This window comes from Neopelma chrysocephalum, unplaced genomic scaffold (genome assembly GCF_003984885.1).
Source record: "Neopelma chrysocephalum unplaced genomic scaffold, ASM398488v2 Primary Assembly neopelma1_59, whole genome shotgun sequence".
Lineage (NCBI taxonomy): Eukaryota > Metazoa > Chordata > Aves > Passeriformes > Pipridae > Neopelma > Neopelma chrysocephalum.
The window spans coordinates 26,857,674-26,976,552 of record NW_020897714.1 but is presented as its reverse complement, the minus strand read 5'-3'; the positions used below and the strand labels follow the sequence as shown (position 1 = coordinate 26,976,552).

At 38.9% G+C, this 118,879-nt stretch overlaps 1 protein-coding gene across 3 annotated transcripts; it reads left to right on the top strand.

Moving 5' to 3' along the window:
• Nucleotides 1–39,966: 39,966 nt before the first annotated feature.
• FGD4 (FYVE, RhoGEF and PH domain containing 4) lies at nucleotides 39,967–105,977 on the top strand. 3 transcript variants are annotated; one of them, XM_027680608.1, is made up of 17 exons: nucleotides 39,967–40,306; nucleotides 68,590–68,754; nucleotides 76,987–77,158; nucleotides 80,256–80,742; nucleotides 86,357–86,446; nucleotides 88,504–88,649; nucleotides 92,134–92,290; nucleotides 93,407–93,545; nucleotides 94,451–94,509; nucleotides 95,132–95,278; nucleotides 97,127–97,299; nucleotides 99,042–99,072; nucleotides 99,243–99,338; nucleotides 99,744–99,869; nucleotides 101,888–102,028; nucleotides 103,612–103,752; nucleotides 103,932–105,977. In XM_027680608.1, the coding sequence occupies exons 3-17, from the start codon at nucleotides 77,067–77,069 to the stop codon at nucleotides 104,187–104,189; spliced, it is 2,283 nt and encodes a 760-aa protein (XP_027536409.1). In that variant the 5' UTR covers nucleotides 39,967–40,306; nucleotides 68,590–68,754; nucleotides 76,987–77,066; the 3' UTR covers nucleotides 104,190–105,977. The 3 variants fall into 3 exon arrangements, with proteins under 3 accessions (XP_027536409.1, XP_027536408.1, XP_027536410.1); XM_027680607.1 differs by lacking the exon at nucleotides 39,967–40,306 and adding an exon at nucleotides 53,542–53,703; XM_027680609.1 differs by lacking the exon at nucleotides 39,967–40,306 and adding an exon at nucleotides 56,803–56,908.
• The last annotated feature ends 12,902 nt before the right edge of the window (nucleotides 105,978–118,879 follow it).

Sequence of the window (118,879 nt, the reverse complement as noted above, 5' to 3'; positions counted from 1 at the left end):
CGCGGGAGTGCGGCTGCGGAGCCGCTTCTCGGAGAGGCTGAGCTCGGGGGACTTATGGGTTAGGGATTTCGGAGCCGGCGGCAGCAGCAGCTCGGCTCGTACCCTCAGCCCCCATCTCGGCATGAAATGTTCACAAGTTGTACTTTGTATTTATATACATAGATTTATTATACTTTTCTAAATATACGTTATAATAGATATATTTATATTTTTCTATATAATACTTTCGTACTAACAGCTCTTAGGCTAGTAGGAAAGCAGTGTTCCCTCTCTGACAGACCATGCCTTGCACCTGCTCCTCCCCGATGCCTCTTTCTTTTTCCCCTTCAGGAACAAACCTGTGTTAGACTAGTTTGACGTGTTATGCTTCAGCAGGCAGCTGCTACAGCATTAATGCATAATGTTAAAAGGGACAGTCAGCTTAGGCTGCTTCCTGTGTTTCCTTGGCCACACTGTAGAAGTAAGCTGTCGTAAAATCTGAACTTCAGAAAGTTATCATTTATGAGCAAGTTCACACACACACCCATTTATATGTCTGAGCTCTGTGATGTAACAAGGTGTGTTACATCCTGTGCTCATGCTTGTGGTGTCACAGGATGGTTTTGTGAGTGTGAATGGGCAAAATGGATGAAAAAAACCTTGAAATCTCTGACATATGCTTGTTATAATGTTGCGAATTATGACATGTTAAATATAAGGACAAGATGTTTTGCTTGGGGACTGTGCTTTCATGACTTCCTGGGCAAGAGGCCTGCTTATTTTAACAATGAGCATGTACAGAGAAGAACAGACTATTGTGCTGCTGTTCATAGAATGCCTTATTTTAGCCTTAATGTGTAGTGAGTTTGGATAAGTCCCTGAAACCACAATTTTTTATTTGTGGTAGGATTTTTTTCCCAAGGCTTTACTCGTGTGTTTACCCTGGGCAAGAGGAACTGGCAGCTGTATTTGCAGTATGTAGACCTAATGGATTTTATTCTTCTCTAATAGAGGCACATTCACAATCAGGACCTTGTGTTTTCTGTTAGTTTCTAATTTAGTTTCTTTAGGCTTCTGCAGTTGCTCACTGGTACCTTAGACTCCCAGCTAACAGTTTCGTGCACATGTACAATCTATTTATTGTTGCTCTTTTCATCTGTGCACACACCAACTCCACCAGGTGACTTTTATTTACTAAACATCTGTGCAATATCTAGCTTTTCAGTGTGACCATTCTTGTTGGCTTTTGGATTGCAGAAGGTTGTGAGGACCATGACAGGAGCAACATGCTGCTTATCAAATGTCCCTGCACTGCAATGCAATAACCAAACTCACAAATTAAGATGAGGAAATGAATTCCAAAGATGTGGGAAACAAAGGAAAAACTTGGTGATGTCATGCAGGTACATAAAGCCTCCCTTTTTTTCCCACTCATAGTCCATTTCTCCCAGAAAATCACATGAAGAGATATTGTGAAACATTGTATGCATGATTTCTATTCATGCTCCAGCATCCTATAATCCTAGGATAGCTTTGTAGCTTCCCTCTCTATTCTTTGTAGTCAGAATGTGAGTGCACTTGCTGCTGTGGCTAACAAAAGCCGACTAGACTGCCTTGATTCTGCAATAAACTCTAATCCCCAGGTGCAGCATGAAGCTGAGTATGTTATTTCTTCTAGTAAAAAAAAAAAAAAGGCAAGTGTTTAAACTTTTCTGGCTTACAAAATACTAAGTGGATCTGAAAAGGCTTTTCCAAGGCAGGAGTATGCCTTTGACCTGCTTGAAAATCTTATGGGAAAGGAGGAGTTAGTGTAGCCCATCTCCAATCCTCATCTCTGTCAAGTCTTGTGAAATATGCCAGTTACCTACATTACTGCTTGGGGGACAGGACAAGCAATTGTCTCAGATCTGTATCTGGAAAGCAACTCGAGAAAGTAGGTGTATTCCATGAGCCTTAATTGCTTATAAATGCATTTGAAAAAATTCTGGATTATGTATATGGCATGCATATCAGAACTCCTCTCAGACTAGTAAATCGTGTGTTAATTAGTGCAAAGACTTAATAAAGCCTATTATAACTCCTGTATACTCAATAGTTTCCTCGCGGCCTTTGACATTGGACTGATGAAGTAGGGAATGTCACAGCTTTTCTGTGCTGAGAGGCAGAAGATCAAGGAGTATTTCCATTCTTGGTGTTGTTTGAAAACATTTTTATGCTGAGATTAGCTACTTCAGGTTTTTGTTACAGCATCAGCCTTTTCTTGTGCATTGCAATCTAAGTGTCTGACTTGTAACAGAAAAGTCTTTCTACTCTTCAAAATACTATAGCCCAAGAAATTTGTCTTCGTTGTCATGTGCGAAGTGGCAATTGAATTTTGTTAACATTTGAGGTAAAAAAAAAGCTTAGTGTGTTTAACTGCCTACAGGACAAAGCAAAATTTATTTCCCATTAGAAGTTGGCATTAATCTAAAAGTTAGGACAGAAGACCACTTCAGTCTTCAGAGATGCTTTGAAATGGATGAAAAATATCAAAGTTGATACCTGGAGATGGTTTAGAGAAGGGCATTCAGTGGAGTTTGTGAGAACTTCAGCAAATCTTTAGTTCAAATGTTTGTGTGCATGTAAACTCAAAATTAGCTATCTGCCAAGAGACAGGTGTAAGCTACTGCTTGCTCGTTCAGCACCTTTCACAAGCCAAGAGCTTGGCAAGGTGTGAGTATGGCACTACTTTGATTCTGCATGGGATCAAGCTATCCTAGAAGGTTCTATCTCTGCTTAGTTGACTTGATTAAGCTGTGAAGCCATCACTCAGAACACAAGGACACAGTAACTCACTTTTATAGCAAGAAATAGCTTATTCCTGTCATCGGTACAGTCACCTCTGTCCTGGCTGCACATGGACTAGCTTAACTTCTGTGGCATTCAAATCTTGTGCTTCTTCCTTGCCTTTTCTCACTTAAGCACAAATTCACACCCTTTTTGGACTGTTTTCTTCTGGCCACCAATTTTCTAAATGCATATCTGCTGGCATTGTACCGTATGTTGGCAGTCTCAGATGTTGCAGTGTGCCTGTTGGGGAGCTGAGGTAATTTGCATTCAGGACAGCGTTCACTGCAGCAAGGTGTCTGCTAACAAACACTGACAGGAAGAAAAAATAGTTTCCCACTGCTACTGTTGTATCTCTGCCTGTAAATGGACAAGATTTTAGGGGATTATGTTAAAAAGACTTAAGTAGTCTTTTGGGTTTCCATCTTGCAGTGGGAGATAACTAAATGAGACTCTAATGGCATGCCGCTCTAGTCTCTTTATTGTTGAGGGGTTTATTTTTTAAGTGCTAGAAGGACAACTGTGCCCTGCCTGATAGTTTTTCATTGCTGTTGTCTTTGTTTTGTCTTTGAAAATAAAGTAATGAACTTTGGACTTTCATTCTCCTTGCTCCTGGCTTTATATAATCCCCTTCATTTTGTTAATTGGTCTGCAGCGATTGAAAATCTGATTGCTATATGGTGTGTTCAGGGAAAATCTATACAATCTAGGGCTGATCTTAGCAGGGATTGGCACCTATAGATGTATAAGAGACTACTGCCAAAAAGCACTAGCTGCTTTACATGTCTTTCTGGTTATTGCACAGTTTTTGACATTTTTCTAAAGGTAGGCTTTACCAAGGAGAGTTGATACTTAAAAATGCTGAGAAAGGAAGGTGAATATGAGGTAACCGCTTCTAAATGTTCCTCTCCCTTCAAAGATTAGGGAAAGTAAAGTATAAAAAATTGCTTTATGCAGAACTTGCATGAAAATACATTTTCCTGTCACTAAAGAGTTTCCTGTTTCTGTGGGCCAAATTAATCCCCTGTGCCTTCTAGTGAAGCAAGTGTGTGGAAGTGCCAAGAAACAGAACTTTGCTTCCTGAATATAATTTTACTGTTTCTTCCCCCACTTCTCCTCCAAATATTAAGGATCAAAATAACCTCTTTAAAGCCAATGAGAGTGTACTGTTTAGTTCATAGACTATCTGGTCATATAGATATGTACCTTGGGTTGGTTAAATGTGTCTATTTAACCCTTGCCTGACAAGGGTTACTTTACCCAGTAATTGGTCTTATAATATAGACTTCCTGGTGATCGTGATGGTGACTTCCTTAAATAAATTAGAATTTGTATTCATTGCTAGGGACAATACACAAAAGGTTGCAAAGAAGAGTTACAATTTGACATGGATTTGCTGAAAATTAAGTCTACTCCTTGCTGGAGAGAATTCTTTTAAATACACCCTGAGAAGGAAAAATTGCAGAGGTGCTAGTAAGTACCATTGTGGAAATGGTTTTAGGCATCGCTGAAATCGGGAAAGTAATAATTTGCACATCCAAAGTTTTTTGTACAAAATCATAGGAGCAGGTTGCTTTTGTAGATAAATTAATAAATATGGCTGGGAGATTTCTGGATTGGAAAAGGCGAACTTGGTCTAGGAATATGTTACTTTTGGGTGACAAGTAAAATGCAAATATTGAGAAAGGAATCCCTCAATAAAAAGGAAAAGTTATGATTTTGCCCTTCACTATTTTTTGTCCCTTTTCTGTCAGTATCCATGCTGTGGTGAGGGACTATCTTATCTCCCAGCACTTTAGTCAAAATCCCATTTATAACTGGGCACTATTTGGTACTGTTTTTTAGTATGTTATGGGTACAATGAGATCTGTGATAAAGCACTCTAAGCTGTGTTTTGCACTGTTATGTCTTAAAGTAGTGTTATCCATTTGATGTATAAGGCAAATTATCTTCCCAGGATGAAGGATTTGTCAGAGAGAAAGGGAAAATATGAAGCAAGCAAATTTTAAAATGAGACACTTTTGGGCTTTTCTCTCTAGTTCCATTAACAGTGGGTATACTTTCTTCGAAATGCTTTTGTCAATTCAACATTTTAATCAAATTTCTGACTGTGCATCTTGTAGCTGAAACTGTATTTTTTTTCCTATGAGGGGAAAAATGATTTTCTTTTCCAGAATGGGATGCTGTATGTATTAGCTCTCCTGAATATAAGGTGATCCAGGATTAATAGTTGCACTTAGATGACCAGAATGATCTTTTTCATTGTGGTAAATCTGTGAATAAACTTTGCCTCCGGCTCCTGATGGTCAAAACATTTCAATCAAATGCATAGCAGTGGACAGCATGATATATTCAGGCTGTTATCAACAAACTCCTGTACTTCTGACAAGGGGAGAGAGAATACTGTTTAGAGAGGGTATTCCCAGGGCACTGGGTTCTGTCAATAACCCAAGGATAGAAGAGGAAATTGAAAGAGGAATTTGTAATGGTTTCTTCAACTGGCTGCCTTGGAAAGAGGGTTTTTTGCAGAGATGGCTGTAGCAGAAGAAAAGACTTTTGAAATAAATGTAGGGAAAGAGGATGGAGTTTTGTTGAAATGTTGACAAACCGTGTAGAAATCAGATGTGGTCCCGATGTGCAAATGCACAGCAGTAAGGTGCTATAAGAACATATGGAGGATTGAGTAAAAAGCAGGACAGGAGGAAAATTAAACTGCTGCAGTAGTCTGCAAAGCTAGACATGTGAAGAAATGTATTTCTAATGAGTTTCGAAGCAGTTTGACACCTCTGATTACACTGAAACTCAATATAATGGAGCATAAAATGTATTAAAATTGGAGGCAAAAGACACTGAGTGGAAGGCAGGGCAGAGCAATGAAATAGTGTTCATTCTAAGTATTAATGCTAAGCATGTCAGATGTTAATGTAAAGCAAGTTAAATAGCCTGGAAAGAAGGAAAAATGTGGTGGAATTTTAATGGGAGATGTGAAATCCTGCGATCTATTCATGACTTCTGAACCAATGTTTTCTTGCAGCAGAGGGGACAATGCAGCTGACTTAGAGGTCTAGCCTTCCCCTCATAGATGCTGATGGGGCCAGACATAGATGAAGATAGGAGAGAGAAAATGGTGAACAGTGATTAAAAATCACTGATTGATCCAATGGCTGGATTTCTTCTGGCCTTTTAAAAGATTCGGCTTTGTGACCGAGTCCTCACGGTAGGGACTTGCAGTGATGTAACAGCACCCACTCTCGCAGCTGTAGAGTTACATGGTAACTCTGGCCAGCTCCTGCGTACTTGAAACCTGCAGGGTCTGAGCTGCCCCTGAGCATCAGTGCTGCAGGTACCAGGGCTGTGAGTGGCTGTCTGAACTCCAGGGTTAGGGCTGTGTTCTTACTCGAGACCAGCTGGATTCCTGATGCGGCTCCTGTGTGATCTCTTTGGGGACTTTGTGGTGCTTGAGAAGCAAAAGTCAACTGAGAAGTTTCTAACTGTGTCTTCAGTTTGTATTCTGTTTCTGTGAAGAACAAGAGGCCTCGGAATGGAAAACTTGAGAGCAGAATCTCCTACCCATACTGGGTGGCTTCTGGAGGTAGAAGATGGAGGGAGAGAGTGTAAAGCTCCCTGGCACTGCTCCTGCTTCTGGCTGAGGATCCTGACCCAAGCAGTCACTGTGTCTTGTAGGGACTGTCTAGTCTTTAAACTCCAGCCAGAATTCTGGGGTAGGGTGGCTTTTTATTTATTTACTTAAGGGTTATATTCCTATCCTTTATATTCCTACTAGGCTGAGATGTTTGGTTGCTTAAGCTTTTTGAAAGCCATCCTCAGTAGTCCGTCATCCCACATAACTTTCTTGAATGCTATAGTAATGCTAGCCCATAGGAGAACAAGCTCCTAGTTTCTCTTCTACCATGAAACAGATATTTTAAGTAAAAAAATCAAAGTTAGGATCTACAGCAGACTTAAGAAAACCCCAAGCTCTATAAATTACTTGAATTGTAAACTTTTTAAAGCAAATGATATTTGAAGACAGATTTCTTTTTAAATGTCTTGGCTTGTATCACAAGAGCTTGATGACAATTTCTTGCAGTGAGTAATCAGAATATTTTTCTTCTTTGCTCTCACCACCATTCACTATCTTGTCTGTGATACTTCACTTCCTTAATTAAATATTAATATATATGCATTATTTATATTAACACCAGTAATTGAGTTAGGAAATTAAACTTACTGGCTAGTTAGATCTCTTCTCAGAATTGGTGATTTAAGAATCAAAGTAAAGTCACTGATATAGAAAAAATAAATTGTTTTTGGTAGAATTGAAACTTTTTTTCAGTTTTATGCGATTATACTGCTGGCCTTTTCTTCAACTGACTCTTGCCAAAATGTCCCTACCTTAATACAAACATACTATACATTCCTTTGCACTCAGTCTGACACTAACTGTTGTCATTAAGAAGTTGCATTTCATCTGTGAAGGTAGAATATCCTTTTGTACTTCAACTATTCTCCTATGGGCTAGCAGTACTATACCATTCAAGAAGGTCATGCCAGATGAGACACCTGAGGATGGTTCTCAAAAGCCTGTGACTTCTTAATTCTTAAAACTTTAAAAGAGGGCTTTTATGTCTTTAAAACAAAAGCTTGGAAATTCTTGTGTGAAAATGTGGTTCTAGGGAAGGCTTTGCGAAACACCTGATTTTTGTGGTACGTACGATAAAATCAGAATTGCTATCAGTGCATGAAATTATTCAGCATTTGTGTTTTAGCTCATTCTAATTCTAAATATAGATCAATGGGAATTTTATTAAGATGTATTTTAATACATATTTAATACTTAATAATTAAGAATGAGAGCAAGTTGCATCAATTTACTATTAAAAATAATTGTCCATTTCAGTAAACAGAGTGGTTGTTAACGCAGCAGTTTAAGTTGACTTTCATCAGGTTCTGGCAATCTGACCCAACTGTTGCTCTGTTATTACCCCCATGTGCTCTTGAGTTATGCATGATAATGCAGTAAACGGTGTTGTTCACAATTTATTAATGTATAACTGATCCAGTGGACAAATAGGCTCGGCAGACTCACAACTGAAGGATGTGCTAACACCTGAGCTGGCTGTTAACATGCTGTTTAAGGCTGCCAAGCCAGGTCAGGTAGCACGAGGTAACTGCTGTGGTGCTCGCAGTGGCTTTTGTGAGTGGGTTTAGTGGAGGGGTGTAAGCAACTCAAAATGCAACAACCCAAGTGCTTGGTTGTGCACGTGCTTCTAAACTTCCTGACGTTCTTTCCCTGCCCTGTATCAAGCATAAAGGGAATCTTCAGAATAACATTTCTTGACACGCAGTTGAAGGGGGAGAAACACATCCATCCTAACTGCTGTGTACGGCCAGCAAGAGACCTGGCTGGTGCTGGGGAGGGCTGCCCCGGGTCTTCAACTTCAGTGTGGAGAATTGCCTCTTTAAGGGTTCATCTTACTTATTTTCTGTGTAAGGACTGCATGTGCACAGGACATATTAAAAGCTTTTTGTTAGTAGAAGTGAGAACAATATTTGCATTGTGTGTATGAAGAAGGAGTTAAAAGGAACTACAAAACCGAAATGAGTTACCTCTTCCAAGGATTTTCATGGAGCTTAAACAAACAAGTGTCTGTTCATCCTAACTGTGGAGAATTATTACTTCCTGGTTTTAACAACTGTTAACTTTTAACGCTTTAATATCTCCTTTTCTTATGTGGCCAATACCAACTGTACAGTTCACTAGTTTTATGTGGGACTTTTTGGGGCTGTTTTCCCCAAATGCAGTTGAGCTGCTACAGAAAAGTAGGCTTGTTTCAAAACCTGAGTAATATCAGGATGTTGGAATGTAGTACATAACTTGTATTATCTTATCACCACGAATATTGTGTCCTCTTTGTTATGTCCTAAATGCCATTCAGCTATTGCGTGGGACTGGATCCTAATTAGAATGAATCTTTAATTGGGTTTTGTGCCTCATGTAGCTTACAGAAAATGTTGAGATAGGACAGTGGTAGGTTCTAAATGAAAAGGGGATTAAGTTGTTTCACTGTGCATGTCTTACGATTCACTGACTTAAAGATTTATGTGATTTAGAAAACAGGAGTGTTTCTAGGGGTGTCGCATGCATCTCAAATACTGAGATTACTTTTTATCCCCACAAGGTTAAACAGTGATGATTAAAGGCATTTGCCAAGCCCTTATTGATTGGTCACGTTCTGCTGGAGTCAAGGCATCTGTGTTCAGCTTTCATCTGAAATAGCATGCAGTATCTGACAATGGTGAGCAGGACTGCGATCCTCTTATAGAAGGCATCAGAAAGTCTTCAAAGCCTTCTAAAAATTCTTTGATCCAGATAATTTAGACTCTTATTCTCTACAATTCATGACTTTCAGTATGGCTTTCTGAGAGAATATTAACATAGTCCTTTCAAATAGCACAGTGGTTTTAAATCTGACACAGAGAAGAATGGTGGGTGTCTAGAAGCTGGGTTGATAAAGCCAGCTTCTGCATGGGGAACAGCTCTGGGGCACAACAGTTTAACATAATTCTTTTCCAGTTCATGTGTGTGATATAATGAATACTCAAATATGGTGAAGTTACAGAATCCAAACCATCGTTTGCAGAGGAGTGGCTATAGAGCAGTGGAACTGAAAACTCCCCTTATGTTATTCAGACCCACTCAGTGTCACAAGTGCCCTTTTGCAGGACCAGGCTTTCCAGTTGTTTCCTTTTGCCTAGAGGTGCTTAGGAGATATTCCACAGATCAAGAAAAAAAATACAGAAATTCTCTATTAGAGTGACTTTCTGGAGAGAGTTTCGTGCAGGAAAAAAAAATCTGATTCCCCCTGCTCCCCTGTGGTATAGAGTGCTATTGCTCACACCAATGCTGGCTTAATTTAAAAAAAACCCAAACTTTTACTGTTTCCTTCCTTTTGCTGCAGGGAAAGAGATTAGAGACCTGAGTAGAAGCAGATGAATTGTTCTCTATGAAGACTATGGGAGTGCATATATTTAGTAATCATGTATTTTCCATAGTGCTCTGCTGAGGTCTGTTTGCTAAGCCCTCTCTGCTTCCCATATGTTCATTCTGAGGTAGATCTATGTGCCCACGTACCACCCTGAATCTATAGTCTGGGATGGAAATGGAGGAATTTCTCCATGTATTTTCCCTCCTTCAAGAAATCAAACAAAGTAGCTGTTTGCTGTCAAATGTTAGCTTCAGTTTCAGGAAGGAAAAATGCTTTTTAAATATGAAAAGTGAGAAAATATCATCCTTCCTAAGACTGACAAGGACTTCATGCTTATTACAGTCAGTGAGGTGACAGGCAACAGTAAATGTGGGTAAGGCTGGCAGAGCTGGAAACTGAAATACACAGAGCTGAGGTATCTTAAGTCCTGCACTTGGGTTTATTTTTATTTTTTTTTAGTATGTGTGGAAGGGCAGGTTGTTTGAAGTTAAAATACAATGTTTACTGTGGCTCAGGGTGTAGAAGCAGGATTAGTTTTCTGATAAGATTTTTTTTCAGGTGTGGTGCACAATGGATCAGAAAAGCAGAAGCTATTTAGTAACTAAGGAGAGAGGACTGCAAGCTGGCTGCATGGTGCTGAAAGGACTCTTTATTCTAAGGATTTTTTTATTTTTCTTACTTTATTTTTCTTGGTGTGTGGGCTTGAACTGAAAGAAGGAAGGAGAATCCTGGTAACTGGTAAGCATGTTAAACTTTAAATGAAAACTTCTGAACTGTGTTACACCAGCTGCTAACAAGCCACTTAAAATAAAATGAGGTAATCCTGTACTAATGAAGAACCGCCTCCATTTTTTTACCATAAACTCTTTAATGACATACATTCAAGTAAATGGAGCCACATTTTGTGTGGAATGTATACTGGTTTCTTCTCTTTTTTTCTATATGTGGATGTTGTAGCATTGAAGATCTGCATGATTACGTAATTAATTATTTGGGGATTGCGAGTGTGGTCCTTAATTGTAGCATGGTTCCTGTTAGGGTGTGTTGGTTGGATTTGTTTGGGGGGTTTTGTGTGGTTTTTTTTTGTTTGTTTTGTTTGTTTGTGGGTTTTGTTTGTTTGTTTGTTTTTGTTTTGTTGGGGTTCTTTGCTTGTTTTGGTTTTGGTTTTGGTTGGTGGTTTTTAGTCCTGTTACGGAAAATATGATATTTTTAAAAAATAACTTGAGTTAAAAATCTTTTAGCAAATGAGGGGCCAGCTATAACCTTGAGAGTCTATAACCTTGAACTTGCAGGTCATTTGAGAGACTTCAATGTTATGTAAAATGAAGAGGTTTCATATCCATATATTGATAGTGGTGGTGTTGTTTTCAAAAGGTTATATGTGGCTTAACACAGGCAAACTACTGTAGGGAAAGAAAAGGATTTAAAATTTTTTTTCTTTAATTATTATTTTTAGAAGCAGCATTGGGCGGGTGTTTAACTATTTGGAACATAATGGGAATCTACACAAATATTACCTAAAAGTTCTTGAAAAATAAGGAACGTCTTCAAAAGCTAAAGTAGAAAATAAGGAACTAAAAACCTGTGATTATGCAAATATAAAGGGTCTCTGAGGAGAATGTTTGTTTCTCATGCTAAGTGTCTGCCAGCTCACAGCACTCATTGCACAGGCTGCTTCGGCCAGCTGAGGTGCTGCACTGTTGTAGCCAAGAGACTGATTTCCCAAAGCATTGGCTTTGTCACGTGCATTGCAGCCTAGGTAGTTCTTCCAAGGAGATTTTATTGGTAATCTAAAAATATTCTCTGTGTATAAAACAGCAGGGAGCGAATCTAATCACAAATGGGATTTGATGGACTGTACTGGACCCAAGCATTAGGATATGTAATGGCTAATGCCTTCAAGTATTAAACCTTCAGTCATAAAGTGTGATTTTTCTTTTTTTATTCCAACTTATTCTTCATATTAGCAAAGATCAGGAGCAATAGCTTGAATTTTTTGATTTGAGGTTTGGGTTTTTTTGTTTGTTTTTTTTTAACTCCAGCTCATTCAGAAGCTTTCAGTTACTGCTTTTTGTCTTGCATTGGAAATAACCATGTCATTACTTTATGGAGTAACACGGAAAACAGCGACACACACAGAGATTGTTCTTCAGTATTGGCTGCTCTCATGTATGTTTAAATAATGCTGTTTGTCTATCCTGTTAGCACAGTGGCCGCTGCAAGCACCAGGTAGTAGACTGACAGAATCAAGTTGCCAGTTTTTTAATACTGAGATTCTCCTGTTCCCATGCTCTTCATGGCCTCCTCAGCACAGTGTAGAAAGAAAACAAGTTCTTTCTGTTCTGAACAAATGGAATGAATATTCAAAACACAATAATATAATAATCTCTTCTGCAGAGCGATCATCTCTTTTTTTGCTGTTATGTTACATAGGATGATGAGGAAGAGATCCATCTGGGTATGTTACATAGCATGATGAGGCAGACATCCATCTGGGTACAATAAGAAATGGTCAAAGAATTAATTGCCAAGATTTTAATTTATAGCCTGCCTTCTTTAGATTCTGCTATTTTGGTTTCTACAATGTTTATAATGTGAGAAAAATAACTTGAAGATCCTTCTAGCACAGCATATGGAGTCAATGAGAAGGTTTTTTTTGATGTGACCTTAGACTGGTTTGTTTTGTCCTTCAGCTCACTGCTCCCTGTGGTTACTTTTCCTTAGCAAAAACAACATGAGAAGAGTAAAGCCAACTCTTCTACTCTTTCCTTCTTATTAACTTGGAAGGTGTGGGGGGTTGGGTTTGTGGGGTGGGTTTTTTGATTGTTGTTTTTAAATATTATCCTGTTCCCTAATTAGGACTTAGCAGACACATTTAGGAATATAAAGACAAAATAACTTTCTGAAAAGAAGCGTAATGCTTGTTTTCTGATTAGTGGATAGTGAAGAATGCCTGCATATCCTCTCGGATTCATTTATCTGATATTAAAAACAGGAAGCAGGTGTGAATTTTTATATTAATTCTAATTCAGGTGTTTGAATTTTAAAAAGCACACCTGTATTTTACAGCTCCTTGGAGATTAAAATGAAGGTAATTTATAATCTTATATATATGACAAGCATCTGAGTTTGAAAATCTAAAGCAGAATTTTATTCAACTTCACTTAAGGTAATTTTAATATAAAGTTAATAAGGCAATTTATAGTTAAGTAACTTTATTCAACTTCAGTATATTCCAAAACTTTAACTATGTTGGTTTACGCTCACAGAATTGTGCCTTGCTGTGTCGAAAATGTGAAAATTTAATATTAGTACATAATAACTATGGGAACTTCTTAAAATATGAGCAGCTGCATATTGCTCTTTATTGACAAATATCAATAAAACATTGTAGGACAGATATCAATAAAACAATATGTAGGCAAGTCCTGACAGATGAATATTAAACTCCATGTTGGTACACAGACTTAAGCAGGGATCCTGCACTTATGAGGCTCAAAACAGGAAGGCAAAGTAAATACAGTCATTTTTTTCACTTTGTAATTGAATTTAAACACTTTTTTCCCTCATGGCAGCTCACTGAATTCTCCACCAACTTATACTAAAAAAAGAAGAAATTTCCTCTGTGCTGGAACCAGGATGTAAAGGCTGCAGCCTGGTTCATTCTCTGTGCCACATGTTTGCCACAGCATCTGTGGACATACAGGAGTGGGGATGGTGAGATTGAGAGGTCGGACTGTCAAAATGTTCCAGCTCCTGCTTCCATTCCTTGGTCCGGAGCTGGTGGGGTGGCGGCCGTGGCAGTGCTGTGCTCTGACGGCAGGGGCTACTGCTGTATTTCCAGCTGGCTGTGGTTCAGCAAAGCTGATCTGGTTTTTCCTTCCCACTAGCAATTATGGGCTCGGCTGCAAACTGTGCTTCGATTTAGCAGTGTCTAGAGGCATAATTTTAAACACCAGAGAAACTCCTTAGAGGTTCTGAGCTATTCATACCCAGGGAGAAAAGATGACCTGGTAACAGTACTGGTTATATATGAAGTGCCTGTGACCATATGGAGGAACACGCTCTCTAGTGTATTACAACAGGTTGATGTGTCTGTCATCAAACTCTTGTGCATGCTTTCCTATATCTTCTTTTATACATATCTTCAGATGAAGTTCCTCACTTCAGGAAACAAAACAGCGAACTGATTGACATGGAAGAGAACTGATAGACAATCAGATAATGGTAGGACAAGGGGGAATGGTTTTAAACTAAAAGAGGAGAGATTTAGAACAAATAAAAGGAAGAAATTCTTAACTCAGAGGGTGGTGAGGCACTGGCACAGGTTGCCCAGAGAAGTTGTGTTCAAGGCCAGGTTGGATGGGACTCTGAGCAACCTGGTCTGGTGTTAGTTGTCTCTGCCCCTGCTGGGGGAGGTTGGAACTAGATGGTCTTTAAAGTGTCTTCCAACCTAAATAATGGTTTGATTTTATGAATGTTCATACATTGAACTTTTTTCAACTCTTTGAAACTCTTGAGTACTGACCTACAGCCAGTAAATCATGTTTGGTTTCTTCAAGGTTTGGTTTAAACATTAATCATTTGCAAATATGCTGTGCCTGGTAGTACTGTGATTCAATAAGAAATGGTTGTGCTGAGTAAATTGGCCATGTGATATGAAAGGTGAGGAGATTTCTAACCTACCAGTTGCATACTTATATCTAACCAGATCTGGTCTTTTTTATGTTCAGGATGAAAGAAATATGACCAGGTAGAACATAGGTTTGTTTCCTAGAGACTCCGCTCAAAAGATCTCTCTTTCACAGATTAATCTGTGATTAATCATAAAATGGTTACATTTAGCAGTAGCTCAGCATGATAGGTTTCTATCTTTATTTCAAAGTTTAGTATGAAAACAGGGTGATTTACCTGCATATTTCTTTCTTTGAGAGTGGCTAACTTGGAGCTGGAGGTCAATGATGACTATTTGGAACTGATGATATGATGGAAACCTGTGGAGATGGACATAGATGATTATTGCTGACAAAAACCCCTTAATCTATTAGCGATCAGAATTGCTTTTGTTGTAATTGCTGCACTATTCCTTTCCTATCTGGAGCGTGGTTACTTATGCTGAATAGTGAAACCTTTCTAAAACTCAGTTTTGCTTTCTGCTTCCATGGCAATAGATACCCTTACAAAAACAAAAAGAAGCAAGTGCAGATGCACTTCTTGTTTTCCCAGTCTCTATGCAACTTAACACTTCACCTTCAGAGATTGCTTGAAGAGCTTAGTGAAACCCACTCTGAATCCATCAGTGACTCTGCTGACAGGTGGCAAAATTTGTCTTAGCAACTTTCTTTCCTGTCCCTCCTTCTTATGACTGAGCAGCATAATAAGAAATGACATGCAAGGTATTGGCTGTATTTTTCTGCACATGTGAAACAGATGTACTTATCAAGTGTGCTTCCAACTAAATAAGAACAAATGATCTCTAGGACTGTTTTGCCAAATCATAGGCCAAAACACTGAATCCTGTACTGAATTGAGTCCAAAATTAGTAAAAAACATCTGACTTGTGGTTTTGACTTGTGTACCACCACACTAAAGCCACTATCATACTTCATTTATCCCAGGTGTATCTCGTTGCCCACTTCAAATCATTGACCTGACTGGGAAAGTCAGCCCTGGTTTTACTAAATTACCATGTTGATGTGATCAGCAGTAGCCCTTGGTACAGTGACCGTGGCTTTCAAGATGACATGGAGCAATCTGAGATGGATGGCACCATGGGCTGATCATTTCACAAGACAAATCTATTTGTCTGCAGTTGGACATCGTCTGGCTGCTGTTAGATTTCTGGGATTCTAAGTGAGAACTGTGGATTACTTTTCAAGTGAAATGGAAAACCAATGTATTTTTTGGTCTCACTAAAATAAATGTCTTGTTATTTCAAACAGATTTTTTTTCATGGTTTAATTCTGTTAAAAAAAAAAAAGAAAAAAAAAGCAACCTATTGTAGATATCCAAGATTTTGATCTGTTGCTGGGCCCGTGTTGCTTATATAATAGCTACATTTTTATTTTATTTTCAAGTAGCTCTGTATAGCAAGTAATGCAGTTTTGAAAGGATTGAGGTTTTTTACAACTCATTTCTTCAAAATCCGCACGGTGTCATTTGTAATGTTCTCATTTGTATATATATTTTTCATCTCAGGAGCAAATCATCAGCCTCCAAAGGTTTTGCAAATATTTCCTTTGATAAAATATTTTTGACCTATTTATTGTACTCTGTTAATAGGTATAGTTTTAACTCCAGAACTGCCTTCTGTGCAAAAGAAATTTTAAAGGATCATTAGCCCTCCTTCTTCTTTCAGAAAGAGGAGGCAGCTACTATGATTTATTTGATTGATATCTGTATCTTCCTTGGACAAATAATTATTAAAGCTTTATGTTGCTGTATAAGCCACTTGAAAAGTGTATGGTGCAGATTGCAGGTGATGCTTCTATACACTTTTTTGGGGTTTTTTACACCACAGACTATTAAATTAGCGAAACCAGAATTATTTATCTGGTTATTGCTTTTGGTCTGCTCTGCTGATACTGAGATTGCCTGAACAGCAGTGTGGTGAAGAGATCCTTCAAAACATTGACCTAATATAAAATGAATACAGGATGTTTCAGCTGCAGGACTATTACAAAACTGCTTTATATTACTATACCTGTGAAACTAAGAAATTGCTGGAAGCTAAGATCTCTTTGTGTCCTGGATCTCCAATGAAAATGACTTCTTCCTTCTGCCAAATAACTGGAATAAGATGAAGTATATTTATAACAATCTTGTAAGTATTTTCCGTGTGGATGCCTTGTTTTACAGATAAACTGGCAAAGAGCAGGTGTCTGAAAAAGACGTGGCTCTTCTGTATGGGTGACAAAAGTCCCACTCGCTATTGATGTCAGCTCAGGCTTTCCTATAGAAATGGTTGGCAATGCTCAGCAGGCATCAAAATTGGTTTTTAGGGAATGGTGAAGTGCAGTCTAACAATGTATTCTCTTGGCAGCCACAGTAGTGTGCTTTCCATTTATCCAGACAGTGTTTTAATGTTCACATAGGTATCTGCTTTCTGGAGTTTTTTATGCATGCAGAGTCATGAGAATGAAGTGGAGATATTCTAAACTTGTGTGGGGTCTTGCCATCTTTCTGTGCATCCACAGCTAGGAGCAGATTAGTCTGAGGGAATGAATCGAAAAGTAGGAGCAAAGCTCTCACTTTAAAAACACTCACATATTCATAAAATAACTGAAGAGTGCAATATTCTGGTGGAAAAAAGATCTCCATCTCATTTTGGCCTTAAAAGCCACAAAAGGAAGTGAAAGAGACTGTGAACCCTTCAGCCACCTCGAGTGTCAGCTCTGAGGATATAGCAGGAAGTCCCCGTGGTGTAGAAATAAACATCTTTTGACCTAAGGAGAAAAAGTGAATCCATAATTTCTTAACAAATGCTCTTCAATGTCTTCACTGGTAAGTAAATAAATTACTGCTAATAGGCAAAATAGGGGTGGGGCATGGGGGTCATAATTTTCCATAGAGCTTTTTTTCTTAAGGTAAATATTTAATGCAGCAAATATTTTAATAAAAAAGTAGTCAGGGATTTGTTTACTGAGAAACATTAAAGGACAAAAAGAAAGGGGGAGAAAAGAAAAAGAAAAACAGTATTCTATTCACAATTAAATGCCTGCCTGCAGTTAAGTAGAATTGATTTTCTGTTTCTAAATTGTACATAGGGAAAGTAAAAATATTGCTCAGTGGGGTTAATCAGAGAGTTGTGAGAACAAGTGTGAAAGTTGTCCATTCTACAGCCAGGATTTTATGTACAAGCATAACAGCTAGATAGCCTGTTTTTCTGAGGTATTGAGTTTGAGCTCTTCTGAAAACTACTTCATTAATTTACAAGTCTGAATATCGGATTTTTATTTCTAGCTTTAGGCATGCAAACCAACAGATTCAGGTACATAATTTGGCAGATTACTATCAGTAAGTACATTTCTAGGTATTTTGACAATTTTTGGAAATCCAACAAAAGTCCCTATGTATTAAAAAAAAATTGTTCCTGCCCCTTTTCAGAGTATGAAATTGTCAGTAAAAGCAAAATCTAAGCTGAGCAAATGGCGTCTGCGAACAGCTGAGGTTTGTGCTGCAGTGATAATGTGAGGTCTAGAATGCAGTAATTAGAGAGGGTAGTCAATACTTATTAATGAAGGCAGTGCTTGTGATATGTCTTTGAGGGGGGAGCAAAGCAACACTGCCCTTCCTGCAGTGCCTTATTGACCTGCTGCAGCAGCTACTCTCTGCTTGCATGGCCCATCCATGGATGCTTTCTCTAAGAATAAATAACCTATTTTCCAAAAGTGCTGGAAACAGTTCCAGAAAAATGTAAGCTGCTTAGGACTGCAAGGTGTATGGGTACATTATGTGTATGTGCAATAACGAGATTTTCTGGTGGGATTTACAAGCTCCAATAGCTGCCTTTTAAGAACAATTTTCACATTATTTTTTAAAGGTACCTTTGCTTTTTGGTAAATAGATCAAAGATTTATTCATAACTTGAAGGAGGGAGGTTTAGTCTGTGAACTACTTGCTTCTGTGAAAGGATAATAAGTGAAATTTAGGTGTTTGGCAGACAAGCTTCAGAAATTTTTCTTTGTGATTTAGTTCTCTGAGAAAAACTGCTGCCACGTAACTCCATTGACTGTATGGCATGGCTATGCAGTAGCCAGGCGTGTTACTGCCCTTAAATTTCCATTTTGTCCACTCCTTTATTTGTGCTGTTCCCACGAATTGTTTTTATACATCTTTCCTGGGGTGCCAGCTTCCAGGAGGTGATCCCAATAGTTGGCTTGTGGTGGTAACCTCTTCTTTATTGTAGCTGTCAGAGCGAGTTTGCCAGGATCAAAGATGGAGAAAGGGGTTCTATTAGAAAAGGAGTCTTGGCATGGCACTTCTTTTAAGGCTATTCTAAATCTGGCTGAAGATGAAGAAAGTGTCACTGAGGTCCTTGTTATGCTATTTAGTTCCACAATTACGGAAGAAAGTACCAAAGATGGAAAGCTGCTTATTTTCCCATGAAAGAGGAGAAATACTACTTATTTCCTTTTGGAGCAAGGTAAATGAAAGGGAGAACTTTTGGGAGTTCCTCTGTGAATCATTATTAAAGAATTTTAACCAGTTTTATTCAGTGTAGGTATGCTGCCATGAGAAAAAAAAATGGTTACAACTCCCCCCAAATTCTCCTTCTTCAGTTTATCATGCCTTTTTATGCTTATTACCATGATTTGGTAGTAATCAAGGCTGTTCTCAGAAACTCTTGCAGCAGCCTATAAATGTGCGGGTACTCAGTACTCAGAGCCACTCCACATAAAGTAAAATGTTCCCGTTCCTTCCTTCTGCGGACTCCTGGGCTCACGGTGTTCATGATTCCTGAATCCATCACCTGCACCAATGGAAGCCTGCACCAATGTATATGGATTCATTTCTTCTTTCAAAAAGCCTCAGGTATTGAAAATGTTTTATTTCTCAATTAATACTGGTAACAGTGATCACTTAATATCTTACCTAGTGTTTAATGGAAAAGCCTATTTGGAAGGGACTTCTGTCAGGACTGCTCTAACTTAACAGTTGCAAGATGGTGCAGTGACAAACCACTGGTACTAGAAGTGGGCTTTAGATTACCAGCCTAATCCAGCAGGCATTTAAAACTTCTTTCCTGTGGTGTTTGCACGTTGGCCACATGAACTTTAGTGGGGTGGACCTGCTGGTGTATTGAAACCAGATCCAGACCTCTATTTATCAATGGGTTTTTTTGGAAGCGATTTATGTGCTGATGTTTACGGTCCTTTACATTTTCTGTGCTAAACTTAGTGTGGTGGGATCTGAATGTGGAGTCTACTGCAAATATCGCTTCTGTGCTCAAGGAGGGTTGTGATTTCAACCAGGTAGGAGCCACAGGAAAGGTAGGGGTTTTTTTGTGCTGGTATATCTGGGTAGGTACCTACAAAAGGGTACGAAGTCAAGCTTTTGAGTATGCTGAACTTCACCAAAATTGAATGTTGCTGTTCAGATTTATTTCCCCCCTCTTTCTCTCTATGGTAAATCTCCTCACTGTACTTAACTTGAAGCATAGATGGGACCGTGTTTGGGAGGGCACAACCTCAAAGCTCAAATCTTATATGACCTAAAGAATGAGATACATTGGGTCTATCTGTTTCATCCGACAAATGAAAAGCCTTATTTAGATTCAGATATTTCCTCTCTGCTGCCTTGATGAAACCATGAAGTCCTCCTCTTTTAATGGGGCTGTGTGTGCTTTGAACTAAGGAGGGAAGAAAATGATGCTTTAAACAAGGCATTTGTGTTATTGTAGGAGTTCTGGGAACACAGTGTAAAGAGCTGATGTTCTGTGTATGAAATACCATTTTCAGTGGAAAATATTTGCTTAGAATAAAGTGTATTAAAATTATCTTGCTAATTTCAGTTCTGTAAATTTTACAGAAGCCAGGCTGGGGGAGGACAGGGAGTTCAGTTTTGTTTTTGTAAATCCAAAAAAACATAGATGACTGATGCATTTACTGTTTCTAGATGATGTGTTGTCTGTCACACACTTAAAAAAAAAGCAAAACCTTCCCATTTTCCTAAGTTGCTTCTTGTGTGTCTAAAGTACTAACCAAGCCCCCTGCAGTCAGAAAATCATAAAAAGGTCCACTTGTGCCAATCTTATACTCACTTCTTTTGTAAACTTTATCAAATGGGGACTTCAAAAATCTTAGTAAAAAGAACCTCTTACTTCTGTATTAACTTTGAGAGAGAATCCAGAAATACTAAGTTTCAAAATTAGTCAGGTATGTGACCTCAGGGACCTGCAATGGGTAAAACTAAACACCACAGTTGTTAACTGGAGGTTGCAGCCGTAACAAGGTTTACAAAGGAAAAAGAAATGGAAAGGAAAAATGCTTGTTCTACCCAAATGCAGAGTGCAGGTTTTAAGTAGGTTGTAAATTAAGGGTCCCACATTGCATTGGGGGATGGTACTGTCTGCAGTTTGCTTAGGAGGGCCAACCATGTCCTGGGGGGCATCAGGCAAAGCATCACCAGCTGGCTGAGGGAGGGCATTGTCCCGCTCTGCTCTGCCCTGGGGTGGCCTCACCTTGAATGTTGTGTGCAGTTTTGGGTGCCCCAATGTGAGAAAGACATTAAGGTCTTAGATAGTGTCCAAAGGAGGGCAATGGAGATGGTGAACGGTCTGGAGGGGAAGCCATATGAGGAGCAGCTGTCACTTGGTCTGTTCATCCTGGAGAAGAGGAGTCTGAGGGGAGACCTCATTGCAGGTACAACTTCCTAGTGAGGGGAAGAGGAGGGTCAGGTACTGATTTCTTCACTGTCATGACCAGTGACAAGACTCGAGGAAATGGCCTGAAGCTGAGTCAGGGGAGGTTTAGATTGGATATCAGGTAAAGGTTCTTCACCCAGAGGGTGGCTGGCTGGGCACTGGAAAAGGCTCCCCAGGGCAGTGGTCACAGTGCCAAGCCTGACAGAGTTCAAGAAGTGTTTGAGTGACACTCTCAGGCACATGGTGTGACTCTTGGGGTGTCCTGCGTAGGGTCAGGAGTTGGACTCAATGATCCTGATGGGTCCCTTCCAACTCAGTATATTCTGTGATCTAGTTCAGAGCTTGCCAGACGTTGCTTTCTCTGTTTCTGTTCTCTCCTTGTCTCCTGGGACTCTTGGAAGTCCTTTTATCTGAGATGTCTGCCATAGTTCATGAAGTTCTAGCCCTGTACTCTTTTGCCTACTGCCATGATATGCAATCTTCCTGTGAATTTTTGCCTTTAGGACCCTGACATTGCCTAGAAATAGCTCATGTTAAATTCTTTTTTTTGTTTGTTTGTTTGTGCGTGTCAGAATGCACTGTAACCACTCATGGAGCATAAAAGCTGTGGAACAGAGCACTGTAACTGCAATGAGAATTAGAACTGATGAAACACTGTCTTTATGTAGTGAAGGATCCCACTGATCACCTACATATATCAGAGAACAGCTTGGGTTTTTTTGTGAAACTCATGTCCAGTTTTATACCAAAAAGAAATAAATTAAAAAAAAAAAAGCAAATGTTCCTCATTTCTGGCTGTAATAGTCAAAATGAAACTGGTGACCCAGTGGCAATGTGTGCAATTAGCTTTATTTTTAAAGCTTCCGTCTTTGTCCTGAGTGTACTCCAGATAAGTGTTTGTATCTTGATACCTCCAGAAGATACAGCAGGTGTCTGATTGGTAATTGTAAACTTGATAAACTTTCTTTGAACTTTTACATGTCTTGACACTTGACCTTTAAATATCATTGTTGTAGATATATTAGTACCAGAGGGAAAGAATTGGCTAAGAAACACATCTTTTGTTCTTAACTGACTTGTTCAGTGTGAATACTAAATTTTTTATTTTTTTTTTTAGTTGCTCTTGAATGTAGTCAAGCCACTCTGTACTTACGGCAAACTTCTTTGGTGTCCTATTCTATCTTTAGTTTTTCTCTCTCCTTCTGTGTCACTCGATAAGACTCTTGAGGCTGAAGTAAGATTTTCGAGGTTCCTGTTTTGTGGGCCAGTTTGTTCCGTAAATAGAAAAGTAAATGGTTGGCTGGCTACTTCTTCAGCAGGAAGTGTGTACTGCCTTAGAGATTTGTCTGTCACTGACAGTAACAGCCACTCTGATTGCTCTGAAAGAGCAGTGAAACACAATAACCATGATTGAATTGCTTCTGTTGGGATAATGGTGGAGTGGAACGCTAGAAAATAATGAGCTGTCAGGTAGCAGTGGGATTCTGAGCTTTTTTTGGTATAATGTTTGTGGTTTCCAGTGGCTTCCACATTTTGTCATGCTTGCTACATAGATATTCAAGCTTTTATAACAATACCCAATGATAGTCATCTAGTCTTCTGGCCAGTTATCACCTTCAGTGCTGAGTAGCTCTTCACACACATCGGGTACTGGTCACCCATGTTACTACAGAGGAACAAAATTACATCTGCCTTTTCCCTCAAAAGTGATAGAGTTCAGATGATTCAGTTGCTTCTAATTTAAGAGAAAGGGTAGCAGAATTTCTGTCTAAAAGTTTGTAATCTGGAATAAATGTTTCCTGGTTGTCTCGAGTGGTTAAGATAAGTGTCAGCTGATTCTGGGGGTGTTAAAGGACATGACACTGTTCTTATGGATCTGTGTTTCTTCCTGCACCTGCCTTTGCTATGCTCTTTCCAGCTGATACTGCATGTGATGTATTTGAAACCTAAGTGCAGATGTTTTATAATGATTCACTTTTTTTGTTGGTTTGGGCACCTTTACTTTACTTCTTCCTTCATCATCTGCTCGAGGGGGTTTCTGTTAAATTCTCAGAAATAACAGAAAGGTGCTTTGATCATCCTCCATGTCATTTGATATCAGTGCTATGCCACACAGACAGGTTTTTCTGTTTAAAAAAAATAAATCTGGAAAAAGTCAGTTTTATAGACACACTTTTCTATGAGGAAAACCTTGATACCTTTTTCCTGGGTTGTTTTGTTGTTGGTGGTGGTTTTTTTAAACAAGACTTAGCCCTTTTAAGTCCTGAAATACTTGGAAGTAAGTTTATCACCAACGCTTTTCTAAAATTTCAACAAATAGTATTGCTGAGAGCCCTGTACATGAATACTCCTAAAATACTGAGAGAAATGTTATATCTGCTATCTTCCCAGAAGCCCCATGCATCACCCAGTAAAAATAGATTTGTGATGATATAGTAGTAGCAACACTCTCAGTCTAGAAGTTGTTCCCTTTGGAGTGGGATGTGCAGAACTAAATCCAGACAGGCACATGGGAGACTGGCAACTCTGCGGGTAAGGATGTGAGCAGGAAAAAAGCAACAGTAGTCACATTTTTGGAATAGCTGTTTTGATACTGAACCTGGGAAATCATGAGATGACTTCTAACAAAATTCTCGGGATCCTGGAAATTTGCTGTCTTCTCAGTGGAATTTTTCCTTACAAGGTCAGTATTTAAACTCCCTAGTGGCGTTTTTTGAATATACTTTTAGAACAGCTAACTCTTTAAACTTGGCAGAGACAAGCAGCTGCAACCCTAAAATGATACTTGGCAATTAACTACTGCTTTCCCCAGCTGGCAAAGTTTTCCTGTTGTTTTCCTCTTCCCTTTTGTATCAGGCAGTTGGTGATATTTATTTGCCCTCTAATGGGAAAGCAGTTTCCTCTGTTCCATATTAGAACAAAGTCTGATTTTTATTTTGATTCTTGAGTCACTTTTTTTTTTCCTCTGTCATGTAACTGCTTAAAAACACCACAGGAGCCATCAAGAACTGCATGTTCATTTTTCTTGCCTTATAAATATCTGCACAACCTCAAGTAATTAATGATTGTTTCCTCCTTCTATGTTCACAGTCGGTGGGATTATTAATGATAGGGTTATCCACAGAGAAGTCTGCATGGAGAATTAAGGAATATGTTGAGGACAAAAAATTCATTGTAGAGTCAAAGATTTTGAACTTAGATTTCTTGAAGTAATTCAATAGCTTACCATAGGAATTTTTTACACTTTAAATTCTCCATAGAGGATATAATACAGTAATTCCATCAGTGGTTCCTGTTTGGATTATTCTGTTTCTCTGTTTTTTTCTGTAATAGTTTTCTGGGTTTTTTTTGTTTTTTTTTTTTTTTATTTCAAAGCATATCTATGACAAATGTAGATATCTCTAAGCTGGTTTTGCACTAGAATGTGAGGAGGACACAGTGGTGTGGATGAACTTCCCTCTTTGAATCAGAGTAATGTGTCCTGGTTTTTAACTGAGCTTATTTATCTTGTAGAAGGTGAAGCCACCTTTCTGAATTGAAACTTTTATTAAACTAACTGTACATGTTTTCTGTGGTATCATCTTAATGATATATGATCTCTTGCCTACACTTATTCTCTGTATTGTTCCGGAGTACTCCTGTAAGTTATTCTTCTCTACTCTAAATAAACTGCATAAGAATTAATAGTTAGCCATAAATACAAAATCCAGATGAGTGAAAAAGAGTCCAAATTAGTCTTTTTCTGAGGTATGAACTGCACTGTTTTATGGGATAGTTTAGCAGCTATGAGTACTGTTAGTTTCCAAATGCCCTGGAGCACCACGTGTCACCAATTTGCATATGAATATAGCTAAGGTCCAAGGTGATGGTGCACTTCATCCAGGGAAATTGTCTGCAAACTTTTCTGCTGTGAATAATGATAAATTGATATCTCTATTATTTATGCTTTCCTCCTTTTTCTTAATCCAAGCCCGTCTTCAAATAAAAGCCAAAGAACCCAAACCTAACATGTTAGTTTGACATTGAATATGTCCGTTTATTTTTATACAAATAGTTGTGCTATGCCTTCATACACCAAAAATGTAAAAATTCTTTCCGTTCTCTTAAGCCACTCAACTCTAAAGCTCTTCAAAGGACCTTTGGGAAAGAAATCCACCAAAACAGTTTTGCAAAGTTGTTCTTGTCTCTTTCTTGTTTATATTTTCTTTCTTTGATGTACACAAACAGTTTAGGGCAGGGAAAAAAATCTTAAAACACTTGGAAACTTAGCAGATGGAAGAAGATAATGACTAACAGTTACTGATTACATTCTTGTAGTTTAAGTTATATTCTAAGTAAAGCAATTTGCCCAGTGGTAAATTGGTATTCGAGTTTAGAGGAGGAGCCACCTTATGCTGTTGTGCTTCCATTTTTGGAATGTTGCCCTTTGGGTATGGACAAAATGGTCAGTAATTCTGGAGATGGCTTTGGCTTCCAAAGCACTTTTAGCAGTGCTGGCAGCCAGGGAAGGAAAAGGAGTTCCTTTTTCCTGGGTTAACACTGACTTTGATGCTGTTCCATGTTGCCATTAACTACCTCAACAGTGAAAAGAAGGGCATCTTCAGCAAGTTTGTGGATGATATTACATGGAGTGGGAGCAGCTGACAAGGGTTGGGTAGGGATGCTTTTCAGAAGGACTTTGACTGGAAAAATGGATTGAGAGAAACCTCATGTAGTTCATTATGGGCAAAATAAAGTTCTAGTATCTAGCTGGAAAAATCTCAGTGCAATAGTAGAAGCTAGTGCTTGGAGGACAGTGCAGATATGTGGGGAGCTGCAGAGGAAGAGGAATGTGAGTCAGCAGTGTGACCCTGTGGTGAAGCAGGACCAACTGTGTCAGGTCACAGAAAGTGAGCCTTGTAGTGGTCAAACTACACCTGGAGTATTGTCTCCAGTTCTGGGCTTCCTGGTGCCAGGAAGGAATGGAAGAAGTCCAGTTGACTAAGAGGATCACATATGATGTAAGAGCCTGACAGAACTGGGTTTTTCCAGAAGAGATATTTGTAGAGTAACTTATTACTATTTTATGTTACCTACTGGGGTGATGGAGACAGACTCTAGAGATAAACAGTGTTAGCACAAGAGGCAACAGATGCACCTGCAACAAATGACATTTCAACTAAACATGAGGGGAAGAAAAGCTTGGCATTGGGGTGGTCAAACACTGGAAGAGGTGCCCAGAGGGCCTGGGGGATCTCCATCCTTGGAGGCACTCGGAGATCAATTGCCAAGACCTCAAGCAACTTGACGTAAGTTGGCCCTGCTCTGAGCAGGGCATTAGACCAGGCCAGGCTGAGCAAGCTGGGGTTGTTCAGCCTGGAGAAGAGAAGGCTCTGGGGAGACCTTGGAGCACCTTCCAATACCTAAAGGGAGACCAACAGGAACGCTGGAGAAGGACTTTTTTACAAGGGCATGCAGTGATAGGACAAGGGCTGATGGCTTTAAACTGAGAGTGGGTTTAGATTGGCTATTAAGAGGAAATTCTTTACTGTGAGGGTGGTGAGGCACTGAAACAGGCTGCTCAGAGAAGTTGTGGATGCGTCATCCCTGGAAGAGTTCAAGGCCAGGTTGTATGGGACTTGGAGCAACCTGGTCTAGCAGAAAGTGTCCCTGCCCATGGCAGGGGGGTTGGAAGTAGATGATTAGATGATCTTCAAGGTCCCTTCCAACCCAAACCATTCTATGATTCTGGCAAAACTAAACTACTGCATGAGGTGAGATTAGTGGATGGTGTAGTTGGAATCAGACTGGGTTTGACAACATTCATTAGACTGCCTGTTGTGATCTGCAACTATCCCTGTAAGAGTGTAGATGCCTGACTGTTTAACTGGAAATGAAAACCTCCCAAAGCATACAGATGGGGGTTTATACTTACTTTTTTTTTCAATAATATGCAATAACACACACTTACAGTAGTAAGACAGTAAGAATATGTATTACAAGAGGGGCAACACTGAAGTAAGTCCTCACTGAAGTAATCTTTGTTGTTGCTCGCTGTTCTTTGTAAGGCAGATAAAATAGTTGTTTTACCTCCTGTAGAAGAAAAAGAGGCACAAACTCCTTTGTCTTGAATAGCAAAAGAAACCATGCAGAGTTTTGTGGTTACGAAGCTCCCTCGAGTTCAGCATGGTAGGTGCAAGAATTTATTAAATTATATTCTCATTGAATATATAATACAATATGTGATACTATATCTTTAGACATCTTCCTTGGTCTTTTGGTTACTGTTGTCTTCTGTCCTGAAGGAAGTGTAAATTTAATATCAATTTTATTCTTGATCAGTCATTTTTCATTTTTCCTTCTAAGTGCCCAGGTATATAATAAAACACCAGATAAGATGATAATAGCTCTAGGATTCAAATCTTGCAAATATTCCTCGGGTGGGAGCAGCAAATACAAACCTGTTATAGCTGGGTATTTATTGGTTTGATTTTTGAATTGATTTTCCAGCTTCAGGCATCTTCTTTGAAAGACTCTTATGAGAATATCATCATACAGATACATAAGTTGCAGTTCTGGAAGAGGTAAAAAGTCATCATTTCCACCATTCCCCCCCAGTTGCCCCTTTCCCAATCTCAAGTCAGTCATGGTAGTTGATAGAAAGGCTTAACAAACTATTTTGACAAATGCCTAGGACATGTTGCAAGACCATAAAGATGTTTGAGCCCAGTATAGAAAAGATCAAAGAGATCCTTAGAGAAGGCAAAGCTGAACTGGTTTTTTGATTGTTGTTATTGGGGCTTTTTTTGTTTTGTTTTGAGGGTTTTTTTGGTGGTTTGCAAACACTTTTCTTATTTTTAGTTTTTAAAGGTGAGAGTGTATACCACAGAGCTGTTCTGGCTGCAGTATGTCCTTCCCCCTACAATTGATTTCAAAGTCATAATGAGGATGCAATGCCCTAAAACATAAAAAAAAATTAGGAAGCAATTGAAGAATAAGTAGCAGTGTTTGCAGTCTGAAATGGTGAGTCAGAGTCATGAGTATATGTGGCCATGAACTTGACAAAATGCTGGCTGTTCAGAATCTGCAATAAAGGTAGAGGGATCCAAATTAAAGTGGGTATCTTTTTGTGTGTGTGGTTTGTTTGTTTGCTTTTTTATGTCATTGATCATCTAAACACTTCTGTATTTAAAAGCAAATTTAGGAAAAAAAATATCCAGTGTCTATGATTGTATAGCAATATACACAGCATGAAGATTTTGGCATGAAGTAAACTTGAAGAGCTTTTGTGCTTGTTTAGGTCTGAGAGCTATTTCCACTTTGCTTGACTCTTTCTGCATGAAAAGGTCTTGTGTGCTGCCACTGCTGATGAATATTTTACCATTTTAATTCAGAGGGACACATGCAGAACATAAAGTGGGAGGGCAATCAGATGTTGACAACCTGATGTGATTTAATCATGATTAATAATAACTCTGCAGGGCCTGGATTGTTTATAGATTTCAAACCAATCAACCAACCAGACTCACCACCACACCCCCCAAAACACCTCCCCTGATATAAAAAATCCTTCTGTGCTTGTTTGCACGTTGGTGTTCTCCAGCAGCTCCTCTTTAGCTTTCTTGCTTGCAAATCTGAGCCAAATTATGGATTGGACTGGCTGAGCTTCAGTTTTTGTTATCAAATTTTTCTGTTTTAAGAAGTTAAGGCTTTTTTTTTCCTACTGGTGACTCTACTGAATCTGGATATTGAGTAGATGAATCTAAAATTCTGCTAAGCTACTGTTTCCACAATACCTGAAGCTTTGTCCCTTAGCTGTGATGTAGAGTATGAGCAACACAATCTAAAAAGGAAATACTCATTTTGGTTGTTTATTAAAAAGAAAGTTTATTGAATATAATAAAACATACCCATTGTTTTATTATTTCTCTGCAAATGGGAGAGACCATGGTGTGAACATAAAAACATTCCTGTGAACACACTTTTGCTTATTTTGGGTTAGAGGTTGGTAGCCTTCCCAAAATACAGGTCCTTGGCAGACTTTTGTTTCAATATTCAGTGGAGATATATTCTATCAAAAAGGGAAGGGAAAATAGCAAGAATATTTACCATCATGTACTGTACTTAATACATAGGCTTCCTGTGTATCCCAAAAAGAACTTCAGATCTTTCTTCTTCCACATCTAAATAGCACAATCCCTCAAATCTCCAGACTGCTGAGGAACACAGTAAGGCTTCTTGTGGTTTATAGTGTCCTCATAGTCTAAATAACTCTGACTTGAGTCTCCTTCAGCTATTTCTTTAGTGTTTCCTGAGGTCTTGGTGGAAACAAAATGGTTGAATTATCCTTTTCAAAATAAAGTGGTGAGCAGTCTCTCCCTCCATTGAATAAGCAACACAGGTGTTTCTAGCTGCCAGCTGCTGCTTTAGAGGGAGGTGGTAAAGGTACAGGATGTCTGTTGTGTTCAGAGGAATGTACTTGAGGTCAATTTGGCAGTCTTCCACTACTGCTGTGCTATGTTGAGTCAGCTGAAGTATTTATATTCATTTTTAGCATCGCTTCTGATAAATTACAAATGTACATGTCTTTGGTGTGACAACTGCATGTCTTAAATTTGAGTGCGATAAATTTCTTCTGAGGTGAGGAGTGGATGCATTTTGGAGATTGGTTCTTTTGCCTCATGTAGTACTGAGTTTTAAAAGCTTTTCTGGGGTGCTCTGTCTCCATTTTGTAGTTTCCAGGTATGAATGTCACAACTTATTAGAGTCTCTACTTGCTATGGAATAGAGGGACTGATTAATAACTGAATTTGAAACCTAATAGATTACAGATTTTGCTCTCTTATGTCGCATGACACTGGGATTTCCTTAAAATTAGATTACAATTTACTGAAGCAATGGAAATTGTAAGACTGTGATTTTTTTTCTCTCTTGAAATAGTCAATGTAGCCTTACTTTTTGTCATAAAAGGCTTAATGCAACTTTAAATAAAATAACCTAAGTTTAAATAAATGACAGTGTAATATATGATATAATGCTACTGTATTCTAAGTAACTGTGGTCCAGATGAATAAGTGCTCTTTGTAGGCTGTTGGTTGCAGCTGTTTTCCTGTTGATGACAGCAATCACTGCTAATGGTTATAGTGCTGAAATCAAAGGTAACTCTGCAAAGTGAAAAGCACAATTTTTCTTTCATTAATTTCTGTTCAGCTACCATTTCCTCCTATAACCTGAAGTTTCAAGAAGAAAGAGTGTGAAAATTTAGTGTTCCTGCTGTTAAAGTTGCAGGAGGTTGCTAGAAGAAACATGACCAAAAAGATTATTATAATTCATACTGAGCTTTCAAATAATAATTTCAGGGCTTGAAGGAAAGGGTAAGAAGGGTTTCTGGGTGAGATAGTGGACAGCATTAGAGATGATAATGTTTAAACTCCATTTTTTTAATGGGAATGCTGAGGATCTTAGCCCTGCTAGCAGTTAGGAGAAAATGAGAGAGTGGTTGACTTATACTAGTAGCATCACATGGCTTTCTACTGAAGAACCATTTAAAAAAAATGTATAAATTCCTTAACTGAACCATCTGGCTGTACTGTATTTTTCTTTCTCTTCTATTAAGCTGAGGTAGGTGTAGTCATGCTTTTGATGATGTAGTCTTCTCACAGCCATCTTCCCAGGATGAATTAGGCATGTCAATTATGTTTCAGGGCTGAGCATTGGACTATGTGGTCTCCTATTATTTCTTCCATTCATAGGACTCTCTTTTGATCATTAAGTGTCAATTTTCTGAAATATAAGTTCTCGCACTTCATGAAAGCAACAGTGCAGTAGACACATGCTCCCCTTTTTGTTTTAGCTCATAGTGCCTTCTGATTTAAAAAAATAATCAATTTGAGGAATGGACTTCTAAAGAAGCTGCATGGAGTGGGTAGTGTGACAGGTGAGTATCTGGCTGTCTAGAAAGCTTCAGGCATCATCCATGCCTGATGCTTTGGGATTTTGTTTTAAGAGTCTTTTTAATTGAGGCATGCTGGAAAATGTCAGGTCTTTTATTCTGCTTGGAAATTCTCTAATAGCACTTCAGTAATGTAATATTCAATGCAGAAGAGAGTCAGGAGGTTTTGGCAGTCACTGCTTACTTGTTTCTATGCTGAATTTTGCATGGCACAAATATGTAGCAGTACAAGAGTCGGAGGCGTTCTGATTAAGTTAGGTATAAAGACCACAGCAATGAGAAGCAAAAATGGAAGAGCACCAGATGCAAAGCATTAGACTGTCCTGTTTGCAGGTTTCCTACTCCTGGAAAATAATAACTCCCTACTAGACAGTTTATTACTGTGAAAAGAATAGCAAGGTTACAAGTAGAAGCAACTTATACAAATCCTTTCTCTTGATTTTTTTCATGTGCTTCCAGTTCCTTACAAACTAAGATACAGAACCGCTCTTCTACATTGAGTGACAGCCACTCTGCATTGCCAGAGCTGCTCAATACCTTCTTAAGAAGTGAGGGTTCCTAAAAGGTCTTAAAGATGTGACTAGAATGTAGCTACAATAATGTGGAATAGAAAATAGCTATTCTTGATGGCACTGAGACAAGCAAGTCCTGACGTGTAAGGATTTTTTCTTTATAAGGAAACATTTCAAAGATAAGTTTCCTTTGACTTAGGTGCCCACTCATACAATCTGCTGTTAGTATGTGTTGAAATATTTTTGTTGCTTATTTCCTGATCTATGTCACTAAGTTATGAAATTCAGAACTTCCTTTTTTGTAGAATGAGTTGATAATGCTCATTCTATGTCCAGTTTAAGGACTACCTCTTAGATGAGTAGAGTTACTTGCACAAAATCATCGGAATGTAAGAATTTCTGCTCGCAGTAATGACTTTCCTATATAAGGCATGGGCAACTGTAAGTAGATGTCTTTTTTTTTCCTTTTTTTTTTCCTTAATAGTTTACTGTGTTTGAAGTAAATATATGTCCTCTGGGAGAGGGTCAGAAGTATCTGAAAATCATGATATATGCAGTTTTTCTCATCCTGGCCTGTAGCTGATATACGTATAGGTCTCTTCTAAAGAATCAGAAATAAGCAGGAGGTAAGAAGTTCTCTAGTAGCCTGTGATCAAACTTTTCTATGCAGGAGAGCATTCTGTAATCTAGATCTAGGTTTTCTGCTCATATCAGTGAGAGCTTGTTTCTTGCTTTTGTTGAGGAACAAGTCATCTGCTGGTGTCCAAGGGCAGTTGCACTAAACTGAATTCTCATCGCTTGGGTGAGCAGGGGTGGAAGCAGAACAAGAGTGTGTTGATCCAAGGCAGCCATCCCCACGAAGAGAAACAGAACCTTGTGACCTTCCTCATGGCACGCAACGGATTTATCTTCACATCTGAACTTAGTTTCTGACGCTCTCCTGACTACTCCTTCCCATTTTTCTGTCACACGCAGTCTCGGAGTAGTGATGATCTTTGCAACTATGGATGGGAGAGAAAGGGTGCCTGTCACTACGGCTCCCCACACCATTACCTGGCAGTGCATGGCCAAATGTTCCGTTTTCCTGAAAGCGAAGTTTAGATAATACTTACATTTGCTAGAGTGCCTATATTCTGGCTGTTTAAAATGTAAGCACAGGCAGACTGGATCAAAAGTATTTTGCTATAGTGCATATATACACTATATACACACATTTAAACTACATTGTATTACTTGAGGAACATAAAAATGCAGTTAAATGTTCATCCCTGTTTGTATTGCATTCTTTTGACTCATTTTGCTCACCAGTGCAAAGACAATGAAAACCTCAAAAGTGTTTCCAAAATTTTTTTCAGTGAGCAAGATCAGTTTATTAGTTCTGCTTTGTGTGTCTATGTGTCAGCCATTACTCATTTCTCAGAATGTGTAGAAGTCTTTGTATCTATGTCTTGATACATTCTGCTTATTTTTTTCCTTATCCTTATGTATAGCAAAGTGCAATTAAAAACAAACTATGAAAAGTCTAGACCTTTCAAGCTACTGGAGTGACTCATGTGCTAATATTCTTTGGTGGCTCCTAATAGCAAAATAAAATCCTTGCAAGATCCCTCCTTTTTGTATGTTGATAGCACTAATAATACAAGCCTTCACGAGGTGCTTACTGCAAGAAATGCTGTACAGTAATAGGCTATACTAGGCTGATTACTTTTATTGAAAATAATAAAATAAAGATCACCTGTGGGGTTGTGCTGTATGCCCCTAATGCCATATATCTGTCATGTATCCACCTGGAAGCTCCAGCTGGGACCAAGACCCCAGCATTCATCAGACTTTTCTAAATAGTTTCTGACAAAACCTCTTTTGTCAGCTGTGAAACTGGTTGCTTATCCTCGTGGGAGGAGGTAGACTGCAAAGAAATCTCTGAGCCATTGAAATATAAACAAAATAAAACCAGGAGTATTTTAGGTGACTCCAGTGGAGTACATAGTTACTGTTGGCCTAAATGGTACTGTAAATTTGGGTTGTAAAGAGCTAACTCTCTTATGTGAGCTAGGATGGGAGATAGGTGGAATTTTTGGATTTTGTTGGTGTTGTCTTGGCAGATGCCAGTAAATCCTGTGATGCTGCTTTTCCTTCTGCTTGTCAGTAGAGCTGTCAGCATGGAAGGAGCATGCTCCATGTCTGCCTGCCTTATCAAATAGCCCAGCCTGGTTTCCTTAGATGACTTCCTGCTGGCTGATCTGTTGACCTGCAGAAGGAGATTCTGGCTGGAGAAGGGCAAGGTGTATCGTAAAATGAGTGTGTTGTTGTTCAGAAAGCTGTTACAGGCTGCTCAGGAAAGTGTTTGTTTGTGTTGGATCTAGCACAGGTGTTTCTAGACCATAGAAATCTGTGGCAAAGTGGTGCCTGATGAGTTTGGAGAGGAATGTAAATCAAATCAATGTGTGTTATATGAGTGAATCTGCTAAATTCATTTTGAGGGTTTTTTCTGTATTCTTTGCCACTAATAAGTTAGCCACCTGCAGTAGGCTAAAGCTTAAGGATGTTGATGTAATATTTAGTACAGCTCAAATACCACCACTCCTGCTGCATACCTCAGGCTGCCTCTGCATTCAAGTTCTGGAGTTATAACAACTTTTTTCTTTCTGAGTTTAATTGATGAAGTATGAGAGCTTCCTGTACCTGCATGAAGGAGACTAGCACACTGAATACCCATAACATCTTGAATTATTTAATTATGGTAGCATTGGTTTTTCTACATTTCCTTACTCTCTTACTGTTTGTGGTCTATATTGTAGGATACAGAGGAGAGAATGGTACAGGCTATTCTTCTTCCAAAGACACCATTTCTATCTTTGGTTTGCAAGTTCTGCCAGGAGTTGTCCAAGCCAGGGTTGAAGAGCAATCCTGCAGTTCCTGTCCTTTAAAGAGGACAGGAACTCTTTAGTAAAGCCTAAAGAGAAAGGAAAGCTCCGTGGTCACAGTTCCTACCCATGTGCTACTCTGATGTCTGCTCTGCTCTCATTGGAAACGTAACTAGTAAATAAAGGTTAGGCTCTCCCTCAGAGCTGGATTTACTCTTGCATTGCTCAGAACCACGTCCAAAGAGCTGTCTGTGATCTCTCTTTGAGCCTTGTGAGTTTGAGCTTCGGCTGGCTCAGCTGTCAGACGCTGAATGTCAAACCTAGGAGTCTGCTGCTTTTCCATGGAAACACTCTGTGAGATTGCAGAAATAATCAGGCGTGTCTGGAGGTTGCTGTGCCCTATTGTTGGATGCTTCCAGACACTGAACTGAATTGTCCCACCTAGACAAGCTCAGTTTTCAGCCGAAATCCTCTCTGCTTTTGTCATCTCTTGCCTTTTTTTTTTTTTTTGATTGAATGCAATAGTGTCACAGTTTATTTTACTGTTGTAATATGAACCTCTTGGTGTTGTCTTTCCATTTCTGTTTGTTCACATCTTGCAGAACCAGCTCCTGTCCTCTGCCTGCTGGGTAGGTACCACCAGTATGATCTGTCTTCTGCCTGGTATGTGCAAGGCCTGAGCTGCATTATGCTCTTGAGGGAGACTGTGCAATTGTATGTTCTCCTTAACAGCTCTTCTGTGCACTACATTTTGCTGTTGACATAAAAATAACTCAGTGTTTACAGCAAAAAAATTCTCTTAACTAGCTGTATCTTTTTATCAGCGATTTCCAAGAACATTTTCTTTACTACAGAAAGGGATTCAAATCTAAAGCCTTTGGATGGATGGATTTTTTTTTTTTGAAATTACATTTTACATAATTTACTTTTCATAATGCTTGAAAATTATGTTAATTGATGTGCCTGGATAAATCTAGATAGACTTTGGTATTGGCTTTAGGAAGAAACAATGTCTTTTCTGCAGGCATTACTAACTTGGAGGCACTGTTGCCAATGGGAGTGGTGCCATAAACCGTTTGGAAACTAAAGCAATTCTGGTTTATGGAATGTGTGTGAGGCTATTGGGCTGATGCTGTGCCTGATCTGAAAATAACTATCTTTGGAGACATAACAGTAAAAGTCTTGTTTTTTCTATACCTATAAGGCATTCATTTTCATAACTTGAAAGTTATTCTGGAGAACTGCCTATGAAGGAAGGATAACTTTCAGGCTTGTACACTAAATAGGTCACTACGATGGCCTAGTATGACTTCTGTCCATGTTTCTTTGTTGTCCTTTAATGACAGTTGCCAAAAATAAACGTCCACAGAAACAGCTGTTGTAATATTGGAAGAATGATTGCTGCAGTGGATGGAGACAGTCCGTGTCATTGAACTGGTGAGAAGGAGATAGCTGCTCTCCCTGCTGCAAATCCCACTTTTGTAAGCAGTAACAGTTTGGAAGTGAAAGGTTTATCACTCGAAACACTGCCAGCATGTTCATCAAACAATGTCTGTAAGAGCAAAAGCAAAACAGCTGCTGCCCCTTCTCCCATGCCCAGCACACACATCCTCCCTGGTTATGTGGGCACCCTCTGAAGGGAAAAGAAATGCCACAGTCTTGTTCCTTGTGACACTGAGGAAGCACGTCCCAGTGTGAAACCGTGAGATCTGAAAACACGGTGTAAAGGGAGTGCAACTCACCAGGCACGAGGTCTCCATTTGCTGTGTTATCTGCAGAGGTGCTGCTGAGGAAGCCTTTGTTGTCCGCAGGGCTGAATTCATTGCTTTCCATCTGCAAAGCACCATGGATTTTAGATGCACTTCAGGTAAGATGGGAGGAGCATTTCAGACCAATGTGGAAGCCTTAGTCCTTCTGTGCTTATCCAAAAAAAAAAAAAAGTTAAATCTTGGGATTTTGGGAGAATGAGAGGAAATTTTCTCAAATTTCAGCCCTTATACTTGCTTACAGAATATTTTTTTAATACTCTTGAAAATGTAGACATCTTGTTTCCCTTGAAGTGAACTTCCTCAATACTAGATGGTGTGAAGCTAAAAGAAATACACACATATTTTGTGCCCCTGTACCCGGCACTGGTGTGGCCACAGCTTGAATCCCAAGTTCAGTTTTGGAACCCCACACTATAGGAAGGACATTGACGTGCTGCAGCAGGTCCAGAGAAAGGCCAGTGGAGCTGATGAAGGGTCTGGAGCACAAGTCTTATGAGAAGCAGCTGAGGGAGCTGGGGGTGTTCAGTCTGGAGCAAAGTAGTCTTAGGGGAGACCTTCTCTTTCTCTAGAACTACCTGAAAGGAGGTTATAGTGAGATGGGGATCAATCCCTCTCCCAGGTAAAAAGTGATAGGACAAGAGGAAATGGCCTTGAGTTGCACCAGGGGAGGTTTAGATTGGCTATTAGGAAAAATGTCTTTTCTGAAAGGGTGGTCAGGCGTTGGAACAGGCTGCCCAGGGAAGTGGTGGAATCACCATCCCCAGAAGTGTTCTAAAACTGTGGGGATGTGACACTTGGGGATGTGGTTTAGTGGTGAATACAGCAGTGCTGGGTTAACAGTTGGACTCAAAGATCTTGGAAATCTTTTCCAACCTAAACAATTCTGTCAGTCTGTGTTCCTATTGAAGTTGGTTTCTTTTTAGAAACAAAGGTGATACTGTAATAGAGAAGATCAATGGTCTATTGTTTTGCTTTATGTCTGACAGTAACGTGTCGTTGGTACAACTGCCAGAAATTCCAAGGTTGTTTTAGTAGAACTCTAAAAAACGATATGACAGATGGACAACAATTCAAACCCATGCATATGTGAAGCCTGGCGTCACTTACATAGATGCTGTGGTTGGCTTTATTTATAAAGCTTTCAATTCTTATGCAGAGAATGGAGACTAACTGCTGTCATTATGCTGTATTCTATTTTCACACAACTTGTTTTAGGTGAATAGATTTTTAAGTTGTCATCACCAAAAAAACCCAAACCATATCCGATTTGAAAAACATACATTTCTAAGGCCCAGTTTGAGTCTTCATCAACCTGAATAAAGTGCCAGAGTCCTGGTCTATCAGATGGCAGCTGGGGCTGGAAAAACTGAAGCACATGGTGTCATTGTTATAAAAGACAATCCTTTCAATGGAATCAGTTCAGGAGACAGGATGTCAATATGTTGTGTATTTTCCATTCATATCTTCCAGCTAAAACCAATTTATTCCTAAACGTCTATCTGGCTCAGACTTGGCCAAATCAAAAGGGGAGATGGCTAAATTTTCTTTTTCTTGTCCACCCCTCCTCAAAATCATTTTGGATGTGCTGTTTTCCTCTCTGCCTTTCAAGTAGTTTGAGTAAAACTTCTGTCATATGTACAGAGGATAATTTTTTTGCTCCATATAACTTACCCATTGCTTCTGTCAAAAATTGTAGTGCATCCCACTGCCCCTTTCTATGTGTGATGGCTACTCCATATAGTTTATTCAATTTTTTTCCATTGTACATGTGTAAAATCAGACCTAATTATTAAGAAAATCCAAGTAAGAAGCTGAAATGGATTCTGACTGCTGTTGCCCTTCATTCTGCTAGCAGTCCTCCTATAACGAGTACAGCTAGTACTTGTTCAAGAACAGATGGTCTAAGGGTTTTTATGGTGTAGGGAACAGGTTTTCCAAAGCCAAAATTGCTTATAATATTTCAGTAAACAACATAATTTTTAAATACAAAGTTAGAATTAACATAAATCTAGAAAATTGCTTTGTAGGAGGTTTCTTTCATGAAGGAAAAAAGACTGAAACTGAACCTGAATCCCTATAATTTAGAAGTCAGTTTGCCAAGAATATTAATTGCTCCGGTTTTTCCCCCCAGAAATGCATAAATACATAAAATCTATTAGTATATCAAAACTAATTTCTGAGCCATGGTCCTTATTTTTGGGAGGCAAAATGAGAAATGCTATTGGTGTTTAATGATGCTTAAATGCTGAAAAGTTTTTATTATTAACAATTGGCAAGTTAAATAGGATATTGACTTCCTTCCTTACTTTATTTTACTGTTGTTGCTGATGGGTAATTAGGTTTGGTGGCCATGTTTGCTTAAGAATTTTTTGATGATGTAAAGTTTGCTTATTTAGAGGAAGAAAATGGATTCAAATTATGAGCCAGCATGAGTCAGAATGATCTACTAGTCGTGGAAGGCAAGTTGGCAGACCGGGGTTTGGTCCCATGCCTGTCACCAGTATCTGCAGCGCCCTTGTGAGCTCTGTGAGTCCCCTCTGAAATCTGGGTCTTCTTCAGCTCCCTGTGGTGGGGACTCTCAGATGGGTTACAGATACTCACACACTGTCAGCAGTAGTGTGAAAGGCTTCCAATGTTAATGCACCCAGCAGTTTAATAGTGATGTCTCTTACCAATATAAACTTAATTAAGCTTGCTGTGAAACAAAACTAACATCCTTGTGCAGTGAGGATGAGGGAACCTGAAAATTTGGGCCTAAGGAGAGACGAAATTTTTGAGCTCCATGCCTGGAGCCACCCATAGGAGAAAGAGGTGTTTTTGTGGTGGTGGGTTCTGGCAAAGGGGTTTTCAGTCTTTCACAGAAACAAACACTGCTTTGCAGGACCAGCTACAAGACCGGTGTCGTTAGGGGAGAAAGGAAAACATTTTCCCTTCCTCAAAAGAATAGTTTGCTAGACCTAAATCAGCAGGCAGGAACCTGAAGTCCAAATTTGGCTCAGGTTTAAGTAAAATTACCCACAATTTTTTGACGCACCATTAGTCATAAGCACTGAGTGGTTTTGAGAGTGAGGGAGAGAAAGTTTGAGTGAGTCAACAGGCTACTGTGCTGCATGCTGTTATACATCCAGTGTTTCAAACCTTAAAGAGACGAGGGCCAGGATCTGGCCCAGTGAGAGCAAAGGTTTCAGGCACACCTTTGATGTGGGAGGAAAAAAAAAAAAAGAGGCTTTTCCAGACACGCCTCCCCTGGCAGCCTGGTCATGCAGCAGAGAGACAGGGTGGTTTTGCCTGCTGCTGAATCAGCATTGATCTCGGCAGATGTGGAGCAGATACGCCTGGCAGAAGCTCTAAGACCAAAACAGAGGGTCTGTGCAGTTCTTGTTGAGCAATAGATTGTAGTATTCTTGAGGGGAACAGTTTCGAGGTCCAGGAGATAGAGATCAGGCAGCAAACACTTCCATCGTGCTGAAATCAAACCCATTCAGGAGAAGTAAGCCTGCCTTCTGAAAATCATTTTGTCAGGGGAAAAGCAGATCCCAGCTGATTTCTCTGAATGCTCTGTTTTAACAGCAAATAGAACTCTTGCTGGCTTCACCTCCATCTTAGCGAGTGTTTTACCCCCATTTCCCCCTGCACAACGCGGGAATAGGCAGTGTCAAGGTTAAACCTGGTCGCAAGCTTTTGTTAAGGTGTTGTGCCTGCTTGCGAAGGCAAGGCACCTGCCAGGCATGCCCAGTCAGCCCTAGGAGCCGGCTCTCCCTGCGCTCAGGCTTTGGGAGGCTGGAGCACAAAGAGCGCTTGTTGCCCCAGTCCCCGGGAGTCTCCCAGTGCTACCACTAGCTGGGGAGGACTGGTTACCATGGAGGCTGCCATCTGTTCACTCCCTGCTGGAATGTGATTATCCTCGCTGGGTTGGGAACCAGCAAAAGCAGGGGAGCGTGTGCTGTCGGCAATTATCTGCAATGGAGTGCGTTAATGGAAGGCTGGAATTAGCTAGCTGGAGGAGCACATAAAAGGATTTTATCAAAACTATTAATGATTTCTAGCCAAGAGGAGTAAGCTTTTTGCAAGGTCAGTACTAAATTCATTCTTTATGTAGGGAATTTTTAATTGGTGTGGCGGCTTTATGATTTAAGGATGGCAGCACCACGGAAATAATGCTTATTGTTAAGAGGGTGTGTGGGGGGATTGTGTTTTAAGGATCTTTGTTTGTCTGTTTCAGTTCAAGCAGTTTAATTTGGGGTTGTTAAAGTAGTAAGTCAGAACAATAACTGGCCAAACTGACACAAATGGAGCAATTCGTATCTCTTGTCTTTATGAAATGCTGTTTGCTGCCAAATCTGTTTGATTTACATGTCTTTTCACGCTGATTGCTTTTTGTCTGAGTGATATCTTTTTGGATGTGGTACGTGTTTGGTTTTCGTACTGGCATGAAGGGTGAGACGAGGGAGAAATGTTCAAACAGAACTGGTGATACAATGGATGTTTAGGGTGTTTTATGCAGTTTGCTCAGAGGAAGCAGCGTAAGGGAGGCAGAATGCAGGAGCAGGTTTTCCACTCTTCGTTCCCACCCTCTGCCCCTCTTTCTAACTCACCAACTGACCAAACACTTCGGACTCTTTCTCTTAAAGACCTTAATTGTATGGAGACTTGACAGGAGTTTTCAGAATATTCTGCAAATATTATGACTGTTTCGATGGCAGGATTTCATTTAAACAGGAAAATAAAATTAGAAGTATATGCTTGCAAGGTTTTTGTGTCCTATAAAAGACTTTTTTTTGTTATGTTTTAGGAGCTAGGAGTGTTATTTTTTTCATAATAAATGAATGATGAACATTTTAGTGCAATTCAAATTACTGACTTAAACGAGGGGCATTAAAATTTTGCACCCCATATAGACAAAATGTTTCTTCGGCAGATGTTTTTAGTCACATATGGGCTTTCCCTTTTCAAGTAAAGGTTTTATGCTGCATCCCTCTTGCCAGAACTGCCATTTTTATTTGGTGCAGGGGAGGACACTACCAGAGGCTTTTAATTAAAACTGTGTCAGTTCTAATTCAACCTATTTGCCCTCTACTTTATGCACTGAAAATGTCAGTATATTGGAGTCTGGAAGGGAAGTTACTGAGAGAGTTAATAAGTCACGATTGCAACATATTTGCCTAGGATAAATTTTTAACCTACAAGATGCTTTCCAAGACTTGGTGCCTAACAAAAGTGTGTGTGGGAGGTTGAGAGGGTTTTTATTTCTTTGAGTACTTTAACTGTTTGTGATGTTTGAGCTTTTCTTGCGCTTGTGGGAGGCTGGTATATGTGCGTGAAGTCCTTTCAGACTTCTATGCTACGCTTGCACGTTGGTGGAACTGGGTGAGCACTCTAAATGGAAGCTGTATCATCTTATAATTAAAAAAAAAACAAAACCCACACCTTTTTTTAACCCCTTCCTTTCCCAGAATTTAGCTATTGCATTGCCGTTTGAGTGGGTGATTTATGCAAAACTTGCTTTTAATGGGCTGCAGTGGACTTGTTCACACGTGCAAGTCGCCGGTCTGGAATTGCGTTGTTAAAAAGAGTGCAGGGGGCAGATTGGCTTTTGTGCTTGGAAAGAGATTAGACTTTCACCCTTCAGATGCTACGCTGGACCTAGCTGGAGGGAAGGGCAACCACCCCAAGGTTATGCTGGTTTGGGATGTGTTTCTGTTCCCTAGTGTCTTTCTAGGAAGGTTGCTGTTGCCCACAGGGTTCTCTGTCGCTGTGTGTGTGAATCATAGTCTCATTGGCAAATCTTCACAGATAGCAACAATCACACCGACATAAAGGTAAAGGCTTGTATATCCTTTCCAGAGGTGATTTTTCCTGATTGCTAACTGGTGGTGTGCTGAGAAGCTTGTTTTTCCACTGCCTTTGCTAAACCTGTTTCAAGGATAAATAGGGGACTTTGCATTCTGCATTCTCCAGCTCTTATTATATTCTCTGACAAGCACTATGCAAATGTCTAAATAGTCTTCAGCAAACAATTTTTTAATTTCTGTCTTGATTGGTCTGCGTGTGTCTGTTGGTTACTTATTTTTTATTATTAATTTTTACTTTAGGTCACTAGGTCAGTGTTGATTTGTGGATGCAGGATTTAAAGGCTAGACACTCTTTAATCCATTTGTGCATCTGGCCTTTCATAGTAGACATCCCATTTCCGTGTAACAGAGGAGTTGTTAAATGTCTGTTGGAAACTAATGATTTTTTTTTTTTAAAGACTGCTTTTTTTAATCTTTGGTAGATTATTACAAGTGGCTCTGATGTTTATGCTTAATGCAAACAAATGATTGTCAGTGTAATCTGCTACATGATCTCTTGAAGGAGATTTATTCTAAAATACAGGCTTTGGGGACCAGCAGAGGTGATGGGTCATACTGAGCAGTGATTTGTTTTGGGTTTTTTTAGGAGTGTAAGCTACATTTAGGTACTTCATCTCACAAAAAAAAAAAAAAGGGACTTTTTAATAAACTCCCAACTAAATAGTGTCTAGAAATACAACCAAGTATGTAGTGGGCTCATAATAATCTTGTTTATAATGTCTTACATACTAAGCCTTCAGGACACTTGTCATTAAATGGTAAAATCCTGAGTCAATATATAGGAAGCTGGCTTGCGCATAAACGATCACAATTGTTTTCTTCAAACAGACAAGTCTTTCTGCTTTTCACTTGACACATGACTGTGGAATGCTGTTTGACATGACTTGGATTTATTTATACATTGTGTTTGGGCTGCTGCTTGGTGGAGGTTTTAAATGTGCTTGGTTTTCAATACACTTTTTTTCCCTGCTGTTTACTCGTGTAGAGTGAACATTAAAACAAACAAACAAACAAGCCCAAGCTCCTTATTGTCTCCTTACAGCAGCATGGCTACTTAAAGGTTACAGCCTGCAGCTCTCTCTGAAGGGCCAACTGTTTTAGAAAGTCCTGGTGCCTGTTTACAAACTGTTCTCTTTGCAGCTCCCATCAAATAATGGAGTTCTCCCGGCGCTGGATGTGGGAGGATAAACCTGCTGACACAGGCACTGCTGCTGTTGGTCTGTTCTCCGGGCCTTAGTCATGTAAAATTGCTGGTGCCTTTTATGCTTTGCATGGGCGGGGTCAAAATGCAGGCAGTAACACTTTTTTTCTTGATGCTGCAAAGAGCTGTACCAGATTTTAGCAAACACCAAAATTGTTGAATTCGTTCTGAAGCAGATCACCATACTAAACTAGTGCAGTGAGACAATGAGTAAGTAAATGGGAGAGACTGGCAATGTCCAGAATTATTGTATGTCTGGGAACTGTGGTATGTTTTCTAGCCTTTTCAAGGGGGGATTGCATTTAGTACAGGAGTACTTTTGTCCTTCCTAGAAGTTCCATCTTGTTGAGGTGCCTAACTGGAGAACCTGAAGACTCAGAGCTCTTCTGCAAATGATTTCAGAAAATATTCCTCCCAGATAATTGTTATTCAAAGTTGGGAGAAGAATAGGGTGGGGAGAAATGGCTGCATGCCAGCAACAGAATATCTTGAAGAGGGATTATTTCTGACTTTTTTTCCCCAGTTCATCCAGTTGCTCTTACTATATAATTAGCTGTTCATTTTAAGTATAAAAATACTACTTGGACTGACAAAGACATGGGAATTGTTTACTTTTTGATGAATATCTCAGCAAAGTAAGTCCTTGAGTGCACTTGGGAATGTGGAGTTCAGGACTGGAAGGAGCCATTTGGTCACTAAGGGGTTTTTGTAGGGGTTTTTCCCTCAGTCACAGGTAGCCATATAAGTTACATGTCATTTAGATGTTGAGTAGGCTTTTCTTCTGGCACACTGGGAATTGCAGAGTGTTACTGGCTATGGAAGCAAACTTTAAGCAGAACTTTAAACTGTACTAAATGATGAAAAGCCAATATTACACTACACTTCAGAAACTGTGCAAGAAAGATTGAAGTCATTGCCAGTGTCATGAGGTTTCTGTTAGTAGTAGAAAACTTAAGCAGACACTTTGAGACATTAATTCTACTAGCAGGATGATGCTTTCTGGACTTAATAGTCACAGTCACTCTCCAGTGCTTCAGAAAAATGGGAACCCAAAGCAGCTAGATTTTGAATCAGAGGGAGGAATAGTCATCTAGTCCTGATAGGTGGTGGTAGAAGTGCTTTTCCAGCTGCTGATCTTTGGAGGAACTTTCAGTGCAGTTTTTTTATACTTGTTCTTGACTATCTGTAGACATTTACTGACTTGTGTATTCTTCAGACTGTACTTTTAGCTGTGGTTTTCCCACAGAAGCACTTTACCTTCATGAAGATGCTATGGATGCAGCTAACCCTGGTATTAAAGAGTGTTGCAACTTGTCTGTTCCACTTTTACTTGTGGTAACACTTACTAAAAAAAAAATTCCACCTTCAGTTGCCCAGTTATGTGGTGTTGTGGTTATAGTTCTGAGTGCCTGTTTTGGATTTGATAGCTAATATTGAAACAAAATATCATGAAAGCTTTTTTAGCAAAGGCTTGTGAACTGGGGATTGAGACTGCAAAAGACCTGAATTACAGTCTCTTCTACAACCAAAGGTTTTGTTTTGTAGGCATTGAGTAATGCCATGGGTGGTGTGGTATATTCCCTGGAGTGGTGCCGAGCATATCTGCTGTTTGAGTAGTAGAGGGAAAATTAGCTCAAGAACTTTTAATATTACTTGAAAGATCAAGTTGATTCTGTAATGAGTTATTCCTGCAGGGCAAGACCTGAACTTCTCACTTGGAATTTTTCTTCCTAGTATCTCCTCTTCATCCCAGCATCCTTTGTGTGCTCCTACACCCTCATCCCATTTTGTACATAAGTTAATATTTATTTTATATTTTTTTATTCTCCTCCCTTTCTTAAGGATGTCACTGATGCTGAGGAAGATGAGTGAAAGCATGAAGTGGGGTTTTTTTGTAATTCAAAGTAGTTTTATGGCTTCCCATACCATGATTGCAGCAGTTACATTGAGATTAAGATCTAATACCTAGAATAAATAATTCAATGCTCGTTGTACTTGTGTTCAACATGGTTGAGTATTGTTCATCTTCCTAAAAATATCAAAAGGGCTCATGGGTTAGATAAGATTACCTGCTGTCTTTCTTTAAATATCCTATGCCACTTTTCTTTGCAGCTGAAGTAGTTCTCTGGCAGCTCTATGTGACAAGGCAGTTTCCAAGACTAATTTTGACGTCTGCTCTCTTCAGTAGCTCTTGTTCACGCCATTGCTTGGAGCCTTATGTTGCTGTTATGACTTGGCCACCCACCATAATGTAACTGGCAAGTGTTTTAGTCCCTTGGCTTGTCAAGATTTCTGTGTGTAAGTCAGTTTTAACTGTGGAAGCTGCTACAAACACTCTTAAAGATAGCTGCCATAAGCCAAAATACATTTGAAGGCCTAGGGGTGGAATTGGAGCTTTGCCTAAGAACCGGAACACAACAGTTAAAATCTAACACAATGAAATATTCACAGTTAGCAGTGTGAGCACTGTTTGCCCTTAGCAAAGTCAGCAGTGCTGCACTCCTCTGTTGTCTGCTAGCGGCATTCTGTTATTTTGGGTAAATGTTCTTTTTAAGATCTTAGTCTGGAACACTGTAGATAAAGCACCTTGCCCACCAATTTTTCCCCATATTACCACTTATTCTGCAAGCTGTGGCCTGCTTTCTGCTGTAAGAAGCAGAACCTTTTGTTTTGTGTGTATGTGGTTGTAAAGCTGATTTTATTGATTGTAAAATATAGGTTTTCTGAACAATTGAATTAAATTTTCCAGACCTCTCTTGTCACTGATGTTACTGGTCTTATTCTTGATGTTTCTCTGGTTTGCCTGAAAATATTCCAAAATTTTCCTACTGTTGAAAAATTCTGAAGACTGAAGAATGCTTTTTTACTTGCTTCTTAACACAGGGGTAAAATTTCTGTTGGTAGCTGAGGTGGGTTCTTTGTGTATGTGTGTCTTTCATGGACAGAAGTGTGATATTCCCGCAATCTGATACTAAACATTTTCAGTGCGAAACAATGCCCAGGACACTGTAATGATGAGAGGGAAAAGCCTCTCAATCCAATGTGATCTACTTACTGTTCTTTGATAATGTAGTCTGTTCATCATGTTTTAATGGATTAAGATTTTTCCTTGCGCTGAAACTGCTTTAATCCAGTTTATCTCAAAATCGGGTGGTGTTTTAGGATCTCTTTCTGTAAGAAAGACAACAATGAAACTTGACCGTGTCTGTTTTACAGCTGGCATCTTCTCTGACTCCAGGTTTTTTAGAATTCAGAGATAGCAGTAAAAGAACTGTGGGGAAAAGCTTATTGATTGCTTTTGTGTTGAAATAAATGATGAAAAGTTATTACTGTCTGGCTGATGAGGTCTGGTGTATGGATGGCAATAATTTAAAGGAAATTACAGTTTCATTAGTGCTGATGTGGTCTCAAAGGCTATGTTTAACTATCAGCACAACTTCACTATGTAAAACAGTCGCAGATGTCTCTGATCTTGCAACCTTACTACTCCAAAAGCTGAAATGCATGTCTAAATTCTCTTATTTTTCACCATTGTGTGTATTTTTACCTTACTTTTTTGAAATAAATTGGTTCATAGAATTCCTTTTGATCACTTTTCCCTGGACACTTGAGGTGTGTAAGGTTGGATGGACTGGAAAAAAGGAGTACTATGTATTAATGGCCGGGGAGAAAAAGCTCTGCAAAGAAGGTCCCAATTTACTGACTGTCTTTTAAGTACTAGATCAAATTTGCCATAACAGGACAAATTCAGGAGACTAAAGCTGTATATATATTTGAGGCAGAAGGAAATAATTGTGAACAGAGAGTGACATTTTTTGTCCTGTGGCATGATCTAGTGAGAGATATCTCTGCCCATGCAGGAGGGCTGGACTGCATGATCTGTAAAGGTCCCCTTCCACCCAAACCATTTTATGGTTCTGTGATTTTTCGGAATGGAGAAAATTAATTTGACGCTTTCTAAAATGTGACAAGAAGGCTGGAGAAAAGTGGAAGGAGAGAGGTGTCGTGCCTTCAAGTTTCTCTTCCTCAGAAAGGACGAAGTCAGAGCTAAGGTGGAATAGATTGAAAATGCCTGTACTGTCACATATTCTGCTTAAGAAATATGAATGGGATTCAGGGAAAGACTAAACAAATTCATGGTGAATATGGCTTCGAGCATCTGGTAAAGTAGGGTTGCACAAATGCATCTGCTGACATGCGTGGTACATAAATTGATGCTGTAAGCCATGTTGTCTGTTTGATGCCTTCTGTGAGGGTTACCCAAACATTTGCTACTCTTTCTTGTCAGACACAGAATTTTTTTATTGAATGTTTTTTTAATTCTTTTTTTTCCTGACCATGGTGTGTATGCTCTTACCTACCCCAGAAATGTACTGATTACTCCACTGTGTTCATTGTGAATCTACCATGCAGTTTTTTTATTAACTCAAACCAAGAATAATTTGTACTTTATTTTTAGTATCTAGCACTGCCCAAATTTGATTTTTATATGGACGTGAAATCACGGTCTCTGCAATTTGACCTGCTTCACTTGAGTCTTTAGTGTCTGGATTTTTAATGTGGCAGAGGTAATTTTTAAATTATTAATTCAGCCTTTCACTGTACTGCAGAATCTTAGGAAAATTTTGTGGGGTGACCTTCCTCGTTTGGGTTGTGGGGTTTTATTGTGGGGTACATGTGTATTTTGTGTGTTTATGTGTGACCAAAAGCTAAATTAACTGGAAAATGAGTCTGTGCTGTTTTGCAAATATGTTAAATGATGTTTGATGTGTGAAGGTGAGTAAAGGTGGATGGCACAACACTTTTAGGGTAGACCATAGCCTTTTTCCTTCTTGCTTTTTTCCTCTCTTCTTTAAGGAAGAGTGTGCGTTTTTATGGTGACAGCTACATCATGACCCCAAGCTGCTGAGGGACCAGAGCTGCCCTCCTGGTCTAGTACCACCTGGTCTGCTGGTCTGGCTGTAGGTTCTGGCTGGCAGGGGAGTGCAGTGGCAGGTGGGAATGTCACCATCAGAGGTAATACTGTCACTGGGGACAAGGCAGCAGCTGTGTGGGAGACAGGAGGCCTGACGAAGCATCCTTCTCAAGGAGCAAGGCATGGGAAGGAGAAAGCAATGAAGAAGGCATGAGAAAAAGCAGAGTTGCAGGGCCAGAGTGTCTTCTCTTCGTGGGTATTTGCTAACTCTGTGTTAGCGTAATAGAATGGATAACACTATAAATACTAATTTCTTCTTCCCTAAATGATGCTTTCTCTCAATTTTGAGTATGTATATTTATAGTGTATATATATATATGTATATATCTATCTATATATAAGAAGGAGGTTTTAGAAATAAGAACTCTTAAACCATTTTTTTTTAAACAGAAGAATTGGCAAATCAAACCCAGTTGATCAAGGTGAAGCCTTTGACCACTTTTCATGTCTGAAACTAAAAATCCTTTAACAATTGCTGATCTTTCTTTACTAAAGAAGATTAATTGAAAAATGAACCACAGATTCCTGGATTTATACTTTTTTTTAAAGCATGGAAGATACTTTAAGCTACAGAAAAACAGCTTTACGTGTTTAGTGTAAAACATACAGTTGCCATAGCAAAACCAGTCCTTTTGTAAATGCTAATAAAATAGATGTAAGTGACGTGATCTTTGATATAGTTCTCTGATTTTGTAGAACTGCAACCTTTTCATTATTTGTTTGGAGAGTTTTGTAGTTGCTTGTATCACTTCTATGCTTGGACTAAATTGCAGACACAAAGATGCTTCAACAAATGCTGTGCAGACATATGACAAAAAGTTCTTTTCCCCTAAGAACTTCTATTGTTTGTTTGTGCAACCACAAGCTTTCCCTTCGGGACACATAATACAGCTGAACTGGAAGAAAAGAAAAAAAAGATGGAAAAATACTGCTATTTATGTTCTGCTTATGGCATGGTAATTGTTTACTCCATCTACTTTGAGATTGCTTGTTTTGCATCTCCTAGCATGTGAACCAGGAGAGCTAGGGAAGAGTGATGGAGGTTTTGATTTTCAGAACTGGGAGGGTAAAATATCCTTTCCACAAACTTGTTTCTGTGTAGGCTGCAGGTCCTGAGTATCCCTTAAGTGTTTCTCACCTTGTTGGGGGCTAGTTGCCCATCTTCTTAAAGTGCTATTGTTACTTTTCATTGTTGTGGCAGTCCTAAACTCCCTCCCTGCCTAGCCCACTTCTGTGTGGACTTTTCCCTACTTTTCTTGGTGGTCACTAGTTTCTGCAGGTCACTTGCTTAATAGAGAATTTCCCCCTATCCTTATATTCATTACATACCTGAAAATCTCGAGTTGTCATATGGCTGTTTCTTCCTTCCTCACTTGCCTGTGTGGCAAAGCTTGAAGGATACAGTTTAACAAGACAGCAGTACTTAAGTTGTGTGCATTGGATTTTTTTAATGTGTTTTGTTTAAGGTACAGTTTGTGTCCATCCAGGCTTCTGCACAAAATCACTTGTTACTGATTTTAGACTAAGCCAAGAGTCATGAAAAGGGGAGCACGTGGAAGGTCTGACAGAAGAGAGGGTCACTTCGGGACAAGAGTGTGTAGTGTCTCGGTAGCTGATCCCGTTGCCCTAAGAATAGCTGGGAGCCAAGTTGAACCCCTTTGCCTGGCTTTTGAGAGAAGCTTTCAATAGCATCTCAGGAAGTATTTTGGGTTGAGGACAAAGCATGATTTTATTATTGCCCATACTCAAACTGCTGTGCTTTTGAAGTACTGGGACGTAAAGGAAAGTGGAGAGGGGTAGGTCAGTGTGAGTCAACCACAACTACTGTATGGGAATCCTGTGAAAGGGGCCTTTCTCTCTTTGACTCATTGAGATTTCTAAAGATCTCCCACATGGGGAAAAAAAAAGCTGGGAGGTATTTTCATATGGAGATTCAGAAGTGCTCATTCTGCATTCTGTGTCAGGGTGACAGGTGGGTTACTGATCCTTTGGATGAGACAAAAATCACTGGATTGCACAAACTGTGTATCATGTCCTGATGCGGCGTCCTCAGCAAAACTCTTCAAGCACTTTGTGCCTGAAGTGAGCCTGCAGTAAGGAGGAGACAGCCCACCACAGCCACTCTGAATGCTGGACTGTGATTCACTGTCACATGAACTGGTTTGGTTTGGGGTGTGTGTGTGTCAGTGTGACACGATGCCCGTGTAGCTCTGTAATACTTAGTTCAGCTTTCCAGGTTTCCTAACAGCAATCATGTGACTTCCTTCTCAACTTGCTTCATCACATTAAGAATATTCAAATGATTTATGTATATAATTTGAGTCTCCTTATCTGCAAAATGGGGAAAGTACTGAGAGAAAACTTGTGGTGCTTAGTTTGAAAAGTGCTAGGAAAAGAAAGTAAGTGCTGTCTATTTACTGTCAGACATCTGTAAAAACTTTTAATTATTGGTGGTAATAAAGTGGTACATGAGGCAATAATGTTGATGTGAGATAACATAGTTTCACAGAACTAGTCTGGTGTGCAAGGACTAAAAACATACTGGGTTTAGTTTGTGTAGTTATTCCATTCATACTAAATGACAGCAACTACTGATTTTAGTAGTATGGTTTTAATTATACACTAATGACAACATTTCATTTAACTAGTTGTCCTTCATTCCTTTTCATCTGCTTTTTAGAGAAAATTAATTAAACTAACTTTATTTTTGAATTAACTTTTCTTCAAAGTTCACAGGCATGTTTTGGTGACAGGTAAGACACAGCTGCACCTATTGTTGATGAGTTTTCAACTAATACTTGCTACTTTAACTGTGTTGTGCAGTTTGCATGTTTCTGCTCTTAAGAGTAAGCAAAGTTGGGGAAGGAACACGTGTGAGACCAGGGGAATAGGTTAATGAGATGTTCCCGTTCTAGCAGTTTTAATCTCTCACAAATCCCCTTATCGGCTAGCTAATCAAATAGAGATAAAACAATTAATCTTTTACCTTTTTTAAAAAAGGACAAGTTAAGCATGTGTTTTAAAGGTTGGCAGCGGTGACTTCTTTATAGCTGTTTTAATGTTGTTACTTCTGGAAATGAAATAAAATCCCCAGTTTCCTTCATGTGTGTAAAATTCCTTCTCTCCTTGAGTGGTAGCAGAACTGTGGTGACTCTTCGTGGGCTGTGGTGAGCCAGGGGTTGCCTGTACCGTCCAAGGTGGACCTTTCAGAGCTGATTGGAGCTCTGACTCCTTGCCTATTCTCTGCTTTGTCCCTATGGCAAGGGCTGAGGGAGAAGAGTGTCTTGGTAGCTCAGATGTCACCCCTCCCACATGTCATGTTGAAAGTTTGTAACAGTTATTATATACCTTTCCCCAGAGGGGAGACTTGATTTCTTGTCTGGCCCCTCCTTTTCCTTGTGTGACGCCCTTCACTCCTCTGTTTACAGTGGTCAGTAACCGTTTCTGTAGCTGCATATCTGAACCAATTGCTTTTGTAGCCAATTGTCTTTGAGTTTTCCAACCCACTGTGTTGCTTGTGTGAAAAGTGAAAACTGTATGCTGATCCCATCTGAATTTAAAGTCTATCACATCCTTGTATGATAGGCATTATCAATGGTTTTCCTGGGCTGGAAAGAGTACACCAGGCTGAAGAAAGGCTGACAAAGCCCTCACTGGCAGATGGACAAACCAGAGTCGTGAGGAAAATGGTTTGTTCCAAATACGGGAAACTGAGCAGAAAATTTATCTTCTCAACCAAGTCTTTCCTGGAGATATAAGGTGTTCTTTTGTAGATGTACTTCATATGCAAGCCCAAGCAAGGGGGGCAGCCTTTGAACACCTGGAGGTGAACTTCAAAATAGAAATATAACCTATGCATTGGAGTTCTCTTAGTTGGTTATGAAACTCAGCTAATGTTATTTTTTTTTGTTTTAATGATGTGATGATGGCCTGGATGAACAAAATTTATATGTGTCTTTAAGGAGCCTGGGATTACTGGCTAGGAGTATCAAGCATGGGGAAATGCATCTTCCTAGCCCAGCGGTGTAAAAATTAAACAACACTTTAGAAACAAAACCAACATTTGCAAATCTTGGCCAAAGTGGTAAAAATGGGTTCCATTTAGATTTCAAATCCGTATGCAGGGAGCTTGTGTCTGCTCATCTCAAGAACAAAACACACCGAAGTGTTGAAATAACTGGAGGAGTACTTGGGGTTTTTTTGCTGTTTTTGGCAGTACCCCCTGCCATTCAACATCTGTAATAGAAAGGAAATAATTAGCTGCCCTGTTCCAGAGGGCTGTCCCCTGGGTGAAAAACAGATATTCATGGATTGTTTTGCAAGTGTGTTCCCTGTAACCCCTGGTACTTGTCCTTCAAAGCAGCTCTGCAGCGCTGTGCTCCTGCACAGCCTTGAATGTGAGGGCCACAAGTGGCCGGTGATGTGGGAGCTGTGGTTTGGACCAATGCAGAGGTTGAAGATGACCTCAGCTGTAGCAAATGGCAAGCTGGCTGCTATATTCTGATTCATATTATCCAAATTGACAGGGCTGGATTTAAATCCCAGTTTTTCTCCTGCTGAGATGAAAGTGTGCCAGCCAGGGATCACATGGTGTGGGAGCTCCGAAAAATAAAAGGAAGTTACTTGCAGTAGGTTCCTTTTTCAGTTAATCCTTTTGCTTTTTAAAAATGTGCATTTTCACAGTTCATAACTCACTCTAATATCTTTGTATTGTGCCCTGGGGCACAATATCTAGTTCATGCCACTTAAAAATTGATTTAAAATTATTTTAGTTGATTTTAATCTGTGCCAAATAAACTGATGTTTTTACAACAATTCTTTAATGCAGACTCTTTTGGTCACTGCTCTGGTATCCTGTGTGTTGTATGTTTTTCATTCTAGGCATAAATTTAAATAGAGATTAGGAAATGCAAAAGATGATTCAAAATGAACATCATGCAATAAAAAAGAGGAACAAAGCACCAAACAGAAAGTATACTAACTTGTCCTTTAACCCTGATACTGCTTTAATTTCAAACAGCAATGCAACTAATAGTGACAAAACTTTCATAGTAGCTGAAGTATTAGACAAAACAACTTACAGTAGTCCCTCCTCCTCCTTTCTCCAGCAGTTTGTAGGTTACATAAGCTGATTTCTTTGTTTTTCCTCTTTACTCGTGAACAGAGTTCACTCTCTTCTCTAAGCGGACTGGTTCACATGCTTACGTTTTTCCTCTCAAAACAGGCTTGCCTTCAAGGAGGAGGAGCATAGTGTAATTGAAAGACCCAGCATGTAAACTGTCAGCATATACCGAACATCTGGGGAGAAATCCTTTCTAACAACTTACAGGGCTTGTAAATAGGATAAATGTGAGCCTGTCCTAGGGTTATTACCATTGCAAAATCAATTTTTCCTGCAGTGGTACTGGATTATATTTGCAAACGATGTCTTCTGAACCAGGTAAGACTGAACAGGTTCCTTCTGTTAAACTTTAATCTCTTCAAGACTCTGGGGTGCATTGTGTCCAGAGACACCAAGAGTTAAACTTTCTAGTTTGAAGTAAATAAGCCGGTGAACATCAGCTGCTTTATGATGCAATACAGCTGGAATGCTCTGCTGGCTTTTTCCTCCTATTCTCAGTAAATGAGCTTGAAGTCTTCTCAGCCGATTGCCTATACATCTGCCACACCAAGAACTCTGCTGCTTTTGACTTGTTTTGCTGCTGCTTTCATCAGCTCAAGACTTCCTTAAAAGCAGATCAGTTTTGTGGTGTTTATAAGTGGTTTCAGTTCCTGGCTTATTTGCCAGACTCATTGACCTCTGTTCATAGCTATAAGATTTCTATGGGGCATTTCTATAAGTAAGCATTGGCTCTAAGATTTATATCTTGCATTCTTTTAGGAAGTAGGTGCACACTTGTGATTTCTACTCAACCTTTCACGTATGCTGTTACAATAATCCATTTGACTGATGCTTATGCCACGATTAATGTATAGAATTGGCTTCCAGAATTAAAGAATGCTTTCTTTTATTGCACCATCCAGTCAAGGGTTTTGATTTTTTCCATTATATACTCCTATGAGTTGTAAAGCATGCTGTTGAAAATACTGCTTTACTTGGGAGTACATTTTTCAGTTCTGGAAAACATTCTGCTTAGGGTAAGTTCAATCAAAAGGCATACCCAACCCTAACAGCTTAATATAAAACAGTAAATATTCTGAGTTAGAGTTTTCCACAGAGAGATGGATGAAGCTGATCTGTGGGAAGTTTGGGTTTAGAATACCGGTCTCCCTCTCTGGAAAGCCCTCTGAGACTGAAGAGGGAAGGGAGTCACTGGTTGAGTGAGATTGAGATTTGCTAGAAAAGCTTGGAGTAGGTGCATGCAAATAGTGCTACCCCAGCTCTCCTAAATTCAGTACTTTTGGGCATCTGATTTTTTCTTGGGATCAAAGAATACTTGTTTTCAAATAATTCTGTTGGCTCCTTATCTGTCTTATGATGAGCTTTGAAACTGCCCTTCTCCCTCTAGCTTTTAATAATCAACCAAAAGTATGGGAATCACACCTTTCCTCCCACTCTTTACGTGTCATTTTGCTGAATCTACATGTGAATGTAGGAAACTTTCTTTCACTGATCTATTTCGTAAGAGCTGTTTTCTAGGATATGTAATGCATATTCTTTTCCTGTAAATGAGACAGTAAACCCTTATGGATTTTTCAGGAAGTATAATGTGGTGCCATAACTACTATTTTTGGTAGTACAACTCATCTTTCCTCTTGCCCCTTGGCTTACTTTCAGTTTACAGAGGCTGAGGCCTACAGTATACTTACATCTAACAGTGGCAGTCTGAATGTCAAATATAGAAATACAATGGTCAAGCTGTGATCTTTGATTTTTTTTTTAATTTTTATTTTTTATTTTTTTTGAGATTAAGTAAGTGAAGTACAGGTATATTTGTGTATCCTTTAAGGTGACATAGATTATACTAGTGTGGTATTTTCCAGGCAGTGTATTTCCAAGTGTCCAGTTAGAAGCTGTATGAAAGCAGTTAATGCAGGAACAGACTATGGTGCAAATACCTGGCTTGAAGGGTGAGAGTTTGTGAGCTTCTACCAGCCTGTGGAATAGCATATAGATACCTCCTAATGTCACCTTCTCAGAACGGAACGGTGTAGGAGACCTATGGATATATGCAGTGTGCAGAGAAATGCTGACAGCAGTAGTTCCAGTCTGTGGAAGTTTGAAATTGAGTGGACAAATATCCCTGGACACCCCTAAACAGTATCTGAGAGAAGCAGTGAGTTGCTTGTTGAAGCACTGGCTGCCTCCAGTCTGATAGGGACAGAAATCCTTCCAGTGCTGGGAGTGGGTGAGAGGGGAGTGGCATGCCTGGAGGGACAGTGTCTATGGGAAGGTATAAATTCACATGACACTTTATTCATTGTTATCGCAATGAGCAGTTGAGTGTGTCCAGGTACCTGAGCAAAGCAGTTTTTCCAAGTACTAGAGGTCCATAACAAATATGGAAAATATGTAGAATGTACCTTCTCTGGAGCTTTGACGTTTTTGAAGACTGGAACTTTAGAGATATATATATATTTATGTATATATAATATTAGTTTTCACTATAAGGAAAACTGATTTCCAGCAATGTTGTTTTGAAGGGTCCATTGATACCATGACCCAGAAGTCAACAATGGACTTCAGTGTTTTCATTAGTGCCATCTCTATGCTTTGCTTTGTGACTGCAGCACTGAGTCTTATGTTAGTCTTTTATGTGGTAGGTGCTATATAAACAGAGACAGACAGTCTATTAGTTTACATCATTGCTTGTAAACCCAGTGAATTTGTTGAGTCTTTACTAAAAATTCAAAATATTTATGGAATGTTCCTCTTCCCTATCTCTTCCCTTCTGCCCTGGGTTTATAATTACTATAAAACAGAAGGATTAAAGTTCTTTAATGTTAAGAGTCTGGAAATTTAGTGCCTGTGTATTTCTTACAGTTTAACAGTAAATGCTTGACCTTAAGAAGGACAGGTAGTTAGGAAACTGTCCTTTAGATTGCCATAAAATATTTAACACGTTATGAGTACTCTTGCTTGCTTGTGAAAAAGCCCTTACAGTCATGACCTGTCACTAAAAAAAAAAAGGAAAGAAAAAGAAGGGGAGGCAGCAGCTGGTTTAGGTCACATGAGGTAGAGAGGGATTGTAGTACTGCCAAATCTTGTATTATAAAAAACATTAAATGTTTAACCTTAAACAAATGTTGCTTTTTAAGAGTAATTTTGTAGATTTTATTTGCTCTGTTTTGGAAAACTTTCTTCCCCAACATGCAAACTATGCACTCATTTTAGTGAATGTTTTGATGCTCTTTCTTCTGATGCCAAAAATGAGGCTCTAAGGAAAACAGTAAATATTGCATAGGAGTCAGCAACATTTTGTTGAGCTGAAGATCTGTGAGCAGCTCAAGTGATCCAGTGGGCAGTTGCTGCCAAGAGGCTGCTCAGTCCCTCCCTGGGACTTTCCCAGACTTTTGGTCTCACAGATGAAGCAGTTCAGCTCACTCCCATGGCACAAAACTGGTGCTAAAGCCCACATTGACTTGCTGTGAGGTGCAGGGGGGTTACACTGGCCTGGAGAGAAACCCAACAAGCCCTAGAGCTGGTAAGAAGTGAGCAGTGGGAGCTACAGGGATGTGGAGGGATGAAGAGGATGAAACTTTCTCGTTTTGGTGGGGGGCTGTCTCGCTCTGTCTGGGGTAACTGAGGTTTGAGTGGGAGAAGAGTTTTTTTTGGTCTGTCCTGGGACCTTCAAACATTTTCATTTTGAAATGTTTGCAAAGTGAAAGGTTGCACATCCTTGAGATGTGTTGGATGATACTGGAGCCATTACAAAATTATTTCTCTTCCTGAGGCCAGTCTTCGCGAACGAAGATTTGGGGAAAGGTCTTTTACCTTTCCAGCCTGCGCAATGGATTTTTTAGGTGAGACACAGCCTGCGCTGAACTGAGCCCACCCTTTAATCCTAAGGTTCATCTGCTGGGGCCAAGCAAGCTTGGACAATGGCTTCCTGAGGCATAGTTGTGTTTAATGTATTTTTACATTGCATGACTGCTTTTTTTTGTAATACATTTCCTATCCATTTGCACACTCAAAGATATATATTTATGAGTATTAAGCTTTTTGGAATAGTATGGTAAATATTTATCCAAGTCTGCATCAAAAAATATTTGAATTCTCAACAAGTTTTAAGAAATTACATTCAGAATTCATAATACAGTTGTTATTTTTCTGTAAAGAAAAAAAAAAAGGACATTTTAAATGGGGGTCTGGCATAGACAGGAGGGAGGACCAAAGAGTAGAATAGTTCTGAATTTGAATCTCAACCAGTTCATAGCATTGAGTGTAAAACCATTTCAATATGTATAATTTTCAAGAGGCAACTGTATTCCTGTGCAGGTCTGTTAATCTGGGGTGAATTCTGTGGACAGCCCAAACAGTGGTTGTCTCTGGCAATCTAGGGCCAAGGGATTTTTCCCCATTTGGGTTTCAGGCAACTGGTATTTGGTTTTCTCACGTAAGGGATGATTACAAACCGATGAGTAAGTGTGAAATGGTGATTGGTCTCTTGTTCCTTACGGAAAAGAGACAGCGTAAAAGCTGGCATAATTGTGGCAGGCTTTAAAGGGACTGGACACGGAAGGTCCTTCTTGAATGATTTCACAGGAAGGCTCTAAATGTACTTAAACGAGGCTTTTTGTGGCTATTCTTCACTTTTTTTCCCTCAACCAGGTCAAAAGCAGGAAGCACTTGAATACTTGTGAAGTGTCCAGCTTTGGGTTCTTTATATTTCTGGTTTGGTGCAGCGAGCATTCCCAGGGAACTGCTTGTTTTTCTCTTTCGTAGATGATGGTTGTTAATTACTTGGCAGGGAGACTGAAGTGCTTGGGGAGCCTGACAGCAGGCTGGCTGCCCCGGGCCTGGGGGAGGAAAGGCATTCACCATGGAGCAGCCGGGGTGCCGCGCAGCTGCACCGCTGGTGCCGCTCTGAAGGGCCGAGTGTTCCTTTCCACCCGCGCTTTGCTCTTCATCATGAAGTGCATGATTTTATATTTTCTTGTAATCTTTCATGTAACAGGGAGTAGTGCCTGGTAGCCTGTTATCATGCTATTGTGCAGTTAATACCCTGCTGCCTTTTCTATAATTAGGGCATATTTCAAGCCATCCATTTTTAGATAATAGTTTTTTGATTAATTTTTTTTTCCCTTTCCTTCCCTACTGTTTGCTCCAACCCCCTTGAGATATGATTCAACAAAATCAGTATTATCTAGTGGCTACTTGCTTCTGGAAAGGAAGTTTTGTCTTCCTTTGACTATCAATACTTCTGCATCTTTGCCCAGGCTTCAGTGCATCTAAGGTGAATGAATGCATGAAACTGGCTGCTTAATTTTTTTGGCAGGATTACATTTCTGATGGCTTAACTTTTCCAGACCGCATCCTGAGGGTAGATGCATGCCAACACTGGTGCACAGAAAGTGGTGGGAGCAGGCAGCCAGGAGGAGGGAGGGAAGTGGGTGGAACAACTTGTGTCCGTGACAGCTGGCTGCTGGATGAGCTTCGGCTTGTCAGATGCTGGCGGGACACATGGACTGCCTCAGCAGTTGGATGAGGGCAACAGTTTCCATCTATCAGTGATAATTTTATTGGCTTGTGTTGAATAATTGGCTTCTGTTTGGATCTTTGGCTGTTCTGCATTTTGAATATACTATATTATGTATTTATATCTTTAAATTATTTGAATGCTCTGAGTGTGTGTATTTATACAACTTCTACTCAGATCTTCTGAAATAAAACATCAGTTACTGTTTCGACCTTCTGTAATTAGGTATTTTATTTTTTTCCCCCTTTGGGTCTGTGGGGGCTTTTTGCTTTGGGTTGTTTTAGCATCCTGTTTCTAAAAATGCTTTCCTTTAGTCCTTTTATCTACAGAAGTAGCTAATTTCGTGTCTCAAAGCATATGGATAGTTTCTAAAATAGCTCTGAGTTGAGACGACCTGTACAGATAACTGGGCAGAGAACAAGATGAAGTGTCAGTGACTGACTGGTTAGAGAAGTTCAGAAGCAATGTATACTGAGCAAAATGGTGAAAATTGTAGTTAGACCAAATTTATCTGTACACACTGTTATTTTATAATGGCTTATGAATTATGGAAGGGGAGGTCTTTATTATTGTCTGAGTAATCACTGCACTTGCCTGGTAAGTAAATGCTAATGTATTGTCTTGAATTATTCCAGTGGTTTTTATGAGATAGCTGCATTTTTCATTCACTTGACTCCAGTATTGCAGGTGCTCTCCTTAATATGACGTTAGACTGTGCTGCCCAGCATGGTGTCATGCTGTTTATCCGATACATGATAAAAAGGAAAAAGACAAATAAATCATCTTAAAACTTGACAAATAAAGGGAAAGAAACACAAGGCTTGGTGCTACAACGCTTGGCCAGACAAGTGATTCTTCTGTGATCAGTAAATCTGCTTATGCAAATGGGGTGTCTTGTTTAGTAAATAGGAGCTTGGGACATTTGGAAAATAATGATTACCATCTGTGCAAAGTATGCTGGTGACAATTAAAAACTTAGGGAAAAATTTCAGTGTTACTTAATAGTTGAAGGGACATTGCTCACTTCACACAGCTCTACACAGAAAACTCAAATGAAAAAATAATTTTGGGAAAACTTGGTGGAGGTGTATATCTTGTGCTAGGATTCATAATCAAATCAGCTATTAATTCAGTTGGAACTCAAGAAAGACACATAAAACTTCCTCAACCCCTTCCTTCATCAAATATGTAGGAAGCTGTAAAGGGCTCAGGGGAAGGAGAGGGGAGGAAGTGACCCATAGATACAGGGCTCACCAATGTTCCCATTATCACAATGGAGGAAGAAGTTGACATGTATTCAGTACTCTCCTGCAACTTTGTGAAATACAGTCATGTGAGAAGGGGTTTGTGAACTGAAAGTTGCCATTGTGTGTTATGGAATGGGGAAAAGGCAATGCTGACAAGGAGGGAGGAATTACCTGAAGAGTTACCTGTTACAGATATGAAGCAGTAACAGCAGGGTAGCTGTTGTGGGTAGCAGGGTCAACTTAGCCTGCCCAATCCTGAACTGATGAAGCTGCTGGTACTTATTGTACCTATTTTCTTTTTTGGTGTTTTTTGTTTTGCGGGTTTGAGCCTTGTGGTTCTAAGCTACATGGTACGTGGTTGTAGGGTCAGGAGCTGGAGTCACTTGTAGGTCTTGTTGTCTTAATAAAAGCAAAGAGAAAAATATTGTCCAAAACGGTTGAGAGATATTGACATCATGAGATGCTGGAAAGCAGTGCTGGGAAAGGGACCTGGGGGTCCTGGTCGATGGCAAGTTGAATATGAGTCAGCAGTGCCCTGGCAGCCAGGAGGGCCAACTGTGTCCTGGGGGGCATCAGGCAAAGCATCGCCAGCTGGTCAAGGGAGGGGATTGTCCTGCTCTGCACTGGGGCGGCCTCACCTTGAATATTGTGTGCAGTTTTGGGCACTGCAATATGGAAAAGATATTAAGCTCTCAGAGAGTGTCCAAAGGAGGGCAACGGAGATGGTGACGGGCCTTGAGGGGAAGCTGTTATGAGGAGGGGCTGAGGTCACTTGGTCTGTTCAGCCTGGAGAAGAGGAGACTGAGGGGAGACCTCATTGCAGTATACAACATCCTAGTGAGGAGAAGAGAAGGGGCAGGCACTGATCTCTTCTCTGTGGTGACCGGTGACAGGACCTGGGAGAATGGCCTGAAGTTGTGTCAGGGGAGGTTTAGGTTGGATATTAGAAAAAGGTTCTTCACCCAGAGGGTGGTTGGGTGCTGGAACAGGTTCCCCAAAGAAGTTACAGCACCAAGCCTGACAGGGTTCAAGAAGGACAATGCTTTCAGGCTCATGGTGTGATTCTTGGGGTGTCCTGTGTGGGACTAAGGATTGAACTCAATGATCCTTGTGGGTCCCTTCCAACTCTTCAGCTTCTGTGATTCTGTGATTATTTTATGAAACATAAGCCATGAAAAGTCTCTACAAGTAAAAGAACATTAATGCGTATTTTCTCTTTAGATTTTGGGCTTGATAATATATTCAAAGGTGAAAGTGAAAATAAAGGTTTGAGGGAATGCATTGTAGTACAGGAACCATGTATGTGGAGAGAGCAGTGCTTTTTTCCTGTAAACAGAACTCCTCATACTCAGAGCTCTCCCTTCATATGTCTGGAGATGTGGTTTGAACATTTCTCTGTTCATTTAAGAAACCTCCATTATTCATTAAATACTTGAGGAACAACCACCATCAGCAAAGCCACTGTCCCTGAGTATGGAAGACTCATAAGAAACTTAGTGTAAGAAATGCTGTTGTTTTATTGGAGTCATAAGCTACTGCTTTCAAACCACAGCCATTTGAAGTCCTGTACAGTGCTTTTTGTTTTACTGGAACAGCATCAGCAGTGCACGTTATATTATTGTGCTAATCCAAAATTTAAACAAATGTTGAAAGATAATTCCATTGATTGCTGACTCATTTTAATAAGAATCACAACAGATGCCCAGGTTTGCCTGCATGGAATTGACTATTAGACCAGAGCCAAAAGAACAAAGATCAGAGCCAGACAGGACAACATTCTAAGGCACACGGGGTCCGTCTGCTGTAGCCAGCATTGGCAGGACATCTGTAGTGAATGTGGAATTCATCATTCAGTCCCTTACTTTGCATGATACACAGTATGCTGAGACTGCGATCAGGGGATAATTGATAAATCTTGTTCTGTTAATATCCTGTCAAAGCTTAGACTTTTAATCTTGAGTAAGTTACCTTCAATAGATATCCTACTTAAATGTAATGGCATCCGTAACTGGTGACTTGACAAGCTCTATTTTTTTAGTAGCAATTACTATAAGCTGTATTTCAGCCTAAAAATGAAATTTACCATGGGAAAGATGCATGGTTTCTTCCAATCAGAACAACTAGAAACCTGGACAAAACACAGGAAAGGCAATACCAAATGCTCGAGTCTCGTGAATACCTACAAACCAAACAAATGCAGTATTGTCTTATCTTAGAACAAGCAGACATGTCAATGTTTCTACTTGGTGTTTGGTTCTGTCACTGATGCCCTGCATATCCTCCTTTAGTTTATTAGAAATGAAACTGTTTCAAAAATTGTTTCTTCTTTTACAATATCTTTTGTGTGTTGTGCACAGTTGAACTCACTGAACTTTGTTTCGGTTCTCCTTCTGTGTTACTGCTCTGTGTGTTGCTGCAAGTGGTTCACATACTGAGTGTTATGGATACCAAAGTTTGGAAACCTCTGCTCTCTGTTACTATGTAATATAGCATATCTACCAAGAAGTTAAATATTTTCTAGTTTTTGGCAAGTATTGTGTGGTGGTTGGCCTGCCAGTTTTAAGTTCAGTAATGTTTCCTGTTTAACTTCACCATCAGGTATTGTGAGTGCATTCACATAAAAGCACACTTTTTGCAATCTACAATTTATACCTGTCATATTTACTTGAAGATTTACTTACTCCATACAGTAAATGTTGTGAAATTGAGGGTAATATTTGTTTGGTAGTTCTGTTAATGTTCATGTGCAGTGAGAAATAAGAGCCTTATATGCTTTGCATCTTTTTTATTCCCAGAAAATGGCCTTCTGTTGATCTTAGAATGTTTTTGCCTACGTCTGGAGAATAGCTCTGCAAGAAAAAACCCTACATTTTTGCATTTTGTCAGCATATGTATCTGAAGTAATCCTTTAATAGAACCTGATCTGTCCCCTACACTTTGCCAAGATTCCATTTTTCAAAGATAATTCTAAACCGTCTGTTCTTTGCCACTTATTTTTCTGGCCAGCACCTTCTTGCAGAAAGAAAACTAATTTCTTTGGTGAGACCGCCCGCCTGACTTTAGCAAAAGCTATTTTTTTCTCTTTTTGCAGTGTTGGGTTATCAGCTATTTGCAGTATCTCAGCAGTGGCTCACCACAGTAAAGGCTGGCCTGATGTTTGACCTTTAGAGCTCATCTGTGTAAAACAGAATATCAGTATGAAGTTTTTGTACTGTTCTGCAGCTGCAAACCATTCACAACTCTATCACCACTACAATGGGAGAGGTGAATATACATCAAGACACAAATCTGTAGTTAACTTGAAAGCATAACATTTAATAGAAATTGGAGGAAGATAGATGTATTTTTTTTTGGTGAGAGAAACTTGGACCTCCAGACTTTCAACTCTTCTCCTCCATACTCCTAATTTTCTGATAGTTTGAGCTTAGTCCAGTTGTTATTGACATGTCTTAGGGTATGCATCAGCAGTATAAGCATCTTAGTAGTATGTTGGCTCCTCTCACAAAAAGAATAAACCAGTGAAGGGTAGGTACCAAGTTAGTAGAAACTTAGTTTTGAGGGCAGGTTTGAGCACAGCTGTGGGCAAAATTTGTGACCCAATGTACTGCATTTCCTGCTCAGGCCTCAACACATGTGGAGATATAACTGCATGGGTGAGAGGTCACTTTCTGCCTACTTGTTTGTGGTCAGGAAGCTGTTGCTCACTCTTGTTCTGTTCCTTGCTGCAACTCCTGTAGTGTTTGGTGAGTAAGTGGATGGGCTGAATTCATCTCTGGAAGCGTCAATGCTACTTAACACTTTCCTAAGCTGATCAGGAGGTTGTATGGCTTGGTTACTGTGCCTAAACCAGTACTTTGGTAGAGAGTGTATTAGCTGAACCCCCACCTATGCCCAGGGATGGGTAGGAAACATGAAGCTTTGTATTGACGTTACATGAAAAGATGTAGCAGTAGAACGTCAAGACCACAGCCATTTTGGCAGGTGTTTTGGGATTTAACACGAGGTATACCTAACTATATCATTTTTAGAGAAGTAATTTTGATACTTGAATTTTCTCTTGTCACAAGAGACTAATCCTTTTCCTGTAGACTCTGTTTACATCCAGAAATACAGAATTTCTTTCATTGAGAATGTATGATCAGAAGAGGGTTCACAATGGCAGTAAAAATTAGACAGTGCTGGAGCAGTATAGATGTGCTATGTGCTTATAAGTGGGAATAAAAATAAATATAACAGAAGACTTAATGGTGTTGAGACTGGTTTATGAAACTGCTGATGAAGGATCTATCCAATACTAAAACATTAGTGTAACCTTTGTGAATATAAATAAGCCATTTTCTCATGTTACTGGCATTTCAAGCTGGCTGATTATGTTTGTCTAAATGTTCATGGCTACAAGTTATTTCTAATTGGAATGCTATGAAAAAACAGATAATGCATTACCTAGCTTCAAATGTTCTTGCAGATGAAAGCGTGTTTGTAAGCATTCTAGCTTCTCATTTCCTCGCAAATGATAAGGAAAATAATTAAGTGCTTATCAAGTTTGTGGTGTTTATTTCTCTTTTCTGTTAGTTATTTATTACCTCTCTCTCTCTTACATTCTTGCCTGCCCCCATTTTAAATTTACTTAAGTTTTTTCCCCCCTTTCTCTCCTCTTCAGTGTATTTAGTCATTCTTGATTACAAGATGGGGGTATTAATCATGTGCTAGTCAACGCAGTAACTTGCTGGTAGTATTTTGTTGTGCACTGCATTTCTGACCTCAGATGAAATTTCTCAGTTGTTATAATGCATAGGAATAGAAGAAATATGCAAGCGCTTCTTTAACCAGGTCAGAAATAATCATAATGGGAATTTACTTCAGCCCAGTAAAAGCTGCAGGTTTTTGCAGCATGTCTGCCTTTTTGCAAATCAAGTGGGATTTAATGTTCTATTTACAGGGCAGCTACTGTATTTTGTAAAGGTAGACTGTGTCACTCCTTACTTAAGTGGAGAGAATTGAGAAACCCTACTGCAGTGTATGCTGCTTATTATGGAGCAAGTATTTGGCATTTTGTAATGGGCTGAATTTTACATGGTTTGGGCTTTTGTTATAACAAAATGTATTATGGCCTTATAATACACTTGCATACAATACACTAGATACAGGAATGTTCACCAGGAGTTTGTATTTCTGCCACAATTTTCTTGTCTATGTCACCTGGAGGGTGATATTGTTCACTGTAAAGAAACCAGGGCTCAGACTTGCATGAATGTTAAAGAATGCTTTTTGTCCAGAGAATTTGAGTGCTCAGTTTTGCATAGAAGTATGCTCTGGGTAGATTTCCATTACCTTTTTCCATTCCAGCTTTACATGGCTTGAGGATGTGACAAGATTAACAGAATTACTAGTTTGAAACATAGGTTAAATGTCTGCAGCGTGTCCATGTCCAGAAAATATGGCTTCCAGAGAGGATGGATAATATGTTTAACGGCTCATACAACAATAATTAATTTGAAAACTTCCTGTTTCCCCACACCCCCATGTGCTGAGTTGTTGGTGTGAAGCTAGAGCAGGTCTCGGGTCATAACACCTCTTGAAACTTTTGTTTTCTGTGAGCAATTGCAAAAGATCCCATTACAGAGAAGCACTCTTTCTGTTGCTTGTAATACAGTTTTGTATTACAGTGGACAAGCTTTACAAAATGGCTTTTGCCCACTGTGGAACTGATGGAACTAATATTACCAAGTCTAGTGGGGGCATGTGATGCTGACAAAACTGATTCTTAAGGCCATCTAATGTTTTCGCATCAAAGGTTTGCATTCAGTTGTTCTGGTTTTGCTGGACTTTGTATAAGGCTGTGTGTGTGCACCTGTAAACCAAGTGGAATCAAAGTCCAAATATCTGCTTGACGAACTTAGATCAGGCAGATCTAAGTAAGGGCTGCTGCTGAGAGGAGCTGTCCTGTCCCTTTCCAACCATATTCCTGGCTGTTCCTGTGCGCAAGCAGCAGTGCTGGAGTGGCTGTGAGGTCAAACCGACCCAAAATATACTCTAGATTTCAACTGCATTGTTTCTGCTCTTCATCTCACTGTGTGGCTGAAGTGCTGCTGCTGGCACAGGGGAAGGAGTAGCCAAAAGCAGAAGCTGGAGCAGAAGGCGACAAGGAGGGGAGGACAAGTGGCTGACCACAGAGTGGCCTGTTCTCAGCAGCAGCTCTGAGACAGCCTCGGCTTAAAGTGATTGTGAGCGATAACCTAAAACAGGAGTAAGTGCCTTGATAAAGTTGTGTGTGTAAAATAAGTTCCTATTCTGACCTCAGAAGTTTCTCGTTTCGTTAGGAAATCCTTTTAATAAATAAAGTACCACTTGGATGGACATTTTAAGCCTTGGCCTGAGCAGTTGACAGCAGCAGTGCCCCTTACTGAGCTGCACTCTGGGAGCTGGAGATTTTGGAGCATATTAGCTGTCAAATCTGCAAGCAAATTAGTTTTCAGAAAGGTCTAAGACTTCACGCTTTCACTCTCATTGCAAAGTTGTAAGTGTGATCTGAATGTAGATTTATAAATTATGTGCAATTGCCTACCCAATTTGTGCATCGTACTGATCCCACAGGAGTTACTCTTCTTAAATTAGTTTCTGAATTTAGGATTCCTCAATTAGAGTGTAAACTGCTACAGTATGGTATGGGATTCTGTAGGAAAGGGAAATTCAGCCTGTCAGCTCTTTGATGAAGACCAGGAAAACTTGCTGGTACAACTCTCTGTACCATCACCTTGGTCTTTCTCAGAGCTTCCAGTACTCCCACCTCCATAGGGGAGACAGATATGGCACTGAAAATACCTTCTTAGGCATTGAGGAGTGATGTGGGACAGAGCTCCCGCTGCTGTAGTACAATACAACTTTTTGTGTATGGGGGCGATACCCAAGGAAAGAGGAATTTCTGCCTCAGATTGCAGATGTCTGAAAAGTTTCTGTTCGTGATGGGCCTTGCTAGATTATCCTCATCATTCTGGAAGTAGCCACCCTTATGTTCCTGGAAGATCCCTTGCTAACTGAATGAAATGGAAGAGGGGAAAAATGCCGTGTTGCAGCTGTGGATGTCGTACAGGCATTGTCATCCAAGTACTGGTGCTTTTTTAGTATGGATTGCTGATCTCACCATGGACCTCTGCAAGCCTCCATGTTTGTAGAGGCAGCCTCTGGGTGTACTTCAGCGCTTAATAGGAAAAATAAGCTTCTAAGAAGTAAAGAATAAATACTTGAATATATTGTTGGAATCCACAGAAGGCTGAAGAATCATTGAGCAGCACACAGCACTAGCTATGGTGTCTCTTTCCATTGCTATACAGAGAGCAGGCTTGGATAGGAATGGCTTGATATGGTGGATTTTGCCATGGGAGAGGGAGTTGGATTAGATCGGGGTGTCCAAACTGCACAGACCAGTTGTTCAGAAGGCATCAGAGGATCACCTTATGAAATGGTTAAATGAGTTTCAGATTTACTTTTTATAGAAATGTGCAAAGAAAACCCCAGTAAAGGCAAGAAAAGGTAAAATGGTGGCAAATAATAGCAATAAATTGAGGTGCACAAGGTTTACCCTAATAATGTTTTTAAATGAAAATAATTAGGACAACAGTGGGCTTTCTTCCTTTCCCTTGTTCCTCCCACAAAAAAGTTGTGGATCTTTTTTGATTCAGAGTTGAATGAATATTGACCTAAGTGACATCTCAAGGTCCTTCATATTATTATTTGAAGTTTTTGGTTGTGTTTAGGGAACCAATTGCTTTCACACTCCAAAGCAACAGGCTTCAGTAATCACATTCTAATAAGCGCTTTTATTACAGTTTCTGTTGTTTGAATATGCTTTCCTTTATGTTTTCTTCCAAATTTCTTACCAATAGCAGATTTCTTCTGATCCTGTTAATCAGAATAAATGCCATTCTGCTAGGAAAGAGTTGGCTGGATTTGTGCTTTGCTCTATTTTTTTTTCCTAATACTTAAAACAGGGGCCTTTTCGTACCAACAAAAATTGCATAATTTTGGATCCTACCATCATTAATAAAATAAACTTTATAGCATTTTGTGCACACTTGGAATGCAGAAGTAGAATAGCCAAACAACAATGCTGGTTTTTCTACAGTTCTGTTGAACAAGCACATTGACAATTCAGATAAGAAAAAAATCTCCCTGTTGGAGATTGTAATCTTCCTGTAGAAGAGCTTAGGCTAGTCATGGTGGAAGTATTTTTTAATATCCAGCTCTTCAAGGTTTAAACCACATAATAAATTTCAGTGAAAGGTAAAATGTGCTTTTAGGATGAGACACCCTTAAAGGGAAGACGAATATTTTAATTTTCTCTGTAGAGAAGTGTTAGCACTCTAATAAATGTGTTTGTAGTCATTATATTCTATATTTAATCCTGTTTCTTACTCTCAGGTTTTTATGTGTATTTTTCAGGCAGCAGCATCTGTCCAAAGTCCTTAATATTGCCTAGAACTTGTACAGCGAGTGCCACAACCAGACTAGTTGAGCAGAATGTACGCAATGAAGCGGCTCAGGGAATAAATGGAAGTGTGCCAGTCAAACAATCCCCACGTTCAGCTTCAAATCCAAAGCCACAAGGTAAGTAGTCTCAAATATTTTTGTTACGAAAGTTGTTCTTCATCTCAGACTTCTGAGAGAAATAGAGCACCTTGAAAGAACTGTATTTGTCAGAAGGAAAACCGTAGGGTAAAAGCTTGTTATTGAAATACAAATGTTCTGTAAATGCGTTATGATTCTGTAATTTCTGACTTATTTTTCAAAAGTATTGCTGTATTTGAGCTGGGAGGTTTTGACACTATTTTTGAATTGGAGCATTTGACAGGCTGGCTTCAAGGCAGGAGTGGTGGGGAGGATATTCAGGGCCTCTGGAGTTGTAGCTCTACAGGATTTTGTGGAAAAATGGGAACTTCATGTTTGTGCAGTAAATGCTGACCAATAATGTATGCAGAGTAGACTTAAATGTCCCTTTTTCCTGTTTCTGTCCATAAGTAGTATCTTCACTTTTAGAAGCTACATAGGTCAACATATATATGTATAAATACTTCATATGTGCATATTATATATATATATGTATAAATATCTATATATACTTCGTATATATAGATATAAAGACAATATGTATATTGACTCAAACCACCACAAACCATCTTTTTTTGTGGTCTTCTTGGTAATATTGATGATTCTGCTGATGTTGATGGTAACAGAGTCACTGCATTCCAGAAATCTTGAATTCAAAGCAACTCTGGACTGGTATCTTTTAGAAGTGACATGCAATAGGAACTTTGTTCATCCTAAAAGTTGAAAAACAGTGAGTTTAGAAGACTAATATCATGATGCTGGTCAGTGAATTGGATTCTGAGACACAGTGCTGATACAACAGAAACAAGAATTACTTATAGAAAACTAGATATGGTAGTTTGACCCTGGCTGAATGCCAGGTACCCACGAAAGCCACTCTATCACTCTCCTCTGTAACTATCACTCTTCTCTGTCCCCCTGGACAGGGCAGAGAAAATACAACAAAAGACTCATGAGTTAAGGGCAGGGAGAGATCACAAACTGATTACCATAATGGGCAAAACAGACTTGACTTGGGGATATTAATTGAATTTATTACCAATCAAAATCAGAGCAGGATAAGGATAAGTAAACCAAGACTTAAAAACACCTTCCCCCCACCCTTCCCTCATTCTCAGGCTCTGCCTCCTTCCCCCAGCAGCGCAGGGAGACGGGACTGGAGGTTATGGTCAGTTCATTACATGTTGCTTCTGCTGCTGCTCAGGGAGAGGAGTCCTTCCCCTGCTCCAGTGTGAGGTCCCTCCCACGGGAGACAGTTCTCCTTGAACTTCTCCCTTGTGAGTCCCTCCCATGGGCTACAGTTCTTCACAAACTACTCCAACGTGGGTCACTTTTCCATGGGGTGCAGTCCTTCAAGAACAGGCTGCTCCAGCATGGGTGCCCCCCAGGGCTACAAGTCCTGCCAGCAAAGCTGTTCTAGCAAGGGCTTCTTTCCCCTGGGTGCCCCAGGTCCTGCTCCAGCACAGGCTTCCCATGGGGTCACAGCCTTCTTTTGGGCATCCACCTGCCCCAGTGTGGGTCTCCTCCATGGGCTGCAGGTGGATTTCTGGACCCCCACTTACCTCCATGGGCTGCAGGGGGACAGCTGCTTCACCATGGTCTGCACCATGAGCTGAGCGGGAATCTCAGTTCCGGCGCCTGGACCGCCTCCTCCCCCTCCTTCTTCACTAGCCTTGGTGTCTGCAGGGTTGTTCCTCTCACATATTCTCACTCCTTTCTTCTCTGAGAGCAATTACATCTGGGCAATAACTTTTCTTTCCTTCTTAAGTATGTTATCACAGACGTGCCACCACCTTCTCGGATTGACTTGGCCTTTGCCAGCGGGTCCGTCCTGGAGCTGGCTGGTATTGGCTCTGTTAGCCATGGGGGAAACTTCTGACAGCTTCTCACAGAAGCCACCCCTGTGGCCCCCACAGCTACCAAAACCTGGCCATGCAAACCAAATACACTGGAGCCCATCTAAATCACATATAAAAACTGGAATCACACAGGGTCATTTTGTAGTGGATACAACAATCTGTGTATCACTTAATGGGAAAATGCATCTTGAAGGATTTTACATCAGTCCTGAGTTCATCTTAAGAGTTAAGGGGGGAAGTAATTTTTTGGGGTGTCAAGAAAGTTTTGTTTACTTCAGGAGAATGAGAGAAAAATAAAGCTGTTATTTTTTGGTATAGTTCGTTTTTATAGAACTTTTGCCAGTATTGTTCAGTAAACTAAGATGTTTTTGTCAGTTATATGTAAACATTACTTATCTGAGTAGCCTTTCTGCACCATTTCCTATGTCTCTGAAACAAATTCTCTGCAGCAAACTTAACAAGAGAACATGTGTTCTTCCTAAGAAAAATATTTTAGAAATCTGCTAATGGATAAATAGAAATGGGCAATCAATAAAAAGATTTTAAGCCTTTCAAAAACAAAGCCAGCACACTTATTATAAAGTCTAGCCATTAGATAAATTAGGAGTTGTATATTATTGGACCCCATTCATTCAAGTAGTTATGCAGCTGTTGTTGCTTTTCCATAGCCATGACTTGTGTGTTTGTCAATACTGTTTGCTCCAAATTGTGCCACAGCCAGGAATAGTGCTGTAGTCTAAGAAACACAGCTGCGTAGATTATATTTAATAATACTGTTTTAAATAGTATTTTGTGTCTGCTTTGTTCATGGGCCTATGTCTTGCTCCATTTATTCCTATTAAATATGTGCATCAGATTGAAGTTTTATAGTATTTCTTTTTTTTGCTTTTAATTGAATTCAAGCAAACCAGAATATAATTAATGAGAGAAGTTTTTGGGAGTCCAAATGATGTAAGCAGACTAGATTGCTCTAGCTTATTGGTTTAAAAGTGGTCACTGTATTTTTTTTAAAGAGCTTTTCATGCACAGGTACAGAAACATTTTTGGTTTATAGCAGTAGGAAATGTTCTTCCAAATTGTTGTTCTAGTCATGCAAATACGAAATGTCCTTTCATAGTGAGAGGAAACAAGATGACAGACCTGAATTGTAATGCCAGTATATTTGATTGTGGATGAACTAACTGCAAAATGACCTTCATTTAACCTACTGGAATGCATATAATTAAAATGAGAGATATAAAAAATTACTTTGAGGTTATGTTGCAAGTAGGGTACAGTTACTTTTAGTAAACTTAGATTTAGACGAAACAGAGCTTTAATATAGAGGAAAAAGGTCCAAAATCTTGCACTTGAAGTGAACCCTGTTTTGTCTGTACTTGGTCTCTGAGAAGTAGTTTAAATATTTGGAAACAGTTCACTTAGGGTAGCTAGGTCAAGTGAATAAATTTCTGCACAGAATCCAATATAAAATTCTTTCTTTTCATTTTCATTTTTTCCCCTGACATTTCAATGAGAAAAAAAAATCCCTCTGATACACTGGCAGTAAAGAACAATTTTTGTTCTCTAGTAATTCCTTCCATCAATTTTTGTTCCTTCCATCAACAGTTTAGCAATTCATATGTCAGATTTCTGTCCTGAGTACAGTTTGGTTCGTGAAAATCCTTGCAAATTTGGAACAAAGCCTGAAACTGGCTGAAGGCCGATGAGGGAGTTAAGCAAAGAAATCAAGACTGTGGAGCAAAGCAGTCACAGTCTGTACTGGCTGCGGAACCCAATGCTTTGCCTTTGCACCAGTGCAGTGCAATCTCTGACAGAGTGGACTAATCCAGACTGGAGATAGTCAGTGGAAATAGCAAAATATGCTACCAGGTTCCAAGACGAAGATGATGCATGAGAGAGGAAGCAAATTGTTAAATAATTTGAAATTTGCCCGTACCTACAAATAATTGGGCAGTCATCTGAAGCTAGCAGTAGCAGAATGCATGTAGAATGACGTGTAAAAATTGACCTTTTTCTTTTTTAAAAAGAAAAAAGTTTCTTCTATTCCTTGCTTTTTGAACCTCTTGCTTGAGTTATTTTATGATGCCCAGTTACTAAATACTGGGCACCGAAGCTGTTGTCTGTACCAGGCAGCTTTATTGTAGGATGCAAAATATATTGAAATGTCAACACTTCTTCAAAGCAGTGAACTGTCTTGTCAGTTCAAGACTGTGCATCAGTTGCTCATTTAAATTTTTCTAATGAGAGCTTAGCAGTTCTTATGAATCTCCTGCTGAGGCTGAAGAGGCATTTTTGTTTGGGTTGGAGATGAACTTCCACTCCAAAAGACCACCTGGTTTGTGCTACTGTGAAATGATTAGGACACAACACAGTCAGCCCATAGACTTCAGCAGTCAGTTTTAGCTGGCTGTCTGCTGTGTAGCATCAGTCCTGTCTTCCTTTCTCAGTTAATTATAACATATTCTGTGGTTTTGAAAATGTTCAGTGGCTTGGGCCTAAAAAAGCTGAGGAAACTCTTAAAAGTCTTAAAGGTAGACTGTGCTTCTCTAGCAAACTTGTACAGTTAATGGTCAATTGAACTAAATTGAGAGCTGTTGCTAGGTAGGCTTCACTCTCAATGGTGCTTTAAGAAACCTATTACAAAGTCTCTTTTATCAGCAAAACTGCCAAATCCCAAATATTATCTGTGAGAAGAAGACAAATGAGAGAACAAAGTACATCTGATTGATATTAGTCGTCTTTCTTAATACAGTATTGGAAGATATTTCTTCTGGTGTGATCTAAAATGTACATCTCAAAGAGAAGATGGCTTTTTCTCTCTTTCTGCTGAGTCTAGGTTACTAGTTATTTCATACTGTTCTTAAGAGTGTAAATCTTTGGCATCTATCCAGCTGTGCTCGTTTGATCTTCCTGAAGGTGATGAAGCATGCAAGGAGGTGATGATGGATGACTCAGCCAGGAGAGCTATAGTTGCTTGCCTCAGGAACTTTTAAGTGTATTTTCATGGAGTCAAGGTACAGCAGCATTTTTAAGCATCATGAGTGAAACACATGGATGGAGATTGAACACATGATGCTTTCCAAGGGAAGAGATAAATGACCTTGTCTAATGTGCTTTGGAGTCTGCAAAGGTGGTTGCACCTTTGGAACCATTTGTAGCATTAACTCCCACTTCCTTATGCATATATGCAAAGTTGAATGCACAACTAGGCACTGCAGCATAAATGTTGATTATAGCTAGTGGTATACAGTGCTAGCTACCTGAGTATATGGAGGAGTTTTCTTTGAGCAGAATGGGCAGTTCATGTCTCCTAATGAGCTCAAAATTCTACAGTATGGAGACAAGAGTATTTATAGACTCAAACAGAGCTCTGTATTATTCAGGTTACTACAATGGGCCAGTCTTTTCTTTTTTTTTTCTTTCTCTTAAGATCCTTGCTGTATGCACATTGAAAAATAATCTGATTAAAACAAAACACTACAGAAGTACATTGAGGGGAGAGTTAATGGAATTTATTTTCCATAATCCCTGTTAACAAGGCTGACCTTACAGGAAGGTTTGAGGGTTGGGGTTTTTTTACGCTACTGATTCTTTTCTTTGCATTGATCTTGTGACTATTCTTTATCCATTGCTCTATTTCTAAACCATACAGTAGCTACAGCAGCAGCTGATTAGGGGAAATGCTCTCTCTTAAATGCTAGTAGGAAGTAAAGCATTAAATATCTTGCATAAATGAGTTGGTATGGCTATTTGGTTTGTGGTTCTCTTCTGAAGATATTACAGGGATTTTCAGTATGTGGGGTTTGCCCAGAGGTTCCTCATGCTTGCGCTACGTAAATGCTGCTAAGCTGTGGTTTTTCAGTAATAGCTGCAAAAGTGTGTGACACCTCCACAGAATGTCCTAGAATTTGATTTTTGTCCCAGTGGATCCAGTATAAAAATAACTTCCAACTAATTCCTTCTGCTTTATCAGTAGACATTAATTCCCTGCAGTTCAGTAGTTTTAATATATCCTTGTGAGGATATTAACATTTTATGAGATGTACAAAAGAATTGAAGAGATGTACGAGTCCATTACATAAGAGATTTCACAGGAATGGGGGTTATACAAAGTCCACTGCAAGAGCAAGAAGTGTTCCTACAAACTCGTGTGGTGCTGGTCAGCAAATCCACTCGGTGACACCTTTCCTGTCCATCTCCTCCCTGAGGGAATGGCAGCGCTTATGCTCAATTATGTGTCCTGCTTTTTTTCCAAACTGCTCGTGTCACCTTTTTCCGCTGTCCCCTTGCCTTTGTCAGCGCAGCAAGCTATTCAGTGCTTGGACAATTATCTGATGCTCATTGGCCTAATTCTGCCAGACCTTCTCTGAACTCCCTGAGAGGAGGGAATGTAGGGAAAGCTACTCCACTGCACTGCAGCTGCGGCTGAGCAATTGCATGCGGCTTCTCAGGAGGGACTTCAGTTACTACAGATACTGAAGCAGTTACACAATTTAATAGTCTGCTGGTTTCAGGGTTGCATTGTAACTATTTCAGAAGTGATTGAGTCATCTTTCTATACTGCATCCTCTACAAACTTGCTTTTCTTGCTTGTGTTAATAAATATGAAGCTTCCAAGAACCAAGTATGCACATATGCACAGCAAAAGCTTCTGATCTACAGTAATTGTCTTCCTTCTCCCTCTGATTATTTCACTTATCTGCATTTGTAGTTGATATGATTGAAGTCTAAAGCTTTTTATGGTAAACTTGTTTCTTTATAGAGTCTCTCATGGTACTTTTCAGACTGCAGCAATCACTAAAATCCCACTTAAGTGCAATTAGTTTCTTGGAAACAGACAAATATTACCTGCTATAAGTTTAACGTAAGGTAGAGTTGGAAAATTGCCCTTAAACTTCAAGAAACACTTGATTATCATAGTCTATGATTAGTATATTTGCAAGAATTTTTTCAACACTCCTTTCAATTGTCAGTTGATGAGAGGTAAGCTCATTCCTGTGGTGCATGGATTTTCCAGGGTAAGTTAGTAAGCTATCCTAGAGCCAGCGATGCAAAGAACATGTTTTTTTCACATCCATCTATTGTGTACCCTGTACTGATACCTTTTTTTTTTTTCTGCCATGAGAATGGCACATGATTCCTAATGCCAATTCCTGTCCTCTTTCCCTTCATGGTTGCTCCCTGGCAGGGCTTTGTAGTTGCTGGAGGGCCAGTGCCTGTGGCATGCTGGAATGGGGTGTCTGTGGAGCAGTGGCCAAGCCCCTGGGGCCACTGGTTCTACTGGCAGGGCATTACCTACTCTTGCCTATTTATACCTGCCTTTTAATAAATCTTTTTTCAATTTCATATCAAATGGTTTCACTTCCATCACAGTATGTTCTGGGAATATGTGTGGGATTGAACAGAGTTGTGTTCTTGGGAATTAAGGACCTTTCCGTTAAGTTTCTCTTCTTGGTGGAGCTGGACGTGCATTACTCCAATAGTGGAACACATTTGGGCCCAATCTGTGATGTGCTTTTGCTGCCCACAAATGCTGCATAGTTGCTTAAAGGGATAATAGTTAATTTAAAGATCTTCAGTACGTGTGACTTTAGTTGCTTTATGTGTCACCTTGTCTTTTGTGCTCTAGTCACTGCTTTATTAAACAGTGGCTGATCATTAACAATCTAATTAGAAGGACTTATGGAAAGGATGGGGAAAAAGCAAGAAAAATAAAAAGTATTTTCAGGGGGGAAGGTTTTCAGCAGTATAATTAGACAAAGGTTCGGTGAGTAAAGGAAATTTAAAGCTGAAGGCAAATACCTTTTCCATTGACAATTATTATTGAGGTCACAAGGGATAAGGTAAAGAATGAGAGCACCGGAATTTTGGGGCAGCAATTTAAATCTCTGTCTTGAGCTTCACAGTACAGCTAGGTCCTTTGGGCTCAATTCTTTTTTTATTATAAAGCCTGCATTTATGGAGGCCACTTATGTATTTACTACAATACACTATAAAAACAAACAAACTAGAAAACTTCCTAGTTTTCTAACTTGTCAAAGTAGCATATGGTTCACATTTTAGTCAGGAAATGTAATAAGATCCCCAATACCAAATAGTGTATAAAGGACTATATGAAGTCCCTGCATTCATAAAGCAGCTTTAATGTTAATTAAAGCCATGAGCATCTCTTTTTCATTACTGCAGTAGGTTCTTATGCAAAAGTCTCATATGTGAGAGTAACCGGGTCTCGTAGAAGGTGTCCCTGCCCATGGCAGGGGGTTTGGAACTAGATGATCTTTAAGGTTCCTTCCAACCCAAACCATTCTATGATTCTGTATTCTGGCAGCTTAAAGAAACATGAGTGATTGATTGTTGTTGTTGTTGTCTGCAGTGCCTCCAAAGCCAATTCATCTGCAGAAGGCAACGTACCAAACCCCCAGGCATAAAGCTTTAGCAAATCACAAACCAAGGATGGAGGAAGAGGCGCCCACTGCTGTTTCCAGTGTTGCAAAGGAGAAGTCCAGTAAAGTGTCAGATCTCATCCATCGTTTTGAGGGAGGCAGGTATGTAAGAGAATTTCAATTGGCTTGTAACTCTGTTCATTGTATGTGGATTGTCGGAACTTGAACGTGTGAGGAAGAACATTGATACCACAGTAGTGCTCACACCCATCCTTGCCAGAGGACTTGGTGGCCAAAACTGCACATTTTTTGAAACGGTGAGAGCCAATTGTGTATTTGGCCTATACAAGGGGTGCTCATTCATGATGTGCTAGCCTTAATTTTTCTTAAAAAAAAAAAAGGAAACAAACAAACTTGTAGCATTTTTAAAGTGTCCTGAAAAATGGTAGGGATTTAATAAGTGCTGGGTTTAGAATGAAACATTGCAGCTAATATTAAATTCTTCTGGTTTTGCAGGAAAAAAATATCTTTTATAAGCAAATAGAAAAACCTGAAATCCTGATTTTCATTTTACACTGTTTTAACCTCTTAGATCATTCATGTGAAGAGGGTGAACTCTATGAGTTATTTGTATTGATATGACATACATTCTCTGAATGGTTTCTTTTGTAGTACTTGGTGATTTTGGAACAGCTCAGTGTTCTGGAGTTTTGATACTGCATTTTGCAGGAAACATTTGGAACTGTGGGAAACATAAACCACAGTGAACAATGCTTTCGCAAAATAGTGTTACTTGTGTGTCTTAAATTAGACGCACATGATGCATCTTTAGTAAGTTGTATTATAAGCTCTGAAACAGAAGCTTTGAAAGGAATCTGCTCTGCATAAAGAGAGAAAAGCCTATGAGAGAGGAACAGCTCAAGGAACAGTCCAGTGCCAGTTGAGTACTGCAAGTTTTGGATGTGGTTTTCTCATTTTTCCTTGGGATACTGGTGTTCTGAAGGGATGCCCCCTGTGAGAATGAATGCATGATGTACAACAGAGCATAAGCTTCTGAGAAGCCAGACTTAATGTTAAGACTTCCATTGAAAGAATTTCCCCTCAAGATGGGTGAAATTTAATCCTTTATATGGAAGCAGCTGAGCATTGTAAAAGTATCTTTGTCCATTGGAATAGAAATCATTTCAGAGCTTCATCTGCAAGAAACTTCTGTCATTAGGCGGAGACTTAATTGCACTTGGTCATGGCAGGAGCTTAGAGATGGGAAAAAGAGACTACTACAGCACTGGAAGTCCTGTGAATTCTTACAGCACAAGTCTCTAGTTCCTGTTACGAACTTTGTTTCCTAGTCTTCCTCCAAAGTTTTTTAAATAGTGCAGTATTCTTAGAAAAACATTTTTATCCTTTCTGAAAGGAAACTCCTCAGGTACATTGTGTTCTACACCACTGAGCCCCATATTCCTTCCTGCTAGACATGCCTGCTGTATTGTAAAGGAACTTTTTCAATATTATGCAATAAAAGGAAACTATAAAGAAAAAGCAAGGAAAACTTTCTTGTTCATAGACCTTTAAAAGTAGGGACATTTTGTGGACTATGGGAAGCTGAGTTGCTTTTGGGCAACATCGTTCATTAGGCACACCCAGTAATATCTGTTTAAGGACTAAATTCTCCTCAAGAATATGATCCCTGCTTATGAGAAACTTCCATAATTAGAGTGCTGAGTTCTGGAATATCCTGCTTTGACAGTGGAGGCAATCCCTGTTTTTTGAATGAGCTCAACTCACAAAATGTATCTTCTGTGTAGTTGGATCTTCAGTTTTAATTAGTGTTTTTGAAATGGCTAGGTAGCATATTCATGAACTACAAACTGTGATTGTCAATTATGATAACTTATTTTCATTAGTCTGTACAGCCCACAAACATGTAGGCATGGCAGAAAGTTAATTAAACCTTTTTGCTCTGTGAAGACAATTGAAAAATGTGAATTAATTTTGTCCTGCAATTAAGCTTACTGGATGAAAAAAAGGCATAATCTTTACACAACTAACAAAAAACTGATTTAAGTTTTTTTGTTATATGATGGAAAAAGGTAAAGTTAATGTAAGTTATTTTTTGAGCTCTGTGTATCAAAGTGCAGAATGTATTTGCAATATTTGTGTAAACTGTGCTATAAATAAGAAGTAAACATACAGTTTGTAAGCAGTTATCATCTCTCCAGAAGATGGAGGTCCATACTAGGAACAATGTGTTAGAGGACAGTTAGGATACTTTATAGCAAGTTGAATGTGGCTTGTTAAATGTACTTCAGGTTCCAATGACTTTTTTTTTCCTGAATTATAATGAATCCAAATGCTTTTACAGAGCAGAGTAGCATTTATATTGACCTAAAAGTCAAAGGGAGAGTGAAAGGTATGAACAAAGGATAATGTGCTTAAAGCAGAGATAAAGTATGGAGGAAAAAGACTTTCAGAAAAGATGCAGCATGATGGCAGGACACTGCTAAATAAGGAAGAAGGGAAAGAAATGAAATAAAAATTTAAAGCTCCTTCTGTAATCTGCTGAACTAAGGAAAGGAATGCTAAATGTTCTTGGACACATTTAATTCATTTTTTATAATTAAAAGGCAGTTAGGGAATAAGCTACTTGTTACTTTAAGCAGTGGACTGGGACTTGGGAGACCACAGGTCTTGCTCCATTTCAGCCAGTAATTTCTGGAATACTTTGGGCCAGTTGCTTCATCTATTGGTTTCTTGATTACCTTGTCTGTTACATGGAGCTAATAATAGAATCAGGTTGCAAAAGATCATAGAATCCAACTGTTAACCCAGCACTGCCAAGCCCACCACTAAACCACATCCTCGAGTGCCACATTTACATGTCTTTTAAATACCTCCAGGGATGGTGACTCAAAGTCTTCCCTGGACAGCCTGTTCCAATGCCTGACAACATTTTCAATAGAGAAATCTTTCCTAATTTCCAATCTAAATCTCCCTTACAAATGAGATTCAAGACACATGAGGATGCCATGGATCAGTATGAATGGCACTCTGGGTTTCTAGTAAGAGATGCATGTTTGTGTGTGGTTCAGTGCATTCCAGGTCTCAGTGGCCTGAACTTCCTAATATTAACACAGGAAAAAAAATGGTTTGGGAGGAATTGGTTATATGGTGCAACTCTCCTACTCACCATACCAGGATGTTTTATAAGTCCATGTTTAACTCTTCTCTCATCGATGTTTTGTTTGTTCGGTGTTTTTAGCTCGTTGAATCCTAGTGATTTGAAGAAAGATTCCTCTGTTCTCCACCTTACTAAATCTCAAGGAAGATATGGGTCAACACCATCACCTCAGCCCAAACTCCCCTCCCAGCACTCACTACAAAAACAGGGAAACAATAATACTGACAAAACTCAGGTTGCACAGCTACACACAGCCAACGGAGTAGTAGCACAAGACCAGCCGGAGGATGAGGACAGGAGATTATCAGATCGTGGCTCTGCTGTGTCCACTCCAGTTCCAGATGATGTCATTGACAGCAGCTTGATAAATGGGGAAGAAGAAAGTACTTGCAGCGAGTCATTGCAAAGTATGACTACCTGTGAAGAACAGATGCTTAACAGCTGCTACAGAACTCCAAGTAGTGATACACTGCTCCCATCCGAAAATGAAACTCCAGAAATTAATACTAATGTGAAGGAAGAACCAACTGAGGAAATCAGTAAACAAGATCAACCTATAGAAACAAAGGTAAAAAGAGAAATTGTTTCATTCCTGATATATCAATACTTTGTGTATTTTCTCTTGGTTTTTATTTACAAAACCTGGCTTTCAAGAGCAGGTCAGAAAGTTGAAACTCTTTTGGTTATTTTTCCTCTGAAAAAAAAGATGGGAAAAAAAGTTTTGCTGGCCTCTTCCCACCTCCTGCCCTCCTTTCCTCTTCCCCTCATCCCCTTTGCCCTTTCCCTATTAGCTATCCAAAGTTTAAAAAACAAGTGGAACTGAAATATGTGAACATGTTTGACACTGTGCTTCAGCTGTGCCAGACTATGAGGGACACATGTTAGTGGTGTATATAAAATAAAATTTCACGTGTAGTAAACTGCAATGACAGAGCTTCAGGCAGGACTGTTGTGTGAATCCATGATTTGGATGTAGTTGTCAAGTCAGAGCTGGAAAGGCAGTGGCAGTCTGCCAGCTATCAGCTAGATGCAATGTTCAGAGTATACTAAATATATAGCAAGGAGAACTTATATCTGATGAATTTGAACTTCCTTGTAAGGAAGGTTTTAAATACTTTAGAGGAGTAAGTGGGTGGAAGAAAATCTGTCTTAGGAAATTAATTGCTGAAAAACTGTGCATATTTCCACTTATAAAAGTTTGCTTATGCAGTTTTCCTTCTTGTACTGAAGCAGTGAATGTGATTAACAGCTCTGGTCCAGCTGTGCCCTGTGTGACTCATGGCAGGGGGAGCTTGGCAGACCCTCCTGGTCTTCCTCTTCACCACAGAGCCAAACAGCTGAGTGCTGATAAAGCTCCTCACTGCTGTCAGGAGTACACCTACATCAGTTAACTACAGACCTCTCCAAGCCCTTGAGTTTGGTTAGCTAGGGGTCACATACGTACATGCTTGAAGGCAAATTCTGTGAGGGGGAAAGGTGGGTCTCAAATTCTCAAGCATTATAGGGTGAAATATCCTTGGCAATGACAAGAAGGTGCTGGGTTGTGTGGGTTTTCTTGTTTCTTTTAGAGGTTGTTTTTTTCCTGTAATGAATGAATGCTATGATTCCCATCTAAGCATAAGTCTGGTCATGGTCCAAGGCACCTTTAGCCTGCCACACCTCTCATTATGTTTCTGTCTCCTGTTCGGTAATGCCTTTTTCCCCTCTCTGTGCCCATAAAGTGCTGAATTCTCAGTGGGCAACGCTGTTAAGCTTGAATCCAAGTCATGCGGTGAGGTGCTGGCAGCATTTTCAGGAAAAAGCTGAAATGAGAAACAGTTCTGTTTTAAAGTTAAGGAAGGAACTGGGCAAATGCTAATGGCAGCAATCTCATTAAAATCTGTCTTTGAGCTGCTGGAACCAACACGTGATCTGTCTTATATTGACAAAATCAACTTGTGAGGTGTAATGTGACTGTTACTAGACGTATTGTTCACTGGTGCTTGAAGGGTAAAAATCCAGAACAAACCAAACCCATGCAGGATGACTTTTGAGTCTGCATTGGTGTAGAACTGAATCTATATAATTGAGCTGGATCACAAGAGCACTTCCTGAAATGCCAGCTTACTTGTGCAACAAGGACATCCCCTTTAGTCTAGTGAGGTTAAGAAGCCTGTCTGCCACAGAACGATCTAAGGGCCACCCTCTCCAGAATCAAACACTGATTTAGTATGGATTAATGCAGCCTATAGATGGAAATCAGCCCTGTGGTGGCCTAAGTAGCTGCTGCCATGCTGTCTGGAATAGGGAAAGGGTGATGAGCAACAGACTTCTGGTGGAGCTTTAAGCTGTTTCTGCATCCAAGCAGGCATTGGTAAGAAGTAAGAGCATTAGACAATCTGTGATTTTGCTAAGAGCCCACTTAGTCATTATAGAATATTAAAACTGGGATGCAGTCCAGTTGAAGTTGCACTGCACAGGCTAACAGCAGTCTTCTGCCTTTTTTAATTAAGAAAGTGTAGGTCCAATTGAGTAAAAGCAAAAGGAGCAGATGCACATGAGTCATAGTCAAACTTTAAATTGTGCATCTGATATATGTATTTTGGTACTGATGCAAAGTATCTTGTCTCTTGCATGCCATATTTCTTAATTTAGGGAAGAGAAGAGAGTGGTGCTCTCTCTTTGTAAATATGTATGTGTACAACAGAAGTAATCTGAAGTCCACTGCTGGAAGAGGTGAATCAAATTGGGAAATGGTGCAAAACCAGAGCAGAGATTACTTTTCGGACTTGGAAAAGAAGACTTATTTTGAAATAGTGTTGTTCTTACAATTGTTTTTCTCCCTCTTATCACTGTAGATCTGACTAAAGAGAGATTATTGCAGGTTCTGGAAAAGTTGAGCAGGACTTAGTTGACAGTGATCTGAAATGTCTTCCCCAAACGACCAGAGCAGAGTATGCATTATTTCTCTTATATGCTGAATTAGCTTGAAAGTAATGAAACAGAAGGATAACAAGAAAAAAGACAATTAAAAGTGAAAAGTTTCCTACCTTGCAGCAGAAACACCTCCTGTCATAAACTTTGATTTGTCTAAACTGCGGAGGCTGAATAGTACAAGAACATCCCAGTCAATTAACTTCCTTGAATAAAAACGTGTGGGAAATTTGCTGCCAGTGCTAAGTGAAGACAAGAGGACAAGTGTTTCAGTGTTTGTTGTGAGACTGGTAGGAAATAGGTGTATAAAGTGCCTGCATGCCACAGTTGGAAAAGAATCCACTGTGCATCCTTAACAGTCCTCATATGATGTCTTCTTTTAATGACAATGCTGGGGGCTCTGATGTTTTGGATGCAAAACTTGGTGGAGATCCTGTATTTCTAAATGTAAGGTGAATTTTGATTTAAATAGGGTGAAATTTTTCTTACAAAGTTAACTTTCTGCCAAGAAATGTTTTACTGTTAAAACACTTGAGAAGTTCTACCAACTTCTTGATTCTACCATTTTTTTGGTCTTCTTTAGCAACAGTGATTTGGACAAAGCTCCACAGCTTCAGTGCCCAATATAAATGCATGAATCTTCTTGTGAATAGATGCTCCTTTGGGGATACCAGGATCTTTACTGCTTTTTTGGTTGCTATGCAAGAAGCAAGCAAGAAACAAGCACAATGTAAATTAAATTATATTTGTTCATACTTTACATCTCTCACCCTGTCTGTGTTGTTTAATATAGACCATCAAAGCCCTTGGGGCAAGGTCTATGCCCGAATAAGAGTGAATCATATACAGCATCACTGTCATGCTGGCAGGTATAGTTTTCTTGACAGAAGATAGCTAGCTCCTCTTTGGTTTGGATGTTAAGTTATGGCTATATTGGAATTTAGGCTTACATAAAAGCTGCTTTAAATCAGCAACATTTTTTTCAAGTTCAGGACAATCGAAAAACAATATTAGGAAATGAGAACAAAAAGTTCGTACTTTCAGCAGCACTTTTCATATCTCTTCTTTATTTCAGAGTTAAAAATTGCTTGATTTAATTTCTTAAGCATCCACAGTTATGTAATGATTCTGATGTGCAGCTTTGTACTAAAGAATATCTAACTAGACCCAGCTGAAATATTTATTGTAAGCATCTGTATAGAGGTGCAAGTTTGCAGTTCCTCCTCATGCACCTGTTGCTATTTTATGCTTCTCATATCAGCAGTTGAAATCATGTATCTCTGTACAGCACACTAACCATTTCTGGTTGGTTTTATATGTTGAGTTGCCATGTGTTACAGATTGTCACTGAAGTTTGAAATGTTCCCTGAAATAATTGAGAAGTTGCCTACCCACCCCCCACCCTGAGAACTTCTTAAAAGAAAAGTAGTACAGTTTTGTGGTATTTTTGCACTGATCTAACCCTATAGGTGGGTGTTTTTGTTCTGGAATAAGAACATGCCACTGTGATTAAAAGATAACTCATCCATGGCGTGCAGTTTTCCCTGCACAGAAGATTCCTGTACCAGGTAGTGCAATTGTAGAAAGGAGACTGAGATTCAAGAATTAGAAAGATGTGTAAGGATGATACTGAGAGGATTGGAAAGCTGGGGTCAGCTCATTTGATGTGGTATTTTTGTGTCTGTAATGCATGATTTTCCCTCTTTTAGTTAGTTCAAGTTCTTCTGAAAACTCTGGATTGGTTCTGTAGCAGTGCTTAGGGAGACAGTGGGGTTCTGGGTTGAGAAAAAGAAAATTAAATTGCCGAGGAACCAGTAGCCTCTGGTTTTGTGCCTCAAGTTCACATGTGAAATCCTTTGTAAAGGGCTGCACTAAACAGCAAGCTGTAGCTGTAATAGCTAATCCTCCAGCTCCCTGCAATGTCTCTTGACAGCACTTAAAACGCTGTTCTGTAGGTTACTGTGGTTGCTATGCTGATTTAAACAGATTTAATGAACAGCTTTGAAGTCACTATCGAAAGCCTGTATTTAGGAAGGAGGTTTGCCATGTAGCAGCATGACCATTAATGCTGCAGATTAGAACTGAACTGTGTTGAAATTTGGAATATTTATAGAATACTGAAAGGAGGAAAATAGCCACTGGAGTCCCTGAAATGTAAGATTGTACCTTATTATTCAGTATTCCACAAACTCTTTATCAATGTACTTGCAAATGTTTATCGCACTCTTGTGGAAAGCAGTGTGCAGTTTGAAATCAGAAATCACTCTTTCAAGCTCTCCTCTTTAATTTTCTTATGAAGACTTTCTATGGTTTGCCTAGAAATCACCACTTTCCCAAAAGCACTGTGATAAGACTGCCATTTACTTAGGAAAAACTTGGGCATCATTAAATGTGAACAGACTAGCAGGAGATCTGGAGAGAGAATATTGTAGTGGAAATGTCATTTTGTTGAATCTGACACTTGCCGGCTTGAGGCATTTCCCTAATGCTTTAATGTTGTAGAAGCCTGTGCTTTCACTGTTTTGTTTTGAAGTAATTTTGCCTAGCAACTTATAATTATACATTCTAACATATTTAGTTTAATATTGAAATTTGAATGAATGTTTAAGTTTCTGTTCAGCAAAAGAATCAGAAATATATTTTGTAGAATCATGGAATCATAGAATAAAAGGCTTTAAAATGAAGACTTCCCTTAAGATGCTAAAATGGCTTCTGTAAAGACTTAATGAAAGAGCCCTCTAATTGCAGTCAACACTTATTCAGCAATGAGTGTATTGATGAACATAAAACATTCTGTATGGTATTTTTTCAATAATTTTGTTGTGCAAAGAACATACAGTTCAAACAACTTCTGAAATGGGGGTGGGGGCGAACACTGAGTACTCCCATCTGTTCCCTCTCACTCTGCAAATCAGTTCTTCCAGCTCTGAAAGGTCAGTGGTACTCGATTACCAGGATATGAGCTGATCTGTGAAGTAGGGAGTTGGTGCTTTGGCAAAGATCCCTATACAAACTGGGAAATACTAAATCTTTTAGGCTTTGAATTTTGCTCCATGATTTTTATCATTCTCTGACATTTGTATTTGTTGATTAAACTGCTGGAAAGTTTGTGTTTTTCAAAATTGGTGTCTACTTCACAACTAAATGTGCAACTTGGATTTCAGTTGCTTTTTGAACTGTGAGGTAATCATAAGTCTTTTCAATTTTCTTTTAGTATTAAATTATGTTTTCCTTAAATATCCCTAAGAGCTGCTCTTATTTTCTTCCAGGAGACAGATGAACAGAAACGTCACAAAATTGCCAGTGAACTTCTGCAAACAGAAAAAGCCTACGTTAGCCGACTTGACCTCCTAGATGGGGTACATTTTTCTTGAATTTGCTTTTATTTTGTTGCCTTGAATTCACTCAAATGGCTATGCATAAGTGTGGATATAAATTACGTAAGATGTGGTATGTTTCTCACATTTTGCTGATTTTCCAGTCAGTTATTTGCTCTTGTCACATGACTTTGCCTATGCTTCTGTTTCAAGAACACTGCATTTTTAAAAAGTATTAGAATTTTCTGGATATTAATGCAAAATGTTCTCTGTGTGTAGATGTCACTATAATCAACAGTATTACGTGCTGATAGCCCTTCCAAAAAAACTATGGATAACCATGTCTTGGCTTGTTATGAATTGGAAGAGGGTATAATTTTATAATGCTGAAATCACCCACTCACTGGAAAATTACAAAATCCTTCTAATTTGAACCACTCTATCAGAATTTTTCTTTAGTGCTAAAGAACATAAGTTGATCATTCCAAATGGTACATCCTGTCTTTTTCTACTATATGTTTTGAGTAAGTCATACTGAATGAACAGAAATTACTCTCCCTGCAAGGAAAGGGTTGGACTCTTGTGCTTTGTAGAATCTAACTTATCTTTCTTAAATGCTAAAGTCTGTAGTTCTTGAGTATTTTTCTTTCCAAGTCTTGTTTACTTGCTCACATAAACATAACACATATATATTTTACCTGGATACCTCTAGCTTTGCATTGCCTTACTCCATGACGTTTTTCACAGAAACCACTGCTTAAATTTCTCAGGTCCAGTGCATAAGCCTTGTACAAGCAGTTGATGAAAAACAAAAAGTCTCAACTGGTATAATAATTTTTCAGGCTGCTTAGGGATCTAAGTAACTGTCCTCATGAAAGTGGATTTACATAGCAGATCCACATTGTGGTGGATATATGGCGACTTTTAAAAGCCAAAGTATTGCAGAAAAAAAAATCTTTGATTTAGAGAAGTCTAAAAATGAAAAAGAATAGTGTTTACTTTGTTCACAGATTTTTCTGATGGGTAATGTACAATTATTTCCCTTGATGCCTTCATAAGTGCATTACTTCTATGCCTGTTTTCCAAATATTAACTGGACGGAGTTCTGAAAAATGAGTTTCAAACACAGCTGCTCAACTGTTGCTAATGAGAGGAAAGCAGAAGACTGGGAAGGGACTGTTATATTTCTAAACTTGGTTAAAAAGTTGTGTAATCTTTATGGTCTTCAATGTAGCTTGTCAAAATTTAACTACCTGTCCTCAGAGATGCAGCAAATTGAGCATATTTTAAAGTATGTGTGGAAGTGTATGGCTTTTTCCTTTTAAGACACTTCTACTGTCTCAATTTGGATGATCAAAGTTCCTGTCTTCAGACTCTTTTGCAAGTTCTTACCCAAACTTCTGAAGCCCTTTCTAGGGAGCTGCAGTCTGTTCAAGCATGGGAGGAGGAGACAGAGGGACAACAGCTCTCCATAACTACTTTTTTTGATGTGGATATTAACAGATGCACAAGTCTCTAGCCATTTTGTAGCTTCGTCTAGTCAGGCAGAGCCCACTGATGGGGAAAGAATATATGGGTTTTTTTAAAGAAACATAGCACTATATAGAACTGGGCTCCTTCTGTGCTCTAAATAGTCTGTGAGGACCACTCATAGTCAGCCAACTACTTTGATTTCAAAAGGATAAGGGGATAGAAAATAAAAGAAAAGTGATCAAACATCATGATCAGACAGCATGCTGATTGAAAAGAAAGGAAGAGTGGAAAATGCGACTGGAAGGCTGGGAAAGCTGAGATGATCTAGCTGTTAAAACAGACGGGATGTCTGGAGTTGATCCAAAATAGTACTACTTCAGTTTGGCTTCCCTTACGTCTGCTCTGCCTGCAGTGCTCTCCTGGCTTACGAGAAAGAAAGTGGTGTGTAAGGGGAGGAGAAGCTTTTCCCTTCTGGTGAAGGAAAGACAATAAATGAGTTCATCGTTACCTGTCTATTACTGAAATATTAATGTTGCCTCAGTTGTAGCAGGAGGGGTGGATAGGTGGTCTTCCATTGATTGAATATAATAGGCTGATAGGTTTGGGGCTCTTCTTCTGTCTTGCAGGTATTCTATTCCAGACTCCTTGAGGAAGCCAACAGAGGTTCATTTCCACCTGAAGTGATTAATAAAATATTTTCTAATATTTCGTCAATAAATGCCTTCCACAGTAAATTCTTACTTCCAGAACTTGAAAAAAGAATGCAAGAATGGTAAGAGGCAATTCACTGGTTAATATGCTACTAAAACCGTGTCTGTAGAAACTCTACTGCAGGGTTGAGGTAGGGAAGGTACCTTCATAATTAAGTGCTCCAGGCACAGGAAGTACTGTGGGTAGGAGAACAGCTGCTCTTTCACTCTTCATCAGGATCTGACTCAGCAGAGGACTTGAATCATTTGCTCAAAATAAAGGACATGTATCTCACTGAAGCCGGAGAGATTACTCATGATCAAATGCCTTGCTAAATTAGGGGTTCAGACTAAAATTGTGTGCTACCTGGTGAATTTATTGTACAGAATACAAAGTTGAGATAGATAACACATATGTGGTTTATGCTAACTTTGGAGCACAGTAACGTTTGTCATTACTGCTTTCTGTAATAAGAAGGGGTACATTTAAAAAGAAATTACAAATATTGTTTATCCAGTTGTTTTGTCTTAGCACCTCTTTGGCTCCTTTATTCCATCTTACCTAGAATTTATTATGAGGAATTCAAGTGTTTGTCCATAGTTTGTCCAAGTTACACTTCCATATAACTCCTTTATTGTCAAAAAACCCACACTAAAAATGAGAAATAATATGTTTTTGTGACATATATGAAAATCTCAAACCATACAGTGATGCTTTAGACAGCAACTGCATGTGTTCTGACTCTCTAAGATGATTCCCCTTTAAAATGTTGATTCTTTAAAATAGAATAGTTACCATGCGCAAACACATGGTAGCTCTGTATAGTCTGTAATGCAAGAAAGTAAATAAAATATAGGAAATATAGGAAAGCTTACAGCTTACATTGCACAGTGACCCTGTGAGGTAACCCAAACCCTTACTTTTAATCAATTGAAAAAATCTGATAGGAAATACAAATGCCTGGATTATAATAGAGTGCATGTTCATGAGCACTGGAGTTCAGTTGTTTGAAAAACAGCTTACACTGCATTATGCCAGTGCTGTATATATTTGAAATTAAATTCATGATGCAGTCTTCAAATTCTGCTGTAGACACTTTATGGAGCACAGAAGATGGGTCGCACTACTTTACATATTTGCAAAATGCTACATTGCCCACTAATATTATGTGTATAATTATATCGCTTCAAAGGGTGAAAAATGCTTTTGCAGATAAGCTTTGACGATTGGTGCGAAGCTAATAAATCTCATCACAAGGATATTGTCTTTCCCACATTGCTTGAAAACAACCTTTCTGTTGTACCTGAGACAGCCTGTTTAAATGTCCTTGAAACGTTATGCTTTTGGGAGGCGTTAGAAAAAAAAGGTGCAGTTGAAGAGAACTCTTTCTGATCATTGCTGAAAGAAAAATCTGGGATAACTTTCTCTCCCCATCACCAGTCTCTGAAATTGTCTGGCACAAAAGCTTCTGCCAAATATAGAGTCTTTTCTTGGCAGTTCCTCTTGTTAGACACAGAAAATTAAGTATGTTCTCTGGGTAGGTTTATGCGCTTCTATTATTCTTTAGCTTCCAACAAAAATAGCTGGATAAAAATTTCTGACACTTCCCTTGAGTTGTGGTTTGTTTTGAAAACTTGCAGTAAAAATATGTAGTTTTGCAACTGGGAAAGCAGATCAGAAGCAGATTCTTTTTTGGAAGAAAAGGCAGTGTGAATCTAAGCTTATTGGGTAAAAATGAAATTCTCTGGTAGTTGCATTTTGAATGAGTTAAGCAACAGCTGGAGCTGAATCTCTTTTACAACATATGCCTTGAAAACACTGGAAACAGCCTTGTAGCAATATATTTCCCATGAAAAGAGTCTAACAGACCATAACAGTGATCCCACATCATAGACCTTAAACATCATCTAGTTCCAACCCTACTGCTGAGGGCAGAGGTACCTTTCACTAGACTATCAAACAAAATAACTAGATAAAATACCTTGCATCTTTTGTACCCAATGACCAAAAACAGATACTTGGGAAGAATATAAGGACACAGCATGATAACCTCTTGGGGTAATGGTGGTGGTGAAGAAATTATTTCACTCTTTCAACACAAAGTTTTGGAATCTGTGTCAATTAGACACCACCTACTCATATGATTTGTTTTACTTTCAAAACTGCAACTTTCAGTTTTGTTATTTGTATATTGGAAGAGGAAGCAGTTGTTCTGTAGTCACCTTTGCTGTGGTGTGATTTTATGGAGTTTTCCTTAGTTTTCTTGCAGCCAGTTTGAAATGAGATGCTACAAACCTTGATTAGTAAGGTCTATGTTTTTTTGTGTTTTTTCTTTTTCTTTTGACCTTTGGAAATAAATTCACATTTCCTTCAGTTCTGTTGGAATTGGCATGATTTGTATTTTATTTTCAGTTAAAAGTTACATTGCTATATTGCCATAAATTGACAACCCAGAGAAATGGTTCAGTGAATCAAAGGAAAATCAAAGGGCGGTTGTTTTAAATTGCCACCTTGCCTTTGAAAGTGTATCTGTGTGCTTGCATGTGGAGTGGTTGAACAAATGTGTGAAGCTAAGTGAGGGTGGAGAGCCTTGGTGACTTCAGAGACCAACTTCCCAGCCTGTCTTGTCCCCTAATTGCCAGGCCCAGCAGAAGGACAGACCTGTGCCAGGTGTTGCATAGGTACTTTCTGCCCTCTCAGAGGCAGCTGGAGCTGGACCAGTTTTTGACAGTCCCGCAATACTCACTATTCAAGCAACTTTTCTCTTCTGCACACTTTTTTCTTGGAGAAGTGGTTTGTTGGAGTAGACTGTAGAAATAATGTAGATTGTTTCACTTCGGACCACAATGACAACATTGAGAAATCCAGAGATACTGAGTTTCTGAGTCTGTCCTTGAAAATGAGACGTGAAATGTGCTTCCTATTTTAGTCCTTGGAGATGCATGTGTGCTGCTCCACATTGTCTGTGGGCATTGAGAGTGCAGCTTCTCTCAGCTTCTCCATCAGTTGCTTTACTATTCTGTTTTATTTGAAGATGCCATCATGAATTGGGAAAAATGTGGGAAAATTCTCACAAAAGACTGGAATCCAAGGGGTTCTTTCTACTTCATATGTCATCTTAGAGAAATAATACTTCTTTAAAATTGTAAATATATATGTTTATATAAGGCACAGAAGGGAAGCTGTACAGCATGGATTTAATCCTCAAACAAAACCACAGGCTAGATATTTTAGAGGTTAAAGTCAAAAAAAGACAGTGTACTTTTAAGAAACTGCAAATAAAATAAATTAGGCTATGTTTTGTAAACCAAATTCCAAGTTTTTCATTATATCTAGCTTTTGTTTCTTTAGTGCTCTACATGACCTATAATGCTTATACATCATCAAAGATGAGACAAACAGTCTTTCTATGTTAATTCAGGTCAGTTTTAATGGTAACTTTGGAACTCCATGTGAGGTGATCCCAAACAGAAGGATTCTCTATTAAAGGCTTGAAACTTTTTATGACCTTGTGTGACTTTTTTTCTTTCCTGTTTGCTCTGAGATTCCACCCTCTTACTTTGCAGGACTACCACCCCTAGAATTGGAGATATTCTGCAGAAGTTAGCTCCTTTCCTCAAGATGTATGGAGAGTATGTGAAGAATTTTGATAATGCAATGGAATTGGTGAAAACATGGACTGAACGGTCACCTCAATTCAAATTCATTATTCAAGACATTCAGGTAATGGGAAGAATAATATAAATCTCCAAGTAATACAAGCATTTATAAAAATATGTAGGTTTGTGTATGAAAAAAGGATTAAAGAGAAAATTAAATACCAAATCCCCTAGAATTAAGGGTTGTTGTTTTTGTCAACTTCACGCTGCCTTCTGTTTCTTCTCCTTCTTCCTGCATATGTGCACAATCCACCCACAAAAATCCAGACTTTTCTCCTGCAAAATAGAGGAGCAAAGTATAAAGGTTGAAACGTGTGAAGACTAAAAAATGCTGCATTTTATTGTAGAAACCAAAAGTAAATAATGTTTTAGGATAAAGCGACTTATCAGTGCAGCTGTAGATCCTTGCTCTAAATCCATAATATTGTGTTGGCTCACACTAATGCTGAACCACAAAAGGTTAAGAAAGCTTGAGAGTCCAACAATGCATCGACCTTGTTAGAGGTTCGTTTCATACCCTCTAGTGCTCCCTGTGGGTGTCTCTGTGAATTGGCAGGTGTGTGTTCTGCTGCAGACTGAGCAGTTAGAAATAGGATAAAGCATATCTACTTAAATTTTACTGCTCTATGGGGTCTTGTGATTGTAAGCCAGGGAAGGAAACTATGTGTATTTTAATGTAATCTTTTTTTCCCTAATCTAATTATATCTAAGATTATGGAAATGAATATACATCTTAAAGCACTGGTGAGGGAGTTTGCATTATAAATGAAACTCAAAGAAACCATTCCCTCCTCAGATAAGTAAAATATACCTTTGTAGCCCATTTAAGTAATTGTTTCTAATATTTGGCCATGAACTATTCTTATTACTTCAGAAGTAATTCTCTTGTTTGTGTTATTACTAACCTCATTTAAAATACACTGGAGTTTAGGAGATTTTTTTAGTAAGACTTTCATTTATGGATTGCATATGTACTGCTGGATACTTAGAGAAGTTTTTCAAGTTATTTTTAGGAAAGACTTTCTAATTATTTGGTTTGGTAAAGTAGTTCTATTTTCTTTCAGTAGGTCTGTCATGCATATTTCAAAATACATTATGTTTCATCAATCATAACTTTTATTTTACTATGTCGTAACAACATTTTTGCCTGCTACATTGAAATATGTTTACAATTTTTTAGAAGGAAAAAGTGTGTGGAAATTTGACATTGCAACATCACATGCTAGAACCAGTACAACGCATTCCACGCTACGAGATGCTTCTAAAGGACTACCTAAGGAAATTGCCTCAGGATTCTCTAGACTGGAAAGATGCTGAAAGTAAATATCTTCAGGCCATTAAAAGAGCTGTAATAAGATATTAGTAAGAGGATACTGTAAATTAAAGATGTCTTCAGGAAAGTGAAGAAGTAACTGTGAAAAGAATAATAGAATTTCTTCAGGGGAGTCATAGGATTCTTTGAAAAAAGTCTGTCTGAATTGAAGTTAATGTAAAAACCATAAAGCCTTTAGTATTCTCCTCCTGGAGTACAGAAATTTTGCCTTAGTTTTGGAATAACACACAGGTTTTGATTTGTTTGCTTTGCAGATGATCAGGGCTTGTGGTGGCTTTTCTTTTTTTGTTTGTTTGTTTTGTTTTGTTGGCATTTTGATTTGCTTTAGGCACATTTGGAACGTATAACTGTTATTTGTAAAAAAGTGAAGTTAGTCTCACTGTATTTTTAAGCTTCTTCAGGGAAGAAGAACAGTCCATTTTTAAATTTCTAGAATAGCTCAAGATATTTCCGTGGGTTGTTCAAAATCACTTGCCAGATAGTATTTTGCAATATTTCATTGTTAGTACCATTACAGTAAACACTTGTAAGATGAACTGTTTCAATGAAAAATACAGTTTGACATTCTGAACTGCTTTGAGAAAAGAAGGGAGGGACCATGACTGTTCTTGTCACAAAAAATGTGACTAAGTGCTGAAGCACTAGAGTAATCTGCAAAAATTCTCTTCTGGTCTTTACAGATTATAATTTCTATTTGGTAGTTTACTTTATTATGCTGTCCACTTTACCTTGTTATCTTTTTATGGAAAACTAAAGAAATTTATTGTACTTGGTAATTTACATAAAAATGACAAACATTTGTAGAATGACTCCTTTTTTTTTTTCTATGTAATATATAAATATGTAAAAATGTGGCTTTTTGGTTATACTTTTTCCTTTTCTTCTGTCTAGAATCCCTGGAAATTATATCCACTGCAGCAAGTCACTCGAATAGTGCAATTAGAAAGATGGTAAATGATCCTTGTTTTCCTGTTCATTTTTCAAAGTGTTATATTTGAGTATTTGGTGAAACTAGGAAGTGTGAATTGCAAATCTTCCCTAAAATGGCAAAAATTGTTTTCCTGGATCAAAGTGATTGCTCCTACTTAATGTATTTATACAGCTCCTGGGAATGATAGGCAAAATCTGGCATTGCACCTAATTCCCTCAAGTGGAAAGTGGGACACTTAGTTCCTCCTCTGGCTCAAATAACTGATATTGCACTGAAGTCTTAACCTTGTTTTGTCTGTTTCTATCGGTGCAAGGATAATGTTTGTAAAGAGTAGCTACTGCTCCTGTACCCTATTGGGTGGGCACGGTAGGTACTTTATTAATATGGGAGAAGTTTTGGGAAGAAATAATGCAGAGTGTATGTATAACTGCATTTCTTAACTTGCCAAGGATATAACGTATCTAAAAGTACGTCTGACTTTATCAACTAAGTTAATCAGTCAGACCATGCATACCAGGTATATTTGTTTTTCAGAGGTAACATTCTCTGGATTTATGCAAGCGCCCATCATTTAATTTAAACATGCTTAAAGATCTGTGCTTTCAATTAGTAAGTTTTATAACTGTATTTTCACTGTATAGGAGAATCTAAAGAAGTTGCTAGAGATATATGAGATGCTGGGAGAAGAGGAAGACATTGTGAACCCTTCAAATGAACTGATAAAAGAAGGCCAGATCCTTAAACTCGCTGCTCGCAATACGTCTGCTCAAGAACGGTATCTTTTCCTAGTAAGTACAGTGGCCTGTGTTTGCAGGAGTGGCTGTATACCTTTCTAGACTTGAAAGAACTACTAAAGAGAAAGAGAAGTCCTCTCCAGTTGATGTCTAGGGTGGGTGTGCTGCTCTGCAGAGCATGTGGCCTGTGGTGCCCGGGGTCGTGGGGTGACTGTCGGGCTGTGCCCATCAAACTGGAAGACAGACTCAGCTGATGGTGGTCACTGTCACTGACCACCTACCACACAAGCTCTTCTGAGTACACTCCATGGCTGCAGAGGTGCCCTGCCTTGCTCCAGTGCTGGGAGATGGGTGCTGCACTGGATCCAGCCTATGAATGTTCACGGAGGGTAAAATGAATCACTTGCCAGACTCCTTTTCCTGTGCCCACTGCAGTCCCTGCAGTTTCAGAGCTCTCATTTGCCAGTTCATAGCCAGATTTAGAATCTTATCTCAGCATGACCCCAGGCTCATGCTCAGTGGGCTTCATTTACTTCTGACTTCTTGGCACATGCTGTCCGTGCAGCTCCACAGTGTTCTCCTGGTATCTCCCAAGTCCCTCCAGAAAAACATTTAAGTGGCTGCTGATTATAAATGTGGCTCCTAGAGCATTAGAACTTTGACAGTCTCATTAAATTGAAGTGTAAAAGCTTAGGATTTTAGTCCTGATAGATTGTGTGTTGAGGTTCCAGTAATGCTCATGGTCTTCTGGGAGCTTGTTAGCATGGCAGGTCATCCTCTCGACAGGTGCCTGTGTCCTGTCTTGGAACTCACAAGCTGCAGCCATACTCCCTTACAATTCCCTTGGAAAAGGTTTGATGTAGTTAATTGCTTTCCATGCATTAAAAAATTGCTAATGCATTTTTGCTTATGGGCCTCTGGCATTGCCTGTCTTCTGGTTAATAAAGCCTAATAATGAGTCGTCGAGGCACAACTCCTGCTTAACTGTGCTTCAAACAAAAGGAGAAATCATTGAATAGTAAGACCTCAAATGGAGCTAGACAGCTGATTAAAATAATGTTCTCTTCATATGAGAGATGACAAGTTCAAATATGCTATGTCTGTGATACAGACTAGGCAATAGGCTAGAGAGGAATTCTATGACATAGGATTTAACTGAAGTGAGTTTTTCTTTTTAATAATTAATTTTGAGAAAAATGTGAGAGGAAAAATGTGAGAAAATTAAACACTGTAGATATGATTTAATAACTGTACTTTCAGGCTGGGACTTTACACATTTAAACATTATTAAAGTTCTAATCTTTAATAAAGGAATATATCTTTGTCCTACTCATGTACTTCTTTTTTTTTTTTTCCCTGTGATATGGAGGGTTTCAGGGAATAAAAACTCTAAGAAATGTTCTTCTGTCTTGGATAAAAGACAAAAAAATGTCCTCAAATAATAGTAGTTACAACTTCTACAAAACCAACTGGGTTCAGTACAAGAGAAATATAAATGTATAAACTGAAGAAAAGAGTTCTTATTCTGTAGTTTAGAGTAGGTTTTGCAGCATTGGGGCATAAGAATGGGGTTTTTGTTTAGAAAAGCTTTACCTTGGTATATAATATCTAGTCTGAGGATAGTTTGATAATAAATGCTATGAAGACTGCTGCATATACAGAGCAATTATTCTTATAGTCACTGAAGCTGTCCTTTAATCTTACTTCTAAACAAATAAGAAAAAAGTAGTTGTCTTACATGAGAAGACCAAAGCTCTAATGCATCAACTGATCAGGAAGGAGCCTGCTTCCTCACCCACCAAGTCTAGCTTTGCAATACTGTCCAGCTCTCAGTGTCCAAACTGTGGCTTTATCTGCGTTTTTTTAAATGAAAAACCGTGTGTTGTTTTTTTTTTTCCCCAGTTTAACAATATGTTGCTCTACTGCGTTCCCAAATTCAGCTTGGTAGGATCAAAGTTCTCAGTTCGAACCAGAGTTGGCATAGATGGTATGAAAATTATAGAAACTCATAATGAAGAATATCCACATACTTTTCAAGTATCTGGAAAAGAACGAACACTGGAGTTGCAGGCCAGGTAAGCAGTCGTTTTAGCTAGTTTTTTGAGGATTAAATATGTACACACAAAAGAGTGGATAGATTTGGAGAAAGATGCAGTGGATGTCATTAAAATATCACTATTTTGAAAATAGCCTGCCAAAAAATCATAAATTGTCAGTCCAAGGATCTCTCTGACTAGAAGATGCATCTACAAAGATATGCTTGTATCCTGCTCTTGCTGAGTTACCTTCCCATTAACTTTTTGCAGCAGTGAATATGCAAAGATAACAGATACATATTAATGTAGATATTTACCTACACTAGCACTGAATTTGAAATTAAATAGAAACTTTGAAAAATGACAGGAAAAAAACTTTCCACTGAGGTCTGTAAGACTTCTGGGACATGTTTATGCCTAACAGTCACATCCACTGTAAATTGCTGTATGATATCTTGCTAAGTATTTTGCAAGTTGTTATGCCATATACCCATTTCAGTGGTGAAAGATGGCATCTTGCTGTACTGTTTGTGAAGCATGTTTTAATTGGAAGAAAAATTATACAGCGAAGTAAGTTTATTTTGTTAACTTTCCTCTATTACCAGTAATTGAAAGTTTATTGCACTAGTTTGTTTTAGGTGTGAGAAGCCCACATTTTAATCTTTCGCTTTATGATCATTATTGGAAGGCATTAAGTCTGTACAAAATTGTGAAGGAATAAGTACCAAACAAGGTCTTACTCATATATATTAGAATAATCTTTATTAATGTATGAGTATTGTATGTACACTATATCTTAATGTCCTTAATTCATGAGCTTGTATTAACATGTTCAGTTTAGTTTACTCTTGGGGTATTTTTTATTAGTAGCCTTCTATTTACTTTTCAGACTACTATTGGATTACATTTTAAATTACTGTTTTTAAACAGTATCTAAGGAGGAGGCCACTTTTGAAGAGCCAGATACACTAAGGTTTTAGTTCTCATGTTTCTAACACAAAGTTTGCAGATAAACTTTTTCTTACTAGCACTAGCCAGTAGTTTCTAATAGTATTATTACTTGTGATATAAGATGCCTTTCCAAAGATTTGAATGTCAGAGTTCTGCTGATATATTTAAAGGCAAAGCTGTCGTACAAGATTAGAGTTGGATATGTTTCCTGCCTTATCTCTGACTTGTCTGTTTATCTCATCTGTACTACTGTTAAGTCATCTGTGTCTGATGCATAAAAGGGACATTTCTGCTATTTGGTTTACAATATTAAAATGTGTTTCCTTTAGTTTAATTGGATGCAATTCCTATCACTGTTGAGAACAGCAACAACAAAAAGCATTAAGGAAATCACTTTGGGAAGGGAGTGAGATTTAAGAGGTAACGGGAGAAATGTGTATTAGTATGTGAACTTGTAAGTAATGAAATGTGAGGAGGAAGACACAGCTAAGCTGTGCATTGTCCTATTTTCCTCTCTATCCCGATTTAAAAAATAATAATCATTAAAAATCATTAACAATGAAAATACTATTGCTACTTTTAAATGCATTGACATTTAACTTATTACTTGAATTCACTTCTTAGTGGTTGCAAATTTGTGAAGCCTAAGGTCATGGTTTTGCCTTCTGCTTTGGTTTGTTTTTTTAAAGTTTGACAGTTAAAAATTAACATTGTTTAAATTTAAATTCTTGAGAATTACTTCAGAATTACTTGGCTTTTGCAAGAAGTTGTTGATAGTGAAGTGTTTCCTGAACTAGTCTTGGACTAATGTGTCAAAATATTTCTTTTAGTTCTGAACAAGATAAAGAAGAATGGATAAAGGTAAATTCATCTACCTTCTTTATTTTCTAACCACTTTTTCATGAAGCAATCAAAAAAGTAATATTCATATTTTCTGTCTGTACCTTCCCTCTGCTGATCGATAACTGGTCAGAATGCTGAGTCTGTTTTTAATTTAACATGTTTGAGGAATTTCTCCACTGTTTCCTTAGGCACTTCAGAGTACTATTGAAGTTTTTCAGCAGAGGAATGAAACTTTCAGAAACGCAATTGCTAAAGAATATGAAGATATGCCTGTTGAGGTTTCTGTAAGTTGCTGTTATTCCTTTGTAACCTTCCTAGTACCCGTTTTGTTCTTCAGTAAGTGGAAAAAGTTTGGCAGAAACTTTGTTTTCAAGCTCATTGTTCTTATAGCAGAGTAATTACAGACTAGTCATCTTGTTGGTAATTGTTTTTCTTCATAATGCTGAATCCTATAAACAAGCCTCTTTCTCTCTTGAAACTCGTAACAGGAGCACCCTTTCAGTGATGCATCATGATTTTTGACTGGGTCCTTTGTTGTTTCTTTTATAGATTTCAAAATGCATCTTGAGCTATGTTTTGCCATTTCCTTTCCAGAGGAAGAGAATAATTATTTTCTCTATTTCAAGTACTGTGCAACTTTTTACTAGCTTTTTTTTTTTATTCTCATCCTCCTCCTGCCCCTGCTTCAGAATGCCGAGCTTGGGAAGAGAGCACCGAGGTGGATACGGGACAACGAAGTGACCATGTGCATGAAGTGCAAGGAGCCATTTAATGCCCTGACAAGGAGAAGGCACCACTGCCGAGCATGTGGACATGTGAGTGCAAAGCCCTAGTACCTGTAGTGGTCAGCAGGCTTGGGAATGTCTCCAAGCATCTACTTGACTTCCCATAACTCCTTGTTATCACAGAATAGCTTGGGTTGGGAGGGACCTTAAAGATCATCTAGTTCCAACCTCTCTGCTATGGCCTGGGACACCTTCTACTAGACCAGGTTGCTCAGAGCCTCATCCATCCTGGCCTTCAACACTTCCATGGATGGGGCATCCACACCCTCTCTGGGCAGTCTGTTCCATTGCTGTGCAGTTTGTTGCTGCACTTGTAGCTGAAAGAAGAAGCTGTGCATTAGCACAAAGGACCCCCTGTCTGCTTTAGCTGGCATGGTAAATTTGGAAGTAATTTGGAGCAGTGGAAGATGCATGTTTGTGTAAAATTTCCCAAGTCCCTGGACATACTCTATTGTTAGTTTTGAGTGGTCTCCACTAATATGAACAGTTTCAAGACCATATTAAGCTGGCATAATCCAGCATTATTTCTGGCAGCACTGGCTGCCTCCTCTTTCCATTCTGCTACATCCTCTCTCCTCTTTGCAAGAAGACCATGAAACCCTGCAGTTATTCATTGGGTTAACTTGGAGCTGTTCCCAGCTGGGTTCAGTGTGTAACTGTGTGAACATGTGCACTCCAAAAGGTGAGAATGTTAGGATGGGGAAAGAGTATTGCTGCTGCTTTCTGTGTAAGATGTTACAGTAACATATCCAATAGTGACTTGAGAGTTTTCAGAAGTTAACAAAAGAAGAGGAAACAAACTTCCTTCTCTTGGCATCCAGCAGCTATGCCTTTCTCCACCAGAGGGTGGTAGAAGCCCAGGTTTAATATTTGTGTGATTTCTTTCTAATGTTTTTATGTGGTATGAAGACTTACTGCATTCATAACGCTGCTTTTATGCTTTGCAGGACACTTGAGACTTTTACAGAAGCTCTGAATTATTGATTCTGGGTTTTTTCCCCCCAGTCATTCTGTTTTAAAGCTCCATTAATCTTAAAACCACACCCTTCCTTTTTATTTCCCCTTTTGTTTAGGCTCCTAACTACTTCTCACTATTGCCGTTCTATCACATCTCCTTGCACTTTAATTTCAAAACATTTTTTCATAGGAGTTAATTTGGGTCAGCAATGGCTTTCCAGCGGTGACTAATGGGGAATACTTCACTAGTATTCTCTAGAGCTACTAGCTGAAGGTACTGATCTAGATTAGTACTGCAAAGCCCTGGCCCACAATAAAATTCTCTTCATGTGTCTGACTGATTCAAGTCCATTTGCCTACCTTTCTTTCTTGAAGTAACCACATTCATATTTTTTATTCAGAGCTTCTTCTTTCACCTGAAAGAAGAATTCTGTAGAAAAATATTTCTCATGAAAGAACTTCTCTCAAATCTCTCTTGCATTTCCTTTATATCTGTAGTAAAAAGAAAAATTGGGAAAAATCAGTGTGATATTGCCTTATCAATTCTAAAAGTATAATTATATATATATAAATTCTAACCTAATATTTATTAGCAGGTTAAACAACTAGTCACTTCTGATTTTATCATATTTTTTTAATCATTAAAAGGGCATCTCAACTGTAGGTTTCATTCATTCACAGAACCTCATTTCTGATAGAAAACCATATAGTAAATCTACCTTTTCACATTGGCGTCTGAAGAAACTGTAGGATTTTCTTCCTGCAGCATGACTGGTGCTATAATCTGATTCTATACCCAATTTTACTCTACAGATGTAATTGAAAGCCTAATGTGATTTTATGCAAAGTACAAAACTTGTACCAGGTAAATAGTAAAAATCACTTCTAGTTAATAAGTAATGGCAAAAATTTGGAAAATTATTATTTTCAGTTAAGTTATTTTTGACATGTTATAAAGGCATTATCTATCTTGTTCTATATAATTAAAAATGTACAAAGTAGAATAATACTAATTTTTAATTAAATTATATTTTCATAAAGCTTCATAAATACTTAAATTTTATATGTATGTTATCTTTTTTGTTTCTAAGGTGGTTTGCTGGAAATGTTCTGATTACAAGGCACATCTTGAATATGATGGCAATAAATTGAACAAAGTCTGTAAGGACTGCTATCATGTTATAATTGGTTGTACAGACAGTGAAGAAAAGAAGAAAAAAGGCATCTTGGAGGTATGTCATTCAAAAATACTATATATGTATGGATGCTGTGATTTTGACTCATCAGTAGGTGAAAAATGGTAGCATTCTTGCAGGGCTTATTTTTCATTTGAGAAATAAAAACCATGTGGATCAAATTTCATCCTATCCAATAGATTTTGGCTTTCAGCATTCACCTTTGCCATACTGCTTTGTTTCTTACAAATTTTTTTAAGGGAGAATTACAGACCATAGAGGTTGTTTGCTTATTTCAGTTACATCAGCTCCTGTGATAAGATGTTACCTTTCCTTATAAATCTTCAGTTTTCTTCTTCTGCGTTTAAGCTTTCACAGCAACAAACCCCACAGCTACTGCAGTGATTCTTGAAAACATATACCCAGACTGAAAGAACTGGGGATGGAAAAGACGAGAATGGGGGAGAATTTTGCTCTTCAGAATCTGAGTAGTAAGATAGTTTTGATCAGTACATACAATGTACCTTTAAGTTGTTGAACTGCTCTCAGCTTTTGACATCTAAAAATTCAAGGTCTCAAGCAGACAATAAAGAACCATGTTTCTCTTATGATCCAGGGAGAACGAGGCATTTTAGAATTGTAATTAACCTCCACATTTCTTAAATGCCCCTTGATAGGCCCTTTTAGAATTCCTGTCATACACTAGAGAAAGAGCATCCTAACTTTGTCAAGACTTATATTTGTCTTTGGAATTAGTAAAGAATAATTGACCCTAGAGCTAAATGCCAATAAGAAAAGAAGGCAAAATTAAAATACAGATTATAATTCTGTATACAGTTCTTAAGTGTAGTCAAGCCAACATGGACTATACTCTCTTCAGCAAGACAGAGTAAGGAGCGCAGAACTCCACTAGCTTCCCTTGGAGTTGAGTTACTGCTGTTTCTTGGCATGATGGCTTTTTTAAGGTAGTTGAAGGAGATATAGAGTGTCTCAGAAATGTTTGTCTGCAAGCTGGATCTCTTGGCAATGGAGGGGAAAAAAGTCAATGCAAGGAAATTTTAACACATAATCACTGTGTTCTTTCTTATTGTCTCAGGTTCACTATTTAACCTGAGTAGCATGTCACTCTGTCTTCAGAGTGTCTTCTTTTCTCTAGGATTAGTGCTTGCATGCTTATGTTATTCTTAGAAAAGTGTTTGGATCTGATCCTGTCATAATATTTTGACTGTCAAAATAGATTGGTTGCCATGTTGGATAATTAGTGGCACTTCAATGCCTAACATGATGTTATTTTGGAAATCAGATGTTGTAGATACTCAGATACAGAGAAAGGCTAGTTGTGATGGCAAAATCAATTTTAGAGAGATCTATAAGTCTATGATCCAAAATTGCTGATGAAAAAAGGAATAGATTACAGATGTTAAGGGAATATATGTTGTGATTGTATGTGTTTAATATATATATTCTCCATAAATCCAGTCCTTCATGGTCTTTCTTGGGTATTTCCTGAAGCTCTTTTGCAGATGCTATCCAAGATTTTATATGAATGATGATAAATTTCTGCTTTTCTGGCCTGTATATTTTTAATCTTTATTTAAGGAAAGTTTTTGTTCCTTTTAATGCTTTGTACTCTCCCCCAGATTGAATCTGCAGAAGTTTCTGGAAACAGTGTCATATGTAGCTTTCTTCAGTACATGGAAAAGTCGAAGCCCTGGCAGAAAGCTTGGTGTGTTATACCTAAACAGGAAGCTCTTGTGCTCTACATGTATGGTGCTCCACAGGTATGTGCAGAGAAAATGGAAAAGGTTTTAGTAATTATTGTCACTAACATCTGAGGAAGAGAAGTCAAATAGCTTGGGAATGCAGGATAGATCCAAGTGTTTTCACCAGCCTGTATAGCAAACAAGAGGTAGTGGGCAGATTAGTTGTCCGTTCTTAACCGAGAACTTCTTCTCCTTAGGACGTTAAAGCTCTGGCTACAATTCCCCTTCTGGGCTATACAGTGGATGACACTCCAAAAAGTGCTGACCTCCCACACAGCTTCAAACTGACCCAGTCTAAGTCTGTGCACAGCTTTGCTGCTGACAATGAGGAACTGAAACAGAAATGGCTAAAAGTTATCCATTTAGCTGTCAAAGGTGAGACACCAGAATGTCAAAATGAACTGCAAGTGAATTTAGAAGAGCAGCCTGAATCTTCTAAAAGATCTGAATGCTGAAGCTCAAGAACACATGGCATTTTTAAAAGATTTCAGTTGAAATTGTGGTTAACCTTTGTGTTAACCTCTCTTTGCTCAATCAAGAAAAAAGTAAAAAAAAAAAGAAAAAGAAACTTCTTACTACCATACACATCTTGGCACTTTATGTTTGGGAAAAATTCTGGTCTTTTTAGGGATCTTTTTCTTATATTTATGTTCTGTCAATAAAAGAGATGTACAGGTTCATTTAAGAGACTTTTTAAAAAAATGTGAATGCTATTAAAAATACTTACTAACTTTACTGTACTACTTGTTTGTCATAATGCAATTTTTTTTGAGAATCCAGTTGCTCTTCAGTTAACATTTGCTACTTTCATTAAGAATGCAAATATTTTAAGCTTCCTACTTACATGTTAGGACTTGCAACAGGATAAAAGATATACCTCCACATTGCCAAAATAGATCTGTACTTAAATATGCAGGGACAGTTTGGTTTAATGTATGTAGTTTATAGATTGATTTCCGCAGATCTGTACATATGTTGTATTCACTTGTCTCTTTTTACTTAAAATAATGCAAATTGCTTTCACTGGTATATTGGCTTTTAAGGTTTCAGTTTATCAAGGAAAAAAATCTAATGATTTTCAATCTAGAAATAAATGCCTAAAATATGAGAAAACTATATATAATATATGTACAGTATTAAAAATGTACAATACTTGATTTGTGCTTTGATTTCATGATTCTGGGTTCCTATTAGTGAATAATTTATTTTAAAAAAGCATGTTTTCTATTTGAAATTAAACACAGTCCTAAATTGAAAAATACTGTTCAGTGACTTGTTTTAATAGCTGACACTTAATGATCTTGATATTTTTATGCATCAAAAAAATAGCAGTAATGTAAGTGGCATGCAATGGACATATGAGTTCCAGTTGTGTTTTAAACGAGTAGTCGCTTTTCTTTGGTGTCCTATCACTGGTAGCTTTTAAGAGTGCAGTAGTTTGTTACTCAAATGCAATATGTGGTTTGAGAAAAGCAACAGATTCTAATAACCTGCTGGGAACGTGTGTTTTTGCTATTATGGTTATCGAAACAAAAGAACATTTTGAACTTAAGTTTTTTAATTCTTGCAGAAGATTAGATCCTGTAATACTTATTTATGACAACAGTCTTCAAGGATTATTGTTGTAAGGTGGAGCCTGCTTTATAAAAAGTTCAGTATGAAGTCTGAGCTTGCAAATCTCAAGTTGTGTTAACTAACATTATTTGTTTTCTTCGTCTGTGAATAAGGACTCGTCAGCTTTACAATATTAAGTTCCTTATGAACTTTCATTCCTATTAGTTTTTATACATAGAGGCAAATGACCTCCCCAAAATTTTTGCTGTAATTATCCTTGGATGAAATATGAAAAACTCAGAAGTAGTGATTGACTATCAAGTAGACAATTAAAATCATTGCTGTCTTTCCTTTTCTGAACCATTAAAGGAGGGGAAATATGTAACTTCTACAATCAACTTGTCATAAGACCATTCAGGATTCTTCTCAATATATCTGCAATCTGTATTTTAAATTCTGCCAAGCTGAAGAGCTCAGGTTCAAGTCCAGTTTTATTAGTAACATGAGGGCAGATTTAAATTTTTGCTTTTTTATAACGAGTTTGCCAAACAAGTTATTCACTGAACTCCCCACTTTTACTCTTTCTGCGACATTATAGGGAAAAAAACCCAACTTGTTTTGCATTTAAGAAAAGATTGTTAAATTTTTAGTGTCAAGCGTACATGAGCATGCAGTGTCCATTGTTCCTTCACAAGAAGAATGTCATGCAACTTAGTAGGATGGATTTTGTTCTCACCTGCACAAATCCAAAATCTACCATAGCCTTTAAATTTCAAAGCTTTACACCAGTGTTAGTAATGATCAGGAGATGGTGTTGTAGAGTACTAACTCTGCAGCTGACTTTTGTGCATGTCAGTTCTGAATTCTTCCTTGGGTGCTCCGTGTGTCCAGATTATTCTGCATGATACCCTAGTATTACTTTTATCTGATGTGCAAGCTCTTCTGTAATTCTCTAAGAGATTTTAAGTTACTTCTACTGTCGGCTGTGTTTACCTTTATTAATAGGCAGCTCAAGCCTGTTTTGATTCGTGTTGGTGAACACCATCAGGTCTTTGCCAAGGTATCCGTAGCTAATACATGTCACCTTTTGTATACCTTGGCGAGGGATGGGGGAGCATTCAGGTAAGCAAGAAGAACTCTCAGTGGCTATCTTTCTTTCATGGTCATCTCCCCAAAGTGGGTATCTTCTACAAGAGCCACCAGTGGGATATGGAGAGTTGTCTTACCACATGCCAATTTATAAAAAACGGTTTCCCATGGTCAAGTTGTAGAGTGTAAGGGAAGAAGTTGCCTTAGAAGAGTTCCCAGATAAGACGAACTGAGCTATACTGAAAATAATATGATGGGATGACTGTAATCATAGAATTGATTTGGTTGGAAAAGACCTCTGAGATCATTGAATCCAGCAATTACCCAGCACTGCCAAGTCCACCACTAATCATGTCCCTAAGTGCCACGTCTTTTGAATACCTACTGGGATGGTGACTTAACTCCTTCACTGGGCAGCCTGTTCCAATGCTTGACCACCCTCTTGGTGAAGAAATATTTCCTGATATCAGATTTAACTTCCCCTGGTGCAACTTGCCATTTCCTCTTGTCCTGTTGCTTGTTATGTGGGAGAAGAGACCAACCCCCACCTCACTGTAGTCTCCTTTTAGGTAGTTGTAGAAAGCAATAAGGGCCCCTGTGAACCTCCTTTTCTCCAGACTAAACAACCCCCCTTCCTTCAGTTACTCGTTATCAGACTTGTGCTCCAGACCCTTCACCAGCTCTGTTGCCTTTCTGTGGACACACTCCAGCACCTCAATGTCTTTCTTGTTGTCAGGGGCCCAAAACTGATCACAGGATTCGAGGTGCCAAGTACAGGGGGACAGTCACTGCCCTGGTCCTGCTGGACACATTATTGCTGATACAGGCCAGGATGTCATTGGCCTTTCAGCGGCTGTTGACCATCATCTCAGGGCCTTTTCCACTGGGCAGCTTTCCAGCCACTCTTCCCCAAGCCTGTAGTGCTGCCTGGGGTTGTTGTGACCCAAATGCAGATCCTGGCACTTTGCCTTGTTGAATCTCATACAGATGGCTTGACCCATTGATCCAGCCTTTCCAGGTCCTGGAAGAGCCTTCTCATCCTCCAGCAGACCAACATCCCGCACAGACTGGTGCTGTGCAGTATATTCTGTTTTCTAAGCTCCTGCAAACTGAATTCTAAGTCAAGTAAGAAGCCCTATTCCAGCTAAATTATTAGGAAAATTATTAGAAGCAGCAGTTTCTGTGCTGCCTTATTGTTATAGTGATATTGAGTAGCTGAAGCTGCTTGAATGGTTGCAGCATCTCCCAGATGAAGCCCTGCGTTTGGGCATAAACAATTTGAAATGAAGTTATTGGGAGTTATTTATTTGGATGTTAGCCTCATGTTTGCTCTCAGCCATTAAATTTTACATAGCACAGGGTGTTTTATTTACCCTAGTGAGACCTATTTCATGTTCTCATAATCAGTTGCTTGGTCAGAATTGTTCTCTTCTGAGTCAGAATGTATATTTGGCACTCAAATATACGGTTCTGTGTGCCTTTTGTAGGAAAACTATGTACTACCAATATTAAAGGGCATCAGAAAATGGAGAAATTGCTTTAAATTTAACCACCCTGTTTTCTTCATTCTCCACAGACAAGCCCTCCTACAGCATCTAAAACTTTAAATTGTAAATTATGACTGCAGAGGAACAAATTCAAGGTTGTAACTGCTGTAGCTTAAGTGTTATGGCCAAAGCAGTCAAATTAAAACCATCATTCTAACAAGGTAGAAACTGTTCCCACTTCTACTGTTAAATTCTTAAAGGAAAAGAAAAAAGGCATTAAATTTCTTGGCATAAAGCTGTGTGTGTAAGGAATAAACTGTAACTGAGCATTCATTCATAATACATGAATGTATGTGAATGGCTCTGCTGAATTATTTAAGCTTTGCAATTCTTGTGTTCAAGAAATGCTTGTTTCTCACTTTAAAAGTGATCAGTCTTCTGTGCGATTTAAAGCAGATCAAAAGTTATTTTGTGTGATTTTATCTGTATTCAACCAGAACAATGGCTTAATTTTATCATTAGTATTTTTTGGAGTGTAGGAATATATTTTTTGAAATTACTTATTCCCCCCCATCACCCCATATGGGAAAATAGTGTATCACAACATCTGCACATCTGCGCCATTTGTCCAAACCCTCTAAAAATTCTTTTTGGGTATCAGGTACTCCTGCTTGGTTGAAGAGCTGCTATAAAACCTAGATCATATAGTACTTTCAAATCCCTTTACTCTGAGTAGTTTTGTTTATTCCAAAACATATTTAACTTATATGTGCAAAATAGATATGGAGAATACAAAGCATTCTCTTCTATTTGGAATAGAATATTAAACCACTTTAATTGCATGTAAATATATAGTGGCACCTTTTTATGCAAAACCATCTCAAAGTGCTTTATAAATCTCCTCAAAGATTCTAAGTCCCTATACTAGAAAAGAGGGATTTTATTCTTCATGTTTTCAAATTACAGATGAAGACAAGGCACTGATTAAATGTAGAATAAATACACTACCACCTAAGTAAAATTTAGGTGAGATTATAGAAGTTTGCTCTAAAGAGTTCCAAGTGGACTCAGAAGGAAAAAAATATATATACATATATAAGAAAAAATAATCAAGTGTGAAAGATGTGGAACCATTTGACAGGTTGTTTTGGTTCATCACCACATAGCTAGTATAAAAAATGGTCAGCTTTTCATTTCAAAACAAAATTAAACAAAAATTAATAGGGGGTAGTGGTTCCTTATACTGAAAGAAAGGCTTTCAGGAAAGAAGTAAACGTTCCACTTAGAAATAATTCTAAGCAATAACAAAGGGGCTTTCTCCATAAATTTGTTTAGAGATCTTTAGCTGGTATAAACTAGCATAGACCTGCTGGAGCTGTTCTACCTTCAGTGATTTAAATCCACTTAGAATCTGCCTTACATATATAAAGACACTTGTGGAAGATCAAACTTTCATGTAGCTGCTGACTTACTATGTCTCATCTGGAGTCACAGTGGTCAGGTGGACTTCAGATGAGTTTCAGTTACAGGTAATTGATGTCAGGGTGTATGTAAACAGCTGGAAATCTATATCCAAAAGTAAATGACTGGAGAAAAATAATTTTGTGGCAGATTTGACTATCCCTAAGATAAATCCATTGGTGAAATGGGCATCATTCTTAGTCTGTGGTGTGCTGTTATTTGAAATCTGAAATGAAATACATGGACCTAATGTTTTTTTTTTCTCTAATCTGTGGCCCTATTGGTGTGAGGAATTTACCTAGCTGGTTCTGACCTGTGGGACTGTAGTGAAGTATGTTCCTTGGATAGAAGTTTTAATCTACTAGTCAGATTGTTTCCTAAATCCTTTTCCTTTAACAGAACATAACATTAACTTAATGGTTACATGTGTGTGTATATACACATATGTATATGTATGTGTGTATATGTATATATGTGTATTTATATATTTGAGACTATTATTCAGATGACTTGTTTTCAAGCAGTATTTTGCAATCAAAAATACACTGTGCTGCATTCAAAAGAGAATGTGTATTGACTGTGTTGAGTGTTCTTTTCAGAAGAAAAAATCGACAGAAGTAGATCTGCTGTTGTGGCATGTTTACTATTTCAGCCCAAAAAAAGCAAACAAAAAAAACCCCCCAAACATGCAAATTCCGGTAAGGCATTCAATCAACTTCCTTTGAAACCTCGTAATTAAATTTCTTCCCAGTCTTAACTATGGCATTTTGTTTCCCTCCTTCCTCTTGCTAGCACAAATGAATGTAAAACATGTTTTTTTCTCTATTAAAATCCCCGAGCAGATTTCTTTGAATAAAACATGTTTGCAACCACTGCATAACACCAGCCTATTTCTGTTTATAGTTCATCTTCGTAGTTTCATTAACTATTTATGGTGGAAACATTCAGAAAAGGGGGAATTGTATCAAAGCATTTTTGCATGTATGTGCCCTAGTATGTTTAAGAAGCCAAATTTTATTGCATATAGGGAACAGTTTGCAATAGAAATATTGTTTTTTCTATCAGTAAGTTTTCTATTCTTTAGCCCTCACAGCAGATTAATACATTAATTTTAGTAGCAGCTGGATCAGCTGTAATGTTTGACATTAGAATTACAGGCTCTACATGTTAATTTCCCTTCATCATGGAAACATTTCTGATTTTAATTGCAAAAGCCCCTTTTTTAAAAAAATACTAATATTTGGAAGAGGTGTAAATTTGTTTTGGTTTTGTCAGAAAGTGAATAATATTAAAAAGGTGAAATTTAAATGCCATTGTAAGTTGTGCAAATTTGTCATTTTTATGGTCAATAAGTATATGAATGTAAAAAAAGAAGATATTGTACATATTTTATGTAATATATGTATATTTGGTCCTAAGGGGGGGTGGAGATTGTAAAAATTAAGCACTTTAATTCATGTTGAGTACTTAAAAAGAAAAGAAATTTGTATCCTGTAAAATAAAAGCATAATTAAATAAGTATTACTGGTTGACTTTTTTTTTTCTTGGTTTTTGGTTTTTGTTTTTTTGGGTTGTTTTGTCCACCTACTGTTCTCTTTGCTGATCAAATCTTAAGCTGCATTTCCAGTTGTATGTGCATTTCCAGTGTGTGCATTTCCAGTGGTGCTGCAAAGCAAAAAATGATCAGGTAATTAGCTGGATGATCATCCTAAGCATAGATAACTTTGATTCTTTAAATTCCTTCACTGGCTAAGCATACATTCAATTTAAGGAAGTGCCACTTAAGCCGCAGCTACTCCTTTTCCAAGTGTGGTTTAACAGACCAGAACCATTTACAGTTGCCTCCAATTTCAATAGTCTGTACACATTAAACCTGTTTTGATTGTATCTGATTTATTCTTGGTATTTTTCTGCAGATGGGCACAGTGTTGCAGAAAAGACTTCTCTCAAAACAGAGAGAGGAAAAGTTACTGTAGTACTTATTAGTTCCTGTCTGGAAGGAGTTGCATACAAGAATTTTGTTTAGTTTCTACTTCTTCTCTTTGCAAATACAGTAAACAAATTAGTATTTGAAATAAGCACTGATGGACCATGGGGAATAATGCTTCCCTCTCCATTTATGCAATTTTTCCTACTAATTTTTCTGGGTTTTTTTTCCCCACTGTGATTAACTCTGTTCCAAACCCACTATTTTCCCCATTAAACACAATGCCCTGCCTTCTTCATGGAGACAAAATAACAGAGTTTACCCTACAATGTGCTTTAACAAGAAAACACAATTAAAAAAAATTCAAGCTACAGGAAATCCGTAATCACAGCTCCTACTTAATTCCTTTAAATCAGCAGGTTTAATAAGTACTGGTAGCAAATTGTCCAGGAGCCCATCAAGCACAGGCATTGTCTCCTCTGGCTCTCCTGAAGAGCCTGACTAATACTGTCTCATTACCACAGAATTGTTCTTGGCATTATATGAGCTTCCTGACACGAGAGAAATGGCATACCTGCCTTGGCAAACACAGTACTTGGAACTCGTTTGCTTTAAAGAAATTTTTTTCTCTGGAGGGTCCTGTGGTGTCTCTAACAGAAAAGTGGAGGGATCTTTATGATGGTGACGGTTTTTGTCTGGGAGCTGGTTACTCTCTGCCTGCTTGGCCCTGTGCGCCAGGCAGCCATGACAATATTTAGCCTCACCAGACCCAGTTCATGTAATAAGTCAGGATACGCACAGCAGAGTTTGGTTGCTTGAGGTCTACACCATGTCTGTGTTGCTGTTTCTGTCTCAAAGGCATAACACTGGTGTCATGAGCAGGATGTGCAGGATGTACAGCCTGTCCATCATATCAAACTGTTACATTTCTTTCTGTTACAGCATATCTTTACTTTCCCTGATTTAAAGACTCAAATTATGAAGAATCCATCACACAGCCAGGTAAGTTTTCCAGTTGTTAGCTATAATCTCTGCAGTTGTTTTTCGTTTGGTTGGTTGATTGGTTGGGTTTTTGTTTGTTTGGGGTTTTGTTTTTGTTTGTTTGGGTTTTTTTTAATGACTATTACTCCCAGTCAGAATTTACATAGCCTCCAACCATCAGGATCTTATCAAGAAAATTCATTGACAATTTCAACTCCAAACTTGAATATGTTTTTGTTTGCTAAATGATGTAAATTTCTGCTGTGAGAAGCATCTCCTTATGGAATAGAGCTTTAACTAGGAATCTAGGGTAAGACTTAGTGGGTTGCAGTTGAGTTTCTAGATCCCTAAATTTCTTCATATTAGTTTTGCTGAATCCACCCTATTTAAACTGAAGATTCCAGAGGTTTCTGGATTTGATTTATGCATTTACAATATTACAAGAGCACATGGTTGAAGAAACACAGATTGATTTGGGAGCAGAATCTGAGATTACCCTCTCGTTGGCCTCCAGTGGCCTCATGTTCTCTACAGTCCCTTCCTACTGCTGTCTCAGAGCCAGGCGCTCTTCTGAGGAGAACATGTGGAAATGAACTCTCTCTTGGGTCCACTGGAGACTGAACTTGTATCTCTGTGAACTTGTGTTTTGAAACAAGGCTGGATGTTTGTGCTCTCTTTGGAACATGTTTTGACATTGTATGCCTAAATCGTTTTTCCAAACTCTAGGTAAGGGTCCCTCCTTCAGGAAAATGGGGTTTAGACTCTGATTGCTGCTGAATAGGGGAGCCTTCTCACTGTGTGAAATTAAATTAATGGAAGAAGATAAGATTTCAACTGTAGTTCTGTTTAGATGTACTGCCTAGTATGTAGAACTATCTGCCTTTCCTGTTCCACTATACTTGCATGTTTCTTGACTTGCAAAGGGAATCCAAATCTTTTAGCTCAAGGCTCAGGGACACAGCATTTACAAAAGACCTACCTTACCTATGTAGTATTTTGGAATTCAATTTTGGACTAGCACTGAGGTGGTCCTATTAACTGAATGCCCTTTAGTTGCTGAAGTGCATCTTACAATTCTGTTTCACATGAAAAGACTTGCATTCATATACTCCAAGACAACTCTGTGATGCAAAGCAAAGCATGGCAGGTGAGACATCAAGTGTCCATTCCAGAACTGCAACACTGACCTGAACTAAAAAGCTTTAGATAGACAAACTTGAAGTATCCATTAGTCTTATAAGCAGGACGTGATGATGTAAATCACATATGCTCAGTTGTTACATTGAGAATTTAAACTTAAAATTGTGCCAAACACAAGCAGGTGCCCAAGAAAATGTGTATTATAAAATTAAGAAATGGTCATCTTGCCATACTATTTTATCTTAAGAAGTCCACAGGAAATAGCCTTACTTAAACTACTAGATCCAGAAGTAGAAGATACAAGCTAATTTATTCATGAATACCAGCAAGTTTTGGTTGAGGTAAGGTTTGGTTGGGGTAAGATTTTTTCTTTTCTAGTTATATTGCCTCATCTGAATGCCAAGTGTGCATTTTGTTCAGCGGTAAAGGTTACTTTCTTGATAGCAGACAGAAGGCTATTGCTTTTATTCCCCAAATCTTAGTCCTGTAATATAAAAAGTCTTCATATGAAAATTGGACAGCAAACCACTGGAGTGGGAAAAATAATTTACTGAAGCAACTGTTAACTATTGTGTTTATTATTTCAAGAAGTCTGACCACACCCGCTGCAGGGGGGAGGGGACACTGTTATACAACAGTTAAGAACGGTACAGAGATTAAAGTAATCTCCAACCAAAGTTTTTATCTCTATTGGCCTAATGTCTTACAAACACCAGAGTGCTCGGGCTATGTTACTGATTTATGAGGTTTGACTGCTGTGTTTGCCCTATGCCTCTTAAACTCTGTGCCCTCCCCTTCCTTAACTTGAAACTGCTTTCTCTTCCGCAAGCGTGTTTTACCAGGAGTTGCGTGACACCACAAATATCCAATGAATTTAGATAAATAACTTCCCAGTGGACAGAGTAAGAGAATATAAGGAACTCTCAGTTGTTTAGTTCATCATATTGTCCAGCAAAGTTGCATCTCTGCCCCAGGATAATTTTGTTTTGTCAAAGACTGGGTGTCAGCACAGGTTCCTCGTACCTCAGGAATTCCTTTCAGCACTCTGACCTTCTTACAGGCAGCACGTAGGAGAGCACGCTTTGCCAATTCAGCAGAATCCCTGGACTATGGATTTCAAGCCTCTGATTTCTGTTTCTTCTGGAAAAAATAAAAAAAGAGCAAGGTTTACAATCCGTCAGCTTGGGAAATCTGTGCAGAACATCCAAACAGAGAGTCATTCTGTCAAGGGATTTCAGGAATTTATTTATATCAGCTGCTAATGGTGTTTGCTGTGCAGATGTCTCGTATAAGAAACTGTTACAGTTACTTCTGTGATGAGGTTGCTCTGGAGAGTATAGAAACACCATGCAATTTGTCTTCACATAAAAATCAGGCTCTGCCAGACCCATATAATTGCTGTACTGCATGATTCCAAAAGGTGACATTACTTAAAGAATAATTTAGAGAAATATTTTGCTAATGGTGTTTGTGCATTATGAAGCAGTATGACTGTATGTGGCACAAACGCCACGTTACATAATATGTTTCGGCATGGTAATAATTCTCTAGACAAATAGGATGGTAGGGAAATATGTTTTGTTGAGGTGCTAGTTTGTGGTTTCTTCGTCTGGCATAAATGAATTAAATGGCAAATGACTTGTCCATTACTGTCAGTATGCCCATAGAAAGAGACTCAGCTGTCTAAGCAAAAATGGAAGCAGATAATGATGCAAAACTAAAAAGAAATTCATACCATGGAGAAATAAGACTGGAAATGTTGTTCTCCTGATTTCAAACATAAAACCAAGGAGGCTTATAATGAAATTAGAAGATGACAAATATAAAAGTCATACCAAATTCATTTTTTGCATGATATATAATTAAATAATGAAATCTACTGTCAGAGGTTGTCATTAGAGCATGATAGGACAAAAACCCGATTATATGGTAAATAAATAAATCTAGCTTCCAGGAACAAAAAACAGAAGAAATATTGAACTGTCTATTTCAGATCTTACAGCAACATTAAATTTATTTAATATAGAGTTTTGGAATCAGAAGATCTTATTACTGCATTTTTATGTTTTCCCCAGATGGCTGATGCTGGATGGTTTTAGAGAGGATGTCCTGACGTAGATTGATACCAGGTTAGATTCAGTGTGGCAGTTCCTGTGTCCTCATATCAATTAAGTTTTAGTAAATAACCTGTCTGACTACTACTGCTTTTTATCAGAACTTTGAGTTTCTTACTCTGTACAATGTAAGTCAGCCATGGAAAGTTAGAGTTAAAGCTACAGCTAACCATTGCTTGTAAAATATTTATTGCTTTGGCACAGTCCTTAACTGGGCTGAGGTAACTGTTGGATTTTGTAAGTTGGTACAGGACATGACACTTCATATCAGAGGTATTTCCGGCTCTCACTTTTTAGCCAGAAATGTAAAATGTGTTAAACTTTGCGTTCTGATGTTTCTTAGCTTTATATCTTCTTTAGTACTTTCTTCTTGCATTTCTTCATTAATTCACTTCCTTCATCTGCCTTGTACTTCTCCATTTGTGTGTCCAGCCCCTCATAGGCCTTTTGACATCTCTGCTGGGCAGGCTAGGTTATCTCAACTTGGTTCTGCAAGTGATATTTCCTCTGTATGCTTCTTGAAATATTACACTGATAAAATTCTAAGAATAGCCATACTGGGACAGACTAAAGGGTGAACACACACAGTGGTTCTGAAGGCTACTCTCCCAGTTTCCAACCATTGTCAGCTCAGAAACATCCAGAGCTAGATTTGATTCCTGCATAGCTATTTATATGCATGCACTACATTTCTCTTTCTTAAACTTGTCCATACACCATCTGAACCAATTTAAACTTTAAGTGTCTACCACATCCTTTGTCAAGGAGCTCAAGAGGTCACCAACCCACCTGTGAGGGGCTGTTGTCTTTGTTTTGTTCTGAGCTGGCTCCTACTTTCATTAGATGTTCCCAAGATGCCTGTATTGGAAGGGAGAGTAAAGAAATCTGATGCTTTTCCACCCACTCCAGGTTGCTAATGATTACACAGACCTCTGATCCTCGCTACCGCGTTCCATTTCTTTTGTAGAGTGAAGCTTCTAGCTTACATAGTTGGTCTTGATATAGAAGCTGTTCCACACCTTTCATCATCCTTGTTGTCCCTCTCTGACCTTTTTCCAGTTCTACATTCTTTCTGAGATGTCCCACTTCTGGCCTAAATTAAAATATAAACCAGGATGCACTTGCTCCATTTCACAGTGGTGTCCATGAGATCATATGTCAAAATAAAAGCAGTAGGAGAAGAGAGATTAGCATAGAGAAATGGTTGTTATCTATCTGCTTTGATTGCCAGCAGCTTCTGGTCCTGTGCAACTGGGGTGCTTTTCTTTTCTTCCTTTCTTCTTTTCTTTTCTTTCCAGAGACTCAAGGAGAGAGAGGAAATGAAGTTAGACAGGAAACAGCAAACCCCTTAGAAAGATTATTTGCTGTGTCACTTGTACAATTCAGGAAACATTTGCTATTTTCCTGGAAGCTGAAGAAGGAGATGCCAAATGGCCTTCTGGTGTTAATGATCTCTGAGAGCAACTGGCTGTGACATGCTGAAAGCAAAACCTCTGGATAATCATGTTTGTATGGCTATGACAAGAACCCCTCACCACCAGGGCATTCAGGACCTTCTTCACAAATTTTACACACATTAACTGTTTTTCTCTGTGTTGAACACACTAATTTTTGAGTGTTTCAATTTGCTCAGCCATCTTTATGCTTTTATCCCAAAATACTAGCCCTCTGACAAGCAGCGTGAAATTGCTTGTGTAAGAATGAGAAACTTTGTTGTTAAGATGTACAGATAAGAATATATTTCCTTTGTTCTTTCCTTCGTTCTTTCCTTCGACATTTGAGTGTTTCAAGACATGAAGACTGGAAAAGATTAATTTGTATAGGCTAAGAATACAAATTCTATTGCCATCCAAAACTCCAAACTTTTAGAAGCATTTTTACTCTGTTGGCTTACAAGAAAGGACAAAGTCAGCATTAAACTCAGTGCTAGCGTATTCATAATTTATCTTTGAGAAAATGCACTCAAGGGAAAGACATTTGAAGATGTGACAGCTTATTTGTTGTGATCTCGCATCACAAGTCACCCTCTGGTTTCATTCTATCTGTTTTTATAACACAGCAGAGTATTAGATCTCACACAGTTTCCCACTTCCCAAGATGTGCCAGACACCTCAACCATGCTTACTATTATACATCTTAGTTACAAAATTTCAGATGATTATTTGAGAGTCTTGCAAAACCAAAATTACCCATGTAAAAGCGAAGAGAATAAATATAACTGTTTTAAATGTGTCCATTGTAATTCTCAATATGTGAACAGAATTAGAAGAACATTCTTTTCACTGCACAGTTTTTAAGAGCAGGTCTTCTCCAGTCCTGTTGTCTCCCTTCTAAGAAACCTCCATAATGCTTCTTCTCCACCCCCAGCAGCTTCATTTTTGTGCTCTGTTGGCTGTGTGACACCAGATGCTGCCAAGCTCTGGCAGTTTGCCATGCAGCACCTGTCCTTGCTGTATTCAGGCAGCAGCACTGCCACACCTGGTGAAGCAGTGAGGAGGGCAGCAGGGGCACACCTTTGGTTCCTTTCTGCTTTTCGAGGGATTTACAAAACCTAGTGCCTCAAATAAATGTGGGTGCTCCCTGCTGTTTGCTGAACACTCCGTGTGGTGATGAGGCCAGCCCGCCCCACATGGGCTGCCTGTGGCACCCGATGGAGCGAGTCAAGAGAAGGGCAATGGAGCTGGTGAAGGGTCTGGAGCGCATGTCCTGTGAGGAGTGCCTGAGGGAGCTGAGGGTGTTTGACCTGGAGGAGGCTCAGGGGTGACCTTATCACTCTCTACACCTCCCTGAGAGAAGGTTGTAGCCAGCCAGGGGTAGGTCTCTTCTTCCGGGTAACCAGTGACAGGAAAAGAGGACACAGTGTCAAACTGCACCAGGGGAGATTTAGGGTGGACATCAGGAAGAATTTCTACGCAAGGCTAGAAATTGAAAAAAGGTGAAAGAGTGATTTGACGTTGGAATGGGCTGCCCGGGGAGGCGGTGGAGTCACCGTCCCTGAAGGTGTTTGAGGAAAGACTGGACGTGGCACAGAGTGCCTTGGTCTAGTTGACAGGGTGGTGTTGGGTCATAGGTTGGACTTGATGATCTCAGGGGTCTTTTCCAACCCAGTTGATTCTGTGAATCTGTGAGTTGCTCTGCTACTGGTGATCCCTGCAGAGGATCAGCTCTGTCGTACCAAAAAACACACCCAAACCTGAGAACGGCTCGTGATACGCGCCCACCGCGCGTGTCCCCCAGCAGGGCGGGGAGAAGCCCCCGCCCTCCGCTACGGACTACACCTCCCATGATGCCGGGCGGCGGCGGCGCTGCGCGCGGCGGGCGCGCGGGGGCTGCCGGGGGCCGTGCCGTGCGCGGGGGCCGGCGCCGATGGCGGCAGGCGCAGGGGGCGGCTG

Excerpts from the sequence above, each read along its gene's own strand:
- FGD4 (XM_027680607.1), top strand. Across the intron at positions 88,650-92,133 it reads GAAAAAAGAATGCAAGAATG|GACTACCACCCCTAGAATTG; the intron begins GTAAGAGGCAAT and ends CTTACTTTGCAG. Across the intron at positions 99,870-101,887 it reads ACTGCCGAGCATGTGGACAT|GTGGTTTGCTGGAAATGTTC; the intron begins GTGAGTGCAAAG and ends TTTGTTTCTAAG.